Source organism: Rhipicephalus sanguineus, chromosome 4, assembly GCF_013339695.2.
Source record: "Rhipicephalus sanguineus isolate Rsan-2018 chromosome 4, BIME_Rsan_1.4, whole genome shotgun sequence".
Lineage (NCBI taxonomy): Eukaryota > Metazoa > Arthropoda > Arachnida > Ixodida > Ixodidae > Rhipicephalus > Rhipicephalus sanguineus.
Window position 1 is genome coordinate 115,533,073 of NC_051179.1, and position 114,346 is coordinate 115,647,418.

General features: G+C 47.0%; 4 protein-coding genes across 4 annotated transcripts in view; 1 reads left to right on the forward strand and 3 right to left on the reverse strand.

Moving 5' to 3' along the window:
- LOC119388961 (kunitz-like toxin PcKuz1) overlaps window positions 1-733 on the forward strand; it is a 21,730-nt gene extending 20,997 nt beyond the window's left edge. Inside the window, exon 3 of the mRNA XM_037656291.2 lies at window positions 469-733. Coding sequence (XP_037512219.1) covers window positions 469-635 — 167 coding nt within the window. The 3' untranslated portion in view covers window positions 636-733. The remainder of the gene's footprint in view (window positions 1-468) is intronic.
- A 31,724-nt stretch (window positions 734-32,457) lies between these two features.
- Window positions 32,458-51,697, reverse strand: LOC125758105 (uncharacterized). The gene is made up of 2 exons (XM_049414878.1): window positions 51,191-51,697; window positions 32,458-32,597 (listed from the first exon to the last, which is right to left on the reverse strand). The coding sequence occupies exons 1-2, from the start codon at window positions 51,618-51,620 to the stop codon at window positions 32,458-32,460; spliced, it is 570 nt and encodes a 189-aa protein (XP_049270835.1). The 5' UTR covers window positions 51,621-51,697.
- Window positions 51,698-51,861: 164 nt separating this feature from the next.
- LOC119391530 (monocarboxylate transporter 11-like) lies at window positions 51,862-93,081 on the reverse strand. Its single transcript, XM_049415314.1, has 4 exons — window positions 92,850-93,081; window positions 58,968-59,111; window positions 52,014-52,402; window positions 51,862-51,960 (listed from the first exon to the last, which is right to left on the reverse strand). The coding sequence occupies exons 1-4, from the start codon at window positions 93,067-93,069 to the stop codon at window positions 51,862-51,864; spliced, it is 852 nt and encodes a 283-aa protein (XP_049271271.1). The 5' UTR covers window positions 93,070-93,081.
- Window positions 74,825-76,248, reverse strand: LOC125758104 (uncharacterized protein K02A2.6-like). Its single transcript, XM_049414877.1, has one exon. The coding sequence runs from the start codon at window positions 76,154-76,156 to the stop codon at window positions 74,897-74,899; it is 1,260 nt and encodes a 419-aa protein (XP_049270834.1). The 5' UTR covers window positions 76,157-76,248; the 3' UTR covers window positions 74,825-74,896.
- Window positions 93,082-114,346: the final 21,265 nt, after the last annotated feature.

The window sequence follows — 114,346 nt, forward strand, 5'->3', positions numbered from 1 at the left end:
GCAACGAGCGAGCGAGTGTTTTAAAGGTCCACCCATAACAACGCGCTCAGACATACATACTTATGATCATCAGCAAAAGCTGCCTGGCTTCGCGTGTTGCCTTACGGACGCGCAGTGGGCCCTTCGCTGATTCGCAAAAGGAAGGATTATGATGTAGTGGGCAGTTCGCAACTGTGCTTGCACTAGGCATTCTAGGATAGTTTGAAACGGCCAATCTTACGCGCACAGACGTTCCTTTCGTAGCGGGACGGTTGAGGTATCCACCAAGAACCGAAACCAGGCTGAGAAGATTGAGAAAGCGATGAGCGCGGGGCCCGATTACGCTATCGCGTTCTACTCTTGAAGGCAAAGCTCAAGCGTCCTCCAAATATTTTTGGAATATTCCTGACACAGCCGCAATCATCCACATATTTTTTCGCGCTCACTTTCGGTGTTGCTCTTCAAGTTAACTATCTTTTCTCAACGCAGGCTGTGAAGATCCCGTGAAGGTCGGCCCGCGCAAGGCCTTGATTCCGCGCTTCTTCTACAACACTACAGTGCATGAGTGTCAGCAGTATTCTTGGGGTGGCTGCTCCGCAAACTGCAACAACTTCGAGAACGAGAAAGATTGTGAAAAGAGGTGCAGGCCGTCGTAATGGCTTTTTCTTTTACAGGAAGCAAGATAAGCGCCAGAAAACAGTTGATACACACTGTGCCGGCACACCTGTTCTCGGATTGCCTAATAAAAACCCCACAGGGTCCCTTTTGCACTCATCTAACACGTCTGCAAGGCGAAAGCCATCTTTTTCTTCCCATTTGGTGTGTTAATCCTGACCGCCACCCCTCCGAAGGCTTTGTGCACCTAACGTAGTTTTCCACTGCCTCATTGCACTATACCACCGTGATCGGCTCACCTTTGACCAAGCTACGATATCATGTGATGACGCCATCCCGTGGCGATACGTCACATGACATCAATGTGACGTCACGATGACTCACATTTTTTTCTTATATGTGATGTCATTATGACGTCATCAGGTCACGACAATTGCTTGCATCACTCGTCTTGACGCCGCCGACGCAGGACGCCGGTCAATTTTCGCTTCTGATGAGACGTCTAAGGCTTTTGCCTTAACAACTTTACGTGCAGCAAAATCTACTGAACCTAGCATCGTTCCTCGTGCGTAGGAAATAGCTGACGCATGAGTATATAATAATATCTGGGGTTTAACGTCCCAAAACCACGATACGATTATGAGAGACGCCGTAGTGGAGGGCTCCGGAAATTTCGACCACCTGGGGTTCTTTAACGTGCACCTAAATCTGAGTACACGGGCCTCAGACATTTTCGCCTCCGTCGAAAATGCAGCCGCCGCGGCCGGGATTCGATCCCGCGACCTTCGGGTCAGCAGTCGAGTGCCATAACCACTAGACCACCGTGACGGGGCAGCTGACGCATGAGTAGCCTTTACCAGAGTCTGAAAGCACACGCAGAGTGAAGCATTACGCGAAAGTAATAATGCAATGAAACAGACCTATTTTCGAGGTGTGACTGACCGGCCCTGTCATCTCGCAGCAAAGCAGTTTGTGCGAAAGAAGACGTCCTACATAAGACGAATGTTGCCTCCATTCTAGCTTAGCATATATCAAGCTTCTTGGCAATGCCAGTGTTATACGCACCAACTGCGTTGGCCTGTTATGCGCAGTTAAAAAAAAGCAGTTTGTTTAAAAATGCATATTGTTAGTCGCCGAGGACCTCGGGAGATGTTCCTCGAATGGTGGATCCCTAGCAGCCTAGCCCCGGGCACAATAACAACCGTTGGATAAATAAAGTTTATTCAACGTTGGCTTTTAGTAATCTCGAGAGTACATTTACGTGTTTCTTTGTTCCCGTAAATACGCTTGCATTGAAAAATCATTTAAATATAGCAACTGTAGTCCACAGCTGCATTTTTTTAATTAGGTCGCTGATTTTACCTAGACAAATTGATATATGACAAGGTAATACAAAACTGTGAGCAGTTCTTGTTTCAGTGTAACAAATTTTTTAAGTTGATGCTTCTGTTCTTTTAATATGCCTTCCAGAACTTTTTGTAGGAAACGCCAGATGCTGAATTCAAACTCAATGATATTGCAGTCACTTTTCTCAAAGCCAAGAGATTTTGTTTGAACTGACCCAGCCCTTTTCGCATAAACGCGATTCGGCGTTTATGGTTATATCTGAAAACGAAACACAGTGCGTTTTCATTCTTGGTGAGTCGCAGATGGGCGTTGCGTTGCCTCGAGCGTACGCGAAGAAAGGTGTATTCAGCAGAATAGGAGACCTTTTTGTCTTTTTCGTGGTTCTTGCCTTGTTGCATAAAATGGAATACATCAGCGGGGCTGTAGGACGTTTCGATACGGGGACCTACCTACGTGAGCTACAGTTATTGCGTTGTTTATACTCTCAGTTATTTTCAAATTCATTTTAAACTCACGTTCGGTCACCTTGTGCTATCTACGTTTCAGTGAACTTGAACATTTTTGTGGATGGCTTGCCAAGGTGTAAAGTACTTCCTTGAAATTTCAGTTGCATGAGGTAGCACGCTCGTGTCGCCTATGTCTTCCTGGTACGTCCTCTGCCCTCTTTAAAACGTTTGCGATTCTTAACAAAGAGCAGACACATTTACATTTCTTAGATATGAAATCGCAGTTGGCCGCAGGACAATGTGCCCGCGCCTTGAGTTCCTTCTGTCTTCGTAAAGTGTGCGCTGTTTCTGGCTTATGATGAACAATTTCGACTACCTCCAGATGTTTTTTTCATAGGCTGAAACTTTTTTGTTACTGAGAGACTTCTTTATTAAATTGCTCTCTAAAGCACATCTTATTTCAAAAGCTGGGCGGAGCGGGCTGTGTTATCACTATGCTGCAATGATACGCGAGCGATGGTGACAGCCACACAAGGCGACACCCTGTGGTTGATTCCACTACGGGAAATAGACTTAGCAAGGAGGTGCTGTTTTGAACTCCGTTGAATTCCCCCTTGTTGTCGAATTCACCATCTCGTTGGCTCTTATTGGACCTGAGGAGAGGAACACTCTCTCTGACTGGCTTGAAAATGCCACCGTTACAGAGTTCCACAGTGCAGCGGAATTCCGCAGTATCCAGAATGGCACCTTGGGTGTTCACGAAATGCCCGTCTTATAACGATGACAATTAAGTAGACGCTCCTCCTCGTTGCGGCGGGCCCTTCGGGAAAAACGACATCTTCATATGTCTGGTGCCTATGACGAACCCTTGCAGGCTGCGGACCATCGCTGCTCTTTCCCTGTCAAACTGCGGGCAGAGCCAAATGAGAGCATGATGTCGCAGTTTCGAATCCCCGGTCCCACTCGAACCGAAGATTTTTTTTCTTCTTTCTTTATTACATCTACTTCGAATTTTCGCTCGCGGACAACGCAATTTTTCGCTCACAACCAAAGACGCCGCCGCCGACGCCGGAATTTCTTTGAAGCAAGCTCTTTAACGCTATCGCGTTTGAATGTTCAACGTCGCCGATGTGATCGCGGAAGGCACGGAGCGGTGAAGCGAATCGCCCAGTCTTGAATGACCAAATACGCGGAGTCGGTATACTGATGCGGTAAAACAGCATCGCTTTTTGTTCCCAAGAAAGTCAGTGGATATGACGCATGCTTGATGTGGATTCTCGGGGATGGCCCTGAAGTGATTGCGCATTACATCTTAATTGTTCTGATAAGTTTTGGGAGCTCTTACTTTTGGAACACATTTTGATTTTGGAACGAATTGCGATTGTTTTCCTGCGAGACAATAGGGTGCTTAAAACGTGTTGACAGACCCCTAGAATTCAGGAGATGCTCAAGCAGAACAGTTGCTGGCTATGTAGACCAAGCTAACCCCCCCCCCCTCCCCCTGCTGCAACATCCTCACCACCACCGCCACCACCAAATAAGTGGACGTTATAGAAACGCACTTTCGACCTCGCCCGTCCGTCGCAATGTTATTGTGCCACTATCAATAATGCATGCAAGGCTCGTGCAAAGAGCACTGCAGGGTGTTTAAAAGATGTGAAGTTCGTTTGGCTGCACAAAATACGAAACTAAGTGTATGCGTTTTTAACGCTCTACCCTCAATAGAGGATGTTCAAAATGTACAGCACCATCTGCGGGCAAGCTCGTAAGCTCGATCCGCCATCTTTTGCTGGGCGCCAAAACGGAACCACTTGCCTATCGCAGCCTCTCAGGTGCTAGCTGCTCGTTTTTTTGTCTTCGTTTAGCGATGACTTTCCAATGCTTCGTGCGTTGTTCAGGCAACGAGGAAGCCGTGAAAATGCCGGGAACAAGGTAAGACTCATTTTAAGAGAATGTACCTGAATAAAGAAAAAAAAAAGAAGTACCGTCGCAAAATTGTTTAGTCAACAAGATCTCGGCGACTGCGATTTGGTTCAGAAATGAGCGGTGCGTGTAAAAGCGCTCTTCAACCCCAGTTCTTATTTCCCCGCGCATTTATTTGCTCGCCTGCAGTATAAGCTACACTTGCACAACAAAATCTCTACATGCGCATTTTTAAACACACGAATGCCGCACACGCGCGTGAGAGCATGATTGATCAGCATTAGCTTGCCGGTGTTGTAGATCGCCGAAAGTGATGATTTACGTATATAAACGTATGTAAGGCTCCGTAGATGGCTTATGCTGATAAGGACATGTAATGAGTGCCACAGACTCTGCTGTGCGCGTCTGTGGAAAATCAGTGCCGCCACACGAGGCTTGATCGGCTCAAAGGTCCTACCTAGCAGGCATCTACCTCTATGGAAGCTTCGTAAGGCAGTGTGCGCAGAATTTCAGAATCCGCATGCCGCGTCTGACCTTCGCCAGATGACTCTGCCTTCGCTTTACACCCCCTTATCTTTCCCTTTTTATTTTTGAGGGGCGAAGCACTTAGGGTCTCGCCGTGTCGGCGTGTCATGTCTTCGTCACGGTTCGTCATAAACAGAAAGGATAAAACCAGCGGAAAACACAGGACACGGCGAAAAGAAGTCGACGGGACAGGCTGGCACTTACAGCTGAACAGAAAACTGCGCTTGAAAGGCTTATTTGCACTCACCGGCAACCGCTTTGCGCTGCGCGAGCAACCATGCTTCGCCTAAAACGAGAAATAATCGAAAAACTTAGCTAGCAATAATCGCGTTCATAAAGATCATCTTTTTGTCAGATAGATGCACTGACGTGTCACTGACAAAGTCATTACCCCGTTTCTTCATGTAAAAAGCCTCTAAAATTTCCCTTTCGCTCTTTGTCTCGCGCCTGCCCAAAACACTAGTGCTTTCAAAAGCAGGAGTGCACCCGCACTGCCTGCAGTGGCTCAGCATATAAGCACCGTCACTCGTGGGAAGGGAGGCCCTGTGTTCCCTGAGGCGATCGTTAATACAACGGCCAATATGGCCGATGTATGCTTTGCCGCACGATAAAGGGATGTGATAGACCACACGTGTGGCGCAAGGCACAAACTTCGAAGCATGGTTTCTGCCACATGTAGCCCTTCTCTGTGCATGCCGGTTGATGCGGCTGCATAGACCGCTGAATTTTCGCGGGGCCGAGAGCACCAGGCGCATGCGATGTTTACTGGCCACCTTTTTGATATTGTGCGACGGCTTGCGCACATATGGCATGACCACAAAATTTATTTTGTCGCTCGAAAAGGCGGAGGCAGTAGCTGCTCCTGCCTTGCTGGTTTTCCGCTGGTTTTTATCCTTTGTGACCACGTATCAACTAGCCCAGTCCAACGCCTTGGCATCATAAACAGGCATACGCCACAAAAAATGGGGCTAATCCCGCTACTCGCCACCGGGTCATATTATGCGCATTATGAGTTGAAGATTCGTCGTTACTGCCTAAAACAATATGTGTGGCTAAGTAGCGGTGTCAGAATGCCCGACGAAATTTACAAGGCGCTGAAGATTCTGTTCTAAAACGAGAGACACGAGCGTGCATCTCTACGGTAAAGTCATCTATTTGAAACACCACTTATTGAAACATATCTGCTAAGAGATGGTGCGTTAGTGGACCAGTGGCGAGTAAAGCAGTAAAGAGTAAAGATTTTGTTGTGGGAAACACCGGCACACACTGCTTCGCCCCTATCCAGGTTCCACGTTAGTGGAGCTGAAACTCCCTTGCCTACATGCTTCGCCCCTCCCCAGTTTTTAAATGCGAAGCATTTCTTAGCGAACCTCAGGCACTTTGGCCGTTTCTATCTACGTATCTATCTATCTATCTATCTATCTATCTATCTATCTATCTATCTATCTATCTAGCCGCCTACGTCTCGGCGCTCTCCTGGTCGTCTCCATAACTTGTAATATGTAGGGGTGTGCGAATATTCGAAAGTTTCGAATATTCGTCGAATATTACATTCGAAATATTCGTATTCGATTCGAAAATCGTGTATTCGAAAAGTTTCGAATAATCGATAACTTCGAATATTCGAAAAATTCGAATATGCGATTCGATTATCGTGCATAAAATAACTCGTCTTCCACATTTCTGCTGCGTTCGTATAGCTAAAAACGTTGCCGAGAGGAGCGATACACATCGTAAGTACACGGAGGCACGATATCTGCCTGCGACGAGCGCCCCAACACGTATGATTTATTGCTGGTGCATCTCCAACGTGCAGCGCTGTTGGCGATCATGTAACCGTACATTTTCAATATTGTGCGGCCGCAACGTGCCGCACTACCACTCGTTCACTATGCGTTCCCACTTCTGAAGAAAGACAGTGACCCATGTGACTGGTGGCGGACTGTAGGCACTTTCAGATACCCCAGTCCGGCAAAGCTTTGCCCCATGTACCTCCCTATACCAGCCACTTCTGTTCCAAGCGAGCGTACCTTTTCAGTGGCAGGGGGGGGGGGTTGTCTCTGTTAGAAGGGAGCGCCTGCTGCCTGATCATGTGGAGCAACTCATATTTCTTCATGATAGCATCTAGTCATTACTTTCATTGTGCCGTGATATTTGCTTGCGTTGTGATGTGCATTGTGCGAGCCTGGACATTGTGTTCTGGAGATAGCAGTGTATGTTTTGTTGCCAGTCAGGCTGTTAATGTTTTTTTTTTCAAATAGCTACATGTAAAATAAAATATTGTTACTGTGGGGGCATTTTTCCTTTGATATTCGATATTCGATTCGATATTCGAAGGTGGATATTCGTATTCGATTCGTATTCGAAAAATTTGATATTCGCACACCCCTAGTAATATGCCAAGATTGGCGTAGCAGGGGATCAGTGTATGACGAACACAATTCACTGGTCGTGACATGAATAACGCAAAATACCTGTCGCGTACGTCATGAAACCCTTTCTCTCAGTCACGTGTGGCACATACACGTACACCAGAGTTCAAGTTATGCGGGTATGTGCCACAGGTGATACAAAGTCTCAACCAACACAGTAACCGCGAACACACACATTGACACGCAAGGAAAGTGATAATATTAATAATTGTTGGGCTTTTATGTCCCAGAACTGCGATATGATTATGAGAGACGCCATAGCGAAGGGCTCCGGAAGTTTTGACCATTGGGTGTTCTTAACGTGTACCGAGGTCGCACAGCACACGGTCATCTAGCATTTTGCCTCCATCGAAATGCGACCGCCGCGACCGGGATCGAACCTGCGACCTTCGTGTCAGCAGCCGAGCACCGTAACCGCTACAACACCGCGGCGGACGCAAGGAAAGTGAGGAAGCTGAAGACAGAACACCCGTGGAAGACGCTCAACTACCATCCACTCGTCGAAGTGGTCCGCAACGTGGACCACGTGGATTACGCAAAAACCTGGGTCAGTGCTTTCTACAATAAATCTGCTAAGAGAACTAGGCCTCTCATTATTACTGGTGACTTCAACATTGATTTATCAAAACCCAACAATGATTGGTGCCTATACTGTGTGAAAGACGGCCTGGATGTGGACAGGGCATCAAAAGACCTCGCTGCCACGTCCACGACAGAAAGCATCATAGATCATTTCATCGTAAGAGACATCCAGGATTTCCACCAGCTTCACAATATCTCGCACTTCACTACACTTAGATTCCTCATAGCCGCGATCACGAACGGATCCGATTAACAAGTCCGGTCCAGCTGCTGGTGCTCACTGATCACTGTGATGGTGACCTTGTTCAAGAACTGTCAAGAACCCCTTTACACATACACACGGGTTCGTGAAACGTGCGTGCGTTCTCCGTCATAACGGAAAAGTATAAGCTAGCATAACAACTGTAACTGTGACTGTAACGTACGTGCAGTGCGCCTGCGCGTGGCACTCGGCTATGTATATATCTATGGAAACTATCCCGAATGAAGCTTAGTTGCGAGTAACGCCTGTCATGTGCATCTGTGTTCTTTCTTTGTCCTGTTCGGATTCGGGCTATCCAGTATTGAAGAATATAAGCTTATCGCGTCTCGTGTTGGTAACACCCATGTTGCTGTTGGCATCGTTACGCAGCTGTAAACAACGGGTTATATAATACATATGCTACTCTTGAACATATGAGTGTGCGCATACCACTTCCACATTTCTCTAGTGTCATTTCGTAACGTTTCGCTCAATGTGAAAAATTACGCCACAGTCACCATCCTGCGCATGCTTCGCATCACGTCGATTCCCACGGCAGGTGGGATCTGCCGAATTTTTTTTTTCTTCTTTTTTTTTCTTCAGTCAGCGCGCGCTGCGAACACGTTAGCTAGAGTTACGGAGCCCATACATTGCATGGAGTTTTCATTATCGCACTCATCCCGGTTATCGCAGGCCCTCGTAAGGTTTTCGAAATAGCGCACGGTAATGTAACGCCTCCGTGAGGTGAGAAAGAAAACAGCGCAATATTGTCAAACGATAATCAAGGGACGCACACGTATAGCGTTCAAAGAAAGCCAGGACTAGAATACTAAATCCGCGCGATAGATCACGTCCACTACGCATTATAAACAACCAGTGTGTAGTAAAAGAGCATTACGTACTCGGGCCGCTCTCTTTGTATACAATTGAAACGCACGATCAGTCTTGCTGTTTGTTCTGCCGCGCACCGCTCACGCACATGTCCATGCCTTGCTTCTTTTGAAAAGAGCGATTTCACGTACCGCGCTGTCGCGGATAGCCAGGCTCCCATGAGATCGCAATGTACAAAGATCCGTTTTGCACTTTCCACGAAATTGTTTCCCACTACTGTCTGGCCAGGAGACAATTTCCACCTTCCACCCCGAATTGAACAAATCTCAGGCTAGCACACTCAGACTTCTGCAAACCCGTTCGTATACCACTCCTCGTCCCCTTAATAGGATTGACCCTGACCACTCACAGTCGTGCCCCAAATGTGGCCATGACTCATGCTCTTTTGACCACATGCTCTAGCTGTGCCCACCCCTTAACGCCTCTCCACCCATCACGAAGCAACAGTGGGAGGAATCTCTGAAGAGCAGCAATCCCCACACTCAACTCCAGGCCGTCCAGATGGCCCACGACATCGCGGCGGGACTTCGACTGCCAGTCCCATCGTAGGTGATGCCACCAACTTGGTCTTGGGGAACCTCCGGCTTTCTAGATCTGAGTTCCTCAGGACTGAAATAAAGTTCTTGTCATGTCATGAAACACGCCATTGTAGAGGCGCTGTAGAGATGCTTGTGGCTTAACAATTGAGCCGAGGTAGCCAGCACAGCATTGCATAGGTCACGCAGGAACAACGTGGTTTCGATATCTGACGTGTGCTTATGACGTGTGTTTATAATCTTAGTAGTAAATACAGTGGAGATGTATTGCAGTTCAAGGTTACCTTAGAAGTTTGACAGTCACATCTCCTTTGCAACGAACATTTTTCTTGAACACCTACCTCAGATGTAAGCTCACATCACCAGAGAACAGTTCGGCTTTGCAATGCGCTGCATCTCTTGCAGCTGCCGTCAGGATAATGTTATAAGCGCGCAGATCTCCGATATTGTTTAAAATGTACTGATGGGCTAGTTGGCGAGCCATGATTCTCGAATAGGCAGCGCACAAAAGGCAACGAACACGTACACAAAAAAGACGCAAACACAAGCGCTGTACTGCAACTCGTCGATTTGTGACCGCACAGTGAAGACCGCTGACCATGCGGTACAGGATTTCGAAAGATGCGACCGCATTTTCTTGGTCCGAAAGCTCTGCCGACGACTGCTGCTCAGCCTTGCCGTGGCCTCTCCTTATGAAGACGCTAGCAGACGAATCCGCGACGGCGCCCAGCAAAAAATGGCAAACGCGCCCAGAGTTATGAGTATCCCTATTGCCTCACTTGATGAACAACGTCGGCTTTCAATCTTCCTAAGTTGGCACGAGCATTGCACACGCGCTTTCCATAAGCATGCTGGCGTTCCTATTCAACTGTTTGTGTGTGCACTAGTTTGAGTGGAAAGCGCAACAATCGTTAAGCGAAAGGTTATCCAGCGTTTAACTGAGCGCCAATGTCGAAGGTTTTGTAAAAAATGTGGGCAAGGGCGAACCACGTAAGAAAGGGCGTTTCAGCTCACATAACGTGATTCCAGTCGAGAGGGAAGCATGCAGTGTGCGCCGGTGTTTCCCACAGCAAAATCGCTGCTAATGGGCACAAGCGAGAGTAGACACAGAAACCCGCAGTTCACTTTTAGTTAACGTGCGCGCTGCGAATCTTTATTTTTCAACTACGCACAAGAGAGGTCTCCCACCGGCACTACATTTGAGGTCAAGATCCACTGCCTATATATACGCGGTAGCTGGTGAACGCCTGTGCAGCGCGAGCAGCCGGTTTTTAGGGGCGAAGCTCCTTAAGGCGGCACCCGTTCGTCCCTCGTAGTCGTAGTAGTGCGTAACCAGTCGTAACGCTAGTACCAGATCTTGACCTCCAAGGTGGTGCCGGTGGAAAATTCTAGGGGCGAAGCTCCTTAAGGCGGCACCCGTTCGTCCCTCGTAGTCGTCGTCGTCGTAGTAGTAGCAGTAGTAGTAGTCGTAGTCCGTAACAAGTCTTACGCTTTGACCTCCAAGGTGGTGCCGGTGGGAGATTTTTCCTGTGCGTTGTTGAACAATAAAAAATTCGCAGCGTGCGCGTTAACTAAAAGCCGAATTCTTCTGTCTCTCATTCCCCATTAGCAGCCATTGGCATGGTCCAGTAGGAAACGTTAGTAGAAGTATAAGTGTAAGTGTTAGCTAAACGCCGACTTCTTCTGTCTCTCATTCCCATTAGCAGCCATTGTTTACCTCCAAGGTAGTGCCTGGTGAGATTTCTCCTGTGCGTGATTAAAGGGCCCCTCACCAGGCCACATAGCAAATTTTAGTTAGACGCTGGAAGTTGTTGTGTGCCGAATGAAGAGCTGTATGCCGCAAGAAGTTTTCAAATCGGTCCATTAAGAGCTGAGAAAAACAATAATTTGTAGCGGCGCGAAACCATGACGCGAGGAGGTGAGTTTCAATCCCTTGCCACTCGCCCCGCGTAGCCTTCGCAAGCCAAATCCCTTCCCTGCCCTCTTCACTTGACACATACGCATGAACACGTCATGCGCATGCATGGTCACGTGCGCATGACGTGCCCGAGCCAGCCCGAGCCAATGCCCGAGCACGCGAGCGGCGTTGCACGGCCGCTACCTTTTTTTTTATGTAGCGGCCGTGAGCGTTTTGTCGGCGTTCTCTGTGGTTTACTGCCTGTTTCTGCGGGACGGGCATGAAAGTTAAGACATTTGTACGAGCACGAGTGGCGGTATCATGAGCCAGTGCCGCATTAACGTTTACTTGGACGCGGTAGAATAAACTAGCATAATGAGTGCTCGAACGCGCCAGAACATTACTTTCGTTTCCAGGGCTGGCGTCTGCTCGATGCGCTAACCGCGGGGACACGAACGCATGGGAAAGGGAGGCACATTAGCCCCGCATCTCGCTGCAATTCACGAAAAAAAAAATGAAAAAGACGCACACATTCCCTTTGTGTGTCTCATTACTTCTCTCAAGTTTTATTAATCTATTCAAGCAAGAAATTACACAAACTACACATGTCGTGTCAAATAATTATCGCAGTGTCACGTGCTACTGTTGGCAACGTCAGAGCACAGTCGTCTACGTAGAGGAGCGACGTCACAGCACTACCATCTACTAGGGCCATTTTCTCATGTACGTCATCCCCTCATTCTCTAAAGCGTGCGCCCGCGAGAGGAAGGGCAAGCAGCGTTCACCTTGAAATTTGACCCATTTCCGCGGCGCGTAGCGTTGCAAATTTTGGCATACGTGATCGTGAACGCCCAGTGTATGCATTGCGCTCGTTAGCGCAAAATTGTCAAACCTGGTGAGGGGCCCTTTAAACAATAAAAATTTTGTTCAAAACGCCGTTGATTGATGAAATAAACCAACGAAAGACGCCAGATGTTTTGTAAAAGCAAAACGAAAGAACGCCAGATGTTTCTAAAGCAAAACGAAAAGACGCCAGCTGCTTAACGAAAGACGCCAGATGTTTTCTAAAGCAATGGTTTTCTAAACAATGAAAATTCACAGCGTACATGTAAAATTAAAGTGAGCTGCAAGTCGTCATAACTCATCGAACCTTTAGTATAAACGCGCCCGATCTCACGTCGGTGATGATGTACTTGGCAGAATTCACGGAAGATTCACGGTTTACCGATGAACCTCCGCAGCTTCGCCCACTCATCATCATTCACTCCGTGGATATGCTGTGATTTTTAAATCAAGGAACTCGTTAGGAGACGCTGCCCGCGTCGGCGTTGTCTCTCGCGGGCGAGGGTGCGTTCTTGTTCCTTGCGAGCTGGTAGTTCAGCGTTCATCGCTGAAAGAGCGTTTCCATAGTCAATGCGCGCCGTTCGCTCTCCCTCGCCACACGGCGAGCGCTGAGGCGGTGGCGCCCTCTCTTCCGCTCCAGCAAAGGGACCGTCCCAACAGCAGACGACGATGCACGCCGGCACCATAGAGAAAGAAAAAAGTTAAGAGAGGACACTCCGCGAAATCTGGCTTCAGGAAGTACGTCACGACTACGTAACGAACTAGTGCTCTCACCAAACGCCAGAGGACGCAAGCGCGAAAAAAGAATAAGTTGTCATCAATCCAACAGAATTGTTCTTACAAAATAATAATTATACGCCCAAAGTTGGCAGGTTCTTTATACATAAAAACAATTTACTCAACACACCTTGTTATTTTCATTCAGCCGTACTGTCATAAACACCATCTCAAAGCGACAAACCCATGCATGACAGCGGGAAGGTTTCGTCCACGTCGGCTGCGTCGGTGTTTTCGTGTGTGAGGCAACAGGTGAGGCACGTTTGCAAGAGAAGCTTGTAGAATGAGATGTTGTTGGGCTAGTTGGGTCATTCATTCAGAAAGAGGTTACAACTACGCGAATAAGACACCATGTAAGTAACATAGAAGCCCGCACACACACACACACACGTTGCTCTTCGTGTGTGTGCGTGTTTCTGACCTGGAGTCTTATTCGCGCAGTTATAACCTTTTTCTGAAGGTTGTAAGGACGGCGAGGTTCGCTAAAAAAACAGTTAGCGGCTCTATGCGGCAGCTAGACGTGAACATTGTGCAACGTATGCGTCAAGCCAAGGCGACGCGTGCTGCGTCTGCCACCGATGCGAGCGTCTCTGCGCTGAGCTCGGTGCGAAACATTGAGGAACGTTCGCTGGTCCTCGCATGCTTCACGACGCGTTTCCCGAAGCCTCGGACCACGAATAAATCCTGGATTTTCTGGTATATTGTGTCCTGTGGTTTCTGTACGCTCTTTTTTTTTTCAGTGCTATATTTCGGTGAAACGCAGTCGTGACTCGCGACTTGATTGTTATGTGTATTTCACTTCTTCCTTCTTCAACTTTGTGCGCTGGGTTTTTGCCAGAGAACCTTACGGCCTAGTGTGTCATACTTCACCAGCTTCTGCGAACTCTAGCGATGTGTGCGTTGTCTGTGTTCTCTTTGTATTTGTAACAATTTATTTGTAAGCCGAGATGCATTTGTTGTCTACCTTGCATTTCTGTGCGGTGTTGTTCTCATTTTGTGCTTTTTATATGCTCAGCCTCTACCGTGCCTTGTAATAAAAACATTGCGGATACGTTGTCTTTGATTGATATTGCCACGGAAAACTGCCATCAGTCCGTACAACGCAGGCGTCGCAAACAAAGCGAAACGAAGACGGCACCGCTAGGACAGATGAAGCCAGCCGCAATGCACCGGCCGGCCCTGCATGCGCACGAGCTTCGGCCGAGCGGCCATCGCGCGTGAAGAAGAGAAAGACGGCGTTCGAAGGAGAGGCTCGTGAGAGCTGCGGACTTTCGGTTCCTTCCGAATTTTCTGTGTTTCCTTTTGGCTTTGGGCACAAGTTCGCCCCTAAATAAATAGTGTAAATACCAAATCCTTGTGGAGACCGGTGTTACATTTCTGGTGGAGGTGCGGGGTAGATGATTCCGAGCCCCAGAGAGCGCAGCCCAAGCCGTGATCAACCGGAAGCCGTGGAGCTTACACCGGTGCACCAACGGGCCAGCCGCCGTATTCGAGGAGATTCACCAGAATTCGGACCCCTTCCCGCTGCTTCAAGAGTACCGGCGACTGAGACAAGCGACACCACCACCATGACCAGCCAAGTTATACCGTCGCAGCTCATCGTGAGCCAACCTGTCATACCCAAGGTATTCCACGGCGACTCGTTCGAGGACGCCGAAGACTGGTTAGACCACTTCGAAAGAGTGGCAAACATCAACCAATGGAACGAAGAACGCAAGCTGCGCAACGTCTACGTTGCTTTGGAAGACTCTGCACGAGTGTGGTACGAAAACCACGAGGCATCCCTAACTTCTTGGGAAGAGTTTCGGCGGCAGCTACTGTGTACGTTCGGTAACAGTGATCGCCGGGAAAAGGCAGAAGCAGCTCTTCGTACACGGAACCAACGCAACAACGAGACTGTTGCGATGTACATAGAAGACATGTCCCGCCTGTTCAAACGAGCTGATCCCAGCATGACTGAAGACAAGAAAGTGCGCCATCTCATGCATGGGGTAAAACAAGAGCTGTTCGCGGGACTTGTTCGCAATCCGCCTCGCACCGTTGCGGAGTTTCGGTCGGAAGCAACAACCATCGAAACGACGCTGCATCAGAGAGCCCGGCAGTACAATCGCGACGTAGCCTGTACATCAGCTGGAGTCTACTCGGCAGGTGTTGCGGATAACCTGGACACACTGCGAGAGCTCGTCCGGTCGGTAGTCAGGGAGGAACTACGCAAGCTGCAGTCACCCGATGTTTCACCGGAGCTGTCTATTGCTGATGTTGTGCGAGAAGAAATTAGGCACGCCATACGGGAGCCACAGAGTGATTCAATACCGACACGACGCGCGGTAACGTACTCTGAGGTGCTCAGGCGACCTGCTGTCCACTGTGCGCCGATCGAAACGCCAAGTACCTACGCACAGACAACACGCAGTTCGCCCCATATGGTAGAGGCAGCACGCAGTCCACCTCGCGCGGCAGAGACAAGGCCTCGAAAAAGTGACGTATGGCGAGACGCCGAACGTAGGCCCCTGTGCTTCCACTGTGGAGAGGCTGGTCACTTGTACCGATTTTGCCGATACCGCCAGGCTGGTCTTAGGGGATTCGCCATCAACGCACCGTGTCCTCGAAACGGCGAAAGACCGTCCGACATCGAAGAATACCTATGCTCGCGTCAGAACTTTGACCTGCCTCGTCGTCATCAGCCACGCTCGCTATCCCCTATGCGCCACCGCTCGCCCAGCCCGCGTCCCTTCCCAAGCGCGGCCAGGCATCGTTCGCCTAGCCCAAACCCGGGAAACTGAAGACCGCGACCTGTGGAGGCAAGGCCGCTGGCGATCAGACATGTGAAGATCCTCCACAGCAATATCAGCATGACGACGACTGTTTACAGGTAAAGAAGTACAGTAGCGAGAAAATAACTTCAGACTTGCCGCTGGCAATTGACGGACTAGAGCTCAATGCTTTAATCGATACCGGTGCGGACTACTCTGTGATCAGTTACGACTTAGCGAAGAAACTAAAGAAAGTCTTAACCGAATGGATTGGACCTCAAGTGCGTACTGCAGGCGGTCACCTTATAACGCCTCTCGGCAGGTGCACCGCAAGAGTTGGGATACGGGGTTTCACTTACGTCGGTGACTTCGTCATCCTGCCCGTGTGTTCGAGGGAAGTTATACTCGGAATGGATTTCTTACAAGATAATGGTGCCATTATCAACTTACAGAGGTCAAGCGTGTCATTTTCGACGTAACATGCTATAAAGGTAGCAGAAGCAGACGAACGATACACCACTCCACTACGCGTCGTCGATGATGATGTGACCGTACCGCCACGAAGCAGTGTAATGGTTCTCGTCAGGAATGATACATTTAACGACTGCGAAGGTGTGGCTGACAGCAACATGGATATTTTCCTGAAAAAAGGCGTTTGTGTGGCACGAGGAATTATTCAGTTGCGAAACGGGTGCGCAGATATCCTCCTGACAAATTTCGGGAACGAATTCCAGCATATCGCGAAGGAGACAACCATAGCCTTTCTCCATGAGTTCTGTGCAGCGACAGAAATATGCAGTCTCGAAACAACGTCAGTGGATGTAGAACCAAGACCTGACGTCTGCGACGTAATATCTGTCAATCCCCAGCTTTCAGAAATTCAACGGCGACAGTTGTACGACCTCGTACGGGAATTTGGCACCTGCTTCTCCAATAGCTCAAAGGTACGGCGCACGAGCATTGCAAAACACAGGATCATAACGGACGAGACAACCAGGCCGGTCTGCCAGCATCCATATCGTGTTTCGCCAAAGGAAAGGGAGGTGATCAAGAATCAGGTACGGGAGATGCTTGAAGATGATGTTATCCAGCCTTCTAACAGTCCGTGGGCATCCCCCGTGGTGCTTGTCAAGAAAAAGGACAACACGCTGCGGTTTTGTGTCGACTACCGGAAACTGAATGCTGTGACTAAGCGGGATGTATATCCCCTTCCGCGCATCGACGACACGTTAGATCGACTTCGGTGTGCCAAGTTTTTCTCATCGCTGGATCTGAAAAGCGGATACTGGCAAATCGAAGTTGATGAACGCGATCGCGAGAAGACTGCATTTGTTACCCCGGATGGACTCTATGAATTTAAGGCTCTCCCATTTGGTCTCTGTTGTGCACCTGCAACGTTCCAGCGCATGATGGACACTGTACTTTCCGGATTGAAGTGGCAGTGTTGTTTAGTGTACCTAGACGACGTGATCATCTTCGCCGCTACATTCGAGGAGCACATCAAGCGTCTGCGGTCAGTGTTAGAGGCAATCCGTTCGGCAGAGTTGACAATTAAGCCAGAGAAGTGTCAATTCGGTTTCGAAGAACTTCGATTTCTGGGGCACGTCGTCAGCGCCCAAGGTGTTCGTCCTGATCCCGATAAGACAGCCGCCGTCGCAAGGTTTCCGGTGCCAACAGATAAAAAGTCAGTACGGAGGTTTCTTGGTCTATGCGCTTATTATAGACGATTTGTCCGAAATTTCTCGAAGATCGCAGAACCCTTGACGAAACTTACGAGAGAAGATGTCCCCTTCCAGTGGCAAAACGAGCAACAAAGCGCCTTCGACGACTTAAGAAAACGACTGGAAAAGCCCCCAATTCTTTCTCATTTTGACGAGACAGCTGACACAGAAATACACACAGACGCCAGTAACATCGGCCTTGGATCCATTCTAATACAGTGGCAGAATGGCGAAGAAAAAGTGATAGCTTACGCCAGCCGGACTCTATCGAAAGCGGAAACCAACTATTCAGCCACAGAAAAAGAATGCCTTGCCGTCATCTGGGCCATCAGTAAATTTCGGCCGTACCTATACGGTAGGCCTTTCAAGGCAGTCAGCGATCACCATGCCCTTTGCTGGCTGGCGAACCTCAAGGACCCATCTGGACGATTAGCAAGGTGGAGCCTCAGACTGCAGGAATATGATATCACCGTGGTATACCGTTCTGGGAGGAAGCATACCGATGCTGACTGTTTGTCGCGGGCGCCTGCAGACACAGCACTATCAGAGGAAGAGGACTTTCCATTCGTAGGGGTTGTCGAGACTACTAAAATAGCCGAATGTCAACGCGCAGACGAAGAATTGCTCCCGCTCATTAAACGCCTGGAAGGAGCCAATGTACGAATACCTCGTATATTTTCTCGAAGCCTCACATCGTTCTGCCTCCGAAGAAATGTTCTTTACAAGAGAAACTTTAAGCCAAACCGTGAGAAGTTCTTGCTTGTCGTTCCTGCAACTATGCGACAAGAAATACTACGAGCGTGCCACGATGAGCCCACATCTGGACATTTGGGCGTGACTCGAACGCTTGCTAGAATCAGTCTGCATTATTATTGGCCCAAGCTACTAGCTTCAGTACAGCACTATGTAAAGACATGTCGTGAGTGCCAAAGACGAAAAACACCAAGTATAAAACCGGCTGGCCTCCTCCAACCTATAGATCCACCGAAAGCGCCGTTCCAACAAGTTGGAATGGACCTCCTTGGACCCTTCCCGACCTCTTCACTCGGCAAGAAATGGATCGTTGTGGCGACGGATTACTTAACCAGATACGCCGAAACAGACTCCTTACAACGGGGAACGGCGGCTGAAGTGGCCCAGTTTTTTGTAAACAGCATAGTCCTCCGGCATGGCGCTCCAACTGTCGTAATCACAGATCGCGGAACGGCCTTCACAGCGGAACTTATGAAGGGCCTGCTGAATATGACTCACACTATTCACAGAAAAACCACCGCCTATCATCCCCAAAGCAATGGCCTGACTGAACGGCTGAACAGAACTCTAACCGACATGTTATCTATGTATGTCGATGTCGAGCACAAAAAGTGGGACGAAATTTTACCCTGGGTCACCTTCGCCTATAACACCGCCGTACAAGAGACCACCAAGGTTACCCCGTTTCAACTAGTTTACGGTCGTGAAGTTGCCACAACACTGGACGCTATGTTACCGATAGACCAAGATGACTACCCCCCTGATCTTGACGACTTTCTACAACGAGCAGAAGAAGCCCGCCAATTAGCAAGGTACCGAATACGTCGCCAACACCGGATCGACGCCGACCGCTACAACCGGGGAAGACGTGAAACGCGGTATGACGTTGGCGACAAAGTGTGGATATGGACCCCAGTACGACGACGCGGTCTGTCTGAAAAACTCATTTGCCGATATTTTGGTCCCTATGAAGTAGTACAACGACTCAGTGACCTGGTTTATGAAGTCAAGCCTGCAGGACACTCGCCTTCGCGACGACGCAATCCCACTGAGCGCGTACACGTTGTGCGCATGAAGCCATACCACGACCGACACGAAGATTAGCCACCCCAGTCGCCCACTGTACTACCACCTCGTTCCTCGAAACCCGCCCACAAATGCAACTCTGCATACAGCCTCATCGCACGCATCGGGGCGATGCGTCTTGAGAGGGGGAATAATGCCACGGAAAACTGCCATCAGTCCGTACAACGCAGGCGTCGCAAACAAAGCGAAACGAAGACGGCACCGCTAGGACAGATGAAGCCAGCCGCAATGCACCGGCCGGCCCTGCATGCGCACGAGCTTCGGCCGAGCGGCCATCGCGCGTGAAGAAGAGAAAGACGGCGTTCGAAGGAGAGGCTCGTGAGAGCTGCGGACTTTCGGTTCCTTCCGAATTTTCTGTGTTTCCTTTTGGCTTTGGGCACAAGTTCGCCCTTAAATAAATAGTGTAAATACCAAATCCTTGTGGAGACCGGTGTTACAATATATAGATTGACCACTTCTTCCAAAAGAAAAACACAAGCGCGATAAATGAAGCCGTAGTGAATTATGATTTCCTGCATCTCTTTCTATTAAAACTTAAATGAAATAAAAATCACGTCACGACATCAATTCGCACGAACCATTGAACTATACAAAATAGGGAATCGCTAATTGAAAACGACAAACAATAGCTTTGCCATTTGGGCGAAGAAATAAGTAACTTTCGCCATAGCCAAACGTCGGTTACGCACAGTAATTCAAAATTCGCGCCAGTGAAACCGAAACAGGAAGCGCAGGCCACTTGCTCTCAACAACCACCAGGTGCGCTAGAGTCGATTGGGCCGCTGGGGTCTCTGGGAGTGTCCACTCTTAAGCACGCCCAGACCCTAAGGTGCTTCGCCCCTAAAGAAATGCGCAGCTTGCACTAAGGGGCAAGGCTGGAACAATCAGTGGAGTTAGTGTTCGACCTAGCTAAGTTTTGCGAGTATTGCCAAGTTTTTTGCTCAGAGGCTGTTTTTTAACACGAAAGTGTTTTATGCCGGGGTCCACCAAGACTTTAGTGACGTATTTCCGTCACGGAAATGACGTCGAAAAAATGTACGCGATCAGATGGCAAAGAAAAAAAGTTCCGTCAACGGGCATCGAACCCACGACCGCTGGGTCCGCAACAACAGATGCCGGGCGCGCTATCCACTGCGCCACGGTCACTTTTTTTTTTTCTTTATTGCCTTGCATACCAAGACTATTTACATACTCACAAAAAAAGGGGTAGAGCTATACAATTACAAAGTGAAAATATGAACCGTCAGCACTGAGCTGACTACAATCAAAACTTTGGCATGCGCAACAATAGTTCCACTCGTGAAATCCACTCTGGTGCGTCATCCTGCCCTTTCAGCACTTCAAGAAAACGGCACACTGATTCGCAGAAATATTCCCGTGCAGATCTCACTAGTACATCCGCATTGTCAAAGGCAGTTCGAGTTTGCCATATACTATGCAGGCCCAGGAGCATGACTAGGTCGAAAGGTACCCCATCATCATTTTTAACAGAAAGAAAACGGATGCCGTGTGGACTTAACGGTAACTCTTTTTTCAAAGTTCTCTGTAATATGTCCCAGAAGAACACCCCGCTCCAGCAGTCTATAAAAACGTGTTCAATTGTTTCCGGTTTATTGCATAAGAAACAATGTGTGCCCCAAGGTACGAATAATCCCCTATCTACCAACCATGTTTTAACAGGTAAAGTACCAGTGTGTAATTTAAAGAAAAAGGTTTAACCCCTGGCGCTACAAGCATCCTTTTAACACGTTTCAGAACATCCTGTCCTGGGCCTTCACAGTATAGTTGACGGTACAGTGGCACTGGCAATAATATACAGACGAGGTCTTTATACAATTTCTTACGAGAGACTTCAGTGAGATATTCTAACGAAAATCGCACTGACAGGAAGCGAAAAGAAGAAACAACTTCCTTTAGATACCCCTGAATTGGTCCTTGCACATTTTCTGACGATATTATAAATTCCGGCAGCACTCTAGACAGCCGTAGTTGTATTACAGTTCTCAAAAAAGGGTCATTTACATCACGAAGGAAAAGAAAACGATTGACTAGTTGTCTTATGTACAAATGAACCAATCCAAGTCCACCATCTCGTACTTTTCTGAAGAGGTTTGTACGGCTCGATTTTTCCCAGACAGAACTCCAAATGAAGACTGCAAATACTCTGTGTATATTTTGCACGTTTATTCTACTGCAGTGCAGAACTTGCATGACGTACCACAGCTTGCTCACTAGAAACAAGTTGCACGCTGTGGCCCGTGCAAATATGGAAATTCCCCAACCTTTCCATTTCTCTGCCTTATTGCGTAAAGCCTGTGTTTCTTTTCTCCAATACTGTTCACTGTCGCAGTAGAACTCCAGCGGCACTCCTAAATACTTCGCTGGTGTTTCTTGCCATTTAATGTTGAGAAATACTCTTGGTGTGACGTCCCATTCCCCATGCCAGAATCCAAGACATTTATCCCAGTTCACGGCGCTACCGCTCACCTGGCAAAAACTTTTCACGGCATTAACAGTATGCATTATACTCTCATAACTGGTACAGAATACTGCAATGTCATCTGCATACGCCAGGAGGCTGACCTCAGCTTTATGTAACTTAAAACCGCCTATCTCGCTGTCATTAATTACGCTTAAACAGAATGGTTCGAGAAAAATGGCGAAAAGCAGGGGTGATAGTGGGCACCCTTGTCGCACTGAGCGCAGCACAGGTATACGCTCACCCGCCGTTTTATTTATTACCAATCTAGTCGTGCATCCTGTGTAAGCCATTCGCACTCCGTTGCTGATCAAATTCCCTACATTCACGTGGTCAAGTATCGAAAGGAGCAAGTCATGCGGCACGCGGTCAAATGCCTTTTCAAGGTCAATTTGTAGCATGGCAACATTGAGATGCATAGCGTCACAACTTTCCAGGATTGACCGTGCTATGTGTATATTAGTCGTTATTTTTCTTCCCTTTATACCACAAGTTTGGTGGGACCCGACCAGTTCCTTCATAACTGTTTGTAGTCTTCTGGCCAATACTTTCATCAATATCTTGTAGTCTACGTTAGTTAAGCTAATTGGTCTATATGCAGTAACACTTCGTAATTTCACTGGATCTTCTGTTTTTGGTATTAAGACCGTGTGGGCTGACAAAAAAGATGGTGGTAATTGTTTACGTTCAAAGGCCTCGTTAAATACTTCCACTGCGCCACGGTCACAGACTCCAGAAGCTTTACAAACGCGCCTTTTATATCTACCACTCTCCCGGTCGGCGGGGTGGTGTTGCCATCCGGGAGCGGCAAAGTGGAGTAATTCATCATTACTGTGGCTTCCGCGATTAGTACCAGCAACGCGTTACACGTTCGTCCCATTCGGCGCGTTTTCAATAGAAGTGCAATTTTGTCAATGCCTTAACACACCGCGAGGTGGCGACCTTAACGCAAGTGTCGTAAAAGCGTCGGCCTCGTTTATAGCATCACGCTAATCAAACCAAAAATAGCTCTGCGACGCGCGTCTGCCTCACCTGGCTGTCACACCGCGTTCCCCGCGTACGCGCTCACCCCGAGAAAAATTGCGGCCGGGCTACCGGAGTGGCACGACGCCCTTTGCGTTTCCCTCTAGTGTGGCCGCGGCGTTCAATCACGTATTAACATGCCGCAGGATGGCGACCAAGTTCTGCGTCCAATATGCGACGCTCTTCTGGCTATCACAACTCGTTCAAGATTACGCTTTCACCGTTAACTACTACAGCTACCACAAGCGTTTGTTTAATCATTGAACATGGACGTTAGGCGTCGGCATGGAGATGTACCACCAAGCATCAAAGTGCGTGTATCCGCGTTAAACGGTGCTATAGCTGTCAGACATCAGTATACATTGTGCAAGCTCTCTTATATCAATTTACAGTAAACATTCAGTTACTTCTATAGGGCACGTTTTACTTTCGTGTTATTCCGATTCCTATGACGGAGGGATCAACCATGTTTTTCTAGTATTACTAAGTATACTAGAAAAACAAATGAATTGGGCTTTTCTGTGGACTGACAGTTGTGCTATCAAGGCAAGGCAAACTCTGGATAGTGTGGTGCACAGAATTTCCTGTGACGCTGATCTACATGTTTTCAACGCTTAGGCGCGAAATAACGTTAACCTTTACAAAAAAAACGAAAATGTCTTATTTGCTTCCGAGTGATTTTAATAATATTCCTCCGCAGAGCTGGGGTTTTTCTTTGATACATTTCAATGCTCGTAGCCTTTCTAAGAACCATGACAGTATTAGCGCTCTACTAGCTTCTCTGAAGCATCAGTTCTCTGTTATCTGCTGTTCTGAAACTTGGCTGTCACCAAGTCACGGTGACTTGTATGGCTTTCCTGGTTATAACAGCGAATATTGTCACCGAAGTAATGATCCTCATGGTGGTTCAGCCATTTTTTTATCAAATAATATTCAGTATAAGAGGCGCTATGATTTAAATATAAATGTGGTGAAATGTGAATCTGTTTGGCTGGAGCTTGATTTGCCGGGACTTTGTCACAATCAAAGAAAAACTATTCTTGCCGCTGTCTATCGGTCACCTTCCTCTGAGTCATCTGGTTTTTGTAATGCTCTTCACGATTTGCTTGGTAAACTTGCCGCTGAGCGCAAAAATGTAATAATTACGGGTGATGTGAACCTTAATTTACTCGATTGCTCTAGCCATTCAACCCTTGAGTATACGACTTCTATTTATAGTTTTGGGCTTCAATCGCTGATATCTGTACCGACACGCTGTACTGATCATGGCTCACAGTCATTAATAGATCACATCCTCACAAACATCGATGACGTAAGTCATGCTGGTGTAATTGAGAGTGAGATAACTGACCACTTTCCTGTATTCTTATATTTTAATAAGGTCATCCCTCACAGCAATGTAATTCGTCAAAGGTATCGGTTTGATTCGGACAAGTACTGCAAGCTCATTGGTGATGTAGATTGGTCCACTGTTTATGCCGCAAACGATCCTGATGTGGCCTTGACCCGGTTCTACGACTCTATTTATTCTGCAGTTGAGCATTCAACCATATTGCAATCATCTAACAGACGTTACTTTGCCCCACGTTGCCCTTGGTTGTCTGATTCACTGATACGATCTCTTCGCAAAAAAGAGAACTTATATAAAAAGACGTAACGTCAGCCATTTAATGAGCGCTTAAAATTGCGCTATAAAACTTACTCCAGCACGTTGGCTACGCTTTTAAAAAAAGCTAAACAAAATTATTATGAACGGCAACTACAGCACTGTCAAAATGATACAAGAAAAAAGTGGCAGCTTTTAAAAGAATTTCTAAATTCTACCCGGTCGCGCAGCAAAGTGACCTCTATTCGTGTCGACGACGTCACCCTCACTGCAGCCAGCGATGTAGCTGACGCCTTTAATGTACACTTTTCAACTAGCTATACCAATGCCCCTTCCTCTGACTATGTACCTCCTTTTTCTCACAGTCCTCAATCGATGTTTCTTTTTCCTACGTGCGCTTCCGAAATTTGTTCAGTTATTGCAGGATTAAAAGCTAGCGGAGCTGGCTTAGACAATGTCCACTCAAAACACATTAAACTTGTAAGTTCTATTGTTTCCCCTATCTTAAGCGATATTTTTAACCGCTGCTTCAAAAACGGCGTTTTCCCAGATAAATTAAAAGTTGCAAAGGTAGTGCCAGTATTTAAAAAAAGGGATCCACTCAGCATCGGCAACTACAGGCCTATTTCAGTCCTTCCCTTCCTAGATAAAATTTTGGAAAAACTAATTGAAATAAGGCATTCCAAATATTTAAGTAAATTTAACATACTTTCTCCTTGTCAGTTTGGTTTTAGGGCTGGTCTTTCTACTGATACTGCAATTGCGTGTTTCACTGACAAAATTAGATCATTCATTGATAATGGTAACGTCGCAGGTTCTATCTTTGTTGACTTCTCTAAAGCATTCGACAGTATTGACCATTTCATCCTTTTTCGTAAACTAGAGTACTACGGTATAACTGGTCCCATACTAACGCTATTACAGAACTTTCTCCTTAATAGGTTTCAGGTGGTCTCGGTTAATAACTTTACATCCAGTCCTACCCCCATTAACAGAGGTGTTCCTCAAGGTTCAATTTTGGGCCCCTTATTATTTTTGCTATATATAAATGATTTACCGCGTTGTCTTAACTATTCTTCATGTTTACTTTACGCTGATGACACGACTCTTTTTTCGCATCACTCCGATTCTGCGACTCTCGTGTCCAGACTTCAAGCTGACCTCAATTCACTTGTTGAGTGGTGTAACAATAACAAATTATTGATTAATCCTTCCAAAACTTGTTTTATGCTTTTTCACTCGCCGAACAAAAAATTACCATTCATTCCCCACCTCTTTGTAGACTCGGTAGTCATTCCTTTGAGTGGTCATACGTCATTTTTAGGAGTCATAGTCGATACACATTTGAAATTTCACGAACACATTAATTATGTTTGCAAAAAGATTTCATATGGAATAAGGGCATTGATCAAGTCACGAATGTGTTTTAGCATCGAAACTCTGAAGGCATTGTATTATGCATTCATACACAGCCATCTCAGTTATTGCATCACATCATGGGGTAATTCATATTCAGTGCACATTTGGCCATTAAAGGTACTGCAAAAGCAAGCAATACGACTCTTAACTTTCGCTTCACGTCAAACGCCATCACATCCTATTTTTTCTCAGCTTCATATACTACCCGTCCCCGAACTCTATGTTTATAACGTATGTGTATTATTTTTTAAGGTTTTTCACCGCACCCTCATTATAGACATATTTCCTGCTGTCTTGTTGTGCAACTCCAATAGAACAAGATTCGCGGTCGCTAATAACCTTTTGTTGCCTAAAGTTTGCACTAACTATGGAAAAATGAGCATCGTTTCTTCATCAATTTCATTATGGAATTCATTATCGCGTGATTTGAAAGATAGTATGCACATTCATGTATTTAAAGGAAAATTGAAAAAGTGTTTATTCAGTGTATAATGGCTGTACATGTCTAATTTTGTGAAGTTGGTTTGTGTGTAGTTTGACTATTTAGTAATGTACTTCTTACTAGTAACACTTATAACAAGCAGTTCTTCGCTTTTCTTAGTTTAGTTTTCCATTGTATTAACAAAGGAGGTCCCGCCTGCGGTGTGTAACCTTGGGACCTCCTCCTGCATATTTACCTGCAATGTACTATATTTTTGACAAGACTAATAAAATTTGATTGATTGATTGATTGATTGATTGATTGATTGATTGATTGATTGATTGATTGATCCCTAGACTTCGCTAGACTTAGCTAGACACGTCAAGTGACTACCTGTTATGTGATGCTCTGATTTTAATCACGTGACAAGCCGCTACGTGATTTTTGGTGGGAACGTGTGACGTGACGACCTGTTGTGTGGTTTATGGCGGGGACTTGTCATTTGACCGGCTATGGGTAGCCAGCGCTGCCCAGGTGGCGCGCCTAAAATGCACAAGCTGCGCCGCCCTGGCGAGCTAGCTGAGAAACATCTAGTAATACAGAGCCGCCGCGAGGCGTACGACGGCACGTTTCAACGTGCCCTCACATACCTCGTGGCACGTTCAAACGCATGTTGAACGTCATTCGACACTACCTCGGCTTTTGCTCGATGTGCGTCGTTTTGTTGGTACTTTGGAACGCGCAAGAATAGCGAAGATCGGTACACTTCGCTGCACTGTGGCGCAGCGGGCGAGCCGTGAGGCCACCGATTATTATCCGCTGCGGATTCAGTGATGTGATGTATGCGGACGGGTACCTTCGCGAAAGTGTGCTGTCGAAAGGACGGAAGCTGTCCAATGCGAAGTATGTCTATGACGTGGAAGAAGCTGTTTTTCGCAGAGACAGGGATTGTGACCTTTCGGCGAAGTGTCAAGCACCGTACGACGTAAACTTACAGGTAAGTGTGAATTCAAACTGCGCTAGCAAGCTCGACGGTGTGTGCTCGTTGTGCGCCCGCTTTGAAATAAAATTAGTGCCTCAGGCAGCACTGAGAACGTTCAGCACAGTCAGTGACAGCTGTTTTGAGCAAGCATGCCACATTTACGTAATCTGTAGTTACAGCTCTCGTACTATATTACAGAAGCTGTTTCGCTACACGCTTTCCTTCACGGTGTTTTTAACGGCTTGCATGTGCCCACTAAATGCTCATATCGCAGTCTTTAAAAAAAAACGTTTTTTGAAGCTGACGGTGAAGCGTGAAATAAATGTAAAAAGGCCGGTGTAAAGTGGAGATCAGTGGTGTTAGCGGAAATACAAACATGTCGCAGGTCTCGCGCTTTAACGACGTCGACTCGCCATCATCTGCAGACCGTTTGCAAACTTGCTATCGGCCGTCGTCTAAGCCTGATACTTAAAAAAATGCCTTTGAGGAACCCAGTGGTAATTGACTTCGTGGTGGTTCCGAGTTTTACATGCAGTGTGGGATCAGCAATGGAACATGCGTAGACAACACGGTTTTTTTAGCGGTCATGGATTTGTAACCGGTCTAGAGCTGCGGACTAGACAGTGACGTATAATGCCGTTTTACTCGAATGTAACACGAGCTTTTTTTTCTAGATTTTTGCAACCTAAAGTCGACCCTCGCGTTACATTCGAATACCGAAATTCTATTTTTTTTTCCTGGACGTTATGAAATGTCACCCCGGCGTTACAATCGTGGTCATGTTACAGTCGAGTAAATACGGTATGTGTAATGTACGGCGCGATGCTTACGCAACCTAAGCTGTCATGTGCTTTCTTTACTTTTTTCAAGGCCAGTTTCAAATAAAAGATTTGTGATGTTTTCCAGAGCGCCGACCTATGTGCATCAGTGGAAAGCAAAGCCGAAGGGAGCCAACTATGCTCTGGACTATTTTTTTCAGTTATTAAAGACATTTTTGATTGTGGCATTTGTGAATACAACAATACCGCCGGTCTCGACGCTTCTTTTTCCATGTTTGATGAAAGCGCACGGCGGCATGGTTCATGTTAGCAGCCACTCGTATTTGTTTGTATGCCCGAGTGTTTCCGGCCATGCCCGGCAGGGCGGCGCACCCTGTCCGCGGAAACTCCAGCGCTGGTTCCCCATTACGCGATGTTGCGTGATTTTAGACACGTGACTACATGTGTGATCTTACGTGATCCTTAATCACGCGAGTAGTTACATGATGTTACATGATTCTAGTGGCGCCCATAGTTACGTCATGTTACGCGATTTTAGTCACGTGAGTGTTATGTGGTTTCTAGACACGTGCCTGGATGTCACCTGATTTTATTCACGTGACTACATGTTACGCGTTATTGTCACGTGACTAGTTATTACGTGATGGCTCGCACTAATGGTGCCAAGCCTGAAGGGCGTGCGGAGCTGGGCAGCCTTGTTTATATCTCTTTCTTCCTTTCTTACTTTCTTTTTCCGTCATACCTGTGTTTATTCTATGTCTTTTTTGTCTCTGTTTATTTCGCTTTAATTCTTTCTCTCCCTATGTGTTTCTTTGTCTTTCTCGCGCTTTCTATCTTCCTCCCTCTTGCCCTTATTTCTTTCTCTCTATTTATTGATTCCTTTTTTCGCTCTTTATATGTGCCTCTATCTTACTTTCTCGTTCTGTCTTTTTCTCTTTCTTTCTCTCTATTTATCTACTTCTCTCTATGCTATGCTTTTCTCTCTCTCCCCTCCTCTTTTCTCTCCTCCTCCCCCCCCCCCCCCCTTCTCTTTCCCGCCATCTTGCTATACAAGTCTATGCTTTGCTCTGCTAGCGTGCCTGGATAGCAGATTCGTTAGGACGCTCGCCTTCGGATCATGAATACGCGGGTTCGAATCCCGCCGCCTCATCAGAATTTTCTTCCGCCGTGATTTTCTCTTTATATCTTTCTTTCTGTCTCTGTGTTTCTTTTTCTTTTTCTTTACCTCTCTATGTACTCGTTCACTCCTCGGACCCATCCGGGTTATTACTGGCCACGCCGGAGAAATGGGCACACGTGTTTTGGTAGCGAGGCAGAAGTTGACAAGGACGAAGAGAGCGAGTAGCGGTTCATGATAATGATAATTACTGTTCGCACTACCCGGCGCTACGAAAAGTTTAAAGAATTCCGCTCTTAAAAATCTCATCACGTGCACCACACCAATATGGCACATCCTAGGCCACTGGGAGCAATCCTATGAGACGCATGGCAGCGTCAGTGCAGAGCTCTTCCATCTTCACAAAAAGCAGTTGCCTGCTAACGCGCAAAAAAAATCGCCGAGCTAACGTGTCGCATGTGCATGAAGGATGAAAAATCCTTGAAGCTGTCGCCGAAGGCAACGTTTCGACAACTGGTCTTGTCTTCTTCAAGGCAGCAACTGCCTTGAAAAAGACAAGAACATTGCCTCCAGTGACATGTGCGAGGATTTTTCATCTCTTCAAGCTTGTAGCTGCTTCTTAGCTTTTGCCATGTGTGTAAAGGAGTAACAGCTGGCTTCCGGAAAGCACACGAGCGACGCCGCAGCTTTGCATCGCTGTCAATGCCCAGTAACCTATTCCTTCCCCTTCTTCAAGTTATCGCTAAAAGAGGCTTCAGATACGTCGTGTGTGTGTGTGTGTGTGTGTGTGTGTGTGTGTGTGTGTGTGTGTGTGTGTGTGTGTGTGTGTGTGTGTGTGTGTGTGTGTGTGTGTGTGTGTGTGTGTGTGTGTGTGTGTGTGTGTGTGTGTGTGTGTGTGTGTGTGTGTGTGTGTGTGTGTGTGTGTGTGTGTGTGTGTGTGTGTGTGTGTGTGTGTGTGTGTGTGTGTGTGTGTGTGTGTGTGTGTGTGTGTGTGTGTGTGTGTGTGTGTGTGTGTGTGTGTGTGTGTGTGTGTGTGTGTGTGTGTGTGTGTGTGTGTGTGTGTGTGTGTGTGTGTGTGACTTATCTTTTACGCTACCTGTAGTGTGGAAAGCGGCGCTGGGGGTAACGACGATCGATGCCCTATAGATGGTATACTAAAGGTTCCCATTATCCTTACACTCTTGCTGTTTGCTACGCTGGCTTTTGCCGAAAGCCGAAAAAACTCATCAAGATATGACGGCAGTGAAGCCGGATTTATCCACTCATTAATTTTGGCATGGAAAGTATCAGGCAAGAACTTGATATTGCGTCCTGCATAACGTTAGGCGGCACGAATGCAGGATGAAGAGACAAATCGAACCTGCATTTTGATACATATGTGGATTTGTTATGCCTGAAGTGGTCATCATTGCACTGTGCGACGTGCTGCTGACGAATTCATGAAGTTTAGATTGGTCTATGCCCAGTTTTTCCGCTGCAAGAACGACAGCCTAATTGAGTGCGAAGTTGCTGGTGGCCCCATTTCAGGAACGACCGTGTGGATTGCAGGATCGTTTATGCATAGCCTCGCGTATCTTGGCGAGTAGTTACGCGCTTTCTTTTTTTTTTCCGCGAATCACGCCACGTTTTTCATCATATGATGCACGCCCCGCTCCAAGCAGGCACGTGTTATTGATTAACTCTATAGAACAGAAAAACAATAATAATTTTGCCGATGCCGGCAGAATATGCCGCGTCGAACGTCGCGCCAGCGACGCCATCGGATAGTGCAAAGCGGAAGTGTGTAGCGATACACTGCGAACATTATTGAAGCCACCTCGGGTAAGGAGAGTGCCTAATTTACTCTAAGCCAATGGTTCATTCCTCGCTAGCGCTGGTCATCAGTAGCGGAAATATGTCGCGAAAGGAAATATGTACTCATGTAGTTTCTGAAATGGGTGGAACCAACTTACACGTTACCCTCACATTTTTTCCGCCTCTGCAGTGCAGTCCTCGTGAAAGGTTGCCTGTAAAGCATATGCCTTCGAAGCATCCATTTCTGAAGCCTGAGCACTGGATTGCATGATACTAGCTCGACTTCCTACTTGTTATGAATGCCCTTAGTGCGCATTGCCTCGATCGTGAAGTACGAAAATTAGTTGTTATTGCAAAAAAACACGATGCTTCGTAGCATTACACGAATGAGAAACAAACACAATGCTACAACAACCGATCACGTCAAAGTGCCGCAGCATTTGGTAGTTTATTCCCTGATGAGATATCTCAGCGTTTTATGCTCGTGAACTTTACTGGTTCTCAATATTAACAACTTCAGTTTTACGTGCGAAAAGCATGATATCCATACGAGGCACGCCGTAATATAGTGCTCCGGAGTTCCATTTCCTGGGGCTCTTTAACTTGCACCTAAATCTAAATACACGGGCATCTAGTATTTCGCCTCGATCGAAATGCAACTGCCAAGGCCGGGATCGGACCCGCGGCTTTCGTGTCAGCAGCCGAGCACCGTAACCACTGCACCACCCGCAGCAGCTCTTCGTTGGCTCTCGCAGAAGCCTTGATGACGTTGCTGTGCGGCCTGCGTTCTTTGTTCAACCGGATACGGCAGTTCACGGATGTAGTCTTTAAGAGAGAGAAGAAATAGTAGAGAAGGAAAGGTTCTAGCGCGCCTTGATAGTAGACCAATGTCTGTTCAAACAATACTTGCATGTTGTCAACAGAAGACATCACAACTGAAGGCGACGAAGGCACTGCTGAGGTTTTTGAGAGCGACGAACTTGGCCAAGCGCCTGTGACAGAAATGTCGCGTACCACGCAGGAGTGACCAACTACCACGCAAGAGTGACCGACTGTTTCTATGTGTGCTATGCTACCACGCAAGAGTGACCGACTGATTCTATGTGTGCTGTGTCATGTGCTATCTTTCTATGTAGTCTTTAAAAGTTGCTTTGTCGCTACGCTCTGGCAGGATACGTCTAGATGAATAAGTCACTGTAGTGATTTTCTTTTTCTTCAAAGCTACGCATTTGCATTTCTCTTAAATGGAAACTTAACGAAATACTTCAAAGTATATCTTCAGAGCAGGTCTTGTGCTTACATATTCTAGGATTGAGTGCGAAGCCGTGGCGTACCAACGCGTTCTCTAGTTAATGAGGTCACTTACTTTCACGACCCCGGCCTCATGGAATTCAGATGATGGCAAATGTCAGTACTGCGCTCAACCATATCAAACTAATGAACAGCAGAACAAATAAAAAATGTCTTCTGAATCTACGGGGGCACTGTTGCTACCGCGAAATCGTGAACTTTTTCGATTTCATTAGATTGATCACTGAAAGTCCAGCAAATAAAGCAAAAGCGACCATCAGTGCCCCGGCCATGATGAAGAAAAGGTCGTCGTAGGAGCCCCACATGTCCCGAAATAAGCCTGTAAAGAACAAAAACAGCACACGTCACCGTTACTTGCAAAGAGAGCACCAAAGCCGTTTAGCCTATGGGTTGAGTTTAATGTCAGCAGCACTTCTTTTTTTTCACGGGAACCGCATTTAACAGAGTCAACGGGCGTGTTAGCGTACGCCGTATAGGAGTTAATGTACCATAGAGCCACCATTATCTGACTGTATAGCCAGTACTGTCTGATATTAGCACATTAACTAAGCTTTGACAAGCACATTAACTAACTAAGCACATTAACTAAGCTTTGACGTTACTGAGTAGTAGCTGACACATAATTTAGATCCTGTTCATCCCAAAGAGACTAATCAGGCTAATTTAATTTACAATCTCATCCCAGCGGAATAGTGCCTTCAATCTATTTCGCGTTGCTCATAATTATCGCCTTTTAAAATATTACTGCATAGAAATATACTGTAGATGTTACGATTTTCAGAAGAAAGTGCTGAAAATGCATGCTGGTCACTTTCCCACAGACATTTGTTAAGGCTTACCAGGCCATACCACGGAATATCTTCAATCATGCTTCTGTGACGGTGCCACTAACATGTTCAAAGTAAATACGCTTTACGTGGTTGCCGAAGTTTCAGTATGCATTGGTGTTCGGAGTAATAATTACCACAAGTCATTCTTGGCAGTATTACTTAAGTAATGAATCTGGTGCAAGATGTTCGCGGCACCTTCCACAGTTCTAACACGCTTACTTTTGCAAAACGTGCAGTAGTAAAGACATTGCAGGAAGCCGACGAAGGTCAAAATATTGCCCACTTTCTGTAATAAACTTTAGTTTGAAGTGAGCGCTCGTCCTGTCTAGTTATTTTTGTGTACCTTGTGTGTTTTGCCCTTCTAAGTACCTTCATAGATTGATTGACGTTTAAGCGCCCACTCGGAAGCCGTTTTCACGCGGGGGCCTTGTCAAAATTAAAAACAAAATCACAACTTTGCCGCGAGGGCGAAGCAATGAATGCGGTAGCAACAAATTGGAATGTTATGCGAAGAACGGCAAGCAGCTCGAAACTCGCAGCGCGCTACTCAAGCAAAAGGACGCACGAGAAGAACACACACAGGAGGAGCGCGAACTAGCAACTGTCACAGCTTGACACTTAAAGCGCGCTGCACAAACACAAAGAAGGGCGCACGAAACAAACGCACAGGTATACGCTGGACGAGCGCGAACTAACAACTGTCACAGTTTCTGCTTCTTTATGTTTGAGGACCGCGCTCCTTTCGCAGACGCGGCCGCTGCAGCGAGCGAAGTGACCTTCGTCACTTCGACGCCAACTCTGAGGTGAAAGCACAAAAGGAACAAACCGCCCCCATCATGACATAAGCGCACGCGCACGGGCGACCACTCCCTGTAGGGCAAAGTACAGGTGGTAGAGGTAGGAGGAGCGCGCCCATCGCAACGAGCGGGCGAAGACCTTTGAAGCGCGCCCTTCGCGGCCATCTCGCTAGTGAAGAAGAGAACACGCCGAAGCGCCCCTGAACTCTGCGTACCGCCAGCGGTAAATGGTGCATATAAATAGCTCGCCGTTAGTATGCTGAAGGGTGCACGCTTCGTGGCCGAGTTGTCTAACGCCGCGCGCTACAGAGCGAGGGGTCGCAGGTTCGAATCCCCGGTCGCGCACTTCGGAAAATGTATTTCTGAATTGTCTGCCTTTGCGGCTTTTATGCATATGTGTACGTGCACATACATATACGTTTCATGACGATGACGCCGACGGCAAAAAAAGCAGCCGAGAGTGTTCATATAGTTGGCAATAAGCATAAGGTATACAGGATGTCTCAGCTAGAGCACCAAGACTTTTAAAAAGACTGTGTTACGCGAAGGAAGCCTAGAACATAATAACTGCTTATTGTAGACGAGTCAGTGGTACAGTCGAGTGCATAATTTTAGAGACCACGGGAGCGCGTGCCGAGGCGCGTCGCTGCGCCTTCTGGCGGCTGCACGGCTCTGTCCGGGAGCGCGTACTGCGCACGCTCGTCGCATATCACCCGGCAGCCTGCCCTTTCGCTCGTTTCAACGGCGCGCATCTCGAAATGATGCGGACGGCGCAAGGTGCCACTTCTGCAGTCGCTGTGCAAGCACCGGTACTCCCGAGCGATAATATAGCGGCGAAAATGCCTCTAATGTAATAGCATGGCTCGAGCGCGCCATGCAATACGCTTCCTTCCTTGATGCAGCGCGGAAAACATGCAGTTTCTCAGCTTTTCTCAAACGGAGTTGCGTGATATGCTCATCTTGCAGTGATGAATTTTGTGCTCTGTCTCGGAGACGTTATGCCAGCTCCATTTCTTGGTGCGAATATCGCGCCTGCAGTGGTATGCGGTAAACCACTGAATATCGCGCGTCCAGAATGAATAGCCAGGAAACGCGATAAATAAACACTTTATTCTTATTATTCTTCTCCTTCAACCCAGGCAAACTTTCCTTTTGTCGAAATAAACTGAATGAATGAATGAATAAAAAAGCCAGAAAAAAAAGAAAACGATAGCAAGAACACGCAAAAGGCAACACTGCTGGCTGAGCTTATTGATTGCCTAACTCGACATTCAAAATGTGATCACGCCGCGGATCGCCTAGGAGTAACGTGCACTATGTGCAGCACGCCGAAACCCGCAAATGATGTGCTGTCGTCACATTAGCGCTCGGCTTTTTTCATTGTCTTCACAGCGACTACAGAAGTGACACCTTGCACCGTCCGCCACGTTTCGAGATGCGCGCCGTTGAAACGAGCAAAAGGACAGGCTGCCGGGTGATATGGGACGAGCGTGCGCAGTACGCGCTCCCGGACAGAGCCGTGCAGCCGCCAGAAGGCGCAGCGACGCGCCTCGGCACGCGCTCCCGTGGTCTCTAAAATTATGCACTCGACTGTACATATCTGAGCTTGAAACAGTGGGAAAAACGTTACCACGGAACAGGAGCACACCGTTTCAGCGCTGACGAACAACTGAATTTTTATTACGGCTGGAGGAGCAATGAATAAAAACGAACATGTGACGTCCCAGAAACATCATAACGAACAGCTTGACCTTAAGACACGTGTCCACTGACCCTTCTATCAAAAGCACATCACAATCACATTTTTAAACCGAGAAAGGCGATTTACTTCCCCTGAAAGAAAACAGAGGGAGTAGTGACGCGCAAAATGTGCATGCCGTCCTCCGTTTGGTCAGTGATAGGTCGGCATCCAGAGAGGACCAGACGCCAACTCAGGAAGCTTTGGAAATTCACACAGGAAATCAAGATTGCGTCATTGCACACTCCGATTCCCTTACGGGGAAGGAAGCCACCTGTCTCGGGTGAAAAATGTGATTGCGATTGTGCTGGAACTGTTAGTGGAGGCGTGTCTTAGGCTATATGCTGTGCTGTATCTGTGACGTCATATGTTCGTTCCTATTTATTACTTGCCAAGTGATAACAAAAATTCATTTTTTAATCAGTACTGTGTCTGCGTGCTCCACGTCTGTTTTCCCGTGTTTTCTTTCTTTCTTGATTTGCTTAGGCCAATATTGAAGTTGTCCAAAATGCTAAAAGTAGACGCTGCCGGGCTGGGCCGTACCATCGATACAGCGCCGCCAACAGTACAACGGAATTTAAAAAACTTTAAAAAGGCCACATGAAAAACAACGAGTACACTTATTTTAGACGGATGAAATGTGCAATTCACGAAAATTAAAGGCAACAAAAACAACATTACAGAGTATGATATGATCCTAAAGCAAATTGAAGAACAACAGATGCGATAGATTTTATGCATTGTTTGTTAGGAAAAAGGAATGCAAACCATGAACAACCTTATAAAGTTTGGAAACCACTTGCATCACAAAACAAAAACAGATTATGGTAATATACCTGTCCTCTGATAGAAATATTTCTCTTACCGCTTTCTTAAAGGTTTGCTTGCAAATCTCAAACTTTAGGAGATATGTAGTTAAGGAGTAGTTGTTTAGGCGGTTAGGAATTTGCTCTGCGAGTTTTTGCTCACCTTTGATTGCAATGTTCTATAACTAAGAAACTACTTGTCAAGGTATACCCTGCCGTTTTTACCCGCCATCTACTTTTGAAGGCAGATTTGTCTATCCAAAATTGCCGCAAACTTTAAGTAATCGTTTATATGTGTGAAATTATCGTGCCGTTAGTATATTAAATTTGCTATCGTGCAGTTTGGCGTTGACCACACGTCCTAAGTTTCCTATTTAACGCAGTGTGTGGTATTGAAGTGTTTGAACTGATGCTAAGTTATAATCAGTAGTCGTCGGCCAAACTAGTTGACGGCGTGTTGATAGAGAATGCATAAGCGCGTTATGTTAATAGTGTTTTACGCTTGTTAACAAATATCGCAGCCTGTTTAGCGAGCCTACAGTACAAACTATATAATTTCTGAGAGACTCGACATGCGGTGACCCCGACACATCTTCCTGAAGTATAGCTGCCAGGAATTTGAGTGTTTTCGCCTGTTCAATGTTTACGTTTTGAAATTTAAACTGGAGCTTGAACTTAAAATGTTTTTCAACTTCTTGGCCCACTACACAGGAGCGAAGGCGCCATCTGTGCTCTGTGCATCCGTATCCTATCTAGCGCGGCTGCAGTGCCTACTTGTGACTGCGGCGCAGAGCGCGCGCAATGTATGGGAACATACACGATTGTTTTGGACTCTTCTGATAAGATTGGGCGCACGACACAAGTAGTCGAGTTTATTCTAGAACGGACATAGCCAGAAACGATAACTCTGAAATCTTAGATTCCACATGTGTAAAAGCCGACCAAGTGCTCCAACGATCAGATTACGACGATCGTGCTGGACTCTATCGTTGCACTGGAAGCGTTATATTGTTTTCCAGGCACATGCTCGCCCAGTAGTTTCATCTTTATAACTGCTCGAACTCGTATTTATCACCGCCACAAGCACGTCGCGATGTAGTGAAAATGTCTGTTCTCTCCGTAACAATATTATCGATGATATAATACTTGTTGGGATTTTACGTCTGAAAACCACGATATCATTATGAGAGACGCCGTAGTGGGGGACTCAAGAAATTTCGACCACCTGGGCTTTTTTAACGTGCACCTGAATACTAAGTACACGGGCCTTACGCATTTGCACCCCCACCGAGAATGCGGTCGCCGCGGCCGGCATTCAATCCCGCGACCTTCGGGTCAGCAGTCGAGCACCATAACCACTAGACCACCGCGGCGGGTAACAATATTATTGAGACACGGTGCATCTAGACGGTAACGTTCTAAATCGTCCTTTTAGAGCGCAGAACCTGAGGCCCCCGTTCCGGCGTTGAGGCGTCGCCCTTGTTGGACCTCGCTGTAGGCACCTGCCTCGCGCGCCCCGAGCCACACGACGCTATTCTGATTTTGCCGAGGCCGGCTGCATTGCTGTGAAACCTTCACCGCCGAAATAAAAAATAAATCTAAAGCGTTATTTGTAGCTGCAGTACGCGCCTTCGAAGCAGACAATAAAATTGAAATAAAATAGTATTATTAACAGAAATCACAAAAAGAAATCTTAAAAGAAATCTTTCAATACCAATGAAGACTAAAACTAAATAGCAGTCTTTAATATTACGCACATACATGCTTCTAATCAATTCATTTCTTACTTTATTTCTTTATTTAGGATTGAAATACAAGCGATAAATTGCATGTGTTATATACAAATACAGAAGGAGGCCTCAAAGTCGCGAGACTGTGAGTGAGACCTCCTATAAAATCATTCATCAGAGATACAACGCAATAGTAAACAGTGGTAAGAATAGGAAAATTAAGAAATACAGAATGTACAGATAAGCACGAAATAGCGAACACAAGTTATACAATATGTGCAGATAAGCTCGAAAAAACTAAGAAAGAAATGAAATAACATTCATTCTATATAATATAAAGCATTATGAATTTATTAAGTGCGAACGCAAGCTTGTTTTAAACATTTAGAGGGATCTGTTTCTAATCTCCAATGGTAAAGAATTCCACAGGGACACAGACTAAAATTTTGTGGTAAGCTTGCCATAATTAGCACTGGGTTTGGGTAAAAGGAAAGTATTAGCCTTTGCAAAACGAGTCTATGACTCATATATCGTGAAATGAAAACATGCACACACCTGCTCTCACATTTCGTAATAGGGTTAATCCACGCCAACTGTCCCAGTCCGGGCGCTCGACAAAAATCAGTTTCTCTAAAAAAATCTGAGAAAATTACGCACATATAGACATTAGCGGTAAAAAATTTTTGGGCTCGTGAGCGCCAGTTGAACTTCACGAAATGTTGGAAAACCAGATACGAAAAAAAAATGCTATAAATTGACCATTCCAGACATTCTTTCAACACTTGCTTTTTTTGCGTTTTTCGAAAATCGTGATTCCATTATATGACAGTTCCTTATAGTAGCTTTATATATTTTACTTTTTAGCGCGTAGGTAAAGTGCAGTAAATTGTCGTGTTTTCAGGAATTTTTTTTTTACAAAAGACAATAATCGATCAAATGCAGAAATTATTTTTATAAAACTCTCCATAAAACTTACTATCACCTAAATTTTGTTTTCCCTGTGTACGGCGCATAGGCTCTCAAATAAAATCCTAAACTTGGCAAAAAGGCTACATTGGACTATGTTGAGACGTCTGTAGCACCCTAAGGTGGTCCAAGAAAAAATAAGCGGAAAAGCGCATACGATTGAGAATCATAACAACTTCGTCCAGAGAAAGTTTCATCAAAGTAGTTTTTGTTTAGTTGAGAAAAATTTTTTTAAAGTTTAGTCCCACCATTGCATTGTTTTGCTGTGGGGGCAATACAAACCAGCATGAATTTGCTGCATAAAAGACGAGCTAGTGTATTCATAGTACATTGTTCTCAGTTCCTTTTTTAGTACTTTATATTGTTTATTACATAACAAGGTGATAACAAACAGAGGTAAAAATATAAATATGCCGTTGGCTTAGGTGCCACAATTCCCCCAAATAGTGAATCGCGTTACGGCAGCGGCGTATAACTACGCCACAAAAACAGTCGGTTGTTGTGATCTCATGACAGCTGTAAAACTGCATGTTACCAGACTGACAAATCCTACTTTAACCAAAAATCTGCTGCCTGCAACCACCCAAATTAGGATGTCAAAAATAGCTTGTCATGTTCCGTCCGTAGGGTCGCGGACGACGTACGGAAAGCGTGAATACAGGCGCGTCGTGACATCGTGCGCCGTCCCTTGCGGAATACATAGATGAACTTCGTATGGATCCGCTATAAACGTTCATTCTCAAGCGTCTTTTCTCTGGATTACATGGACGTTGAGACTTCACTTATTTTGACGCCCGTTGATCCGAGAGCCCCATGCAATAAGTAACGCGATTCATTATTTGGGGGAATTGTGGCACCTAAGCCTAAAGCATGCACCTAAGCCTAAAGCATGATTATATTTTACCTCTGTTTGTTATTACCTTGATATGCAATAAACAATATAAAGTACTAACAAAAGAAACTGAAAACAATGTGCTATGAATACACTAGCTCGTCTTTTATGCAGCAAATTCAGCTGGTTTGTATTGCCCCCCCCCCCAGCAAAACAATGCAATGGTGGGACTAAACTTCAAAAAATGTTTTCTCAACTAAAACAAAATCTACTTTGATGAAACTTTCTCTCGACGAAGTTGTTATGATTTTCAATCCTACGCGTTTTTGCGCTTATTTTTTCTTGAACCACCTGACGGTGCTACAGACGTCTCAACATAGGCCAATGTAGCCTTTTTGCCAAATTTAGGATTTTATTTTAGGGCCTATGCGCCGTACACAGGCAAAACAAAATTTTAGGCGATAGTACGTTTTATGGAGAGTTTTATAAAAAATAATTCCTGAATTTCGTCGATAACTGTGTTTTGTAAAAAAATTCCTGAAAACACGACAATTTACTGAAATTTACCTACGCGCTAAACAATAAAAATATAAAGCTACTATAAGGAAATGTCCTATAATGAAATCACGATACTCGAAAAACGCAAAAAAGCAAGTGTTGAATGAATGCCTGGAATTGTCGATTTATAGCAATTTATTTTTCGTACCTGGTTTTCCAACATTTCATGAAGCTCAAATGGCGCTGACGTGCCCAAAAATTTTTTTACGTTGAAATTATTTTGGAAAAATGCTCTAGATCTAATGCCTATATGTCTGCAATTTTGTCAGATGCTTTTAGAGAAATTGGTTTTTGTCGAGCGCCCTGACTGGACAGTTGGCGTGGAATGACCCATTAGGGAGTATCGTTATCGGCGATGATTTTTTTATCGCGATAGCAGTTATAATGGCACTATAGACTCGTTGGCGTCGGCGCTGCCGTGAGGTTCTGTACAAAGTCCGAAGGCGACAACACTGCTTCGCGCGTCGTATGTTCCCTGTGCTAGTGAAAGCGTGTGTGGGCAGCCGACGATCGCAGCTCAAGTGAAGGTGAAACGCACCGGCCGTCCTCCGGCAATGGGGAGCACCAGAAGGGTGTTTCGTCAAGAACTGCCCAATTTGATTGGTCGCACGCGCCCGGTCTTGACAGTGATCAGAAGACGGCTTATACCTTTTGTACGTGCTGTCTGTGTTGAGGCGATGACAGCAAGGTCAGTTCGCTCGCTGAAGCGGGCGCATTTCCTTATGCTCGCGTTTTGTTGAGTCAGGTCGGATCTTAAAGCAACTAGCTGCTAGCCTTACTTCGTACTGCCACACTCGATTATGTTGCTATTTTTATGCAACCGGCCCGTTGCACGTGCAACCACTGCCTTGCGCTGGTCGCACCAGAATTTCTCGAAACGTACCCGACTATTTTAGAATGTTCCGATAAGATTGCACGCACAACACGAACACCAGAGTTTATTCTGGAACTAACGCGGCCACAAGCGATAACGCTGGAATCTTCGATGCCGCATGTGTAAACGTCGAGCCGCGTTACGGCCGATCAGATTACCGACAACCGTGATGGCCGCTCTCGGTGCGCTTTGAGTGGTGCTTCTTTTTACTGAGAACAAGCCCACCCAATGAAGCGTTTCATCTGTATCGCCTGCGTTTTGCTTTATTGACCGTCACAACTACGTGAGAGTATTTTGATAGCACTACTTCATTTGGCTGGCTAGTTGTTGCTGATAAGTTGACCAAGTCGAAACTACTGCGAATTGTTTACCGGTGGTCTGAATAATCTTAAAGGGGCCCTGCAACACTTTTTGAGCAGGGTCAAAACGCGCTGCCAATCGGTAGCCGAGGCTCCCAAGAACACGCGAGCCAAATATTATAGCGAAGCGCGCGGCCTGGAATTTACAATAAATTCTCAAAATCAGCTGAAAATCGCTCCCTCTTCTCTCGACAAATGATGTATTAGTCCGCAAAATATGACGCGACTGTCGGCAGCTCCACCATTGGCTGCTGTTATAATCACGATAACACCCTCATTATCACCTTCGTTGTTAATTTTGAGTTCGATAAGTAGATAATATGTATGTTTATATTGTGTTATGCCGTTAAAACAACGAACAAACATTAATATTAGCACTTCCGGTCTCACCGGCAGCTCGTCTGCTCGTAGTTGCGTGGTTGCGTTTTCTTCACCGTGCGCATTGCTGAAATCGTGAATATTTCTGTGCTTTTTACCATCGCCGGTTGCCGTTGAGAGTGGCAGCCGTTCGAGTGTTGCCTCGTCAGCTGGAAACTGCATCGTCGGCACGTTTTCACGACCGACCGAGGCAGGGGTGCAGCATTTCTCCGAAAACAATGCTGGCGCCGGCGAGTTTAGGATACCTATGTTCGCTGTATGGCGAGAGTCCCGTTCGCTGTCTGTTCAGTATGTCATCGAGCCGTACCTCGGCGTAGCCTCCCCGTAGTCTCACGTTCCCGAGAAACCCCGACACAGCAACCAAGCAGACTCAAATTTTCACGGTAGCTGCAGACAGCCGGGGGATGGGTCCGCGCCGGCCCGATGCCCCACGATCCTTTCTTCTAGTCGTTTGTTCTTTGTTGTCAGCCCGCACTCGCTGTGCGCCTGCATTCGAAGAGCAAACAGCATCGAAGTGCCCACCCACCGGCTTAAATGCTGTCAATCCAGTATCCCGACTGGGAGAAGGGTGCACGCAGCTTTGCCGTGTTGAATACGATTCAAGCGCGAGCAGTGCGACGAGGCGGTGTATCGGAGTGTGGGTCGAAACCCATCTCAGCTGTCATTCGTTCCAAACGCGCACGCAGGTTTGCGTCCATGGTTGGCAGAGCGATGAAAACATTACGGCAGTTCGAGGTGCACATCCAACATCAAACCGACTCGCAATTTTCAAGCCCGCGCGATACACGGTGCGATGGGCTCCGCTCGACGAGGGCCACGCAAGCCGACCGGAAGTGGCGCCACAGACCACGTGGTTGCGCCCAGACGCCAGAGAGAAAAAAATGAAGAAAAGAAATTCCGCCGGCACTGACGTAACTCTTGGGCACCTCCTCGCACCTCCGCGCTCCCTCCCTCCACGCCCCGCGCAGCTTTCCACGCGCTGCCGGCGTTGAGCAGAGGAAGAAAGCTGCGGAACGTGGTTTCTATAATTTCGTAACACCCCTTAGACTTGACGGATTCGAAAACTTTTTGCGGCATATGACTCGTGAAGAGTCATACGTCAATAATGAGACTATTCCAATACAACTCAGAAAGGTGTTGCAGGGCCCCTTTAAGCGTAACAATATTTTTTTAACGCGAAAGTGCTTTACGCCGGGGTCCACCACGGCTCCACTGACGTGCTTCCGTCACGGATATGACGCTTTAAATATACACTAACCGAGTTCAGAGTTCTTTATTTTCAGAGTTCAGAGTTCTTCATTTGCACATGATAATGGTATTTACAATGGGGATTGTACAGATACAGAGGGGGGTCCCAAAGTCAACAGACTGTACAGGGGACCTCTCATAAGAAATGAGTAAACAAAGGTATGTTTAATGCAGTTAAATATGTTCACGAAGTAAACACTCAAAATGGCAAAGAGAAAACTAGAAGAAAAAAATTCACAGCATATCCACGGGTGAATGATGAAGAGCTTGGGCGAAGCCCCTGAAGCAATCATGGTTACACCATGAAATCTTCAGTGGTTTCGCCCAGCAGTAATCAAAGCGATAGCCCAGTACATCGTCAAAAACGTGACAAACACTGCATATATTTATACAAGAAATTTTATTAATCGTAAGTGGTAGCTAGACGTGGCTTCCGTTCCCCCTTCATTATAGCGGATTTATGGTCGGTGAGGTGATGGATCGGTGATGGGTCGTATTGGGATGTTTGCAAAGACGAAGTAGTGGGCAGTGTGCAAAGGTGGCTTCCGTTCCCCCTTCATTATAACGGCTTTATGGCCGGTCAAGTAATGGATCGGTGATGGATCGTAGTGGGATGTTTGCAAAGACAAAGTAGAGGGCAGTTTGCAAAGGATCGGTGATGGGTCGTAGTGGGATGTTTGCAAAGACGGAGTGGGCCGTTTGCAAAAATGGTTACGCCGGACAACGGAGACGTGACAAGGTTAGACTAAGAGGAGCTTCGCCTCTAAAAATCTCGTTGCCGGGAGTCGAACCTACGACTTTAGGAGCTTGAAGCGTACCAACGCTCCAATAACGTAGAAATCAAGGGTGTTCCTGTTGATGAAGAGCCAATAGCTATCACTAAAAAGATTGGCGAACTAGTTGCAGAAGAAGTACAAGAGTCTGACATTGATGTGTGCCACAAAGTGCCGACAGCTAAGCATAATGAGCATAATATAATTGTTCGATTTGTACGCCGCATCAAGAGGAACAGTTTCCTTGCTAAAGCAAGAAAGAAAAAAATTGACACCAGAATGCTTGGTTTTGATGAAAATCGCCCAGTGTTCATCAGTGAGCACTAGACAAGGCAAGGCAAACAGTTACTGAGTGCTGCGAAACAAAAGAAGAATGAGGTTGGTTGGAAATACGTGTGGACCACTGGAGGGAAAGTAATGGCCAGGCGTAATGAAACATCTCCTGTTCTCCATATTTATAGCATTGATGACATCAGCAAGATGGTTACCTCATCTTATTCACTCAAAGCCTTTTCTTTTTTACTTTTTTCAGTATAGTCATGGCTTCAATCGATAAATGTCTCTACCATGATTACGTTTCCTTTAGAAAGACATCTGCCGGGCTTGAAAAACATATTTCAGTCTTTCACTTAAACGCGCAAAGTTTAAAGAATAAGCAAGATAAAGTTGAAGAGTTGCTTCAACAGATCGAAACCGATCTCGATGTGCTTCTTTTTACTGAAACGTGGCTTTCTGGTAAGGACTACCCCTTCCTGCTTGATAACTACAACTATCGCGGACTAAACCGCCCCTATGCTCGGGGTGGCGGCTTGGCTGCCTATGTACGAAATGACCTGAATTCGGAGATAATTTCGGATTTCTCTCTGAATAATCAAAACATTGAATGCCTCACTATTTGTCTTAAAACAGTAACATTTTCAGTACTTTACAGACCACCTTGCGGAAACAAAAAAGATTCCTTTTCCTATATGAATAAACTTCTATCTTACCTCAGCGAAACAGGCAGAATGTTCGCCATACTAGGTGATACGAACATAGATATGATGGCTGAAAATGCAACAACTAGAGAATATAAGCAGTTGATGTAATCCTACGCATGCTCGAATATTATAACCCTGCCAATACGAGTGACCGCTTCTAGTGCCACCCTATTAGATGTTTGTATCACCAATGTACATGCTCCTACTGTGACTGCCGGTGTCATGTCCGTTGACATAAGTGATCATCTTCCAATTTTTTTGTTTTCTGCCCTGCTCCAAGAAATTCAAGCGTAACACCTTTTCCTATCCCCTTATTGATACAACGACACTAGCCCTATTTCGCTCACTTATTAGTGAAATAAATTGGGAATCTGAACTGATTGAAAGTGACCCGAATAAGGCGTACAAGTCATTCTTTGATAAACTGATTGTTAGCTACGATAAAGCCTCCCCGCAACATAGTGTTATAAAACGACCTAAAAGAATTAGGAAACCGTGGGTTAATGCTGCGCTTCTTACAAAAATTAAAAGGAAAAATCAAATGTACCACACATTCATTAAAACGCGGGATATCAATCAATTAGCCGAATTTAAGGCTTATCGTAACCAAGTAAATTCAGAGCTAAGAAAAGCGAAGGAAAAATATTATGAAAAGGTTTTTTTCCCGTATATATACGAATCCAAGAAAAATTTGGCTAGAAATTAAAAAGCTGTCTGAAGTGAATGGTACTTGTGAAGACGTACGAATATCTTCGGTAAATGGTACTCTTACAGACGATGAAGCCGTCAGTACCCTAAATAGTCACTTTGTTGAATGCTGTAACAGTACTTCCTTTGAAAATCCAGAGGATGTAAGACTCACTGTAGCGAAACAATCTATGCCAAATTCTTTTGTATTATTTCCTACGACTGCAGGTGAAGTAGAAAGGGTAATCGGTAGTTTTAAGTGCAATGCAGCTGCAGGATTTGACGGTATACTGACATCTCCCATAAAATACGTATCCGACATCATATCTACAGTCCTAGCCCACATTATCAATAGAATGTTCGAATGCGGAATTTTCCCAAGCAAACTTAAAATAGCCCGCGTCTCCCCAATTCACAAAGGGGGGCGCAGACTACTCTGTAAACAATTTCCGACCTATTTCAATACTACCGCTCTTTTCAAAACTTTTTGAGGCTGTTATAAACTCACGACTGGAAGGATTTTTAAACAATTATGCTAAATTAGTACATCTAGTATGGATTTCAGAAAAATAAATCATGTGAGGATGCACTCCTCAAAATAAAACATCAAATACTACAAAATATTGAAAATCGTTTATACACGGTCAGTTTATTCCTGGACCTGCGTAAAGCATTTGACAGTGTGAATCACGAAATACTGTTATCTAAACTTCATAGCTATGGGATACGCGGTACAACTTTAGATCTCATGCGAGGCTACCTAACGGATCGTTTTCAGTATGTTTCACTCAATCAGGTCACCTCTCCACATCTTAAAATACGGACTGGCGTACCGCAGGGATCGATACTTGGCCCAGTATTATTTAACATATACATTAATGAGCTCCCAAACATTTCCCCTGCACCGAACATAGTCGTGTATGCGGATGACACGAACCTTTTCTTTTCAAATGCATCCCTACAACAGATTGAAAAAGACATTAATGATTATTCAGATTTTTTATCTGACTGGCTGAACTTAAACAAACTTGAATTAAATGTTAGCAAAACTGAGTATATAATATTTAAACCGATAAGTAAGCCAATGCCTGTTAATATCACTGTTTATTTAAAGGAAAGCAGATAGAACAGGTAGCAACGCAAAAGTTTTTGGGGGTGTGGTTTCAAGAAAACCTCTCTTGGGACAATCATGTCAATAAACTCAGCAGCGACCTAAGTAAAGTAGTAGGCTCTATGTACAAAATTAGTAGTCTTATACCACTAACACTAAAGAATGCAATGTACCACGCCCTCTTTTACTCAAAACTGAGCTATTGTGCATTAATACGGGGAACAACTGCAAAAAACTACGACAAATTAATAAAACTACAGAAAAGGGTAACACGATGCTTCGAAAACTATCATGGTAGACCACGAGACTTACCCAGACACAATCCTTTTGATAAACACTCATTAATCAAGGCAAATCAAATTTACCATTACAGATTACTTTTGAACATAAAAAAGCACAGGCACCATGTTAGTAACCTACCCATTTCTTCCCCTCGATATAAATTACGCCACCAAATGAGAATGCCGCCACTCATGCGAACTAACTACGAGCGTCAGGACCTAGAATATCAAATACCCCGGCTATTAAGCATTGTTGAGAATCACATAGATTTTCATGCCCCCCGCTTTAAACAATTTGTAAAAAACTTCCTGTTACATTCAACGATAACTTATCAATAAAATATATCTCACTAATCTTTTTTCTGTACACCGCATACACATGTTCTTTTTTCCGATTTGAGTTGAAATTTGAAAGTTCACAATTTAATGCGTATATGTATATGTTCTTGAAGTGTTTGTATGATATGTTTGTTTTTCATGAAGTATCGTGAAGTGTTTTCATGTAAGATGTCTACCTGTATTGCTTTATTTGAAGTGATAATGATGCACATGCATTTTTGATTTCTCTGGTTGCTCCATTGTTTGTACTCGCTTCGAAAACGTGTACATGCACGCCGAATGCGCATAGGAGTAAGAGCCTCTGTCAGGCAATATGGCCTTTAGCTCTTACCCCTATTTCTGTATCAGAAAAAAACAAATAAACTTCAAACTTCAAACGACCCCTTGCTCCGCAGCGCGCGGCGCGAAACCACTCGGCCACGAAGCCTACGTTTTTCAGCTTACTAACGGCGAGCTATTTATGCACGCCCTTTACCGTTGGCGGTACTCGGAGCTCGGTGACTTCAGCGTGTTCTTGTTATTACTAGCGAGATGACGCGAAGGGCGCGCTTTAAAGGTCTTTGCCCCGCGCGTCGCGGTGCATTTGATGGGGGCCATTTGTACGTCTTGTGCTTTCACCGCAAGTTTCTGTTGACAAAGTGGTTGCTTGGGCGAGTTGGTACGACATACTTCACATAAAAAACAGCGCTAAAAAACGGCGGACAAGAGAAAGAAGGACACAGACGGCGCCGCCGTCTGTGTCCTTCTTTCTCTTGTCCGCCGTTTTTTTAGCGCTGTTTTTTATGTGAAGTATTTCTGTTGACGATACAGAGAGCACGAAGGTCACTTCGCTGGCTGCAGCGGCCGCGTTTCCGAAAGGAGCGCGCTGCTCGCACACAAAGAAGTAACAATTGTGACAGTTGTTAGTTCGCGCTCGTCCTGTATATATTCTTTTCGTGCGTCCTTTCTGCTTTAGAGCGCGCTGCAAGTTTCGAGCTGCTTGCCGTTATTCGCGTGACATTACAATTTGTTGCTATAGCATTCATTACTTCGCCCTTGCTGCGAAAACAATGCACATGATAAACGCTCAACTACTCCTGTGAAGACATGTTTCACTTTCGTGTGATGCCGATTCCTATGAAATGGGGATCAGCCATGTTTTTTTATATTCATTATTGTCACGTGAAAGACACACACGCACAGCTTTCCCTCTTGATGCAATAAAAAAGCTTTAGCTAATCACAAAGCGAGCTCGCCGAATAATTGCTATATTATTAGCGACATCAGTTCGAAAATTAACAACATGGCTTCTACAAAAGACCCGCCGGAGTGGCCATGGTGTTACGGAGTTGAGATCAAAGCCACGTGTTCATCTCCATGCGCCGTAGCTGCATTTCATGGAGGAGAAGTCCGAAACCGTTCGCACAATGACATTTGAGTGCACACTAGATAACGTGATGTGATCGACGTTAAGATTCTACCACAGGGTCACCCAAAGATCATGAATTTCGCAAGTGAAATCTAAGAACTTAAGTATGTTTTAGTGCAGGTACACTTTCGCTGAGCATTTTGGTCTTCGGACCCCCCAAACGACGGATAGCTAAAGGTGCTGATCTGGAGCGATTCTAACTATTGCAGTAATTTTAGCTTTCGCGGGCGTCTAGTAAGCTCTTCCTCATTATGTTCAGGTATCAACATGCAGTCAGTGTTAGATGTGTCAAAGACAGTGTAGTCGCGCTGGCGTATTTGAGGCTTCAAGAGCATTATTAGGGGTGTGCGAATAGTGAAATTTCATCTCGAATCGAATTCGAATCGAATAGTGCCGAATAGTGACCAATAATATCGAATATCGAATCGAATATCGAATAGTATATTTACACGAAACCTGAACCGCCATCTACGGCATGACAAAGGAAAAATCACTGACTCTACAACGTGGCGACAGCTTTATTACGCGCTTGTTCGGGAGATTTTTTTTTTCACCGTTTATAGGCGCGCAAGCATGTTTATAGAGGAGCCGCCATCCCACTGAGTAAGCAGCGCCACTCCTAACCTCCTAATGGCAAACAGAAGGGGGTACGGTAGCTAGTTTTTTTTTCTCCTATGGCAGCGTAATACGGCTCATCTTACAGTGGTAATGTTGTGCTTCATCGCAATGGGTGCTGTGGGCCTAAAAATCTTCGGGTGCCCTTTCACAGCAGCGTTTTAATTGCGCGCAAGAACGACGGGAGTTTCTGAACGAGCGGTGCGGTGCGGTGCGGCTGTGGCGACAGCACAGCGTGAACAAATTTTCACATGTGAAGCCAATCACCGAGGGCCTTGCGGGCCAAAGTCGGGACGTTTTACGGAGCTTGCGGCATACGCGACCGAACTACGCAAAAAGTTCGTGGATTGTTTTCGGAAGCGAAGTTGTGAAGGGCTTGACAGTTATCTCATGTGTTCTTTCTTTTTTTTTACGTACGCGAATGACATAATCTCCTTTAAAATAAACATGCGCTCGCTTTCGAACCATGATATCAGTGAAAGTTTTAAGGAAACGCCTACTGCAACGACGCTAGCGTTAGCTTTAACCACCCCACTCTAACCAAGTTGCACCGTTTGCCTTTGTCGCGCTTTAGGTATTCGCACTGTCGAATAATTCGAAACTTCGAATACTAGCTATTCGAAAGTCGAATCGAATTATGCGATTAGCTATTATTCGATTGGAATTCGAAACTCGAATATTCGCACACCCCTACATAATATGTTCATCTGCCTTTGCCAAGCTGCTTCATCTTAAGATCCGCAGTCAAACCAGAAACCATTATCGTTAACATAGGGTTATTTCTAAGACTTGTAGCTTGGCGTTGCGTCTACGCACTACAGACATACTCCCACTGCAGCAATTACGCATGCATTTGTGTCCTTTATAATATTATCGTCGTTTTGGGACATAAAACCCCAACAATTGTCAATACGCATGCATCTGTTTTAGATCGTACGGCAGGGTATATTCACCCTTATGGTGCCGCATGGTAGACCGAGTTATAAAAAGCTTCGAAACATTCCACAGACGACCAAATTTTTTAACAAAATGAGTTTTATGCAAAGTTATAATATTAAATGACGTCAGAATTTTCACTGTAATTTGAGCCTACATTCCAACGTCTGTTATGAAGCCTTTGGGCTGCGTAATAGCAAGAGTACAACCGATTGTCACCTGTTTGCTTTTCAGCCTGCTGCGTACTCGCCTTGCGTGTCCCCACTTCATTAGTATGGGCGTCGAGAGACGTTTTGCTATGAGGGCCCTTGGAGAGGTTTTACGCATCAATCCGCTTAAACGTCAACACCTGAAGTTGTTAAAGAAAAATGCGTTCAATTCGTCTTCTTTACTGCCACCATTCTAATTTCTTTCTCTGTCTTAACACGCCCATAGACGCGAACAACACGCAATATATTCGGCTGCAATAGGCACAGATACCATGCGGCCACAACCTGACTTTGTATTCAGTCAATTCAGATGTGAAGCATGAGCAGTGTTCCGCCTTCCACTGCCGGTTTGAGCGTTGTGCAACTTTGGGGGCATGGAACGTTGATACTTTGCTGAAAACACGAATTATGTTAGCAAAGCTCGCACGTTTCTTGATAGCTGCTAGAAGATATTTACCTATGAGGGTGGGCGTCGTGAAGGACCCCACTGCCGCAGCGGCAGACATGAAGCCGAGAGCCATAGGCAAGTTCTCTCCTCCAGCTGCCGTTGACAAACTTTCCGAGAGGCCAACGTTGATGTAGCCGCAAGGTAGCCCCAAGGCCAGCGCGACCATCCAAAAGCCTATCTTCTCCGTTAGGAAGGCTAGGCCGCCAGCGAGCACCGAGGCTACAAAGTAAGAGCCGGCTAAGAGCACGGGAGTGGAGAGTACGTTGCAGTCAGTAAGGAGTGGGATTACGAGCCTACACAGAGCGTCTGTCACCGAGAAAAAAGTGAGCACATGCAGCGCGTCACCTTGGTCCACTCCGCTATCTACACAATAGTCTACGATCACTGTAAGGTATGTATCCAGGAAAAAGCAGTAAGCCCAGAAAGAATACGCGATCATGTAAAATTGCGGCGTTCTGGTCACAACTACGGCGCTCTTACAAAGAGCCGTCCATCTTGACGAACTCGGCCCTGGTGGGATTGCAGCTCGCCTCAGTAATGGCTTCTGTTTGACTGGATTCACTTCCGTGCTTCCCCGGGCAGAAAGTTTTACTGGAACGGAAGACGCCATTATGTCGTGCAGCTCGGCAAGGCTCTTTCGACTGTTGGTCTTGCTTGGCCACGTGCCCGATAGCGGATTGCTAGCCCTTGGATGAGGACTTAAGGTTCCAAATAAAAAATTGTTGTTCAGGCCGCTCTTCAATATGCTGCTTGTTTCTGTCGGTCCCGTGCCCGAGGTCCTAAGAGAATGGCTGCTCCTCAGAATCGTACATGGGCGTGAGTGGTCGCCAACATTGCTTTGCGAGAGGCTGTCCACGCTTTGGCAAACAGCGGGCAGGGAGCCGTGTTTGTCAGTACGATGTGCTCTTGAGCGGGGCGACAATTTCGGCTTTGTCGTTGATTCAGCGGCTTCCCACTGTCGGCACGTTTCTTCCGTGGTATTGGGAAGACGAGTGCGAAGCAGGAATCCGAATGCTGGAATGTTGAGCATGCATGCTCCCGTGAGTAGCAGTGTGCCGCGTAGCCCGTGCTCCTCGAGGGCGTAGTCGAATATTGCGGGAAATATAAATGACGCCGCGGGAGCTCCCGTCATCACGACACCCAGTGCGAGTCCTCGCCGCGAGGAAAAGTAGTCCGCAAGACCGACCACGCTGCAGTTGAAGATGATTCCTTGCCCAGTGCCTGCAGCAAAGCAAGAACTTGCCGTAAAAACCACTGTTTCGGCTTAGAAGATCTGAAATTTGGGCTCGTTTGTTGTAATTCATACTTGAACAAGTATCTCGAAAGACAAGGACACAAGAGACCACACGTGCGCTAAGCGCTCACCTGGTCTTGCTGCCCCTTCTTGCGTACTTCGGCGCTACCTGTTCAAAATTATGATGGTCCCATCTCTTCGTTCCAAAAGGTTAAAGGATCAAGAAATATCATTTTACTGCCAGTGATTTCTCGTAATCACGGTGTAAGAAAAACAAGGTGTTGACACTTTCCGCCCGACGCGACGGAGAGCGCGTCCAGATAATGTTCGGCTATAGTACATGCACCGGCCGCAGTTTCGTGGGGAGCGCTGCGACTTAGGGTACGATAGGATGCCTTGATGCGCGTCGGACGCCTGTTTTTCTTTTTGTTTTTCTTCTTGCTTTTTTTTCTTAAAGCGCCGTGCACGCTAGCAACTAGAGCTAGAAACGCATGCCGCGTTTTTCACGACCGAAAAACGTCACATGTGGCCGCAGCTGCCTCCACGGCATGGTGTCAGAAAAATAAATTATGCTTCTTACACCGTGGTTCTGACGCTGCGTTCTCAGGTACGCAACGCCGTTACGGACTCTACATGCGCAGCTCGTCGGCGTAGTACATGCGCCGGCCGCAGTTTCGTGTGGGGGCGCTGCGACGAAGGGACCGAAAGCGCCGAACATCATCTGGATGCGCCGTGGAGCGGAGTGTCCAGATACCTGAATTATTTTAGGGGCGTAGCTCCTCTTAGTCTAACCTTGTCACGTCTCTGTTGTCCGGCGTATCTCCCGGCAGCCGGCAGTAAACGGCAGTATCTGTCCGGTGGTGGTAGTGGTGTGCGGCATGACCTTCCTTACTGCGCATGCGCATACCCTCTCCACACACCTCCTCTCCACTCCCACTCACCATTCCCCATGCCCTCTAGCCCTCTCCCCTTTCCCTCTCCACTCACCCTCTCCACTACCCTCTCCCATACCCCTCTCCCCTTCCCCTCTCCATAACCAGTCTTAAAAACGGAGGGGGCGTGCACACATGAAGGCTCCCTAAAGACAATGCGCTGCGACAGTACGTGATATGTATCGCACTCTCCTCTCCTACGCTTCCTCCTCTTTCTCGTCTCCTACGGTCCCCCGCCTCCCCCCCCCCCCCCCTATCTTGCCTCGCGGCGCAGCGGCGCCGACGCAGGCAGCGTCGCGGCAGCGTCTTGATTGAAAAAACCGACCACTCGCGCTGCACAACCGTTCACTGACCACCCCGTATATATAGGCACTGGATTTTGACCTCCAAGGTAGTGCGTGTGTGCGATTGCTCCTGTGCGTGAATAAACAATGAAAATTCACAGCGTAAATGTAAAATTAAAGTGAGCTGCAAGTCGTCATAACTCTCATCGAACCTTTAGTACAAACGCGCCCGATCTCACGTCGGTGATGATGTACTGGGCAGAATTCACGGAAGATTCATGGTTTACCGATGAACCTCCGCAGCTTCGCCCACTCATCATCATTCACTCCGTGGATATGCTGTGATTTTTTTTCTTGCACCCTGCTTGTAATGCATTCAAATGGGACCAGTTCATGACGTCAGACGCCTGGTGCTAGCACTGCTCGCCTGAAATGTCAGTTGAAGCAAACGATTCCTTGACAATGTAAGGCATAGTGTGCATTTACATGAATACATGGTGCAGTCTTGTTCGCAGTTGTATAATTGTTCAGCAAACATTGCACCAGCCGATATTCAGGTTCATCAAGCGTTGCCTCACCTGGAGCCTCTTTCGATTTTCTGAGTGCCAGAAGTAACGATTGCATATCAAATGGATAGTGAAAGATAGTCGTTACTCTTTTATTGATCAGCAAGTGCTTCAAGGGCGCTTGATGGGTGTGACATGTTATCTTTCAAAACACATTGAGTTCACTTTAGTTTAGTTCGATATTACAAGCTGAAGATGCAGAAATTGGTTGCAGATATTATGTAGACGAAGCCCCCAAAGCCCATTACACAGTAACGTCTCTGTATATTGCCACGCGCACTTCTTTTATTTTTTTTATCTAAGAAGTCCGTTGCACGCGTAGCCGCTGCCTTGAGCAAGCCGCGCCAATGTCGGGGAACCTTCCAGATTACGTTATAAATCTTCATATAGGCTTGAGCGCACAAACGCGAACAGCTGATATTATTATGGAATTAACGCGGCCACCAGCGATAAGGCTTAATGCTCGATGCCGCTGTATAATATGCCGGCGCGCCTTGCCACGGTTCACTTTCCATTTCCCGGCCACAAGTTCGGCCAAATAAAGAGTTTCATCTTGGACACGCCGACTGTTGCCTTCATCGACGTCACGACCCCGTGACAATATTATACAGTAGTAGACATAGACGTTGCCCGCAGCCCTTTTACAAACCACACTGCCTGAACATCCGGAATCAACATTTACTTGGTTGCAACTCAACTGCTAAACCGTATTTCACAGTTGGTCGCGATCTAAAAATAACAGTCTGACCCCACCACGTCATTCAGTTTGTGCACACGACATTACACAGGGAACACAGTTGCCGAAGCGCAAGTATTTATAGCTGCCAAATGGAGCAACGTTGATTGAGATAGACAGACAGCACTGTCGTGCGCAATGCGCTGTGATATCAGGGGGTCGAGGCTGACAACCCTTTTGCGTCCATTCTGCCAGATTTATGTGGGGGAGTACACGTTATCGTCAGTAAAACGTCCCTGTCAGATCTTTTAATTGCTTTCTATAAAAAAGCACACAAATGACCGACACGAGTTCATGCGGCATCGAAGCATGGAAGTCATTAAAATAGCAAATTGAAATGCGAGTTCGAACTTTCATTTCCAAGAGTCCCGGATGTGGTTGAGACATTCACATTCCTGCGACGTCCCGCCTGAGATGGAAGAATGGTAATCGTCATTTACGGGCGAAGTGTACACTTCATGTTTGTTATTTATACGGCGAAAATAATAATACAAATATGACACTTGTCAAAAGCGCACTGCCAACTGCACCCAGCTTGTGCACATGTACGGCACTTGACTCATTAGCGCTATTTCTGAAGCGGATGTACCTCTCTACTTGCTATATCTATTCCATAAAATGTCATTCTTGTGCAGAACTGTTGCTGTGTGTCCCCCCCCCCTCTTCCTTTTTAATAGAAGACCGTTGTCATCGCGTTTTGTGTTCGCACAACTCTCAAGGAACTGCCGCACATAACACGGGATGTCAACGCGACGTAGGCCCGTTTGATATGAATTTCCTCGTAATAGCCACCTGTAATGTTTCCGAGGTGTTCGTGAGAATTTCGCGTTCGTGAGGCGTTCACGCAAATTTGTATACCGGGATGCACCATTAGTTCAACGCCGTCAATGAAAGGTCGAGAGGCTTTGTTTGTAAAAGCGCTACGTAGCAGACATATATTAAAGGCAGTACAAGTACATAAGGAAACATCTAATAGACCTAGCGTTTATCAATCTAATACTGATGAAAAAAACAAACATCGAAGACGGTTGCCAATATCAGTGAATGACCGGTCATTGTATTCTCTGTCAGTATTTACAGATAGGTCAGAATCTTGGAGGGTATGAAAGAAACTTGAGAAGCGAAGGAGCACGCAGCGGTCGGTATAACGTGAAATATTAGGCACAACATTAAGAGATTGGATTCATTTGGGTTTATGGCGTCATTTGTCGAGAGAAGAGGGAGCGATTTCTAACCGAATTTGATAGTTAATTGCGAATTACATGTAGGGCGCGCGCGCAGCGCTATAATATTTGGCTTACATGTTCTCAGGAGCCTCGACTACCACCCGGCAGCGTCTACTGACCATGCTGAACAACGTGTTGCAGGGAACCTTTAAATGCGGTCACACAAAAGCACGCGTACATTGCGCTAGAGCCTTTGTTTTGGAGGCGAAAGTGCAGCCACAGGCCACCAACCAAGGAAACTGGCGAAGGGGCCAACGAGAACTGCCAATATGAAGTAGATATAAAGTGGCACTATAACTGCGCACCTATTAAGCACTCTGAATGCGTAGGTGCACATAAAAAATACGGTACAGAAAGTAAACAATTACGTTTGTTAGTCGTGCGCAGGACGTGAAGTAAATACAGCTACAATTTACTGGTAATAAAAATAGCTGCAACGATAACCTTACTGTTCGGTCGTCACCATCATCATCGTACTCGGCCTATGTTTACATTTAGCTAGTACAGACTCCAGAGAAAAATACCCTTAATAGGGCCCAAGCATCACAATCTCAGACAGCAAGGGCGCCGCCATTGACGCGACTAGACTACGCCAAGAGCGCTACCAGCCCCTGAGACGCGTGCTAGACTTGATGGTAGTATTCAATTTTCATGGTAGTTACTGAAAGCAACCTCGCGTAAAGTATACTTGTAAGTACGTGTCAACAGGAAGCGCCAACGATGACGCACTGTGAATCACAACTCAGTAGTGATCAGCCGCGATCTCGCATTCAACTAGATGTGGTGACGCCGCCAAGCAAAGGTGTCTGCAAACGCACCTTCCTGCACCACGAGTCTCGTGGGACATATATCTTACGGCTTTTCTGACCTCACCTGTAGTTACACAAGGAACTTGAGTGCATTTTTCTATTCTGTTTTCTTTTAAGGACTTGTGACTGACATTTCCAGGTAGAAGTTTTCTGCTACCTTCACTATGTCACCAAACGATCTGATAACCTGCAGCCGTGCCTCTCTTCTAATGCCTGCATTATGACCCTTCCTCAGCAGAGTGTCTTTTCAGCTCTTTAATGCTGGATTCTGTTTTTTTTTTTTTTTTTTTTTGGGCGGCTGCCTTCATCTCTTTGACGTTGTAACAAGAGAAAAAGTAACGACTAAGACAACTGGTAAACCTAGAAAGTCAGACTAAAAACAGACGAGAGTAGAATTACCCTCGAGAAAAAAGAAGAAGCTTTAAAGGGGCACAAAGTACCGACCTGAATGGAACGAGCGAAAGCATAACTAGGCTGATATCCGTAGGAACAGCGGCAGTTGGAGTTAAAGCTTTGAGGCATGAAGTAAGTAAATCATGCCAAACCACGAGAGGCTTAATAAAGAAACGACAACAGATGACATTGATGCACTCAAGACCAGGATTAGAATTTAGAGAAACAAATCTGATTGCTCTCTATTTGATGGCAATAATATGTCTATCACAGCAAAACAAGTCATTGCAGGGGGTTTTATATTTTTTACTTGGTCACACGGTTATAAACACACTTTTGTTTGAGGTGGCACTCAATTAAAGACTGAAAGCTCGCGCCTAGCTTCGCTAAGATGATAGTGGCAAAAAATGAACCTATTGTGTAACGCGCGAACTCTAATATAAATATGACAGTTAATCAGAGTGACAATCGCGCTTTCTAACATCCCTGTGGCGTAAAGCGAAGCGCCATTGGGTACAGAATGAAATTATCTGTGTGCTTACGTTACCGTTTTTATCAAAATCGAAAGTAAACTACCTTCCGCAAGGCAATAAGAGTGACTCATTTAGGGCGTTTTTTTTTGCACATGACTACGAAACCAATTCATATTCTTTCTGCATGTAAGCTTTTGAAGTTGCGACGCCACGTGTTTTGCCTAGTTCATCGTCATCATGATCAGCCTGACTACGCCCAGTGTAGAGCAAAGACCTGTCGCATGGTTCTCCAATGAAGCCGGTCCTATGCTTGGCGCTGGTCCCGTTCTCCCCGCACGTCTACTAATCCTATCTTGCCACTTAACTTTTGGCATCCCTCATGGTCTTCTCTTGGAATCTATTCTGTTACTATTATAACCAGTGGTTATCTTGCCTTAACGCCACATGTGCTCCCCATGTCCATTTCTCATAGATTTCGACTAACACGTTATTTACGCGCATTTGTTCCCCGACCCACAAACCTCTCTTCTTGCCCCTAAAGGTTACACCTGCCATTTTCCTTGATATAAAATAATAGAAATAATAAATTGTACCGAACAGTATAATTACATCATTATTCGTACAGACTGCCTGTTTGGTGTACTCTTTGCGTATTTAGTTGTTATGACTTCGTGTGTTCATTGCCTCTTCAATAAAAGTGAATTCCCTGCGCATTTATTTACTGTTATGTATTGGTATTCCGGAGTCTAAATTGCTAGAACAAATGCTGTATTTTTGACTCTTACATTGCATTCTGGCCCGGCCGCCCTATAATGCACAAGCTGTACACTGAGGGTCTCACAAGTAAAAGAAAGCGAACACCATGATAACCGGCCATTGGGTGATGGCATTGTCTTGCTGAGTAACTAAAGGGACGAATTTCAAAGCACAATTACTGAATTTCAGAAGCGAAGCAGAATGCTAGGTCTAAAAACTAATATGCTCAATTAAGATGTTGAAAATACTGGGCTTAGCTCTGCTTGCTTAAGAATTTTGCAAGTAAACACAACGATCAGCTAACCAACTTAAATAAGAGTAAAACACAGTGCGACTTGTCTGCATGCACAATTTCCGAAGATGGATGCTCAACTTACCACCTAGGACACCAAGTACAGCTGTGAGGAAATCTGTTCCGTTGGCGAAGGAGGACGCTATGAAAGTGGCGCTGAGCAGGACACCGCCGGCAACTGCTGCTGCCCAGACAGTGAGGACCTGGATTACAGTGCCTCCTAGAAGCGCTGCAATAAGGAAAAAAAAAAACAAGCTATACGAATTCACATTTTAATGCCAGATATATGAAAACATGGAGGACGTTTGAGCTTCGCCTTCAAGAGTAGAGACCGGGCCCCGTGCGCATCACCTTCTCAATTGCTAGCCTAGCTTGAAATAAACAGCGCAAAAAACGGACGGCGACAAATGCTGACTTCCAACTGAATTTTTACTGACAAGAAAGCATCTTATAAGCGCTTGCGGGAAAGTTAAAACCAGAAAAAAGAACAGAACAAAAAAACATGCAATGAAGAAAAAAGAACAGAACAAAAAAACATGCAATGAAGAAACCAGGCAAAATACTAACAGTCACAGTAGCCCACTGCGCCCACCCCAGCATTCTAACTTTCCCGCAAGCACATATAAGGTGCTTTCTTGTCAGTAAAAATTCAGTTGGAAGTCAGCGCTTGTCCTGTGTGTTTCCTTTCCGACGCCGTCCGTTTTTTGCGCTGTTTATTTCAAGTATGCACAACCAACTAGAACAGTCAGCTACTTTGACTAGCCTAGCTTCAGTTCTCGGTGCATGCCTCCAACAGTGCCGTAAGGAAACGAACGACTGTGCGCGTAACATTGGCCGTTTCACACTTTCCTGGAAACGCCTACTGCAGGTACAGTTCTTAAGTGCCCCCTACCTACGCCATAATTCTTTTTGAGAATCGGCGAAGGGCCCACTGCGCGTCCGTAAGGCAACACGCGAATCTACGCAGCTGCTCACTTTGTTGAAGCTTTTGCTTATGATGATGATTAAATATGTCTGAGCGCTTTCTAATGGGTAGGCCCTTAAACCACCAACTCATTGCGAAAGTCACGGGTTTTGACGCTTGGCGTGATTGTACGTTTCTGCCACTTAATATTGTATGTGTTAACGAGACTCCTTCCATTACATGACATTCATATAGTGTTTTTTTTTAATCACTTTCACGCGATATCGTGGCTTTGTGGTAGGACACCTGCGCGTCACGCAGACGGCCTGGGTTCGATGCTCACGCGAACCTAAAGTTTTTATATTTATTCTATTTGCATCTTTCTCGATTTTTCGGTCACGGACAAGGTGATGATTTTTCGCTGACAGCCAACGACGCCGACACCGCAATTTCTGCGAAACGAGCTCTTTAGCGCTATCGCGTTAGCATGTGCGTGAATAACTTTAAGGAGTTGCTACAGGTTGCCGCACTGGGTTCCCGCCTAAGCGCCGGCCGAAAGTCCGTGTCAGCAGCTTCCTTGGCCTCCTGGACCGCCCACAGTTGGTGGTGCAGTTGCAGCCCTGAGCTAGTAGCGTGGCCTGCAAACGCGCGCGAAGGTTCTCAGTGAAAGCCGCGTACCCAGTTTTGAAAATTATCGTTGGATAATTCCAGATATCCTGAGCTAGTGTGGCCCTTTTAGTTCAATACTTGCGTGAGTAGGTCGTCTATAAATCAGGATAAATGTGATGCATGATCACGGCGCTATTGCAGGTGTCAGTTTTTAGTTGCCACCATTGAACGGACTGGGCCCGGTTGAGTTTGGGGTGGGGTCGGGGGTATTCTCGTCGCCGTATTTTAAATTGTTGAGCAATATTACTGGATTTAGTTGGTCTATCACCCTCTACATTCTTCTGCGGTCCTACTGTTTGTAAACTTCCGTACTGCCATTTGTCAGTCATCGAAAATATGGTGGGCATCGGTGCAGGCTATGGTCAGCGCGATAGCTACCTCCTACGCCATTCCCGCGTGCCTTGTGTTGAGCGAAGCATTGGTTATGCATTCTTGCGTGTACTCTGCAAACGCCACAGCAGAACAGTGACAATCTCGATAGCGCGCCGCTTCGACAAAGAACGCCTCCTAATAGACAGACAGACAGAGGAACCTTATTGTGTCCTGGGACGAGGGTTCCTAAAAACCCGCGGAGGGCATCGCCCGCGAAGGGGTCGGGAGCCAAAGGCTCCCGATCGCTTCACAGGCTCCCTGGACCGCCCGGAGTTGATTCGCAAGATCCTGACTTGCGATGCATTTTAAAAATTCTGTCTTGTTGGTGTGATGCTTTCTTGTGCAAACGCGCAAGCGGGGGCACCACCACATTAAATGGGAAAAAGTTGCTAGCTGATCGCAAGCTGAGCACTTTGGCGAAATGTCTGTATACACGGCCATAGTGGCCGGCGACGGGAACGATCTAGTCTGGAGGAGTCGGAGGGCGATCTCCTGGTTCCGAGTGAGCTCTCTGTGCGGATCTGGAAAGGATTTCATGCCTAGCCTATAGTGTGAAGTGACTTCGTGAAAGGTGGTCAACGGGTCTCCGTCGGCGCCATCGCCACCCCCCTCCCCCGCAGCCTGCGGGGGGCTCGTTTGCCCGGGGCGGAGGATGAGTCCTCGCGCCCGAGCGTGAGCCACTTCGTTGGGGTTGGCGATGCCGTCGACGGAGGCGCCCATGTGGGCGGGAAACCACGTCAACTCATGGGGGAATATTGTAGATTTAGTTAAAATGCTGTGAGCAGCCAAGGAGATTTGATTGGCGTCAAACGACCTGACGGCTGTCATGGAATCGGCAGTCCAAAATATTGGATCGCAGCTCTTGCTCTACTGAGAAAAAAAATCACAGCATATCGACGGAGTGAATGATGATGAGTGGGCGAAGCTGCGGAGGTTCATCGGTAGGCCGTGAATCTTCCGTGAATTCTGCCCAGTACATCATCACCGACGTGAGATCGGGCGCGTTTATACTAAAGGTTCGATGAGTTATGACGACTTGCAGCGCACTTTAATTTTACATGTACGCTGTGAATTTTCATTGTTTAGAAAACCATTGCTTAGAAAACATCTGGCGTCTTTCGTTAAGCAGCTGGCGTCTTTTCGTTTTGCTTTAGAAACATCTGGCGTTCTTTCGTTTTGCTTTTACAAAACATCTGGCGTCTTTTGTTGGTTTATTTCATCAATCAACGGCGTTTTGAACAAAATTTGTATTGTTTAATCACGCACAGGAGAAATCTCACCAGGCACTACCTTGGAGGTAAAGAATGGCTGCTAATGGGAATGAGAGACAGAAGAAGTCGGCTTTTAGCTAACGCTGCGAATTTTTTATTGTTCAACAACGCAGAGGAAAAATCTCCCACCGGCACCACCTTGCAGGTCAAAGCGTAAGACTGGTTACATACTACGCTACGAGGGACGAACGGGTGCCGCTATAAGGAGCTTCGCCCCTAAAAAGATGGACAGACAGAGAAACAGATAGATAGAGGGAGAAAGAGATAGAAAGAAACAGACACAAAAAAAAGATATAAAAAAACAGAGAGAAAGAGAAAAACACAAAGAAAGAGAAAAATAAGGCTATTGCGAAGCTGCTTTATTTTTTGCGCATGCTTTTTTCTCCCAAAGGTTTGTGGTAGTGTACATGTGGCCAGAGAGCACGTACGTAAAATTTAATATGGAGAGATAAATCGGTTCACGCAGTCATTTTCCGGCGTAAGTCGATTTCTTTATGTAAGTGCGTGAATATTTGGAAATAACGAATTCGATACTGCGGCGAAACCTCATTTGATTGTGAAGAATCGTGTCAGAAAATGAAACAGGCGAGCAACTAAGGGAGAAGTTGGATATCGAGCTTAGGTAGGCGGATACATGGTCAGTGTCCTCGAAAGCGAAATGTGCTGAATTGAGGGGAGCTGACAGAAATTCTCTTAGCGATTCCTTACCCTGTGCGCCGGGACTAAATTCTTTAGGATCTCCAAGCGATTCCGGATAACTAGTATATAGGTATGCAATCTTTTCTTGTAAAGACGCATGTGAACTTTCGATCGAAACTACGGAAACAACAACGATATCTACGCATCCATAGCTTTCTATATGATTTCTTGTTTAGCGCGAACTTGTGTTTGTCTGAATTTTTCTTCGCCCTTGGTCTTCGAAATTTGCGCTAAACATGAGATCATGAATTGCCAACTATCTCAAGCATAAACACCGTTTTTACATAATCTCGAGCGATCAATCTTGGTCCAACATCAACTATTATTTTTCTTTTGTCCGCTAAGCCTCGCAGCGATTCAATCGCCTATACCTTCTGGCCTTTCCCACTTGCCTCCCTTTCTTGTCAGCGGTGCTCGCATGTGCAAGGGTAGAATTGTAAAGTTTTTGAATAGCTTCTGTTTAACCCCAATATGCCCAGTGTCCTACATATAGGACGCTTCTTTGATGCACTCTTACATCGCTTTTTCTTTAGCTAATGACTAGCGCCACCTACAACACATCAAGCAGGCCTCATTCTCAACGTGTGCAAGCCTAGACATTGCTTGCTTTTCATACTGCCACGTGTCGACCGCTTTCTCCAAGAAAACGCGTGCTTTGTATGGAAGATGTCATGGAGAGGAAGAAGTGCAATGTCGGGGTGCACGCGAAATGTTTCAAGGCTTAGCACACCCGCACATAGCACCCCTAATGCCCAGTGTCCCATATGTATAGGACGGCTTGAAAAACTTTGTTGCGTTTACCTGGCAGTAAATAAAGAGCTTGTGCTTTCTTTTGACGGTAGAAGTACACTTTTTGTGAAAAAAAATATTTGTTTTGTCATTTTTTCTGAGCTTGGGCATATATGGGTTAATCGGGCCTCTGTACTATTTTTTCGCGCCTTCAGAATGCTTATATTAAGTACACTAATCTATTCTCATAGATTAGACATATTATTTGATTCGAAATTTGAGTATTCCATATGCCCGAATATTTGTATCTCTCTAGCACGTAATGAGTATGTACACAAGTACCGCATTCTCGAGGGTAACCGAGGTGTATATTTGAAGACTATTCTAAAGGATTCAGCTGCTGGACAGCTTCTGTTGGACAAAATTTATCGGCATACTGATATCTCGTTCGCCATTTAACGTGGTGCTTCAGACATTTCATGTTAGTTCTAATCGGGCGTTTATCCGTCGGCTGTATTACATTAAGGAATCGTTGAAAGCAGAGGGAGTTGGTAGAGATTCGTCTTCTGTCGAACTACGCCACAGGACGGGACACAAAGAAAGAAGTGAGGAAACGAGCGCGGACTAAGAACTGATGTTAGTGATAACACATGAGTAATCTTGAAACACCGCGCAGCCAGGGCGACGCGTCTCCGTAAGTGATAACACTGTAAGTAAAAAAGTGTGACAATAAAAAAAAATTGAAATACAGGTGGAAATACGCGCGAGTCAACCTCTCAAATGGCACACGGGGCACAGATACTCTCTGTAAACCATTCGTTACGCGTTCTGAAAAAAGGAAAGAAAAAGCTACAGCATAGCCAAAAAGAAAGTACAGTTTCACCGCAATCGCGAAGCAACGAATGCGATAGCAATAAAATGGAGAGAGAGAGATAGAATGTCACACGAAGAACGGGAATCAACTTCATACTTGCAGCGCGCCGCTCAAGCCCAAAGGACGCACGAAAAGAATGCACACCGGACGAGCGCGAACTAACAACGTCACAGCTCGGCGCTTGCACCACTCTGCTCAAATACAAAGAACGGCGCTCGAAAGGAACGCACAGGTATACACAGGACGAACGAAAACTAACAACTGTCACATTTGTTACTTCTTTGTGTTTGATCAGCGTGCTACCACTGTCGACTGCGCTAGCGCCTCCTTGTTGAACATGGATGGATGGATGCTATGAGCGTCCCCTTTATAACGGGGCGGTGACATGTCTGCCACCAGGCTCGAAGGCGAAAAAAAAAGAAAGAAAAAAAAAACTTCCTTGTTTCATGTTGTCCTAATTAATGCCTTATCTACATTGATTAAATCTATGTTATTATACCAAAAAATATAAATTCACGGTCCATCTCTCTGCCTCTTAAGGCAGAATGACCTTTTTTTTTCCCAATTATTTATTTTTGTACTTTATCTCTACTTTTCTGCACTGGGGCGCTTGGAGTGACCCCTCTACGCGTCTTGCGAAGCGGTGACGTACGAAGGATCGCTTGTTCCACATCAAGAATGGTTACAGAAACGGGCTTCTTTTCAGTGCGCGGGGCAGTTGAAACAAAATGTAGGAACGTTGCTTTAAGCGCGCCCTTTCACCATCTCGCGGGTGGTGCTGAACACACCGAAGCACCTCCGAGGTATGCGTACTGTCAACAGTAAATGGTGCATACAAATTGCACGCCGTTAGTATGCCAAAGAACGAGTGGCACGTGGCAGAGCCGTGTAACGCAGCACGCTGCGGAGCGAGGAGTCACAGGTTCGAATCCCGGTGGCACGCTTCTGAAATTTTCCTTGTACTTTTATTTGTGGCTTTTGTTATATATACATACGTATACGGGACATGACGGCGACGGCGAAAATTCGCCGAGAGCATCCTTATAACTGCTGTCGCAATAAAACGCTGTAAAGCTCACACGCCATAGGAAGCCAACCAACGGAATGAGCTTGAAAGGCGGATTAAAATGCGCAATAACATATCCGGCCTTTAGCTGTGAAGCCGACATGAATTGTGCATATTGCCGCGTGCGTTTTTTTATTATCACTTTTGCTGTATTCGGTTTTCGCCCACAAAGACTGTCAGCAACGCTCAGCGCAAACCGCTCCTCATTGTTAGGGAAGCTTCGCGATTATTGCAGATCGTTTTGTTAAGATTGCGCGCAAGACGCGAACACTCGAGCTTATTCTTGTCATGAGTAAAGGGGCACGGGGCGCGCGCCGGACAGCGCAAGGCGTCGATGGTGTGCGGGGATTGGAAAAATACCCGATGGTGTGCACCCCCGCCACGTCGACGCAAGCCATTGGCCGGAGAAAGGCGCGTGCCACGCGACCCGAGCTGAGGTGGGAGAACACAGAAGAAGAGTTGGGCATTGTTCGGTGGAGTCGTCGAGGAGCAAGGTGGTGCAGACCAGCGTCGCGTCCGCGACGGGAACAGCAGGGCTGAGTTCTGGAGGCAGCGTTGTGCATGCCCCGGGAGGGTGGCCGTCGACCTCGGGGTCTACCGAGCGAGGCGTCCCGGGATTGCGGCAGCCTCATCACGCAGTTCTCATGGCACCTGCGGCACTACCACAGCTCGGCAAGACGACGGCGACCCACCGACAATCACGGAGCCACGTCGACAGTTCGAGCCAGTGGCACTGAAGAGAGGCCGGCAGTTAGGCCTAACTGGGAGAGACCGGTGTTCTCCGAAAGGAAGGAAACATCGGCGAGGAGGACGATCAGCGAGGCGTCTGATCGACGGCGACGGCCCGGAGACGTCGACAGGAGCTGCGACGACGGGACAGCGCGTCTACTTTGGAACTGGATCAAGTCAGCGGACTCCATGAACGGAGTAAGAACGTTCCATTAGTAGCGCGACTGACTGAGAGGCCATAGTGGCCAGACTCTCGAGTAGAAGGAGCTAGACATAGCTCGAATGTTTGTAAGGTTAGTGAGTGCGCGTTAACTCTGCATTTTTTGCACTTGTTACTTTTTATTGTAAATTTTGAGTGCGTGCGTGTGTTTATTTTGGTTTGCCGTGGTGTGCGATAAGTTCTGTTTACAGTGCCACCACGGTGTCTCCCGAGTCGCTCTTATCTCTCTCTCTCCCAACTCCACTCCGCGTTGCAAGCGCTCCCGAGATACGTGACATAATAAGTGGCGAGCCTGCCAGGATTTTTCTAGCGTTGGGCCCAGTCACGTTTCGTCGGGGTTGCAAGGATGGATATGGATTGGGACAAGATAGTGAGAGTCATTCGGGAGAGAAAGCTCAATGGAGAGCAGGGTCTCAGGTTCATTGAAGAAGAGTGGGAGAGTAAGATAGAGGAGGGCAAAGCCGAACTTGAGGCAAGACGCGCCGATCTCGAGGCGAAACGCGCCGATCTCGAGGCAAGTCGCGCTGAACGCGAGGCGAAACGCGCCGGTCTCGAGGCAAGTCACGCTGAACGCGAGGCGAAACACGCCGCAGTGTTAGAAGCTTACGCTCGAGAGAAGCGGGAACTCGAGCTTCAACTGCGATTGGCACAAGCCAAACGAGCCAAAGGCTGCATTGAACAGGATGAGAGAAGGACCATAGAGGTTTCATTAGAAGTCAATGCGCCTGATTATCAGAGTTTTGCCTCCGATCAGCAAAGGGGCAGTGAACACACTAGTTGTGCAAAGGAGAATAGTCGGTTTAGGAATGAGCAGAACACAAAGGGCCCAGGTGTTGCATATAGTGATTGTGTTGCAACGGTTAGTGAACTGCATGCCAGTGTTGAAGAGGGCACGGAGAAAGAGAACGCGATGCCTCTGAAGAACGAAGAGGCAGAATACAGCTCAATGAGCATAGCTGTGGAATGAAGAAGTATTGTGCGTAGTAATTCTGGCGAGTAGAGACTGCGGTCTAGAGTTCTACGAACGATGACCTCGTGGACATTGTGAATGGTCGAGTGCAGTGCTTGGTGCAGTGTCAGTGAAAGTAAATGTGAACCCAAGACAAGAGGAAACAAGTGATATGTTACAAGACCAACGGAAGAGCAGAGGGCCGGAACCCTAAAGAGGACGACAAGAGCAGTTTTTTAAGACAAAACTCTTAAAAGGGGGCCCAATGTCATGAGTAAAGGGGCACGGGGCGCGCGCCGGACAGCGCAAGGCGTCGATGGTGTGCGGGGATTGGAAAAATACCCGATGGTGTGCACCCCCGCCACGTCGACGCAAGCCATTGGCCGGAGAAAGGCGCGTGCCACGCGACCCGAGCTGAGGTGGGAGAACACAGAAGAAGAGTTGTGCATTGTTCGGTGGAGTCGTCGAGGAGCAAGGTGGTGCAGACCAGCGTCGCGTCCGCGACGGGAACAGCAGGGCTGAGTTCTGGAGGCAGCGTTGTGCATGCCCCGGGAGGGTGGCCGTCGACCTCGGGGTCTACCGAGCGAGGCGTCCCGGGATTGCGGCAGCCTCATCACGCAGTTCTCATGGCACCTGCGGCACTACCACAGCTCGGCAAGACGACGGCGACCCACCGACAATCACGGAGCCACGTCGACAGTTCGAGCCAGTGGCACTGAAGAGAGGCCGGCAGTTAGGCCTAACTGGGAGAGACCGGTGTTCTCCGAAAGGAAGGAAACATCGGCGAGGAGGACGATCAGCGAGGCGTCTGATCGACGGCGACGGCCCGGAGACGTCGACAGGAGCTGCGACGACGGGACTGGGCGTCGACTTGGACCACGAACAGAGTCAGCGGACACCGCGAACCGTAAGAACGCTCCATGGGTATCGCGAGTGACTGAGAGGCCATAGTGGCCAGACTTTAGGACTAGAGGAGCTAGGCATAGCTCGAAGGTTTTGCAATTGTCCGTTAGTGATTGCGCAATAGCGTCGCATTTCCTAATGGTACTTTTTGTTGTAAATTTTGAGTGCTCATTTTTGCGTGCCGTGGTGTGTTAGATAAAGTTTTGTTTGCAGTGCCACCACGGTCTCTCCCGAGTCTCTCTTCTCTCTCTCTCTCCCAACTCCACTCCGCGTTGCAAGCGCTCCCGAGATACGTGACAATTCTAGAGACTGCGCGACAACCAGCGATAACACTGAAATATTTGACGGCAGATGTATAAATGCCGACGCACTTCAACGCTTGTCAGCTGATCGACGGCCGATGCTCTGTTCGCCGCTCTCAGTGCATAGCGCTATCAGTGCAGGCCACAAGTTCGGCCAAATAAAGAGTTTCATCTTGGACACGTCGCCTGCGATCTTCGTCTACCTCACGACCACGTGACATCTGGTGGAGGTGCTGTTCGTCGATGTTCCGGACGCCCCGTCAAGCCGTGAACCCAGCCCCGTTCGTGAAGAAGACACCGACACCATCAAGGACAGTCGAGCAAGCCGTAGACTGAAAGGACTACCGCCTCAATTTGGATTCCTACCGGACAAGCCAAGAGCCACGGCGTCGAAGACAACAGCGACGATGACAGCCACTGCGCCGCCTGCACCGATTCTGCTCCGGCAACCCAGGGAGCCGCCAACGCTCCGCGGTTCATCATTCGAGGACACGAAAACCTAGATTGAAACGTACGACCGTGTCGCCGCCTTTAACAATTGGAGCACCGAAGGCAAGCTGCGCCATGTCTACTTATACCTGGAAGACGCGGCAAGAACCTGGTTAGAGAATCTGGAGTCCTCACTTCAAACCTGGGACCTATTTCGCAGCGCATTCCTGCACACGTTCGCAAGCGTTGTTCGCAAGGAAAGGGCCGCTTCCTTGCTGGAGACTCGGGTGCAGCTACCAAATCAAAACGTCACCATCCTTCACGGAAAAGATGACTCGACTCTTCCGCCAAGCCGACGCTGCTATGCCCGAAGACAAAAAGGTTCACCTGCTTATGCGGGGTGTTAAACAAGAACTGTTCGCAGGACTTGACCGCCACCGGCCTACGACGGTCGCCGAATTCCTCACCGAGGCTTCGACAATCGAGAAAACGCTTGAGATGCCAACGCGGCAATTCAACCGCAGCTTCTCGGCCACAAGCTACGCCGACATTCAAGCACTAGGATCCGCCGACCTGCGTGAGACGATCCGAGCAATCGTTCAAGTGGAGCTGCGAAAAATTCTACCTTTATCGCAACCTCAAGTAGATTCCATCGCCGACGTCGTGCGCCAGGAGATCCAGCAGTCACTGGGCGCGCCTTAGCTAGCAGAGCCGCAGCCGCAAGCTATGAGCTATGCTGCTGCAGCCGGCCGTCATGCTCCTCCTCCACGCCCACGCCAAGACGCCACACCGCCGTAGTACCGTCGCCAGACGCCGCCGCCGCCGCGACAGACGCCCTACAGTCCGCCTGTCGGCCAGCGCTACACCCCGATGAAGACCGATGTATGGCGCGTCCCTGACAACCGCCCGCGCTCTGCTACCACTGCGGGGAGGCCGGCCACACGTACCGCCGCTGCCAGTACCGACAGATGGGGATACGCGGATTCGCCGTCAACGCTCCGCGCCCTTAGCCAGACGAACGGGCTCGCGACATCGACGACTACCTCATCGGAACAAAGTGGCAAGAACGACGACCTTCCCGCTCGCCGTCGCCCGGCCGCTACATGTCACCGCACCGCCGGCAGTACACTGGCCCAAACCGGGGCCGGTCGCCTAGCCCGTATCCGGGAAACTAAAGGCAGAAACCGATGGAGGTGCGGTTACTGTACGATTAAATGCCGAAGATCCTCCGCGGCCGCTGACGACGACAACGCTACGAGACCTACATAACACGACGCGAAGCAGACGAAGCCCTGCCGACGAAACCTCGCGGACCGAAGAAGACCTGACGACGCAGCGCAGCATGGAAGCACCGCAACAAATCGACGCAGCCGTGATCCGACGCCGCGACCTAACCGCAACGCAAGGCGACGGACTAGTGACTTCGACGTTCTCATCGACGGCCACAATGTCACCGCTCTCGTCGACACTGGGGCCGACTACTCCGTCGTTAGTGGGCCATTCGCCACCAAGCTGAAGAAAGTAAAAACCGCTTGGAATGGACCCGAAATCCGGACAGCTGGAGGCTACCTGATAACGCCGATTGATGTCTGCACGGCGAGAGCCACCATTAATAACCGGACTTATCCTGTGAGTTTTGTAATCCTACAAAACCACTCCGGGGATGTCATACTTGGAATGGACTTCCTAAGTGACCATGGCGCCGTCATCGACCTGAGGTCTGAGTCGATAACACTAACCTCAGACAAAGTGCTCCCGCCCCACGCGACGCCAGGGAACCATGCATTGAATGTGATGAAGAGCAGGTGACCATTCCGCCGCGCTCCAGCGTCAGTATTTTTGTCGGCACCGAAAAACCTGCGCACCTTGAAGGCGCCATCGAAGGCGATCAGCAACTACTCCTGAACCGTCAAATTTGCGTAGCAAGAGGTACAGCCGAGCTGCGTGAAGGTAAAGCAAAGGTAGTGCTGACAAACTTCAGCCACGAATATAGGCACCTCAACATTGGTACGACGGTCGCCTACACTGACGAATGTGTGGCCGCCAGCAATGCTTTCGCCCTCTTCGATGCTGCCAACCTGCTTCGAGGAAACAAGGTCGCGAACGAGATTTCGACGTCAACCCGAGCCTTCCGAAGGTCAAGCAAGACCAGCTCAAAACCCTGCTCCTGCAATACAAGGACTGCTTTTCGTCGTCGTCCAGACTTCGGCAGACACCGGTCGCAAGACATCGCATCATAACAGAAGAAAGTACCAGGCCACTTCGTCAGAGCCCGTACCGAGTTTCGACGCGAGAACGTGAGGCCATAAGGAAACAGGTCGACGAAATGCTACGCCACGACATCATCCAGCCTTCAAAGAGTCCGTGGGCGTCACCGGTGGTGTCAGTGAAGAAGAAGGATGGGACCCTACGTTTCTGCGTCGATTATCGTCGCCTAAACAAAATCACGAAAAAGGACGTGTACCCTCTCCCACGTATAGACGACGGCCTAGACCGACTTCACAACGCGAAGTACTTTTCTTCGATGGACCTCAAGACCGGCTACTGGCAAATCGAAGCCGACGAGAGAGACCGAGAAAAGGCTGCCTTCATAACACCGGACGGCCTGTTCGAGTTCAAGGTCATGCCCTTTGGTCTTTGCCGGCGCCTTCGACTTTCCAGCGAGTCCTGGATACTGTATTAGCTGGCTTGAAGTGGCAAACTTGCCTTGTTTCCTTGGACGACGTCGTTGTGTTTTCCTCGAACTTCGACGAACACCTCGAGCGCCTCGAATCCGTACTTCAAGCAATCAAGAACTCCGGGCTCACCCTGAAAACAGAAAAGTGCCGCTTCGGGTACGAGGAGCTCTTGTTTTTTCGTCACGTGATTAGCAAAACTGGAGTGAGCCTATACCCGCAGGAAACAGCTGTCATCGCCGCTTTCCCGTCACCCACCGGCAAGAAACCCGTGCGCCGATTTTTCGGCTTGTGCGCCTATTTCACACGCTTTGTCAGTGAAGTTGTCGAGCAGTAATCTTTTTTAAAGACGATAGTCTTTCTTGGGGAACTTAAACGCAGAAATTTTGGTCTGTCTTTCTGTTTGTCTTTCTGTTTGTCGGCACGTCCCTCGATTCAGCCACTCGGCCAAAGTTGAACCACTTGCCCACGGGCCAGCCATCGTGAACGGCTGAAGAGGTTCATACTTGTGTACATTGTTGATCAAAAAGCAAACATTACGCATATCTGAGGCGCAACATCACTAGGTAAGTATTAGGCGGTGTGTTCCTTTAACAGAAAATACATAGATACGCAATTTTAAATACCTTGATGGTATGCGTTTAGCGTTGAGACAGTAACGCGTTTATTAAAAGATTGCCACAGCTGAAGCGATCAGCGGTCCAAGCCGAGCAAGCGCGAGCGCCAACAACAACCGTCTTCGTCGTCTTCTTTCGCAGGCGTTCTTGTCTGCGCCCTACCATGTTACAAATCACTCCCCCGCGGAAAAGGAGCCATCCTGGCGACCTAAGGAACAGGTACAACTGGTGGGTCATAATTCGGCTTCAGTCGATCGACGTGAACAGTCTCGCGGCCGCGACGACGGCGGTCCGTAGATGATTGAACAGGCTCAATCATATAGTTAACTGGGGATGCTTGACGTAGGACGCGGTAGGGGCCTTCGTACTTAGGCAGTAGCTTTGTGGAAAGGCCAGGAGCGGAGGAGGGAACGCGAAGCCACACCAACGTTCCAGGCGAATACGACTGAGGAGGCAGGTTTTCGTCGTGACGGTCCTTCTGGCCCTACTCGCCCTACAATGTTACAACCCTAGTTTCTTAAGGTGCGCTGAAAATGCGACTGCGCTGAAACTTGTCTTCCTCCGTGCCCTCTGCACAAGCTCATGTTGTGTTTCGGTTTCGGTTCAGTATTGCATTGTACGAATGACAGGGGGCGCCGCTCTGGCATTCCTGTTTTACCCAGGCGACGTGTAATTAAGAGAGTTTGTGGAGAGTACTCGTTGAGTGCGGACGTTTCTTCTCCTTCGGCGCATCGCGCCAAACAGCGTGTTCGGGCTGGCCGGCGTCCCCACCGGTCGCGTTGGTCACCGCCGGTCTTCGCCTGCCGCTGCGCCGGGACTACCAGCCCGCAACACAGCACTCGTGTTTCCCGACGTATTGCCAGATGGCGTCCATATCTCACGCAGCGCCTCTTCTATCGTCTTTAGACGACATTTGCAGCGAAGCACGCAGATACGCGGCCAATTTTTTCCCTGCTCTTTCTGCTTTCCACATCGGTCCCGCTGTTTTATTGTATTAGGTATTTTCGAAACGTTTTAACGTACGTAATGTCATAGTCTACCCTGTTCTCAGATAACGTTGCGTAAACGTAAATATAAAGGTTCCAGCTGACGCGCATTAAAGCGCTAGAACGCTTGCGCTCCATTTCACAAGCGGATCGAAACAGAATGACAGCTGCTACGGTACGGGCATCGTGTCAGATGTCACAGGAATTTCTTTTTATGGAAGTGTGTGTTTGTGTGTGTGTGTGTTTGTGTGTGTGTGTGTGTGTGTGTGTGTGTGTGTGTGTGTGTGTGTGTGTGTGTGTGTGTGTGTGTGTGTGTGTGTGTGTGTGTGTGTGTGTGTGTGTGTGTGTGTGTGTGTGTGTGTGTGTGTGTGTGTGTGGTGTGTGTGTGTGTGTGTGTGTGTGTGTGTGTGTGTGTGTGTGTGTGTGTGTGTGTGTGTGTGTGTGTGTGTGTGTGTGTGTGTGTGTGTGAAAACAGGGATTATGTTGCAGCTGCCTGAACACTCACTTTTTGGTCTTTAGGCTTTTCCACACCGCCCTCTGTGCAGCTTGGATCCGGTGAAGTGATCGCGCAACATTACTTTGTAAGAATATGGCGGCTTCCACTTTAATTAGCACGTTATGGTCCGCCTTCACCACGAAAATTGAGTCCGTGATTCTTGTTTTCAGTCATATAACAAAATTAAAAATAAATAATGTACTGAATCCTCCAGCTGGGCGTGAGAAAATGTCGATTGTGAAACGAAGTCATTCCTTATATGCTCGGAAAACCATTAGATACATTCCAAGCTTATTCAATTTCGAAAATGATGACGTCAGCAATTCTGCGCGCGGAGTATTTCAGTCCGCGTTCGTTCACCCTAGTCCCGTGTAATGCAGTTAACTAAATTCCGAGAAACACACAACATTCACAAAGTTCAAAGTATTAGCCTAGAAGCAACGCTTTTTGGTCATTCCATCTGTACTATAGATGTTTTTCAAATGGTCTTTGAATCTGCCGTACAAAATCTTGGCATTTTACATGGATGAGGGAAGCAATTGTTTAAGCTTTTTTTTGTAATTTTAGGATGCCATGAGGGTGCTTCAAGCTTAAGTTTGAGAATAAGCGTGAAACTATAGCGTACACGACAAGTCGTGGAAAATTGTGCAGTACGATACCGCGCCTTTTTTTTTTTTTTCAGTATAGTCACAATAAGGCAAACCTTCTTGACCAGCAGTTTATTAATTTTTCTTTATATATACACTGATTTAACCGGGACAAAAAAGCGCGGAACTAAGCATTTCGAACTTTCGTTTAGAAAGTCGTGACTTCCTTTCATGTTGAATACAGTAACAATATTGGCTATCTATCTGTGCATGAGAAAAATTAACCGTACTCCGTGGCAAATAAGAAACTCCCCCTCGAAATGCTGGCAAATTCGGGAAAAAAAAAGGTATGAAGTTTGTTGAAGTCGTCAGGGACGAGCGAGAAGGCAGGAGGCTGAGTTACGTGGACACAGGTTTATTCCAAACGGCGTTCTCCTAGGAGCCAAGCCACGCGCCACGCGCACCTCGAGCACACGCTGTCACCAGCTTCGCCTGGCTTGTTCTAGATGGCAGCATCTACAACATCTCCCAATGCAATCAAGCGAAGTTCGCTGCAGCAGGCGGCTTCACGCACCTGCCACTTCTGGTATGCCCGTGGGAAGTGTCCTGGCAACGCGAGCGAGTGTCTATAGCACAATCACTGGTACTGGCGCTATCTGCGTTGTTGTGACTTCGGGAATATGGAACTAGCTGCGTCCGGTGTCTACGTACAGCACCAGTGTCGGTGTTGACCCAATAAGAACGAGGCTCATCGGCTGGGGCTTGTACTGTCCCTTTGCTCTTGAGGTCTGTCACCCACACGGCATCTCCATAAAGAAGTTCCGGCAAGTCGCGGACTCCGTGACGTCTGTCGAAGTCTTTCCTTTGTCGTTTTCTGTATCTTTCCTCGAAATTCCGAAGGCTGTCTTGATCTGGCAATTGGGGTGTCAGCTTGGTGGAACAAAGAGGAAGCCTGAATCTCAGCCGACGACCCATGAGCAGTTCGGCAGGGCTATATCCATTCTTCAAAGGAGTCGACCTGTAAGCTAGAAGCGTCAGGTAAGGGTGCTTGGTCTTCGTCATGGATGTCTTGATGATTTTCACTGCAGCCTCTGCAAGTCCATTACTTTGAGGATAGTGAGGGCTGGATGTAATGTGCTTGAAACCATAGTCTTGGGCGAAGAGTGAAAACTCAGTCGACGAAAACTGCGGGCCATTGTCGGAAACCACTTCCTCGGGAATTCCGTGGCGTGCAAAAATTGACTTGCAGTGGTTGACTACGGCTGCGGAAGTGAGCTTCTCAAGTCGAACTAGTTCGGGGTATCTTGAATAATAGTCTGTAGCTATCAACCACCACTGGTTCTTGAAGTGAAACAAATCCATCGCAATGCGTTGCCAAGGCCTCTCAGGGAATTCGGAGCTTATTAGTGGCATTTTCCTGTTGACTCTTGTTTCGATGCCTTGCTGACATCGCTTCACCAGGGACGAGACGTCAGATCCTATGGTGGGCCACCAGACACAGTCTCTGGCTCGAGCAAATGTCTTTGTTATGCCAAAGTGTCCTTCGTGCAAGAGTCGTAGGATTTCTTTTCGGCATGAGTCGGGGACGACAACTCGCGAGGCGTAGCGGAGTAAATCATCCTCGACAGTGAGCTGCTGTCGGTGGTCGTAGAAGGGTTTTAGGTTAAGTCCTAAGTCTCTCCTGGAGGGCCATTCTTTCTCGCACAGCAGACGAAGTTGTGTGCAAATAGGGTCTGCTTGTTGGGATGCCTTTAACCATTGTAAGCAATGTTGCTTTATCGGAATAGAAATTGTCATAGAGCACAGGAAAGCTTCAACGCTTTCTTCGAGCTCGCTGTCCCCCGTCTCTCGCAGAGGCGCTTTCGAAAGAAGTTCTTTGCCTGGAACGTATGCAACCTGATATCGATATCGCATCATTCTCTTCTTTAGCCGCTGTAATCTAGGCGCCAAGTCGTCAAGACTCCTCGAAGTGAATATTGGAACCAACGGCTTGTGATCCGTCTCTAGCTTGAACAGCTTGCCAACAAGGTAATCGCTGTATTTATCGCATGCCCAGACTAAAGCAAGACCCTCTTTTTCAATCTGAGCGTAGCACTTCTTGGTTTCTGAGAGCAACCTCGAGGCATAAGCGATGACAGAAAACTTGCCATTTTTTTGCTTCTGCGGGATTAATGCTCCCAGTCCGAAGGATGATGCGTCGGCAGTGACTACTGTTTCTTTTGATGGGTCGTAGACTACAAGGACAGGACGAGATGAGAGCACCGACTTCCACCTGTTGAATGCCTGCTCTTGTGGAGCACCCCAAGCAAATTCTTGCTTTTTTGACAACAGGAGTGTGAGTGGCTGCAGAATATCAGAGAGATTGGGAACGAATCTCGCAAGGTATGTTGCCATTCCGAGAACTCTCTGCAGCTCGGTCCTGTGTTTGGGACTCTCCATTTTCAGTATGGCTTCAACCTTCTTTTCGTCGGGTCTTATTCCGTCTTCATCGAGCCAGTGCCCAAGGAATGTAAGGCGTTGAACATTAAACACGCATTTGCTGTCGTTCAGTGTCACTCCAGCCTTTGCAAGTGCCTGCAGCACGTTTCGGAGTGTCTGATTGTGCTCATGGCTGTTGGAACCCCAGATGAGGATGTCGTCCATGTGACAGACAACTCGACCGATGCTTTGTAAAATGTACGCCATCTGCTTCTGGAAGTGTTCAGGAGCTGACGCTATGCCAAATGGTAGTCGGTTGAAGTAGAAGCGCCCAAAAGGTGAGATGAAGGTGGTGAGTTTCCTTGATTCTTCACAAAGTGGAATTTGCCGAAATCCAGAGTTGGCATCGAGTTTGGAGAACACCTTAGCTCCATGAAGAAGTCCGAGAGTATGCTCCACGGAAGGAATAGGATGCCATTCTCTAAGAACGTAGCGGTTCAGCTCTGTAAAGTCGACGCATATTCTCACGTCTCCGGAGGGCTTTGGGACGACTACCACTGGTGCACACCACTCGGTCGGCTCATCAACAGGTGATATGACACCGAGTTTCTGCATCCTTTGAAGTTCCAACTTTGTCTTCTCGTACAATGGAATTGGGATGCGCCTCGGGGAGCTGAGTGCGAAAGCTTTTGCTCCTGGTTGAAGCTGAATCCTGTGTTCTTTGAGCAGCTTGCCGAGTCCTTGGAACAGCGCTGGAAATTCTTCTTTCGGGTTCACTTTGTCGGCAACGGCGTTTACGAAGGTCAGCATCTGTAGCTTTTTGATGGCTGGCTTGCCTAGCAACGGAGTGCAGATCTGATCTAGGACGTATATCTCCTGTGTAGTCGCGTGGTTGCGGTAGATGAGCTGGAGTTGTGCCACTCCTGCTGCTGGAAGAAGCTTTCCATCTGGGCCGTGCAGCTGATGAGGAGGAGCTGATAGAAGCGGCCTGTCCTTGAGCGTCTGGAATACGTGAGTCGGGAGGACGGTTTCGTCGGCACCAGTGTCAATTTTGAAGTCTACTGGCTGGCCTTGAACCAAGACTGTTGCTTCCCAGTTTCCAGCATCCGTCGTCTTGACTGCTCCAAGAAATCCTGCTTCTAAAGTTCCGTGCTCGGTTTCGACACAATCGAGGCGTCGCGACATGCATACGGAGGCATAGTGACCTTTCTTCCGGCAATTCTTGCAGACTTCCGAGCGTGCTGGGCAGAGAGTGCGAGAGTGACGCTCTTGACCACACCAACGGCACGGTTTCTGCTCTCTGTTTTTACCGGAGGGTGAAGATGGCTTGCTTGCCCCGCGTAGATAACTGCCGCTTTTGCCTTGCATTGAAGCACGTCGACTGGTCTGCGCACCGGATGCAACTTTGTTCAAAGATGGCACTTCCTGGTGGAGCTCCGCTTGTTGCTGACGGACACTCTCGATCTGGCGGACGGAATCGAGAGCCTTTTGTAGTGTGAGCTCTGCGTCGAGCTGTAACCTGGCGGATAGCTGCTTGTCTTTTATCCCAACCACGAGGCGGTCGCGCACGAACTCCTCTCGAAGAGCACTGAACTCGCAATATTTCGAAAGCGTGTGAAGCGCAGTGACGAAATCTTCGGCCGACTCACCATCTTGTTGCAGTCTGGTGTTGAATCTGGCTCGTTCGAAGATTACGTTGCGTCGCGGAATAAAATACTTGTCGAACTGCTCCACGACGGCGTCGAATTTCTTGAAGTTCTCTTCCGATAAAGCGAAGGTGGCGTAGATTTCCTCGGCTTGCTCACCCATGATGTAGAGTAGGGCGTCTACTTGATGTTGCTCGGGCTTCACGCACAAGCCTGAAGAGGTTCGGAAACGTTCAAAACGCTGTTTCCACTTCGGCCACTCGTTCGGCGACGAAAAGTTGAAGGCGTCCGGCGGTTGAATCACGAATGACGCCATGACCGGTGCTTTCTTGCTTGCGGCGTCCTTCGCAAGGATGATGACTAGAAGCCGATGTCCACTGGTAGCACCTGTTCTTCTGACACCATGTTGAAGTCGTCAGGGACGAGCGAGAAGGCAGGAGCCTGAGTTACATGGACACAGGTTTATTCCAAACGGCGTTCTCCTAGGAGCCAAGCCACGCGCCACGCGCACCTCGAGCATACGCTGTCACCAGCTTCGCCTGGCTTGTTCTAGATAGCAGCATCTACAACAAAGTTGGCCCATAGTGCAGCTTACTTTTTTCGAGTAATAATGCATAGTATGCTTTGATGTCAAATGACCTAAAAGTATGAAAAAACATATTGTGGTCCAAGTACAAACATATATTTATCCTAAACAGTGACAGGGTTGCACGGTGCTCCACTTTGTATCGGCTTCAGACTTTAAGCCGGTTCTTTTTGCATGTTCCCGCCTTCGCCACTGTTTAGTTGCAAGACGCCTGGTCCAAACAATAGTTATAATTACACCGAAGAAGGTGCTTATGTCATTTAGAGACGCTTGCGTGAGCGCTAATCCGCAATCATGTGCGCGTCGCCGACCTGATCACACGCACTCGAGAAAGGCAAAACGTTGTTTCGGTTTATAGTCGATGTGCCACAATGAGCTACGCGATGTTTCGAACACTGTATAAAATATTACAAACATTGAGATTTCTTTTTATAAAATAACTTAGAGCTAGCGTTTTCTTTTTTAATATTATTATTTCCATAGTTTCCGTTTTTTACTAATGCCATGCATGTGACGAAGACACCGTGCGGAATGAAAGCAGTCATGGGTTGGTGAGCTTGGATTCCCAGTCAGAAAAAGCACACATCCACTCTACATACCGGTATTCCGCGCGAGACATAAATCGCGAAAGCTGGACAGAAAGCAGACACAAAGACGGCCACTTACGAACTTTCTATGTGGTACCAGAAGCGAGTGTTCACAGCATTTCTATGGCACGGACAGGCCATAGATGTGATTTCGGGGCATATCCACAGTACCAGCTAATTTCGTCATATATGTGGCTTGATTAGTTCAAGAGAGGTACAAAAGACTGTGCGAGATTAAGAAAGATTACTCCTTGAGCTATCCGTCAGCTCCGTGACCTGGTTATACGTAGCGGGATCATACCTTTTGTTTGTCAATTACAAGAAATCATTGCCAAAAGCTAGCCTCCGCTTTTACGCTACTGCAAGATGACAAACATACATTTTTGTCATCAAAATTAAATGCCGCGAATTGTATGTGCTTGGCTGATCTCACTTCGAATCTAATCGACCAGGAGATGGCTGTCGGCTGACGCTAGGTATTTTTAGCTGCCAGCAAGAAGAGTCATTTCAAAATATAAGGTAAGCTTAATAATAATAATAGTAATTGTTGGGGTTTTACGTCCCAAAACCACGCTATCATTACGGGGGACGCCGTAGTGGAGAGCTCTGGAAATTTCGACCACGTGATGCACCTAAATCTAAGTACACGGGCCTCAAGCTTATTTTCACCGCCATCGAAAATGTGGCCGCCGCGGCGGGGATTTGATCCCGCGACCTTGTGGTCGGTAGTCAAGCATCATAACCACTAGACCACTGTGGCGGTTATAACAGAACATTTGCGTGGTACAATAACGTGACCTAGTTCATATGGCACGCACAAAATATCGCGCTGACATATGTTTGTTCAGAATCTCTCATATTCCGGGAACTTCTCACGCACCAGTGTACACCGCCGTGATCGTCGACCAGCCACCGCAAGATAAGCAAGTGGAAACGCACGAATCGCAGACGCCAACGCAACTGTCATTTCTCGGTGATACATTAGGCACTCAACTCTCTTAGCTCAGCCACAACCTTCGCCATTAGCGCGCGCCCCGCACTTTGGTGGCAGCTGGAGCAAGGTGTCCTGGAGCCGGCAATGCCCCTGGCAGTCAGTCGACTGGGAAAGGGTTCATCGTAAATGAGTTGAAACGGTACGTCAGCTGTATTTTCGTGTATCTTTTACACGCGTGAACAACGACGTGTGTTGTGCCGCAGATATTGTGATTACAATCCGGAATTATAATGCACGATTACAATCCAGGCTTTCAACCAAGGATAATATGAGTGAGGGACATGAGCAAATAAAAGAACTAAGGTGCGTATTTGGGCCGGTTGATACATGGTCAACAATACGAGAAACAGCGCGAAACACGGGACAGTGAAAGAGGCGGACCAAGCGCTTGGTCCGCCTCTTTCACTGTCCCGTGTTTCGCGCCGTTTTTTCGTATCGTTGAAATAAAAGAAGGCATGCATGATGAGCAATATGTCGTGGCCAATCTAAGAGAAATAATTTCCTTTGGTTGCAGCAGGTAAACTTTGGCAGTCTTCAAGAAAACACCGCAACAGGCGGCTGTATTACAGTGGATTACGGACGAAGGTTACTCGATGAGTTGATCACGCTCTACTGGATGGATTGATCGTCCTCTTCACCTAACACGGTATGACCGTGTGCATTCGAAAGTGCGTGCGCGTACACGTGTGCGTGCGCCGTCTCCTGTGTTTCAGTGCACCCGTGTGTTTCCTACTTTCAATACTTGCTCGCCAGGCTCTTACAATGAATGACCGCTGTTTCACGCCAGGTCCAAAACGAGCACATAGAACCAATGGCACGCGAATACCAAAATAAAAACACCAGCTTGTTAGTCCCTACGGATGGCGTTTCTCTCGTTGTATGGTAGAGTAGATGTCAGCCCGTCATGTAGTTTTCCCGAAAACGGCTTCCATCAAGAAACACGGTAGTTGAACACGGCTAGAAAATTGCGTTTTCGCGTTTCTCCTGCACCTGTTGATACAATGAACAAACGGGTAATTTTTTTTTCAAATTTTCTCTGGGATCACCGTCCCTACGACCTCGTCAAAACAGTGACATGTTATGCCTGCCGTGCGGCTATGTGAGCGACTTCTGCGTGCCGAGCGCAACAGAAAAGCCCCACGGACACATATGCCGCGTGATCAGTGCGTGTCCTGAAAGGTCTTTTGCACTACCCCAGGGATGTGCCTGTCTGAAATGTCACCGACGGTTCAATAAGATAACGAGGTAGATTATTTGAAAGTCTACAGAAATACGTTGTATAGGATAGTTCATTTACAACCGACCTATTTCACTGGGCTGCAGTTTTGTTACATATTATCCGAGTTGAATGCGGCTTGCGGCCAAAGGTTCAGGAAGGATGAAAATTTAATGGCCCTTCGCCTTTTCTGGTGTGCGGCGCCGAAAAAAAGAATAAATAGGAAATAACGAACACCGCCATATCCGCGAAATACGATACGAGAGGGACGCCGGGCGCGCGCAAATGCGCATGCGTCAAGGCGGCGCGGCTCGTCCGCGTGGGAGTAGTATGGCGGTGTTCGTTATTTCCTATTCATTCCATAGAGTGCTCGGTTTTCGCGTCAATATAACGTCATGAACCTGGTGTCGCCAACTTCCGCTGCCGCTAGATGACGTAAACGCTGCGCCGTAATAGACATACCTACTTGTATAGCATTTCACGGTTTTAGCTATTTCATAGTTATTCTTTTTGTTCGGCAATGCACATCGAAAAACGGGACGGGCCATTAATATTTCACCCTTCCTGAATCTTTTGCCGCACACCGAATTAAAATAGGACACTTTGTAACAAAAATACAGCGCATTTTTAACGTGCAGCGCATCCGTCTGCGACGACAATGGCCCACCGCGGACGTCGGAAATTCAAGCCAAAGCCGCACGAGAATGCCGTTATCTTTACGCACGATGTACCACAAGGAGCCCGTGTTTCCATTAATGATCATTAATGGCCGTGATCATGCACGGCTTGCCGATGCTCAGGCAAATTGAGGCCGGTAGGCCACCCATCTGGCTTTCGCTCGTCTTGGCAACCTTGGTCAGGGCATCCCTGTGTACCTGCTCGTTCTTATAACCAGTTATGTTATGGCATGCAGGATGGCATAACACGTTCTCCGCAGCGTCGAGGTAACGTGCATTATAGCGGTCGACGTCTTTATTGCTGTAGTATAGCCGTATGCAGTCAGGGCACTTAGCGGTGGCTTCTTCGTGTGTCACAAAGCGGCTCTCAATCAGTCTGACGTCATACTCGGTTAGCATGAGGCCATCGCCTATTTTCATAAGAAATGAAGAGAACACTGCGTCATTCTGGTGGACCACGCGGACGAGTGGATGGCAGTCGAGCGTCTTTCAGGGGAGTTCTGCCTTCAGCTCCCTCGCCTGCCTTGCGTTTCAATCTGTATGTTCGCGGTTACTGTGTTGATTGAAACTGTGAATCACCTGCGGCACATACCCGCAACGTGAACTGTGGTATGCGGGTATTTGGAAAGCGCCCATCACATAAATCCCACATTACATGGCGGCGCTTCTCGATGGTGTGGTGCACGGCCGTCACTGCCACGTGTGACGTGGGAATGCGCAGCAAGACCACAGGAGGCAAACTCGCCGATGTTGCGTATTTACTGTAGGGCGCCGTGGGAGATCCTCCTCGCTCGGCCAGGGCTGGAGGTCCAGGGAGGTCTCTTAGACCAGGCGGAGCGTGTAGCCAGGATCACTGGAGTCCTGGAATAGGGACCCACCTACTCGCTCTTTCCCATTCTACCCCTTCCCCTGAACAATTAATAAAATTTTTCCACCACCGCCACACATGACTGATGGAAGGGTCCTATGACGTACGCGACAGGCATTTTGCGTTATCCATGTCATGGCCAGTATATCGTGTTCGTCATACACTGATCCCGTGCTATGCCAATTTTGTTATATTAAAATTATGGAGACGACCTGGAGAGTGCCAAGACGTAGGCGGATAGATAGATAGATAGATAGATAGATAGATAGATAGATAGATAGATAGATAGATAGATAGATAGATAGATAGATAGATAGATAGATAGATAGATAGATAGATAGATAGATAGATAGATAGATAGATAGATAGATAGATAGATAGATAGATAGATAGATAGATAGATAGATAGATAGATAGATAGATAGATAGATAGATAGATAGATAGATAGATAGATAGATAGATAGAAACGGCCAAAGTGTCTGAGGTTCACTAACAAATGCTTAGCATGTAATAACGTGAATAAGGTGTCGCGTACATCATGAAACCTTTTCCGTGAGTCACGTGCGGCACATACCCGTATTACACGGCCCGTGGTATACGGGTATGCGCCACGGGTGGCTCACAGTCTATGTGAACCAAGATACTGCGAGAACAGACTTTAGAAATGGCAGGAAAACCGGTTGTTATGTTGGCGGTGTTGTCCGTGAGCAAAAAGACCCACTGGACGCAAAGAATAACAGCCACAGTTAGAGCAGGAATCCAATCCAGGTATTCTGCATCAGAGTCAAATATTTTACCACAGAGCGATGACAGTGCTTTAAACTGCTTAGGAAAAGGACTCTATGCAAGCGTCATGTCGGAGCGACGGCAATAGTCGCGACAGTGTCCGCTATCTGCCTATTGCACAATGTAATAAACATTGACTACGCAAGGTGTAGACAAGAGTTGCTCGTATACGTCGACGAAGGCTACTTGCGGTAGCACATCATCGCCCCATGCCATGCACTTCGTTGCAATAAAACCGACATCTCTGCTCGAACGTGAGTTCCGACGCTACGTCGGACCATAAGCTATCCTTTACACACCAGTTTAGTCGACGAGCCTGGCATGCCCGCAATATACGCACAACTACTAAATTTACACATGGACGTCGATCCACTTCGTAACGCTTGGTTCCAAGCGAAAAATCCTGCACAAGCTGCTACTAGCCGACTGCTGCTCGTGAAATCGATTCCCACAAGGCTTGGGATATGCCGGAATTTCTTTGTTTTAACTAATATTTTCAAAGACAGTAGCTAACACGGCCGCTTTTCCCAGCAGTTCTCCCAGTGTTTCTTAAATGCTTCAATTAAAGGGTCCCTGCAACGATATTGTGAAATTTCTAGGCTTTAAAGCAAAAATATTATGAAATCGTTCGCACCATAAATTAAGCGACGTGCCTTCTATAAAGGCAGCTTCGGGCAATTGGGTGTTACCGCCTTCTCAGCACTGCTTTTCCTCCTCAACTCGTGGAATGCGCAGCCGTCGCTGGCAACGAGAGCGCAGTTGACAGCTTCAGCTGCACTTCCCTTTACGTGGCCTCCGCGAAGAGCAGCAGCAGGGCGACGACGCCCTGTCATAGCTAATGGCGGAGGCCATACCGTTGTTACATGTGTAAATAACGTAGTGTACGACATTCCTGTGATGTGCACCCAGGGCAGACTGGCAGATGTGTGAATAGACATTTCTCGTGCGTCAATTTTGCATTACTTTATTGTTACTGATAAAGTCACGACTCAAATTATCATGTAAGAGAAGAGTAGTAGCCAGAGCCATATCGAGGCACCAACCTCTCCTTAAACGAAGTTAATCTAAAAAAACGCGAGACTACGCAAACATATGTCCAGTCTGACAGGACACACTAGCACACATTTAGCACAGCATTGGAATAAGTGCGCACGCACACTATGTTTAGTAGCACCACCATTGAATTCAAACATCGTAATCAAATTTCGATGGAGATAATGCAATATCTTTTCTTAGTAAAAAGCAAAAAGAAAAGTGTGTTAGCCACTTATCTGTTGCATTGCTTAGGAAACAAATTTCGCTCCTGTCGTCGGTACGTTAACGCATGTGATCACGAGCTATGCTATGTACGCTTTTGATAAGTTATTTCCACTAGATCGCGCAGATCGGTGGGTTTTGAAGTGGCTATTTTCGGAGAGCATAAACGAGTTGTTAGACGGCTCTTTCCTTGCGTTGCTCTTCCTTGTCCCAGTGTTCTTGCGCAAATGTCGTTGCGATGAATTCGATGATTAGTTGGAAAAGTAGTTCAAGATCCCTCTGCAAAGTATTTGTGGCTGATTCCTTCTTTGAGACTAAAAGAACCGCAAGGCGAACCAGTTGCAGGCCTTTGGAATCAATATGGTAATGGAATGGAATGTACGAGGCAATGGCAGATTTCATCTCTTGAAATCTGTTTGGGGAAAGGGCAACCTACCGTCACCAGGAGCGACTTCTTTTTCGATTTGTTTTACGCCATCTGCTTCTGGGACAAACGCATCTAAGACAGAACTATTACTGAAAAAAATAATGGAACGAACAGAATTTGCAATACTGCACAATTCAGTTACATGTCACCATATTAAAAAAATGCAGAGACATATTCTCTAAATTATAAACCCAATACATGCGTGTACAAATCCTTTTATACTAGGTGAGAATGCGCTTCTTAAGAAAATTTTATTCATTTTCAAACGTGTGGCATGTTTTTCGCCAAGTATCTTGCCTAAGGCAAAATTTATTCTTTTCTCAGGCTGGTAAAGCATCGGTTAAATCTATTCTCTACCATTAAATAGAGTATATTAGTGGTGCGTAAAATATGCAAGTGCCAGCAAAAGAACGTGATTCGCGATGCACATGTGTGGCGTTACTTGGAACGCCGGCCTGCCTGAAATGCGGATAAAATAACACTCATTAAAAAATAGAAAAAGAAAAGAAACGGGTGCGTGCACCTGCTCTCCGCAAGGCTGCTCATTTTTCACCCGGCCCTTTCCGCTTTATCACGTTACCATTCCTGCTCTCGATTGCAGTATTGCAATCCGCACCATTCCCGGAACGTAATGCGAAAATTACCACATGTGCTTCTTACATTCTCGTGCTCTTCTCGAATAACTTAGCAGCAGGATAGGCAGACAGATGCTGCTGAGACAGACATATGCGCTAGTCTGCTAAAGTTATTCAATCCGCCAGATGCATGGCAAAGTAGAAAAGAACAGCGATTAGTACTAAGAAAAAAAATAAGCTACCTCTGCGACACCGAGCTTGCTCAAAGCCCCACGTAATAAAATACGAAAACAGTTGAGGAAGTGCTTGCTCGTTGAAACTCGAGCTCATCATATCAAAGCAAGACTTTTCTAATTCTGCGTTCAGGCGCGCAGAAAATGCAGCCCTTTCGATCGCATTCAATTGTGTGCTTTCATTAGCAAGAAAGCCCTTTTCTTTACTGAGATACTTTTCGTACTGAGACCCCGAGGAAATGGATCATGCGCTTATGGGCTTCCTTGGCAACCAATACAAGTGCACTTGCGTGGAACCCACTGCGCTCTAAATCATTGTAATTTTACTGAGACCACGAGGAAATGGATCATGCGCTTATGGGCTTCCTTGGCAACCAATACAAGCGCAGTTGCGAGGAACCCACTACGCTATAAATCATAGTAATTTTTGGGAAGTACGGAGAGCCATGGTACCTGCTAAACGCATGTAAGGCATTATGCGCACTTTGTTGATGCTGTGCCTGATGACGACGAAGAATTATGGCAGAGCCCTTTGAAATGGGTTGGAAGCGTTCAACAACCTACTCGTCGCGCAATTCGCATTGTGTGACGCCTGGCTACAGAATTCGCGTTGTGCAACGCTTGGTGCATATTTTACTCTTCCACCACGCTATATTGCATATGGGTTCCTTCCTGGCATGAAGCCTGTATCGGACCGTTTTGCAAAGCAGTTTTGCAAAGCACCGCATGGCTCAGAGGTTGAATACTGGGCTCACACGCAGAGGGCCCAGGTTCGAACCTCGTTCCGTCCTGGAATTTTTCGTTATTTCTTTTTCTTATTTCGAGCGATACTGGTTACGGACACCGGCGGCGGCGGCGGCGGACAACTACGGCGCCAAAAACGGCCGGTGAAATGATCTCATAATAGCTTTCGCTTTTGTAAAAAATGGCAAATTCTGCATGGTACATACAACACAGTCACAAGCATAGACTGTGGGAGCGGCCTGCTAGCAATGCGTGAAAAACTACTTTAGTGCACTTACTCCAAGTACCGTGCATTCAGATTAGTGGCTGAATGTCCAAAGTTTCACAGCGCATGGAACGAGAATGAACAAAGAAGATACACACAAAGATCCTCCTTGTTCGTCCTCGTTTTGTGCGCTGTGAAACTTTGGATTATGCTGCACCAACTAGCCCAACGCTCAAGCTTGGTTTATTGTGCATTTCAACGCAGTAAGATATGCGTTCAAAGCGTGAAAGTACATTACAAGGGCCAGTTCATGCAGCGTGGCTCTTTGGTAAAGAATTGTGGCCCGGCTGCTTTTGTGGGCTAGGCCGTACGTGTGCATGCGCAGATGCGGCCCACCTACCGGCTACGAGGCTGACCTTGGGGGCGATCGGAGATCTGTTCGTTCCGCTTGTTCATTCTCCTGGGGAAGAACAAGCGCGCTCATTGGCTGAAGCGGGAGATGCCACTCAAGGCCGGGGGTGTCGCCATTTCTTTTTTTTTTAGGTTTTCTTTTTTGGTGACGTCATGCCGCGTCATAACGAGTGGGGTGATCGGAGACCTCTGTTCTGCGCCGTTCGTTCTGCGCCCATTCTGGCGGCGCACGCGATTAGCCGAAGCCGGAAAATACCACGTCTCTGAGGGGCGTAGCCATTTTTCTTTGTGCTTGATCTTTTCTTTTTTGGTGACGTCATACCGCGTCATAACGAGCATGTCGTCTGCTACAAACAAACGGAGCGCGAGACCGTTCGCACGCGTTCTCTCGAGCGAACAAACGGCTTCGCACGGCATGATGCGGCGGTTGCGGCTGCCGCAACAGTTGATTTTGAGAAAATGGCGCTTGCGACGTGTGCTTCTCTTGCGGTTGGAGGTGCGAGATGCGTTTGAAGACCTGAGCGAGTGCGGCGTCGCTTTCGGTTCTCGAAACGAACAGTGCGAACGAAATGAACGGGCCTGCCACTGGGCTGTGGTCTTACGCGCAGGTACTTAGTTCCAGCTACTGCCACGTGTCGTCCTGGTCCTCACTCGTGAACGACGGCCCCAGCGGGCACGACGGCGTAGCGATCTGTGGGTGCTCTTTCATAAAAGCCAGCAGAAGCTCTATTTGACGATCCGACACCCGGGAGCCAAGCCAGATATTCCGGTGGGACATCTTGAAAAAGTGCGCCAACCGCTACTTTACTGTTTTTTTTTTGTTTCGCGTGCGTGACTTCACGTAGCGAGCACGTTAGAAAAACTAACACCAATAAATATCAGCACTCAAACCTATTGCTGTTTCAGAAACTGTTTGAGCTTGAGAAGAAAAACAGTATATTTTCGTATAACAACTGTATTTATTAGAAGGCGAGAAACACTTCGTTTTGAAATATATGGTCCCCTTGCCGAGGACAAACGATGCGCGTCTACTTACGGAAAGCTCGCCGCTCACCGCTTGACGATTGGCTGCCCTCTTCCTCTCAGCGGAAGAGAGCTGCGGACCGCCCGCTTTTGTGACGTAACACCGCCAGAACGAACGCGGAACGAACAGAGATCTCCGATCCCCCCCCCCCCCCCCCCCCACAGCTGGTTCAGGACTACGAAACTGCAATGTGTGCGCCTGCGTAGCTCCGCAAGTGATTCCTGCGATATCGGTTGTTGCGACTGCTGCTCATGATTAGGCGCTGCGTCACAGCTTTTTGTAATGACGGTGAAGGTTTAAATGCGAAGCAGTCCTTAGCGAACCTAAGGCACTTTGATCGTTTCTATCTACGTATCTATCTAGCCGCCTACGCCTGGGCACTCTCTTGGTCGTCTCCAAAATAGGCACGGCGGGGGATCCGTGTATGACGAACGCGATTCACTGGTAATGACATGAATAACGCGAAATGCCTGTCGCGTACGTCGTGAAACCCTTTGCCTTGGTCACTTATGGCCAATACCCGCATACCACAGTTCACGTTGCGGGTATGTGCCATAGGTTATTCACAGTCTCAATCAACACAGTAACCGCGAACATACACATTGAAACGCAAGGCGAATGAGGGAGCTGAAGGCAGAACTCCCCTGAAAGACGCTCGAATGCCATCCACTCGTCCACGTGGTCCGCCAGAATGACGCAGTGTGCTCTTCATTTCTTACATGGCTGCATGGTGGCCTCATGCTGACCGACGCTGACCTCACACTGATTGGGAATCGTTTTGTGACGCGCGAAAAAGCCGCCGTTAAGTGGCCTGGCGGCATACGGCTATAGTACAGGAATACGGACATCGACCGCTATTACGCATGCACATTGCCTTGACGCTGCGGACGATGTTTTATGTCGTGACGCGTGCGATAACATAAATCGCTACAAGAACGAACTGGCAACGGGGATGCCCTGGCCAGATGGCCAAGATGAACGCAACGACATTGTTGGCCTGCCGGCCCCAGTTTGCCTGAGCATCGGCAAGCCCTACACGATCACGGCCAACATCGACGTAAGCGATGGCCTCGTTAATGGAAACATGGGCACCTTGCGGTACACTGCGCGTGACGAACACGGCAACCTCGTGCGACTGTGGCTTGAAGTTCCGACGTCCACGGTAGGCACTGTCGTCCCAGCGAGGACAGCACATCACTACCACACACCCCTCAATACAATTGAAATGGGTGCCCGTGAGACTGCGAACGACCGCAACCACGATATATGCCAGACAAAATATCTCGTGTAAGAAGACAGAGTTTACTCTTGCGCAAGCAAACGCCATAACTATACATATGTCACAAGGGGCCACATACGCTCAGGTAGTCTACGAATACGATAAGCGCCATCCACTGAAGTTGGTCTACGTAGCACTTTCCAAGGCTTCCAGCCTCGACGGCCTATACCTCACCAACGCAAAGGGTGACTTGAGGTTCCGACATGTTGCCGGCTCTATCGACAGACAACTTGTCGACGAAATGACCCGGCTAGCAAACAGGCCTATAGGTACTCTCTTGTACCGGGCTACCGCCTCAATTGGGTAGATATCCGGGTAGATAGAAACTGTCAATCATCTTTGGCGCTTACCTGCGTACCGCTACTCATGGTATACGGGTATGTGCCACACGTATCTGGAGGAAAGGGTTTGACGACGTGCGCGACAGGATTTTCACATTATTCATATTCAGTAATATTCGTCAAACCCTCTTACCCTCCCATGCCAATTTTGGTCTACACCAAGTTAAGGAGGCGATCACAAAAGCATCCAGACGTAGGTGGTTAGATAGATAGATAGATAGATAGATAGATAGATAGATAGATAGATAGATAGATAGATAGATAGATAGATAGATAGATAGATAGATAGATAGATAGATAGATAGATAGATAGATAGATAGATAGATAGATAGATAGATAGATAGATAGATAGATAGATAGATAGATAGATAGATAGATAGATAGATAGATAGATAGATAGATAGATAGATAGATAGATAGATAGATAGATAGATAGATAGATAGATAGATAGATAGATAGATAGATAGAAACAAAGTGCCTTGGGTTCGCCAAGAAATGATTCATATTTAAAAAATTCCGCATTAGATTCCGCATTAGGTGCTACTCGCTGACTGCTTCGATGAAATCGCTTCCCACAATGCGTGAGATCTGCCTAACTTTTTTATTGTCATGCTTTTTATACGTTGCTCAAACATGCACGAGGCAGGAGAGAGTGCGCTAATCCTCGCAAAGGAAGCTTTATTATGCCAGTGAATTCAAACTAAGATGGCCAAAAATAATTCTCACGTGGTAACAAATACCATTTGGTACCACTACACCTTTGGTGTAGGCACACTGCAACGGCGTATGACAACACTGCCACCAAAAACAGCTATCGGAGTGAGCCCAAATGAGTTCACGCTATAGAAGAGTTTGAGCGATTTATCAAGTGTTTCTGGTGCAACCGTGTGTCTTAGACTTGTTCTGAATGCATCCGGCCTCTGCTCAATTTATATCGTGCAGATCAGAGAATCGTTACTGCGGGGGAGCTATTCTCGATGCACCCACCTTGTGGACATATCCACTTCGGTGGAGCGCATTCAGTTACTCTAAAAAGCGGCGAGCCGCGACGTCATGGCGCTCTTGACCACGTCGACGCACCGAACGCACCAGTACATTCCTAATGTAAAGAGAAAGTGAGCAAAATGTACAGCAACAGGACTTTTAAACAAACTTGACAAGTCTGAACATGCGTATGAACGTGTTGACATGTTGGAGAACGACGCAGGGAATGCGTACCGACCTTCCAGGTGCGTCAGGCGGGCGGCCGCCCTAAACCTAAATCGAGGGCTAACGTCATCAGATTTCATGCACGGCCTCCGAGATGAGCGTCCAAAAGCGGTTCTCTGGGGGCAGCATTCGTTGCGGTGAAACGCATTCCGTCCCTCGCATTTGTGTCGAGAGATCGGAAAGCATCGTTATGTTAAAATGACGTTGCGGAAGAAGGACCGGAAACAGGGGGCGTGCTGCTCGCCGAGTTCCAGCCAATCAGTGGAGGCCGAAGTGGATAATCTACAATGCGGATACATCGAGAATCGCGCCCCAGCAATGACAAGCATTAACGGGCTACCATATCGAAATGCATACAAACACGGCTGCACTTTAGCGATATCAACCTCATAAGTGTTGGTCCCTCGCTGTTACCACGCTTTATCGCTTTATCGATTTGTCGCTACTGGTGGTGGTAAGCTTAATTCAAAAAAGCAGATCTAAAGAGAATGCATTCCAGCCAACTGGGGCCAACGTAAATAGAAAAAAGGAGGACGAATTATGAGGACAGAACCAACGGCGTTTCTTTAGACACCACCTTCCACAAACTTTATTGACTTATTTTAGCATTTCTTACTTTATTAGTAAGATGTAATTACCCGATTTGTTGTTTGCTCGTATAATTTCATCAGTTCATGTATCAAATTAGGCATACCATTCGTAAGCATCACATTCAATTCTTTTTGACCTTGCTGCCTCTTGCCTAGTTATGTTCTGCGTGTTTCGAAGACGTGGCGTGAGACGCAGTGTAGCTGTGCGAAATTAGTGCCCGACAGCAGTAATTATTTTTTACAATAACTAATAGTCTTCGAGCGCACAACGAGACGAGGAGAGTGGAGAACACATGAGACACACGGGCGCTCTCTTCACTGTCCTCGTCTGGTTGAGCACTTCAACATTATCAGTCGAGTCTTACCAACATGCCCAAACAGCCATTTCACTGACAATGACGTCAAGGAACATACCTCCGAGATGGAAACAGCCTCCGTAGACGAAGAGCGGCAATGCAGCCCGTTCTCTGGTGACCAGGAAAGTGTCCATAATTGACGGGTAGAAGAGCGCAGCATTCCGAAAGAGAGCGCTGCTGATGAAGTTGATGGCGAAGCACGCTCCCAGAACGACCCATTTGTTCTGCGCAGGCTTCGGAGCGTCTGTAGTGTTGCCGGTGAATTTGGGCGCTGTCATAACCCACAGATATCCTCCTCTGTCATGCGGCTTCTGGATGAATGTCGCGATTGAATAGCACGTTATCATTTTGTAGGGCGCTTGCATTTTTTTTTTAATTTCGAGAGTTTGCCCAACGGCATACATAGTTACATATGCAGATAGAGGCCGGCTTCCGCTATATACACTTCAAATTGACGAAATGCCTACTGTTCTGTGAAGTTTTGTTATAACGTAGTCCAATATATACAACCGAACAGGATAAATGATAACCATTGGTTCCACGACTGGTGTTTCATAATAAACGAACAATAGTTCTATGGCCGCTCCTCCACCACACTAAATGCATGCTGCCTGTCGTGTTGTGATTCGTTTGCTTTGATTTGCTTTGTGTTCGATGTGCAATAATAAACTTAAGCTGAGTCTGTCTTAAAGGCTTGCATTGCGTCGAGTTCGCTGCCGCGTGTAGGCGTCGCACTATCATGAAGTGCTTCAGTACTGCAGTCGTTCAGTACAAGTGATGCTAGCTTAAGGGTGCCCGGAATTCGGCATGGGATTGCTACCATTTTGCTTTCAATTACACGACTCACAGCGAACAATCTGCTTCGCCGCTTGTTCTGGACAGCGGCGCTCCAGACAACCACGCAGCATGTGCGGCTAGCTGCCCCTGGCCTCGGCAGGACGTGAGCATTGTTGTAAAGCATTTGTATTATTGAACGAATTTTGACATTATTTTGCCTCATTCAATGGTGACATTTATAATAAAATGATACTAAAACTCCTGCCCCTTCAAATTACGCATTAGGTGGCGCATTGGCCATCTGCCTGTCACACAATTGCCAGAAAATAAAGAGCACGAATATAACATCGGTACACAAAAGAAAACCTCGTGGTTTTGCGTTAGGTCATTTCAATGAGCAGGAAGATGCGAGGACTACGAGAATAAAAGTGGCATTAACATTAACATCATGTCTGGATAGCCCTGCAAGGTTTATCAGTCCCACAGCGCCTTACGTTCGCAATTTTAGTCTACATCGCTATCGCTCTGCTCCTCTTGAAATGTTCTGTGATCAATTACACGTGAGTACCAAAGCAACCATTCAATGATTGCAAACAATGGAGAAAATCCGATACCAATGGCTCAGTACCCATGTCCTTCTGTTTCTGTACGCAAGGCGTCACTGTTCCTGACATGGCTGCATGATTTCCAGCACGACGTCCTACATTGCACTCTGCTTTCGGGCAATAAATCTCACCATTCGATAAAGCCGCTAGTGAAGCTTTCGTATTCGAAACAAAAGTCATCGCTTTAACAGTAAATGAGAGAGCACTGCGTTTGCATTGAGCCGGGGGATATGGCACTACCGTGGTCGCGCAACTCACTGTGCCACCAGTACTGGTTTTGGCCTGACATCTTGATGGTTTATTTCTTTGTGGTGAGCCCAAAATAATTATCTCAGTAGTGCATTGATGATTTGAGACCAATGTCAAACCGTTTGGGCTCTGAAAACTCTCCAAGTGTCTGACCACGTTGGCTTCTATGAGGCAAACAAACCGTTAGCGCTGTGAAAAACGCGCCAAGCACCTAGGCGCACTTCTCTCAGCGCGAAACATCTTCTAGATCAAAGAAATTGACCACGACCAGCCGGCTTCTTGAGCACGTGGTGACAGCTTCAAGAAAGAGCCTTGAAGGACACCTTCAGCTGTATAGCCTCCAAAATGAATGAAATGCGTGTGGCTATAATCCTGGTTCTTTGAGCAAATTATGGCGCTCTCTGGTGAGCTACGCAAGAGGGTCTAATATTCTCCCCCCCCCTCCCCCCTTGTAAGCGCCACATGCACACGAAGGCGGCGGCGGCAGCGATGATGGGTATGAGCCTCGAGCATCTGCGTGATTCCTACCGTCTACAGCTGAATTAAGCATACGTCCCTACATAGCTGGCCACCAGCTCCCGTGTTCGGAGTTCGCGCGCAATGGCCTGCGAACAGGCAGTCAAGAGGCTATTGTTATAAAAGCTTTAGGTCACGGCCGTGCACCTTTGAGCAGCTCACGTCACACATTCTGCAGCTGCGCGGGATGATTACCCCACTTGTCAACTCAGAAGAGAGAGGAGCGATATGTCAGTTGCCTTACGATGAAGCTGTCGCTGCAATAAGAGGCTCTCGGAAAATAATTACTTGTGCGCTCACAATGACATGCGGAAGGGAGGAAGAGGTCAGAGCTAAATTAAGGTATGAGGCCAAATGTCGGAAAAAGATCTTTAAAAAGCGGTAATCACTGGACATTATTTGTCTACATTTTAAAGCTGACCTTTTTAGGAGGATGTTAGCATTATAAAGCAAGTCCTATTTTTTGTTAATTTTTCATGATTAAAAATGTTATTAAAAGTGGGCCTCACGCGAACAGTCCTAACTCAAATTCCACTCAACAAAAAAACCTCTTTTCTTTTTTTTGCAGACACATAAAAGATGCCTTGTCCACTGCAATGAACCAACACAAATGATATCAGATGAATACTAAAATTATAGTGATTAAATAACCAAAAAACTTTGCACTAACACTACGGGCACATTCGTATAACAGGCAGCCATATTAAATCTTGAGGGACGATTTTGCTTACTGAGGCTCATTGGACATCCACTAATGTGATAAGGAAGTGTGCCAATTTTAATGAAAAATCTTTATTAGCAAAAACGTTATGAATGTTCGCATACCGAAAAATACCAAAAATGTTAGTAGTACATATCAAGCTAACCAACAAAGTAGTACATATCAAGCTAACTTTATGATGCACACAAAACTGGCACTTTCAGTTTTGGTTTCGTAGATGACGGGTGGTCCAACATTTTTGCTTGTATCTTTGGAAAGGAACTGCGTGGACAGAAACTTTATGCAGCAAAATGATGGGCGACAAATTTCGCATTTAACACGACCAAAACCAAAAAATGACATTTTGAAAAAAAATTTGCTTTTTCCGCTTGGCCTCATACCTTAATGTTATATTTAGACTGAAAGAGGGCCGCGTCATAGGTGACATGCGTTTGACCATTAATGTTTATGTGTGTCTTAATAATGAGCGATAAATATCACAAACCTCTTGTGTCCTCACATGGTGAAATCATGTTTAAAACCTCCGAAGTATTTTTAATGGCTTAATATAAAAAAATTCAGTGCATACCTCCAACCTAGGCACTTCTAAAATCGGGAGATTCACCGCGGGGAAAAAGGACAGGGGTGGAGGGGGAATAAAAAAAAATTCGAAGCCCTTTTCTTAAGAAAGAAAGATAACTGAACGAAAAGCTTTCTCCCATTCAAACTGAATCGAAGTCAAAGTTCATAGCCAACGACCATGCAACGAATCCAAGAAATGCTGAGCGACCCGATGCAATGCATATGAGATTTGATAGCTTGTTTAGGATGGTATTTTTTGAACGTTGAAGTTAATTGAAACCACAGTTAAGTTGCACAGTTTTTATTTTGGATCATGTAGCCGTTGATTACACGCACACACTCACACTTCCACGGATGATGCGGCTGTGCTGTATGTCTTCAATGAGTCTGGTTTCCTTAATATAAATATTATTATCACCATTATTTTCTGCTCAATTTACTAAAGCTGACGGGACTTCGTGTCGCGAGCAATATTAGTACGAGAAAATAGAACGACAGGAATATACGAGGGTTATTCAAAAATTACCGGCCGTTTTGTCATAACAAAAAATAATTTCATTAGTAAATAAAAATTTCGCAAATAGTGGATGTGCTGGAGCCGACGTTTCGACAAGCGGACTTGTCTTCTTCAAGGTTGCAACTGCTTGTCGAAATGTCAGCTCCAGCACACTCACTGTTTACGATTTTTTCATGACAAGCTTCCACCTTCCCTGGACTCCTGCCATTAATAAATTATTCTTTTGGCGGTTTTAGTTTCGCACGGTCCTTCACCATACTTCATGACGGTGTTAACTTCTGAGCACCAGCTTTTTGCAAGGCTGCACCAGCGGCATTATAATCCATCGGCGTGACTAACACAATAAAAACAAACGCTAACTGGCCCTCCTGTTGCCTTTATAATAGCCTCGTATGACAAGATGCATCTAAACATTTCGTTTCCCACGAGACGTTCTTACTTTCTTGTAAGCAGTTGGCGAAAACAAAAACGCGATGACCTCCGGTACGGCACGCCTCATAACTAAATAATGTTTGAACTATTTACACTAAAATTTTATCCAACTTGCGTTCTCGTTCATAACGAATATTCTATTCTGCGTACATTAATGAGAACTAACAGATAATCAAGCCAAGAAAATTATAGGGGACGTTATTTGTAGTAATTGCAATATTAATGTGAAGAAATTAAAGTAGAGGAAAAGATAACTTGTCGCCGCTAGGGACCGAACCTGCAACCTTCGGAAAACGCGTGTGACGCTCTACCAATTGAGCTACGGCGGCGGTCATCCTCCCGTCCACTTTATCGAGAATATCTGTGCATTATACCTGGGAGCGTTAATCAGGGCCGCTCGTAGCCATGAACGGTGAGTGTGGAACACTCTTTTTCTGCCTGCTGGCGCCACGCAGCACGTGATCTCTTTTGCGAGCTGGCAGCTGACCAATAGCCCCTCGCATACTGCCTGAAGGCATCAAGTCTGCCAGAACGAGACCCTCGCTATGAATGAACGAAATAAGGAGAATGTTAAGGGCTCCTTTTTTTGCTAGGCACAACATTAATGAGAACTAACAGACAATTGTCTGCTAGTTTCCATTAATGTTGAGTCTAAATAAGAAAAACGAGCCCTTAAAATTTCCCTTCTTTCGTCTGTTCTGCGTACGGAATTCATAGCCAGTTCTTTCTCCAAGAGTCACCAGTGCAATGCTGCAAGTACCTTACTCATGTTGACATGTTCACATATTGATAATGACATTGCTAATCACCCTACTCAAGCGTTCCGTATGACATTCCAAGAATAGCATATGTTTCCGCAATATTCTTATCTGCAAAATACCACCAAGTGGGGAAACGGTTATGAAAAGGAAAATCGCCACGCACTCGTTCATAGCACGAAGTTGAAGGTAAATTCACGCGGTTTTCTCGGAATGTAAAGTTTCTTAATTATTTTAAAGGTATAGTCCTCCACGCGGTTCGGAACAGGGATCAGCGCAATCCCGGGTGGTCGCTCTACCAATGCAGTTAATGAGAAGGAGAACGGTTGGAAGTGAGAGGGCGAATTAATCGACAACTCAAAGCGCATGGACAATCAATGCGGAACATCTGTTCAGCGGGATTCCACAACGAGGAGAAAGAAATCATGAATGAACGTGTCACCCCATAAAAATGGAGGATATTTTCGTTATAAGCGAACCTGTACGATAAATAAGCCTCAGAAAAATGAGAAAGAAACACTAACGGAAATTGTTTTTTTTTTCTTTTTCGCGCGACAAGTAAAAATATTTTACTAAGTGAGACAGCTAGAAAAAGAATAATTAATCAGCTTCTCATAATAATGAAGCCGTTTCTCAGTAGCAAGGTTGCCAATTGGTGACCTGCTTATTGAAAATTACACGTGGAAGAAAAGATTGCGAATTCTAGATGTCTAAGTTTTCGTGGCTTCAACTTTATCGCATGGTGCTGCGGTTGCCTAAATGACCCTCAGCCGATTCCGGCAAATTGGATTGGATTGGAATAACTTTATTAACAAAGTCCGGAGGCGTGTGCCTTAGCACGCGGCGGGCCGCTCCCACGACGGGACAGTCAGGCCGAGACCTACCGCCGCATCGTGGGCCCTCTGGACAGCCCAAAGTTGTGACTGAATGTCCGGACTCCTCAGAGCGGAGCCCCACTTGCTGGCCGATGCTGTATCAGTGCCACGTACCGAGGGGCACTCCCAGAGCATGTGGTGTAAGGTGGCTAAACCGCCACATTTCGTACATGAGTTAGTTAAGTAAACATCAGGATAAAGCTTGTGCAGAAAGGCAGGGTTCCGGCAAAGTTACATTTAAATTATTTTTAATTCCGATCCGAGCAAGTCGTGGGAAGGCTACACTTTTGCTGTGTCGGTTATTTCTGGCGGCAGGCGAAGATTTAAAGCGTCGTTTAAAATACGGCCGAACGAAGAGAGGCACCACGTACCTGGCAACGTTGAGTCAGACCGTCGCTTCCTGACTACACGAAAGCCACTGCTAGCCAGGACATCTGTGTCGTATGGTCGAGTCAATTCAGTCGCCCTTTTGTTCTTATTTTATTTTTGCAGAGCATTGCGCGCGTGGGTGACGCGCGATCTCTGCACGGCATGTGCTGTCATGTAACGCGCGCAAGCGGAGGTTTGCGGAAGAGAGCCTTCTGCAGTTATTTTTCATTGCGCTGTGATATAGTCGAGTTTGAGGTATTGTAATTGAGTCGTGGGGAACCTCGGCAATTAACTATACTAAGCGAAAAAATACGGAAAAAAAAAACAAGGCTTTAGAAACTATGCAGGCATATTGTGACGGGATATCGTATATATAGTGCACAGGTAGCCACCAGCCCTCGTCTAAAAAAAATGGATAGATCTCTACTCTCTGGCTGATTTGCAGACAAGCTCTAACTCTACATGGTCACGACTTTCCTGGGATGTATAACAGTTAAGAGAGGGTGAGAACGAAACAGCAATAACAAGTCGAGGGGGAAATGGTCAGGTAATAACCAGCTGAAAACTTCGAAGAATCCTTCAAGTTATAGTCACCGTGCAACGGAGTTTTACGCATGCGACAGCGGCGCTAGAATGCACAGCCTAGCTGGCGAAATAGATAAAATTAGGCAATTGCTGGACTAGAGACGCCCGAGTCTTCTGCATGTATTGCACCCGTGATTGGGCGGACTTTTGCCGGAATCGGCGGTTCGAATCGCGACTCTCAAGTTCTTTTTTTCTAGAAGACGTACGTTTGAGACCGGCAGTGGGCGGAGATAGGCGTCAGCGCGTCTCATTTCGCTTGCGCTCCTAGTGGGCGGTATTAGTGGCACTGGGCCGCTGAACGAGAGCCAGCGCCCTCTTGTCAATGCACGTGACTACATGGTTCAGCAGTACAGAACATTGCTGGTAGTGTGTGTGTGATGAGGAACTGTAAAGCAGCCGTCGAGAAAAAACGAATACTGAGTTATTTCATTCCGTTTTTTTAACTACCTTCTGCCATTCTTTTTTGCGACGGCGCATAGCCAGCAACAACACAGCAATGCAGCTCTATTTGACGCCGATTTGACTGTTACGGACAACGGTGCGGGCGTCTTTAATGTAGACCAATCGGAAATATTCGGCGATGTGAGTCGTTGTTGGCTATGCGAACGCGGGTCAACTAAGCTTCATCGCCCGAGATCACTCACGCAGTACTAATTCGAGCGAATTGTATCGGTGACGACTCTTGTAAAAATCCTAATATGGCGGGTCTGACCATCGACTATCACTGTCTGAAGTAAACGACTGGCATTAACGACGTACCACACGTGCGCGTTGGCGCCTCGTAAGCGTATACCTCAAGTGTCTCTATGGATACATGATTTCCTTTGCGTATGCTTAAAACTCTCGTTTACATACAAAAAAAGGAAATGTCCGCAACTGAAATGGAATCCAGACAAATCTCAAAGAACCCATGATGTAACCTGTCTTCGCACATTTTCTAGAGTAAGCGCATTCTATTTTCTATTCATGGGCGCTGCCATCTTTGGCTTTCACACAAATTACTCAGTTTTATGTGTCGTGAAATGAAATTGAAAGGATTATGAAACGCTGAACGCCCACGTGCAGTCTTTTACAAGCGATTAATTCTGCAGTTGTTCGTTTAGTTGTTAACATCCCAAGATGGCGGTACTTCAGTGCATCCTCAAAACAGCCAACTAATTATTGGGGGGGGGGGGGGGGGGGGAGCTTTTCTGTGTAACCGAGGGTTTGTCTGTCTCGGAGCTTTCGTGCGACAACAGTCTTCATCCATGAGCGAGCCCCGCCACGGTGGTCTAGTGGTTATGGCGCTCGACTGCTGACCCGAAGGTCGTGGGATCGAATCCCGGCCGCGGCCTGTTGCATTTTCGATGGAGGCGAAAATGTTTGAGGCCTGTGTACTTAGATTTAGGTGCATGTTAAAGAACCCCAGGTGGTCGAAATTTCCGGAGCCCTCCACTACGGCGTCTCTCATAAACATATCGTGGTTTTGGGGCGTTAAACCCCAGATATTATTATTATTTATCTATAAGCGACTCTCACCTGGGCGTCAGGTATTCTCTTGGGCGCACTTGAGTGTGCAGCTGCGCAAATTAATCTATTCTCGCTATGACGTGCCTTCACGTGGCTATTTTTTACATACCGCTGTGTCATCACTGCTTAAACTATAATGCTGCATTCAGTATGCCCGTTCATGTAAGCACTAAGCGAAGATGAACGCTTCTGCCTTCGTGTAAAGTTCGCAGAAAATCACAGTTAGAGTTTGCATCGAGGAATCAACTACTCAACTGTGTTTATGAGCAACGCTGAAACAGTTTCCACTTGATTCTGTGGTGACAGATTCCGCATTGACTTAAATAATTACGCGTGAATCATGACGTCAACTACTGAAGCATTTTTTTTGTTTCTTTCTTCGTTTAGCGCTTTCATTTTATTAATTAATTGTTCGTCCTACCTATAAACGCTTACTGGTAAAATGTGCATCGGTAGAGTCTTCAAGCTGTTTGGGTGGCTGAGTCCAATGGCACGTCTTGAGCATCAACTGCCGAAGCATCTGCTACAACTTGGCTGCCAGGCGCAATAGCGGGCGTCCGCTCGGTGTTAAATGGATCAGAGAGCACGGGAGAAATGCTGTGCAGTCTAGGGCGCCCGGCACGAGCGGCCTTGTTGTACAGAATGTATGCTGGCCATAATGTGGCCACCAGTTTCTGTCACTGTCGATGGGAAGACAAAGCACAGAAGGAGCAGCTCACCACTGCGCACAGCCAACCACTCTTACGCATAATGTCGTGCAGGGGCATAAATACAGGGATTTCTAACTAGCAGCTTTACAAATTACTTCTCTCGCCGAAACCTTCCACGAGATTCAGACAAACGACACAACACATCCGACTTGTCAACGACGGTTACGAAAGCGAGGCTCACATTTAGGCCGTCGCCATACCTACATTCTGCCGGTGGCATTCGTCGCCGGAACAAAAGGGTTCAGTAATCGTCATAGCGCCACTGCGGCAGCCGCGGCTTCGTGCCCCAAAGATTCTGATTCATCCGCAATCAGTGAAGCCTTTATCGCGCAAAAGCTGCCACACATGAGAAGTAAACAAAGCCACAGGATTGACTCGAGCTGCAAGAACAAAGACTAGACGAATCCGTCCACTACTCATCATTCCCGTGGTATCCAAATAAGCAGTGGGACAGAGACCCTCCAGTAGTTATACAGGAAACTCTGTGGAGCGGACCTGGCTATTCGCAACTGTGCCCCTGAGTGAAAGGTTGTTGCAGTACAGAACACACCGCTTCTAGCAGAAATCTCCGCAACGCGACAGTCAGTAGGAGCTGTCTATGTTTGGTAAAATCGAGCGGAAACATTCCTACCGCCCTACCTTCGCCTCATATAACCAGCGCTGCTGCTGCCATCACGTACAGACTTACACCTGGCTAGATGTGCATGCTCATTATTCCATAACGTAAGCATGCAGTTGATACTGAATCTCGATGCAAAAAAAAAAAAAATCACACCAGTGCCTGTACGTGGCTTACAGCAAACAGCACCGTAAGATATACAGTGTCCTTCAGTTAAGTTAAAATGATCAGACGCGGTTCTGCTGGTATATGGATATGAAAAAATGTTGACAGCCCTATTAATCAAGCGCACATCACCAGCCCGTGATACATTGAAGTAGTCGCATGGTACAAGCGAAATTCGGAGTTTTGTAGCGCTGTGAATGCGCACCTCTTTGTGCAATTGTAAAACCGGTCGTTCATTTCTCATGCACGAAAGCAGTGCACCACAAGAAGCACGCCAAGAGAAGCGCATGAACTGAGTACTTACATAACACGTCGTGTATTGCGCCTTCGGCGTTTGTGTAAGCACACAGGAAAAGACGCAGCGGTCATGGACCAGGCATTTACCCGCGTATTTTTAACACAGCACATCCTTTGGATGATCACGCTTCCGTGTTATTGAATTCCTGCGGCATTTGACAAGGCCGCTCAACCTTACTCCAGCTGCTCTTCCCATTGTTATGATTTGATGTCGCCTGCAGGAACAGTCGCTGAACACAGTTTTTATGAAATGGCAATGTGACCACCACCCGTTCGTAGCACAAAGCTACGATAAAATCCACACAGGTTTCTCAAAATGAAACCTTCCTAGTTGACGACAAAAAAATTCGTCCTGGTCCGGGATGAACTGCTTTCGTTGATTTCACGCCAGTGCATTTTACTAATACAGCACGAAACATAATCCAAACCTCAAAATAAGTGTATTGGCTAAACTGAGTGGCTAAGCGTTCATTAAATGTAACCACGACACAAGCTTGCTCACGTGTCCTACTTGGTTCAACATCGGTAATATGGAAGATCAGTAATTCGGTTAGGTAAATGCCACACTGCTGGCATTTGTCATGACCATCAACAAAGTAGGATGCATATGGAAAGTGCGTCACCTTCCAAGATGGTTTTGGTTCAGACACTGGACCTTGAGCGTGATGCCTGAAGCAGTTGCAAATTGTGCCTTGCGCTCGCAGATAACATATTTCGCTTTAAACGTTACTACGGCGTCAAAGCGAAGCCACTCTAAATACTTATGTAAAAACTTGTTTTATGACTGATTCAGTAATGTGGTGCTTAATTATAGTTTAAAAGTTAGTGTACTATAATATGTTGGGGTGTGCGAATATTCGACACTTCGAACAATCGAGATTCGAATAGCTCACTACCCACCACGATGGTATAGTGTTTATGGTGCTCCAGTGCTGACTCGCAGGTCGCGGGATCGGATCCCGGTCACGGCGGCCGCATTTTCGATAGAGGCGAAAATGTTTGAGGCCTGTGTATTTAGATTTAGGTGCACGTTAAAGAACCCCAGGTGGTCGCAATTTCCGGAGCCCTCCACTACGGCGTCTCTCATAAACATATCGTGGTTTTGGGGCGTTAAACACCAGATAATATTATTATTTATATATAACCGACTTTCACCTGGGCGTCAGGTATTTTCTTGGGCGCACGTATGGTTTGTTGATGGTGCGGTTGCGCAAATTAATCTATTTTCGCTATTCGCTATGACGTGCCTTCACGTGGTTATTTTTTACATACCGCTGTGTCATCACTGCTTAAACCATAATGCTGCATTTAGTATGCCCGTTCATGTAAGCACTAAGCGAAGATGAACGCTTCTGCCTTCGTGTAAATTTCGTAGCAAATCATAGTTAGAGTTTTCATCGAAGAATCAACTACTCAACTGTGTTTATGAGCAACGCTGAAACAGTTTCCACTTGATTCTGTGGTGACAGTTTCCGCATTGACTTAAATAATTACTAGGGGTGTGCGAATATCAATTTTTTCGATTACGAATCGAATACGAATATCCACCTTCGAATATCGAATCGAATATCGAATATCAAAGGAAAAATGCCTCCACAGTAACAATATTTTATTTAACATGTAGCTATTTGAAGAAAAAAAATTACAGTTTCGCCGCAAGGGCGAAGCAATGAATGCGATAGCAAGAAACTAATGTTAAGTGAGGCTCGCCAATGGATACTCTCAGTTCGAACAGCGCTCCTGTTGCAAAGGCGGCCGAAGCAGCGAAGGAAACTAGCGTGCTTCAAGTGTCGAGCTGTGACACTTGATAGTTCGCGCTCATCGTCTGTTTGTTCGTTTAGCGGCGTCTCTTGAGCTCGAGTGACTTTCGTACGCTCCGTAACATGAGCGCGGACATCACGGTGAAAGCGTGAAACATCCCTCTTGCCCTCACCACGAGAAAACCACGCGAGTAGACAGCGGAAGGCCAAGGTTCTCCCTGCGCAAGTATAAGAAGAAGCGAGCGAGCTCGCCGACGGCTTTTAAATGCGCCCGTCGCGCTCCTAGCGCCATCTCGCTGGTAATGAAGAAACGCTTATAAGCGCCGGCTGTCTGGGTCCGTTCAGCGGTAAAGGGTGTGTATATAACGCTCGCCGTTAGCTACGTGGAGGACCTGCGTTCCGTGGCGTAGTGGTTAGCGCCACTCGCTGCGGAGCAAGAGGTCCCTGGTTCGATTCCGCGCTTCGGAAGCGTTTTTTCTGAATTATTTTTCCTTGGGGGCTTCTATATATATATTCATACTTATACATATACGGTTCATGACGGCGACGGCAAAATCCAGCCGAGACTGTCCATATAATTGCTATCGCAATAATAAACATTAAAAGCCTGACTGGCAACACAACATACACTGCTATCTCCAGAACACAATGTCCAGGCTAGCACAATGCACATCACAACACAAGCAAGTATCACGGCACAATGAAAGTAATGACTACATGTTATCATGAAGAAATATGAGTTGCTCCACATGATCAGGCAGCAGGCGCTGCCGAAGAGGTCCCTGGTTCGATTCCGCGCTTCGGAAGCGTTTTTCTGAATTATTTTTCCTTGGGGGCTTCTATATATATATACATACTTATACATATACGGTTCATGACGGCGAAGGCGACGGCAAAATCCAGCCGAGACTGTCCATATAATTGCTATCGCAATAATAAACATTAAAAGCCTGACTGGCAACACAACATACACTGCTATCTCCAGAACACAATGTCCAGGCTAGCACAATGCACATCACAACACAAGCAAGTATCACGGCACAATGAAAGTAATGACTACATGTTATCATGAAGAAATATGAGTTGCTCCACATGATCAGGCAGCAGGCGCTGCCTTGTAACAGAGACAACCCCCCTCCCCCCTGCCACTGAAAAGGCACGCTCGCTTGGAACAGAATTGGCTGGTATAGGGAGTTACATGGGGCAAAGGTTTGCCAGATTGGCGTATCTGAAGGTGCCTACAGTCCGCCACCAGTCCCGTGGGTTACTGTCTTTCTTCAGAAGTGGTCCCGCATAGTGAACGTTACGGCCGCATAATATTGAAAATGTACGGTTACATGATCGCCAACAGCGCTGGACGTCGGAGATGCACCAGCAATAAATCATACGTATTGGTGCGCTCGTCGCAGGCAGATATCGTGCCTCCGTGTACTTACTATGTGTATCGCTCCTCTCGGCAACGTTTTTAGCGATACGAACGCAGCAGAAATGTGGAAGACGAGTTATTTTATGCATGATAATCGAATCGCATATTCGATTTTTCGAATATCCGAAGTTATCGAATATTCGAAACTTTTCGAATACACGATTTTCGAATCGAATACGAATATTTCGAATGTAATATTTGACGAATATTCGAAACTTTCGAATATTCGCACACCCCTAATAATTACGCGTGAATCATGACGTCAACTACTGCAGCATTTTTTTGTTTCTTTCTTCGTTTAGCGCTTTCATTTTATTAATTAATTGTTCGTCCTACCTATAAACGCTTACTGGTAAAATGTGCACTGGTAGAGTCTTCAAGCTGTTTGGGTGGCTGAGTCCAATGGCACGTCTTGAGCATCAACTGCCGAAGCATCTGCTACAACTTGGCTGCCAGGCGCAATAGCGGGCGTCCGCTCGGTGTTAAATGGATCAGAGAGCACGGGAGAAATGCTGTGCAGTCTAGGGCGCCCGGCACGAGCGGCCTTGTTGTACAGAATGTATGCTGGCCATAATGTGGCCACCAGTTTCTGTCACTGTCGATGGGAAGACAAAGCACAGAAGGAGCAGCTCACCACTGCGCACAGCCAACCACTCTTACGCGTAATGTCGTGCAGGGGCATAAATACAGGGATTTCTAACTAGCAGCTTTACAAATTACTTCTCTCGCCGAAACCTTGCACGAGATTCAGACAAACGACACAACACATCCGACTTGTCAACGACGGTTACGAAAGCGGGGCTCACATTTAGGCCGTCGCCATACCTACATTCTGCCGGTGGCATTCGTCGCCGGAACAAAAGGGTTCAGTAATCGTCATAGCGCCACTGCGGCTGCCGCGGCTTCGTGCCGCAAAGATTCTGATTCATCAGGCAATCAGTGAAGCCTTTATCCCGCAAAAGCTGCCACACATGAGAAGTAAACAAAGCCACAGGATTGACTCGAGCTGCAAGGACGAAGACTAGACGAATCCGCCCACTACTCATCATTCCCACGGCATCCAAATAAGCAGTGGGACAGAGACCCTTTAGTAGTTATACAGGAAACTCTGTGGAGCGGACCTGGCTATTCGCAACTGTGCCCCTGGGTGTAACGTTGTTGTACCACGGGACACACCGCTTCTAGCAGAAATCTCCGCAACGCGACAGTCAGTAGGAGCTGTCTATGTTTGGTAAAATCGAGCGGAAACATTCCTACCGCCCTACCTTCGCCTCATATAACCAGCGCTGCTGCCATCACGTACAGACTTACACCTGGCTAGATGCGCATGCTCATTATTGCATAACGTAAGGATGCAGTTGATACTGAATCTCGATGCAAAAAAAAAATATCACACCAGTGCCTGTACGTGGCTTACAGCAAACAGCACCGTAAGGTATACTGTGTCCTTCAGTTAAGTTACAATGATCAGACGCCGTGGTGCTGGTACAGGGATATGAAAAAATGTTGACACCCCTAATAATCAGGCGCACATCACCAGCCCGCGATACTTTGAAGCAGTCGCATGCTACAAGCGAAACTCGGAGTTTTGTACCACAATGAATGCGCACCTCCTTGTGCAATTGCAAAACCGGTCGTTCAATTCTCATGCACGAAAGCAGCGCACCACAAGAAGCAACATATATTTATAAAAAGCACGCCAAGAGAAGCGCCTAGATTGAGTACTTACATAACGCGTCGTGTATTGCGCCTTCAGCGTTGGTGTAACCGCTCAGGAAGAGACGCAGCGGTCACGGACCAGGCATTGACCCGCGTACTTTTAACACAGGACATCCTTTGGATCATCATGCTTCCGTGCTATTGAATTCCTGCGGCGGTTTACACGGCTGCTCAACCCTATCCCAGCTGCTCTTCCCATAGTTATGATTTGATGTTGCCTGCGGGAACAGTCGCTGAACACAGTTATTATGAAATAGGAATGTGAGCACGACCCGTTTGTAGCACAAAGCTACGAGAAAATCCACACAGATTTCTCAAAATGAAAGCGTCTTTGTTGACGAAAAATTCGTCCTTGTCCGGGATGAACTGCTTTCGTTGATTTCACGCCAGTGCATTTTACTAATGCAGAAGGAAACATAATCCAAACCTCAAAATAAGTGTATTGGCTAAACTGAGTGGCTAAGCGTTCATTAAATGTAACCACGACACAAGCTTGCTCACGTGTCCTACTTGGTTCAACATCGGTAATATGGAAGATCAGTAATTCGGTTAGGTAAATGCCACACTGCTGACATTTGTCATGATCATCAACAAAGTAGGATGCATATGGAAAGTGCGTCACCTTCCAAGATGGTTCTGGTTCAGACACTGGACCTTGAGCGTGATGCCTGAAGCAGTTGCAAATAGTGCCTTGCGCTCGCAGATAACATATTTCGCTTTAAACGTCACTACGGCGTCAAAGCGAAGCCACTCTAAATACTTATGTAAAAACTTGTTTTATGACTGATTCAGTAATGTGGTGCTTAATTATAGTTTAAAAGTTAGTGTACTATAATATGTTGGGGTGTGCGAATATTCGAAACTTCGAACAATCGAGATTCGAATAGCTCACTACCCACCACGATGGTATAGTGGTTATGGTGCTCGAGTGCTGACTCGCAGGTCGCGGGATCGGATCCCGGTCACGGCGGCCGCATTTTCGATGGAGGCGAAAATGCTTGAGGCCCGTATGCTTGGATTTCGGTGCACGTTAAAAAACCGCAGGTAGGCGAAATTTCCGGAGCCCTCCACTACGGCGTCTCACATCATCATAATGTGGTTTTGGGACGTTAAACCCCAACAATTATTATTATCGAATAGCTCACTACTCGATAATAATTCTCTGCTAGACATATTCGAACACCACAAAACCTTACAACAAGTATTGAAATCAGCCCAAAGATTATCATATCTCTACTGAATTTCGCCAAATTTTAAGGACAAATACACAAATTAGTTCCAAATTAGTTTAACCCCCTCCCCTATTACGCTTCGCGAATGTTATATATAATATTATCTAGGTTTTTACGTCACAAAACCAGATATGATTATGAGGGACGCCGTAGTGGAGGGCTCAGGAAATTTCGACTATCTAGTGTTCTTTAACGTGCATTGACATCGCACAGTACGTGGGCCTTTACTATTTTACAAATGTGTCAGTATTCAGGTGCGCTGACCAGAACATTGCGATGCGTATGAACCTAATGAACCCAAGCATGTTTGCAATAGGGTGCCGAAATTATCCTGAGCGAAACCACGAGCACATGTGGGGAGACATTGCGAAATCAAGAAGAAATGTCTAAAGATAAGTAAGTCCAGCATCATAAAAAACCCGCATTTCCCCGAAGGGGAGTATGAGGAAGTGCGAAGCACGGGGTGATGCTATGAGGGGGCGCGCGCGACTAAACTGCAGAGCCGAGCGAAGGAGACGGCAGCGAGAGAGCACGCGCCAGCCGACCCACGGAGGTCTGGCCGTTTTTAAGTGCGAAGCACTTTTACTGATGATGATGATCTGTCTTCCGAACTCGTTCCAAAGAACCCGCAACGCGTTCAACTTGTTGGCGGCGTTGCGCACGCCCGAGATGGGGCTCAGGTTGTTGTCGAACCACAGTCGATCGCACACCGCGCAGCTATATCCGAAGCTGCGGTCCAGGAAGCCTCGCTTGAAGCGCGCGTCCGGCCGATCGAATTCGAGGGCCCGTGCTCGCTCACGCATCGCGCGTCCCCGCGCCAGATCGGCTTCGGGGTGCTCGGCTCGCTTCGCACGCTTTCGTTCGGCGTCTCGCCGCCGGCCTTCACCACCACAGGCAATGCGCGGGGCGCGCGCAGCCACGGAGCGCAGGGCGGAGCGCGCGCAGTCACGTGGGGCGTGACGTCGCTGCCCCGTTGCTACAGACGCTCCTCTTCGCTCCTCGCGCCGTTGCTATGGGACGGCGGATTCAGGGTCGCTTATAAAGTGCATTCGCACTTAATAATATCTGGTGTTTAACGTCCCAAAACCACGATATGATTATGAGAGACGCCGTAGTGGAGGGCTCCGGAAATTTCGACCACCTGGGGTTCTTTAACGTGCACCTAAATCTAAGTACACGGGCCTAAAACATTTTCGCCTCCATCGAAAATGCAGCCGCCACGGGTCCAGCATTATCCTGAGTTACCCTCAGATGAAGCAATGAACATCGTGCCGATCAGTTCTCATTGCTCCTGCGAACTGAGAAACATGCTGATAGGTTGGAACTATGACGATAAGAATACACAGCAGCATTGGTGTGTTTAATGAGCGGCTGTTTTCGTTGTCTGGAGGAATGGTGTCATGCACAACGGTGTCACTGATTACCAAACATACCTAGCAGCTATCCATCCTTCATGGAAACATCAAATAACCGCATGCGATAGTGTCAAGCAGTAGTACCCTACAATTCTTAAATTTCTTCTATATTAGTTAATGTACAAAAAACTTGCTTTCTCACGTCTGGTTGGTGGAAATATTTTTCTTCTTTTTTGCGATAGTCAGTAGCTGTACTATTTCTTATTCGATAATACTCCAAAATTATTCGATTCTATAGGCACTTGGTTTTTATTATTCGAATTCCATTCGCATTTCTAACTTTGACACTCGCACACCTTTAGAGCAAGCAATTTGCAGCGCTTACATTTTATCGAGCATGTTTCTGCGCCACCATTACCTAACTGAATCCACAAACTAATTTTAACGAGCGCTCATAGCGTCATTACTGTTCTTGGTCGGTCGTCCAATGTTTCCTGCGCTGCGCATTAGCCTGTATACCGCCTACTTAATTGCCCACTGCATGTGGGCGTTATTTGATGCATCAACATATTATCTAACCCCTTATCAAACATCAGCTGGAGTGATTCGCAGGATATTTTTTTTCTTCTGCTTCGAATGCACAACTTGCATATAAGTTATAAACATATATAAACAAGTGCAGAAAGAGACATTTCATGCGGAGCATGGGATGCCCCAAACGGATGGTCAGATTTTGGGCCGCCGTTTATTCACCACTCCTCGAAATCCTATAGTTCTCTGTCTGAAACACTCGTACACACCAAAGACAAGTATGGGCAAGCGCTAGGCTTGGTCAATGACAGGTGGATGAGCCGGGTTCCGGAAAAAACGTCCCCGGAAAAAATGTCCCCGGAAGATACGTCCCCTGAATAAACGTCCCCGGAAAAAATGTCCCTGGAGAAAATGTCCCCATTTGCGTTGTCGGAAAAAACGTCCCCAGACGGGACCATCGAACGTTGCGCCTTCCAGTCGCCTATTCTTTATTCCTCAAAGCAAAAAAAAAAAAAGATATGCGCCAAGATTGCAGTTTACTGAAAGAATACAGACGCCATAATGACATATCAACTTCAGCCACCCGTCAATAACTATTTCTGAAAAAGAAGTGTATCCGGATGGTATTATATGCGACTTTGAGAAGGCGACCATGAATGCTGGAAAAGCAGTTTATGGAGAAGACGTCACGATAAAGGCGTGTTTCTTCCATCTGTGCCACAGCACCTGGCGAAGCCATAGTACCAGCTGACAACATAGTTCGTCTGCGGCGAACACCTCCCACTTACCCCCCCCCCTCCTATGTGGAACGCCTACTCGGCCTGGGCACAGGACGGAGAATCATGCGGAGGACTAGAACAGAAGGCTGGGAAGCATCGTGGGCCACAGCCGCCCAACAGTGTGGATGACCATTGATGCCTTGCGCTCAGAAGAAGCCACAGTGACGTTGAAGATGGCCCAGTCTTGAGTGGGTGCATCCCCAAAGAAGAGGAGCAAATCAGCGGTCACAGCCATGCAGCAGAGTGTTCATAACCTATGTGAGGACTATACTGCCGGGAAGAAGAAAGTTGAAGATTTCCTGACGGCTATTGGACATACAATTCGGTTTTAATTTCATTTGTTTTCGAGCAAAATGTGGCCGAGAATTTGAGAATTGTCGAATAAAGAATGCCGTGTTTTGTCAAGTGAGTTTGCACAAGATTGGTTTTTCGGTTAATTTTTCACTTGGGGACTTTTTTTCCTAGAGAGCAATGCCAGAGGGGACGTTTCTTCCGGGGACGTTTTTTCAGGGGACGTATCTTCCGGGGACGTATATTCCGGGGACGTTTTTTCCTACACCCGGATGAGCCTTGTAGACCTGAGACGTTTTAAGCGGCCAAGTAGGAGGCGCGCCAAAAGCGAACTACGCGAACAAGTTTGCAGCTACGGTGCCGGCGTCAGCATAACATGCTTTGCGTTGTTCACCTCCAAACCGGCTGGAGACAGAATCGACGCCATTGCCCATTGCTGAGCTGCGCGTTAAAGCAGGCAAGCTCCTGGTCGCTTCCACACGCAGGGACGTTGGTCCTCGTTGCCGCCGTCATCGCCTTTCTCCATCTCGTCAACGCGGCCCATACAGCTAGCGCAGGTGATGCGGTGCAGCAGATCAGCCAGTTATGTGCTTTTATCACCGCCGTTTTGGCGCACTAGCACCTCGCTGCCTTCTCCCTTGCACCTGTCGGCAAACCGCCCGGCCGACCGCTAACGGCGACGAGCGTCCATGGCCCCCCAACACGTCGCCTCATCTGCGTCATCGAGAATGTGCCAAGACAACGCTTCCTCACAGACACAGGTTCACAAGTGATCATTCCATCCTTTACACCGGAAGACCGCATAACTGCTTCCATTCCACATGTTGAAGAGCGCTCCGCCAATGGAGCTCGAATCGCGGCATTTCGACAATGCTCGCTTTTACCTGAAGCTTGAACTCCGAAGACTTTTCCAACGGCTATTCACGATTGGCAACGCCCGTTATACCATTTTCAGTGCTGACATTCACACTGACCATGATCTCCTCGTCGGCATCATGCGACAACGTTTCGTGGACGTGGCGACTTATCTTTCTCTACAAGGCATAGCGGGAAACAGCAGATTTAGCGATCACTCGTGCTTTGGTCTCTAATAGACCCTTCGCTGCTTTGCTAGGAGAATTCCCCGAACTCACCGAGCTGCGTAACTGGAAAAACCTTCCTTCCACAACGTGCGACACCACATCATCACTTCCCGACTAGCTGCATTCTTCCGAGCACATCGACTTCCTCCGGACAACCTCAAGGTTGCACGTGCAGAGTTCGAGCACGTGTAAGAACTAGACATTACACTGCATTATTCGGAACTAGATATTATTCGTCACTATATGGAGGGGAGCTGTCCATTTATCAGCCGTCCGCTGGTAACTGGGCAGCTCCCCTCCATAGAGTGAACACGAAATTGGATGACTGAAGACGCCCAGATTAGCGACGTCTCACCACTAATATTACTCCGGATCGGTACACTTTAATCAATGTAAAATAGTTCGCCGTCACTGTGGACGGTGCCAACATCCTTTCAAAGAATGCCTTCATCCGCGCCTGCTACGAAACTCCCGCGGCTGAGTCGTTACTGGAGAGCGCGCACTGACGACGGCGACAAAGAGAGAAGAACACGACATGAGCGCTTGTGTCGTGTTTGCTCTCCAGTAGCGAGGAATGCATACCAACTCGTCCAGTTTTCTTCTTTGCTAAGACATATGTAATACGGTCATTACAATGCCATTCGGACTGCTCGAGTTTCTGCGAATGCAGTTTGTTGTGTGGAACGCCACCCAGTCGTACCAATGTCTTACTCTGTCACGCATGGACTACCCTTCGATTTCACCTACGTCGACAACTGGCTGGTAGCGAGTAAATCCGCCGAAGAACATTAGAACATTAGCGAAACCCGCGGCTTTCTACAACGTCAATCAGGGCGAGGCGTCGCCATGAATGTCTTAAAAAGCAATTTGGTGTTTATAACTTCGAGTTCCGGTGATATCATCTCTGTAGTGTTTGCGAACGGAGGCACCGTCGGTGGCTCCGAAGGAACAACACACAAACACACGAGTTTCACAACACGCCCAACTTACCCTCGGCTGCAGGGAGGGTGTTTATATACATATCTTTATATACATTAGAACAAAGAAGTAAAATATCATATGCAACAATCTTTATGCCAGTGGCATCCGCTCACTTTTTGCATTACACGAAGCAG

Coding starts and splice junctions, on each gene's coding strand:
- LOC125758104 (XM_049414877.1), bottom strand. CDS start 76,156: ATGACAATTTCTATTCCGATAAAGCAACATTGCTTACAATGGTTAAAG.
- LOC125758105 (XM_049414878.1), bottom strand. CDS start 51,620: ATGATCGCGTATTCTTTCTGGGCTTACTGCTTTTTCCTGGATACATAC. Junction 32,598..51,190: donor CACGACGCCCACCCTCATAG/GTAAATATCTTC, acceptor TGTTCTTTACAG/GCTTATTTCGGGACATGTGG.
- LOC119391530 (XM_049415314.1), bottom strand. CDS start 93,069: ATGACAGCGCCCAAATTCACCGGCAACACTACAGACGCTCCGAAGCCT. Junction 59,112..92,849: donor AGGCTGTTTCCATCTCGGAG/GTATGTTCCTTG, acceptor TCCTTATTGCAG/CGCTTCTAGGAGGCACTGTA. Junction 52,403..58,967: donor TGTACTTGGTGTCCTAGGTG/GTAAGTTGAGCA, acceptor GCTTTGCTGCAG/GCACTGGGCAAGGAATCATC.